This window comes from Macaca fascicularis, chromosome 1 (genome assembly GCF_037993035.2).
Source record: "Macaca fascicularis isolate 582-1 chromosome 1, T2T-MFA8v1.1".
In the NCBI taxonomy this organism is placed as follows: domain Eukaryota; kingdom Metazoa; phylum Chordata; class Mammalia; order Primates; family Cercopithecidae; genus Macaca; species Macaca fascicularis.
Window position 1 is genome coordinate 80,470,292 of NC_088375.1, and position 116,445 is coordinate 80,586,736.

At 41.3% G+C, this 116,445-nt stretch overlaps 2 protein-coding genes, 1 long non-coding RNA gene, 1 other non-coding gene and 1 pseudogene across 20 annotated transcripts; 3 read left to right on the forward strand and 2 right to left on the reverse strand.

Moving 5' to 3' along the window:
* Positions 1-37,830: 37,830 nt before the first annotated feature.
* Positions 37,831-37,903, forward strand: TRNAT-UGU (transfer RNA threonine (anticodon UGU)). The gene has a single exon. It is a non-coding gene; the product is annotated as a tRNA-Thr (tRNA).
* Positions 37,904-42,394: 4,491 nt separating this feature from the next.
* On the reverse strand, positions 42,395-77,377 carry HHIPL2 (HHIP like 2). 7 transcript variants are annotated; one of them, XR_012433353.1, is made up of 9 exons: positions 68,522-68,861; positions 64,337-64,989; positions 62,790-62,933; positions 60,794-61,125; positions 59,478-59,604; positions 52,093-52,219; positions 47,119-47,200; positions 43,763-43,845; positions 42,395-43,012 (listed from the first exon to the last, which is right to left on the reverse strand). XR_012433353.1 is itself a non-coding variant. In XM_045397512.3 (9 exons), the coding sequence occupies exons 2-9, from the start codon at positions 64,822-64,824 to the stop codon at positions 42,732-42,734; spliced, it is 1,683 nt and encodes a 560-aa protein (XP_045253447.2). In that variant the 5' UTR covers positions 64,825-64,989; positions 77,326-77,377; the 3' UTR covers positions 42,395-42,731. The 7 variants fall into 7 exon arrangements, 4 of the variants coding, with proteins under 4 accessions (XP_045253447.2, XP_005540965.3, XP_065398358.1 ...); XR_012433359.1 differs by having other exon boundaries at positions 52,093-52,238; positions 59,717-61,125; XM_045397512.3 differs by lacking the exon at positions 68,522-68,861 and adding an exon at positions 77,326-77,377 and having other exon boundaries at positions 52,093-52,238.
* On the forward strand, positions 54,875-55,554 carry LOC102116174 (SAP domain-containing ribonucleoprotein pseudogene; annotated as a pseudogene).
* A 1,933-nt stretch (positions 77,378-79,310) lies between the features above and the next one.
* TAF1A (TATA-box binding protein associated factor, RNA polymerase I subunit A) lies at positions 79,311-110,871 on the reverse strand. 11 transcript variants are annotated; one of them, XR_012433379.1, is made up of 12 exons: positions 110,810-110,871; positions 109,522-109,641; positions 105,192-105,361; positions 100,831-100,944; positions 98,494-98,692; positions 91,607-91,737; positions 90,708-90,746; positions 87,585-87,637; positions 85,168-85,234; positions 84,307-84,430; positions 82,500-82,654; positions 79,311-79,777 (listed from the first exon to the last, which is right to left on the reverse strand). XR_012433379.1 is itself a non-coding variant. In XM_074036915.1 (11 exons), exons 4-11 carry the CDS (start codon positions 100,861-100,863, stop codon positions 79,659-79,661), a joined length of 987 nt encoding a protein of 328 aa, XP_073893016.1. In that variant the 5' UTR covers positions 100,864-100,897; positions 105,192-105,361; positions 109,522-109,641; positions 110,810-110,871; the 3' UTR covers positions 79,311-79,658. The 11 variants fall into 11 exon arrangements, 8 of the variants coding, with proteins under 8 accessions (XP_073893016.1, XP_045253473.2, XP_045253465.2 ...); XR_012433375.1 differs by having other exon boundaries at positions 90,588-90,746; XR_012433378.1 differs by having other exon boundaries at positions 90,588-90,746; positions 109,522-109,651.
* Positions 110,872-111,013: 142 nt separating this feature from the next.
* On the forward strand, positions 111,014-115,383 carry LOC102144332 (uncharacterized). Its single transcript, XR_010585769.2, has 3 exons — positions 111,014-111,699; positions 112,518-113,415; positions 115,254-115,383. It is a non-coding gene; the product is annotated as an uncharacterized lncRNA (long non-coding RNA).
* The last annotated feature ends 1,062 nt before the right edge of the window (positions 115,384-116,445 follow it).

The following is a 116,445-nucleotide window of genomic DNA, read 5'->3' on the forward strand; positions in this document are numbered from 1 at the left end:
AAAAAAAAAAAAACTGGGTGCAGTGGCTCATTCCTGTAATCCCATCACTTTGGGAGGCCAATGTGGGTGGATCACCTGAGGTCAGGAGTTCAAGACCAGCCTGGTCAATGTAGTGAAACCTCATCTCTACTAAAAGGAAAAAATTAGCCGGCCATAGTGGCGCATACCTGTAATCTCAGCTACTTGGGAAGATGAAGCAGGAGAATCACTTGAACCCAGAAGGTAGAGATTGCAGTGAGCCAAGATTATGCCACTGCACTCCAGCCTGGGTGACAGAGCCAGACTCCATCTCAAAAAAAACCAACAAAACAAAAGATCAATGAAACAAAAAGTTGGTTTTTTGAAAAGATAAACAAAATTGATAGATCATTAGCTAAATGAACCAAGAGGAGACAAGTTTTAAATAAGTTCAATTAGAAGTGAAAATAGAGACATTACAACAAACACCACAGAAATACAAAAGATTGTTCAAAACTACTATGAACACCTCCATACTCACAAACTAGAAAATCTAGAGGAGGCCGGGCACAGTGGCTCACATATGTAATCCCAGCACTTTGAGAGGTTGAGACAGGCATATCAGTGAGACCAGGAGTTAAAAACGAGCCTGGCCAACATAACGAAACCCCGTGTCTACTAAAAATACAAAAAATCAGCTGGGTGTAGGGGCACATGCCTGTAATCCCAGCTACTCGGGAGGCTGAGGCATGAGAATCACTTGAACTAAGGGGGTGGAGGTTGCAATGAGCCAAGATCATGCCACCGCACTCCCACCTGGGTGACAGAGCAAGACTCTGTCTAAAAAAAAAATAAAAAAGAAAGGAAGAAAAGTAAAGAAAATCTAGAGGAAATGAATAAATTCCTAAAACATGCAACCCTCCAAGCTTGAGTTATGAAGAAATAGAAATATTGAACAGACCAATAACAAGTAGGTGAGAATGAATCAGTAATTTAAAAACTTGCCACAACTACAACAAAAAAAATCCCAGAGCCAGATGGATTCACAGCCAAATTCTATAAATCATAGATGACACAAACGCATGGAAATACATCCCATTCTCGTGGATTAAAAGAATCAACATTGTGAAAACCACCATACTGCCCAAAGCAATCCACAAATTCAATGCAATTTCTATCAATATACCAATATCATTTGTCTCATAATTAGAAAAAAAAATCCTAAAATTCATATGAAACCAAAAAGGAGCATAAATAGCTAAAATAATAGTAGGCAAAAAGAACAAATCTAGAGGCATCACATTATCTGACTTTAAACTACAAGGTTATAGTAACCAAACCAGCACGGTCCTGGTATAAAATTAGATACACAGACCAATGGAACAGAATAGAAAATGCAGAAATAAAGCTGAGTAATTACAACCAACCGATCTTCAACAAATCATAAAAAAACATCAATTGGGGAAAGGATTCCCTATTCAATTAATGGTGCTGGGGAAACTGGATAGCCACATGTAGAAGAATAAAACTGGCTCTCTATCTCTACCATATTTTAAAAATCACCTCGAGATGGATCAAAGTCTTAAATCTAAGACCTGAAACAGTAAAAATTTCTAGAAGAAAACCTAAGAAAAATTCTTCTGGACATTGGTCTAGGCAAAGAATTTATGACTAAGGCCCTAAAAGCAAATGCAACAAAAATAAATAAATAGGACCTAATTAAACTAAAAAATTCCTGCACAGCAAAAGAAACAATCAGAGTAAACGGACAACCCACAGAATGGGAGAAAATATTTGCAGGCTATTCATCTGACAAAGGACGAATATCCGTAATCTACAAGGAACTCAAACAAATCAGCAAGAAAACACAAATAATCCCATCCAAAAAAATGGACAAATGACATGAATAGACATTTCACAAAAAGAGATATACAAATGGCCAACAAACATATGAAAAACATTCTCAACATCACTAATAATCAGGGAAATGTAAAGTAAAACCACAATGAGATACCACCTTACCCCAGCCAGTATGGCCATTTTTAAACGTCAAAAATACAATAGATGTTGGCATAGATATGGTGAAAAGGGAACACTTAAACACTGCTGGTGGGAATGTGAATTAGTACATCCTCTATGGAAAACAGTATGGAGATTCCTTAAACATGTAAAAGTAGATCTACCATCCAATCCAGCAATCCCGCTACTGGGTATCTACCCAAAGGAAAGGAAACTTTATACAAAAAAGACACCTACATGCATATGTTTATCATAGCACAGTTCACAATTGCAAATATAGGGAACCAACCTAAGTGCCCCTCAACCAATGAGTGAATAAAGAAAATGTGGTATATATATATACCATGAAATACTACTCAATCATAAAAGAGAACAAAATAATGTCTTTTGCGGCAACGTGGAGGGAGCTGGAGACCATTATTCTAAGTGAAGTAACTCAGAAATGGAGAACCAAATACTATATATGCTATCACATATGGTATATGGTATCACTTGAGCTCAGGAGTTCAAGACCAGCCTGGGCAATATGGCAAGACTCCGTCTCCACAAAATATACAAAAATTAGCTGGGCATGGTGGCATACATCTGTAACCCCAGTTAGCTGGGAGGCTGAGGCGTGAGAATCGTTGAACCAGGGAGGCAGAGTGAATTAGTTCAATCTCATTACGAGACTGGGTAAGGTATAAAGGAAAGAGATTTAATTGACTCACAGTTCCACATTGCTGGGAAAGCCTCAGAAAACTTAACAGTCATGGCAGAAGGCAAAGGACAAGCAGGCACCTTCTTCACAGGGCGGCAGGACAGAGTGAGTGCAAGCAGGGGAAATGCCAGATGCTTATAAAACCATCAGTTTTCATGAGACTCACTCATTATCACTAGAACAGCTTGAGGGAAACCACCCCCATGATTCAATTACCTCCACCTGGTCCCACCCTTGACACATAGGGATTATGGAGATTACAATTCAAGGTGAGATTTGAGTGGGGACACAGAGCCAAACCATATCACAGAGATTACAGTGAGCCAAGATCACCACTGCACTCCATCCTGGGCAACAGAGCAAACCTGTCTTTAAAAAAAAAAAAAAAAAAATGCAATTAGGAATGTATCTTTTGCATTAGCTGTGACAGCTTTAGTGTGGTCTTCAAAAACAAATTACCACTTTTCTAGACCATGATACTCAGATAAAGAATTCTCCATGGAAAGAGGTTCAAACAAAATACTTTTGCTATAGAAATAAATCACCAACTTACTAATATTTACACGAAGTTATGAGGAGTATAATGCACCATTATAAAGAATGGGTTAGAGCAGTGTTGTCCAACACAAACATGAAACAAGTAACTTTAAATCTTCTAGTAGCCACATGTTTTAAAAATAAAAGGAAATAGGTAAAATCTAGTTTAACAATAATATTGCATTTAATTCAATATATTCAAAGTATTCTTTTAACCTATAATCAACATAAAAATTATAAGTGAGGTATTGTACATTCTTTTTTATTTTCACACTAAACCTAGAAATCAGGATTGGCTATATTTCAAATGCTCAGTAGCCATATGCAGCTAGTGGCTACCGCATTGGACACAACAGGGTTAGAGACATCTACTCATCCAGAGGGATGCCCATGGTACATTTTTAGGGGGGAAAATGGAAAGTGGAGGATATTATGTAGTAAGAGCTCATGTTTGAGGAGGAAATCTAGGCATGTTGTCATATATGCTTGTATGGGCCTATATGAGTATGAAGGACGAAGGCAAAGTATATACACATCAGGCTTTAACACTAGTTGTTCATGACAATAGGATTTGAGGGGACTGGGTACTAGACAGAATATTACTAGCTTTTTAAAATATACATCCTTGTATTGTTTCACATATTACAATGGCCTGTATTAGTTTTGTAATTTTCAGCTGGGTACAGTGGCTCTTGCCTATAATGCCAGCACTCTGGGAGGCTGAGATGAGAGGATCACCTGAGTCCAGGAGTTCGAGACCAGCCTGGGAACATAGCAAGACCCTATATCTAAAAATAATTTTTAAAAATTAGTAGGGCATGATGGCATGCACCTGTGGGACCAGCTACTCTGGAGACTGAGGTGAGAGGCTTGTCTGAGCCCAGGAGGTCAAGGCTGCAGTGATCCATGATCACATCGCCGCACTCCAGCCTGGGTGAAAGAGTGAGACCCCATCTCAAAAAACAAGATTGTAGCCGGGCGTGGTGGCTCACATCTGTAATCCCAGCACTTTGGGAGGCCAAGGCAGGCAGATCATGAGGTCAGGAGATCGAGACCATCCTGGCTAACAAGGTGAAACCCTGTCTCTACTAAAAATACAAAAAAAAAAAAAAAAAAAAAATTAGCTGGGCATGGTGGCAGGTGCCTATAGTCCCAGCTACTTGGGAGGCTGAGGCAGGAGAATGCTGTGAATCCGGGAGGCAGAGCTTGCAGCAAGCCAAGATCACACCACTGCACTCCAGCCTCGGTGAAAGAGCAAGACTTCATCTCAAAAAAAAAAAACAAACAAAAAACAAAAAACAAAACAAAAAAAAAAACAAGATTGTAATTTTCCTTTAACCTACTGAATAAGTTGCCAAAAGTTTCTAAAATTTATTAAAGAAGAGAGATTCAGTTGCTCTAACAGGCAGGTAAGCACAAGCTTTCTGGAAGAAGAGAAATTAAAGACATTTTATCTTTTACTCGATACACATAATGACAACAAATTTAGAAATTATGTAGAAAAATAATAAGTTGTCAATTGAATCTTAGAAAAAAATATTGAGGAATGAGAAGTCACCTCCCACCCTGCCCCATCTGAAGACTCCTACTTCACCTTGTCTGGTATCTCAGCTACATGCTTTCCATACTCAAGTTCTTCTCTCCATTTTAAATAAAAGCATCAGAATTTTAAAAGCCCATTAATAACAGGACAGAAGTAATAAGGCAGACTCCTAGGCAGACCAAGGCTACAAACTACTCTGAGGGATGGGTAGTAGACAGTAGGATTTGGATGCAGTTCTCCTGAAGGTAGATGAAGATGCTAGGCCAAACCCACCTAAGGCAGAGAGCAGCCAGGAGCAGGTGGGAGAAAAGAGTTCAAGCAGGTCTCAGGGGAGAGCCTCAAGATCATCTTCACCACCATTCCCTGGTGATTTTGCTGCCTGTTCCTGCAGTTCACCAAATTATGACATAATCTTTGCACAGGACAAAGGGACATAAAAAACTGTGCCAACAATCTTGAAACTTTTGACCAAAATATACCTTAAAACACACCAGTGATCACCCAGATGATTCAGGGAAACTAACTGGAAAGAAGAGTTGGCTGAATAACTGGTTCTCTAGTCCTTGTAGGTTAGGAAAGCAGTTCCCCAAAAAATGAGATGACATAACACGGTCATTTCACTACTCAGCCAGAGCCCTTTTCCATAGTTTTTTCCTGAAGAATTGTGTTCCGTGTCCTGACATAATCAACATACAAGACTTCCATGGACAGATAGATTCATCTAAAGGCCATATCAAATGGTGAGCTATTGTTTCACCGGCTGACTCCCATACTAACGTATGTGAAAGAAACTCCCATGATGATGAACTCAAGATTCGAGTTCAGAGCTCTGAAAGGAATAAACCAGCAGGCACTGATGATGTTTTTAAGGTAGTTGTATGAATCAAGGTCTAAAAAAAAGAAGAAAAGAAAAAAAGACAGAGAATGTATTGGTAAATATGGCAGGAGAAATGGGCAGTGAGACAGGTAACAAACCTGCTGTTTGCTGTGTGCAGTTACTCACAGCTCTCTGATGCTATACGCCTTTCTTCAGGAAGGTAAAAAGAAGAGTTCAAGAGAGTGTTTGTACAAATAAAAACACATGTCATTTAGGATACCCACTAAGGGAAAGGGCATCGTAATTTTGGGTCTCCTAATCCATCTCTGCCAGTGTCTCCCTCTGATAATTTCATTGAGGCATTTTAAACATTCGATGATGTCAAAACTTAATAATAATGTGATTTATTCTAAATTGCCCTAGATTTCCTTAATAGCCTATTACGAATCCATCAGACATTTATTTGTCCAAAGTCTTGAACTTTTCTATAATTTCAGTGTGTGATACATTTTAGAGAATAAAAGTTCCAAAAAATAAACTCTGTGAAGGCTTTCCTTGTGTTTTTTCTTAAAATGTCTCTCAGGTTTTAAGGATTGTCTCTAAATTCTGTTATTGTTTGGTTTGACCTCAGGTCAATGCTGGTGCCATTCAAGTCCTCCACAAGTTTTGCAACTTCTAATATACCACCCTTAACCTGTATGTACAGAATGGCTACAAAGCTAAATTTCTCTTACTGTTCCTACTTGGGATTTTGTCTTCATCCATGTGGGTGGCTATTTTAAAACAGCATAAATTAGGTGGCTTATAAACAACAGAAAATTATTTCTCACAGCTCTAGGGGCTGCGAAGTCCAAGATCAAGGTGCTAGCAAATGTGGTGTAGGTGGAGGGCCTCCTGCTTCCTGGTTCAAATACCTGTGTTCTTGCTGTGTCCTCAGATGGTGGTAGAGGCAAACCAGCTCCCTCAGCACTCTTAAAAGAGCACTAATCCTATTCATGAGGACTTTGCCCTCATGACATAATCACCTCCCAAAGGTCCCCCCTCCTAATATCATTCCTAATATCACTACCTTGGGGGTCAGGAATCAACATATTAATTACAGTGTGGGGTGCATAGCAAAGGTTTTCAGCGTGAATGATTTTTCCACTAGAAATGACATTAAAGGCCTTAGCCTCACATAAAGCCCCAACTTCATATCAACGTACAAGGTCCACATGAAACTTCCAACAAGAGAAATGTCTAAATAAAAGAGTGATAACAAGCCCCTAGGAACATAGCATCCATTCAATAAGTTGCTTGCTAGACTAAGGGCATTAACCACATATCTGTAGCTCATTAGCTTCTTACCCCCATACTCATCCTCTGGTTCAAAATAAATGTCAGTTTATCCAGAAATCTCCATGACCCTTCAGGTCCAGGTTATATGCTCTCATGGCCCCCATAGCTTCCTCTAACTGCCTTTTCATCACACCACATTGTATTATAATTTTCTGTTATTTATTTTTATCCTGTTTCCCAAGCCAAACCATAATTCTCATGGCAGTCTTATTTTCAGACACATACCCAGTAACTAGCACAGAGCCAAGGACAGTGCAATAAATATATGAGGAATCCATGAATGAGTTACTTTATCATAAATAAGCATTTTTAACTGATGTACCAAAACTATGTAATGTGCTTCCTCAATAGCTTTCTAGGCCATAGGTGACTGGGTCCCATAGGAAGCCTCTATCATACCATACACTCACCTTGCAGCAGGGCTCAACACTTTAATACACCCAGAAATTGATTAGACTTCACAATTTACTAACAAAAAATACTTTAGTGAAGATTATATAGGAAGATGGGAAAGAAGGTTTACATTCTCATACCATAGCAAAACTTTCTTTAAAATCCCTTGCATACTTTTCTATTCTTTCCCATGAAATTCTCCTTGCACAGCCACCCACTTTTCCCCCATGGGCTCCTTCTCCCCAGCCCTTCCTCTGCTTCTCTTCACCTCTATGTGTTAGAAAAGATTCACTCTAACTTGCATCTGCCCCCTCATCACCCAGCCCTATAAATACAGTAAATGCTTCAACCTGGGATCCACCCTCATTAGAAAGCAGAACCATGCATCCAAAATAAGTAAGTTGTCCCTGAAACATATTTTCAGATGGGAGTTTCCAGAAGATAGGGGTCCTGTCCACTTAACCAGCCAGACCAATTCCACATGCAGTCTACCTTCTGGGCCTCAAATCCTGAAAGACTGACTACAAGAGATTGCATTTTAGCCCTAGGGTCCTGTGACAATCATCTCTTTCCTCCAAGAGGGAGGGAACAGAGGTTTGAGCAGAAACTGTTTTTAAACATGTCTCAAGGACCTTGAAACACCTCCTACCAAGAAGACATAAAATACTATGGATTCTAATTATCTCAATTAAGATTCAACTAGAGAAGCAGAACCAGTAGGAGATACATATATTAGGAGATTTATTACAAGAAATTGCTTACATAGTTGTTGAGGCTGGCTAAGCAAGTCTGATATTCCTACGGCAGGTAGTCAGAAAGGAAGATCTCAGGCCAAGGTCACGGGCACAGGCCAAAGTTGTCCTCCATAAGCGGAATTCCTTCTTTTACCTGGGAAGACTCAGCCCTGTTTTTAAGACCTTCCCCTCAATTCAGTCAGGCCCGCCCAGCTTATCCTGGGTAATCTCCCCTACTTAAAAATCACCCAGTAAGAGCACTAGTTATATCTGCAAAATACCTTCAGAGTAAGACCTAGATTACCATTTGATTGAATAACCGAGAACTGTAGCCTAGCCAAATCGACACATCAAAGAAGCCATCACTTTAAATAAAGACAATAAAAACCAGCAGCACTTACGGAGGTCCCATTCTAAACACTTCACATATCTTATGTCCTTTACTTTGTACAATCACCCTATATGATGCTATTAGCTCTATTATACACAAACTCTTCAGGCTGATTCTTGGTTAAAATGCCATTGGAAGGCAGCAGCTTCTATCTCGATCCAGTTTATTTATTTTATTTTATTTTATTGAAACAGGGTATCACTTGGTTGCCCAAGCTGGAGTGCAGTGGTACAATCATGGCTCACTGAAGCCTCTATCTCCAAGGCTCAAGCGATCCTCCCACCTCAGCCTCCCAAGTGGCTGGGAATACAGCTGTGCAACACCACACATGGCAATTTTTTTTTTTTTTTTTTTTTTTTTTTTTAGTAAAACCAAAGTCTTCTTATGTTGCCCAGACTGATTTCACACTCCTGGCCTCAAGTGATCCTCCCGCCTCAGCCTCCCAAAGTGCTGGGATTACAGGTGTGAGCCACCCCACCCAGCCTCCATCCATTTTAATTGTCAACCAACGGCTCTGTATTAGCAATGAGAGGAACGTGAACTGAGGGGAGAAAATCCCTTCTTCAACACCCAGCAGAAGGACCTGAGAAAAGGCTCTTGATCCACCCACCATCCAGCTCAGGCTGTACAGCTCTTACTTCCTACTAAGAGTGCTCATCAAAGGATATGCAGGCCAAAATTAGTGTAGAGAGTGAGTGCACACCAGAGTTTCTTAGCAGCAATACTATTGACATTTCAGACTGAATAACTCCTTGTAGTCGGGCCGGGGGATGTGCGGCTGTCCCGTGCACTGTCAAGTTTAGCAGCAGCCCTGACCAATACCCACTAGACTCCAAGAGTCCCCCAACCCCTCCACTAGCAACAACCAAAAATGTCTCCAGATATTGCCCAATTTCTCCAGAAGGAAGGGGTGGGAAAGGGGGGAAAAGCAGCAAAATCTCCCCAGTGAGCGGGGTAGACAGAGTTCCTCTAAAGGAAAGGCTGGGGCTACAACAGGGCCATTTAGAAACAGAGGTCAGTGGTCTCTCTCTAGGGGAGCCACCACCCTTTTGGAATATAATACTCTCTCACCTTCAGGCAGATGACACTCCCTCAGTCACCCCTCCCATTTGCCTGGATGATACCTACTTATCCTTCAGACTCCCTGAGCCCCTCAAGTCCAGGAAAGGTGCTCCTCCTCTGTGGCCTCTACTGAGGCATCCGTTGCATAGTTTTCTTGCCTGTTGCTCACACTAGACCTAAGTTCTACCCCAGCAGTAGCTGAGTCCTACTCAGCACTCCTGCGCCTGTCATAGTGCCTAGACTCTTGCTCAATTCATGCTCTTGTTAAAACAATAAAATCTAGGCCCGGACCGGTGGTTCACACCTGTAATCTCAGCACTTTGGGAGGCTGAAGCGGGTGGATCACCTGAGGTCAGGGGTTCGAGACCAGCCTGGCCAACATAGTGAAACCCTGTCTCTACTAAAAATACAAAAAATCAGCCTGGTGTGGTGGCTCATGTCTGTAATCCCAGCTACTCGGTAGGCTGAGGCAGGAGAATCACTTGAGCCCATGAGGCAGAGGTTGCAGTGAGCCAAAATCCTGACACTGCACTCCAGCCTGGGCAATAGAGTGAGTGAGACTCCATCTCCAAACAAATAATAATAATAATAATAATAATAATAATAATAAAATCTAAATGTTATTGATTGTATACTATATGCCAGGCACTATGTAAAGAAAGAATGAGTTAACTATAAATAATAAATGAATTAATGTTGAAAGAATACATAAAATAAGCTATATATTATTCATTGTGGCCAAAATTGTACTAATTATCTCAACATTTAGAGTATTTCTAAATATACAACACAAAGAGTAACAATTTTCAAAGAACTGGTACCATATGAAATGCGTTTTACATTAAAACTTTAATGAACATAATTTGTCTCTCTGTGATGATACAGAGGCCCATTTAAGACATTTCTGTCTTGAGGAGTCATTATTAGAAATAGCAATTATCACATTTCTGCTGCGCATGGTGGCTCATGCCCATAATCTCAGCACTTTGGGAGGCCAAGGTGGGAGGATCGCTTGAGCCCAGAAGTTCAAGACCAGCCTTGAAACACAGCAAGAGACTATCTCTAATATATATATTTATATATATATATATATATACGTATACACATATAAAAATAAAACAGTCAGATTTTATAGATAGGGGAAAGTGTCACACAATATTCAGTTATCATTGATAGAATACCAGATACACAGCCTTTTCTATGGCACAGACATGAGTTTAACATAAACTTATTCACTTTTGAACCCCTGAACCATAGTGAAAGGGTCACCAGATTTTCCCTCCCTCAAGAGGCAACTACGATGGGTCCAATAAGAAATTTCTATTTGGTACCTAGCCTGAATTTTACACAAGAGACTAAAATGTTATATTATTTGAGCCAGATCCATCAAAGCTAATGAGCCCTCTGCACTTTATGGTTCTTTCTCTCCATCATGGACTATTATCAGTGACCCTATGAGCCCTTCCTTTCTGAGAGCTACCCAATGGCTCAGCTGCAAAACTCGGGCATCAGCGCCTCCTAGTCCTTCGGCAAGCAGCCCTGCATTTCTGTGCAGATGGCCACCTAGGAATCAATTCATCACATTGCTCCAAAGAGCTCAATACAACTAAAAATATGCAATCTGGAAAAGTCCCAAGCCCAGACCATTGGCCCAGCCCTCTCTCTTCATGCTCAGCCCTGATCCTCCAGTGGTCGAGGAGTGACCTAGAAGGAAAGAGACAAGCTTGCTCATGTTCAGTACTCATTGGCCATTTTGAAATTGCAGGAGAGCAGATGGAGAAGTAACCTCAAATGAATATTCATAAAAAAATCAATTATCCACCTTCTGTGCCACCTGCCCTCTCAACCCAACTTAGCCCGCAGCTGCGAGAGGCAGGGGGTCATATACCCAAATCACAGCCTCACCTCGAAGGCATCTGCAGAGGCCAAGAGTCCAATGCCAAGCCTGGAACTTTGGCACACCTGACCTGAAAAGATGAACTGTTTTGTGTTTGTGACCTTTAAAACAAGAACTAAAGCCATAGGAAGATGGCATGGGGTGGTGGAAAGAACAAAACCTTCCAAGTAAAGCTGGTCTGGGCTCAGATCCCAGCACTGAACCTTCTTAACTCCTGTCCCTTAACCCTGATTAAACTGGACAGGTCGTCCACATGCTGAGACTCATTTTCCACACCTGCACAGTACGGATAAAACCGACCTGAATGGGGGTAGGGCACAGATTGGGCAGACTAAGTAAGATAAGAAATATGAAGCTATGAAGCACCCAGCCATGGTAGGAATAAGCAAACATTAGTTCCTCCTGCCCCAACAATACCATGTCACAGGGGAGAGATCGGATTTACATGCATCAAAACCGTTTTAACAGACTGCTTAGGGATGGATGGAGATATGTGATTCCTGGAAGTTTTATAACTCTAACATAGGACTTTTCAGGGAGTTAAGATATATTTAAAGGATTTGCTATTAATATAAAATGTTTCTGAAATATTCTTCAGTTGTTATGTTAAATAATATAGCTCCCTTGCACAAATCCTGTATGCCTGCGTCCAAAGCTGTAACAAGAACAAGGTCACCAGGACTTGCCCAGCACTAAAAAATTTAGAACATCCCATTTATCAATTGCACTTTTAAAGGGCAGAATGGTAGAAATGAACGGAATGGAAAGGCCAAGGTCAAGGGCAGGGACGCCCATTTGCCCAAAGGCCTCATTTTGACTGAAGGACTGCAACCTCTCCTCTCTCCAGCCACACACTTGGTTATTAACTGTGTTTTCCTCCCCTCCCTCATCCCCCCATTCCCAGTGGGAAGCAAAGGAACCAATTCTATCTTTGCTGCCCCCAAGTTAACATTCCCCTAGCCTAGGCCAGATCACCTTTTCCCAACCTTCTCACAAAACCATCTCAAAAGTGGGACTCCAGCTTCCTACAGTGAAAATTCCAGCTCTCAACATAATTACCTTAATGTGGAAAGAGGATGGGGGTGGAGGGGCATTGGCAGTTAATATAGAAGGGTCCTGTGGAAGAAAACCATTTTATGTGCTTATGATTTGCATCCAGGCTGTCTCCTTTTTTGTCTTTTGTTGGTTTTCCAAGTTTGTTAATTTGAGTGTGTGTTTGAAAAAGCAGAAGGTGAAAGGAAGTGGAGAATTTGGGTGATCGATCACCCCTCTGGATAAACAACCTGGGCTCTTGATTTAATCATGCACAGAGAGCAGTGAATTATTCTAATCAGGGGCTGCAGAACAGCTTTCCTTGGCCAAACCATTATTGGAAGCAAGTTGCTGGAGGCACCTGGGCCCCTGCCTGCGTTTCAGACAGCCAGGTCGCCACCACCATGATGATCCCAAGCAAGGACAGATTACAGACAACCCAGAGCCCTGAGTAACCCAGGATTCTACTTTCCCATCACAATTTCTCACCCACCTCACAGGGAGTGGGAGAAAGTCTGACTCCATGTTGCATGTGACACACCTGCCCTCTCCCAACAGTCAATGACATTCACACCACCCCCTTCCAGCAATGGCTGTGGCTGCTCCTCAGCTCCTGGACTCCTCCAGCCCTTCAAAACTAGAGACTGACAGCTTGGAAGAGACAGGACAGAAAAGAGAGCTTCTAACCCGTTCTCACCACCTCTCCTACCCAGAGCAGAGAAGTACGCATTCACCAGCCCATCACCAGAAACCTTAAGTTGCTCACATCAGAAGCTCAGTTTTGAAATAACGAAACCTCATATTTAGGGGTGGGAACAAGTGCAGATTTTTCTCTCAAACCTGGAGTTATGCAGGAGTGCCAGAAAGAGTGCGGACAGAGTGGAAGAGGAGGGAGAGGGAAGGAGAAAAAGAAAAGCTTCGTTCATAGAACACTGCTGATTCGGGTCAAGCGGCCAGGCAGATCTTTCTAAAGGTTCATGGCCATCCTCCTACACCATAGCCTGACTTCTTCTAGAGGCTTGGAAAAGCAGCCCTAAAGGAAAACATACCTCCTTCCCTACACCTGCTCTCTGGAAGCACCTGGGGTGAGATGAAGAGCCTGGACCTCACCTGTAATGTATATTTCCCCCTTTTCCAGCCTCCTTTCTGCACGGCCATGTTGTACTCAGGACCCTTTCTCTCTCTCACCCTTTACTCACAGACCCATATACTCATTTGCCCTACTCACCTAGTCATTCTCAATCTATCTCAGCCCCAGTTCCACCCATCGGAAACACCTGCTCACCCCAACTGGTTGAAAAGTCCCTCCCTTCTCGGAGGACTTGATGAATGTCCTCTATTCAAAGCACGAGGAGGAATCCATTAGGCCACAGAGCTGATACTTGTCATCGCCATTCCCTGGTTCTCTTCTATTACATTTTTCTACTGTTATTATTCCACAGAAACCCTGATGGAAATCACTGGGAGTGATTAAGACAAATAGAGAAAAGCAAACAGGATTCTCATGCATTCTGCTCCGGAGATGCAGAGGCCTCGTACGGCAGGCAGAGCTTCTCATGTGACCCACGGGCTCAGGCACAGTATTTATCAGCAAAGCTTCACCCAGCTGGAATGTCAATGAGACACTGGAGGATTATATAACGGGAAGACGGATGTGCCCCTAGTGAGTAGTATGGAGGTCAGCAAGTCACTTTGTCCAGCTTTAAATCTATGAGGTGTGACATCTTGGCAGACCTGGAGATCTCCCTTGTTTTCTTTTTGATAGCAACTCGACATATTGCAGCGTGGGTCGCTGTATATATTCAGGCCCTGACAGCTCCACAGAATGCCTTTCCCGCACACAATGGGGACATTCTCCACCACAGTCTGCAACCTGAAGCTGGGATAGAGCTGGTATTCAGACCCAGCAGAAAGGCCACTCAACCACAGCTGAGAAAAGGGCTCACTTGTCTGCCCCAAAGGTTCAGGAAGAAGTAAAGATCCTGCCACCCCATCCAAGCTGCCTGGTTGGGATGGTGAGCAGTCAGGTTAATGTTCAGCTGCATGCACCAGTGCCTGGCTTTGTGAAAGGCTGAGCAGAGACCCCATCAACCCCTCCCAACTGTCATTCCAGGAAAAGAGATTGAGGATGAAATTTTAAATCTCCTACCCTATGCACAAAACCTAGCCCAGGATACTCTCCCGAAGATAACCTGGTTCTCTGTAGAGTGACCCTGGGTGACATCTCCTATAGTAAAGGTATTCGGATGTGCTGAGATACTCTCCCCTACCCCTTGGATCCATGGCCTGTGGTCTTCCTTTCTCCTTTCCAGTCCCCACTGCCAGCTTGCACCCAGTAGCTAGTGTTTTCCATCTAGGGAAGCTCCTCTCCAATTCTCACTAGCAATGGAAATCTCATAATTGCTTTTGCACGCAACATTACCTCTGCCTGGAATGCCCTTCTCTCCCTCCCCGCCCTTTTGTCCAACAAGAAGTTCCCACTTCCAAGATCTGCTGTGACACCATCTCAGACCCTCACCCTCTGGTCTCACTGACCACCCTCTGCCTCCCCACTTTGAAAGTCCCTTTCATAAAACATTTGCTACACTGTTTGGCAATTACATGCTCACATGTGTCCTCCCAGAAGGCTAATCTCCTTGAGAACAGGAGTATTTTATTTTGTTCATCTTCATTTTATTGGTCTCTGAGTCCCAGCCAGCACAACAAGCATCTTAGGTGAATTGCATGCATTGACCAAGGCCACGGTCTTGCTACTGAATTCTTCAAATCTCTCCCAAGACCAGCATCATTCAGCCAGACGTGTGTGGTCCGGCCCTCCTTTTCAGAGCACAGAGGGAAGCCGCAAAGGATGCTTATCACCTCCTGACTGTTCTCTGTGAAACCTCTCATTTAAGATAGGCTTCTATGGCAGGCCACATGAAGTAAACCTTTTAAACTGTGAAGTGAAGCCAGGTTTGGTGGCAAAGCCCCTTCATAACACCAGGAAGGTCAACAACAGTCTGGGAGAGAGTCAGAAGAATGGAGAGCTCCCTGCACTATAGCAGGGCCTCCTATCCTGACTTCTTGTGAGCGGCAGTGTCCTCATTCTCTCAGGCCACAAGCCTGAGGACCCCAGCCCTGTAGCCAGCTCCATGAGCCCTAGACCAGCCACCAACCCCTGAGGGCCTTTAGGCAGAGGCAGCTCTCATTTGGGGTGCCTGAGGGTGGGTGACCACAAACCAGGGGCAGCCACAGGGCATCAGATGCTTCACCAGACATTTTCATCCTGCTGGTTTCTGTGGCAAACTGTTCTTTCATATGGATGCCTCCAGCTTTGCTGTTTTGGCTCAGGGTTGCTTTATCTATTCAGGGTCTTCTGTGGGATACATTTCATAACCCACCAGAGCTTCAACAGATGAGAAGGGGTACAACTTGATGAAAGAATTACTCAAAGTGGAAGGATCACAATAAAGGCAATGGGCCTCTGTTATTCCATCCAAACATCACCGTGCTCCAGGCCCAAGGGCAGCTGGCTCTTCATCACAATCATTCTCAAATGTATGGGGCCTGGCTACCTTTCAAGCATGTCTCTTGGCAGAGAGATTCCTACAAGCTGGATGATCTTGATTGCATCCACAGGGAAGAAAAAAAAATGCGCACCTGACTGGTCCTCATATTAAGTCCCTTAGTGTGTTTCCCACCCACCCCTTCCTGCCTCCTTGGTTAAAAAATGGGAGAGGCATTATGAAGTCTGGCATGGTGAAAAGGGAATACGATTTGGAGTCACACCTTTACCAAGGTTCAAATCTCAGCTCCACCACTTGCTAGCTGGGTAACTTGAACAAGCTCCATGATCTTGCTAAACCTCAGTCTCTTTATCTTTAAAATGGGAATGAAAATACATAGCTCAGAAAGCTAATATAAGGAAGAAGATAATGTCTATGAGGCATCTGGCAGAGTTCCTGAAATGGAAGCAGCTCAGTCAATGCTACTCCTAACTTCACTTTAACTCAGGTTCTAAAGTGTAAGTGTAACAAGCGTTAAAAGAAGTTCATGTCAAATAAGTTTGGGAAGTACTTGGTTAAACAAACGTAAACCCATTTCTTCTCTGTAGGACTTCTCAGAGTCTTTAACCTGCTAACATGAGCTGTAAATCTCTAAATCCCAGGCCACTATGACCACAAAATTCTTATCATGGAACGTCACTCAGGAGTAATGTTCTGTGATTTGCCATTTAAAAAATGTGCTTTAAAATAAAGAGAAAATAGCAATTAGATGCCATGGCTACTCAAATGATCTCTTCTTCTGGAGTCTGTAAATGGCCATTATTTCCCATTAGGAAAACCATCACCAAAAAAGGAGAATACAAAATCAATTTTCTTTCCCAAAACTACTGTATAAAAGGACTGCTTATCCCAAGCCTCGCATTTTCCTAGACATGGACCCTCAGGTACTGCACACTGCTGGAGCCTTTGCCGTTCATATCCCTGCCCATATTCCTCGGCACTTGCTTCTCTGACAGGCATTGAAGCCAAAAATAAAAGTAAAAGGATAAATGGCCAAGAGCTTTTTAGGTTTCTGTCTGATTTTATGCTTCACATATGAATTTACACCAAATAGAGATGCCTGGACCAATTTGTAGCTGCAGAGAAATTTTCAGCCATCTTATTAACTTTGCGTGCCCTTGTTTAAAAAAAAAAAAAAAAAAAAAAGCAGGCTAAAGATTTCCATCACCAATTGGCAAAGAAAGGAACAAAGTACCAGAGCCCAGAGCAGTTAAGCCAGAGAGCAAACTACCATCAGAGGAGGGTACAGCCTCCCCAAGCATGTAGTTTAGCCCAAAATTGAATTCTACAACCATCACTTCTATTCATCAGTGTGGATTCTGGCCTGTTGTGAAACAAGCCAATACTGCTGGCAAGTAGATTTCATTTTGTAGAGGAAGGGAATTAATATGCACACTCAGTCTTTCCAAAACTATCTATCAGGTATGAATAGCCACTATAGACACTTTTGTCCAGTAAAATCCTGCCTCGAGGCCTGCCTAATAGCTTTACACGTTCGTTTGTGGATTAGATTCAAGCACAGTTTATCCCTGCGTGCAGATGAGAATGTCAGACGACTCACCTTCACCTCTGTGCCCTGAATCCAGGAGCACACTTAATCCTGCTGCTAAGTCAGATGCATGGCACACATGTGTCGACCTGGGGAGGTGAATGAGTGGGGAAAAAGGAGCTTTGAAAATAAGAGTTAATGTTACCAAGGCTCGGCATCAAAATCCCCCTCTGCACGTCTTTGTTTCCTCTTCCCAGCTCTCTCCAGCTGCATTCCTCTACTCTTAGCAATATCCCAGGGCCTAGAGCAGTGCCAGTCCTACTAGAGTTGAGAGACCAGGATGGAGGTAGCTAGGTAATCTGTAGGCGACCCCCTCACCAACTTCCTCATAGCCATTCCAGGGAGGTGGAAACCAAGCTCTAGACGAGACTCTGGAGACAAAGGCCTCGCCTTCCTTGGGTCACTCATGCCTGAGTCCAGCCCTCTGCACCACAGAAGTGGGAATCAAACCACTAGGATCACCTGCCTCTTGGTCCTCGGAGGTTGGGGTGGGGGAAAGTGGCAAGAGTTATGAGGAAACTGTGGCATTCAGACTACAAAAGTTGTGATAAATCTGTGTATGAATCTGTCTTTCACCCAATCACTTCATGTAGAACATCATACTATCCCAAGCAGACCCTTCAAACTAAATAGCAAATCCACTAACGCGAGATCAATCACATTTACCCATCTGTGTTAGCCCATTTTGCATTGCAAAGGAATATCTGAGGCTGAGCAATTTGTGAAGAAAAGATGTTTATTTGGACTCATGTTTCTGCAGACAGTACAAGAAGCACAGTGCCAACATTTGCTTCTGGTGAGGGCCTCAGGATGCTTACGGTCATGGCAAAGGTGAAGGGGAAGCACGTGTGTCACAAGGCAAGAGAAAGAATAAGACAGAGAGGAGGAGGTGCCAGACTCCTTTTAACAAACAGCTCTTGCATGAACTAATAGAGCAAAACCTCACTCATCACCATAGAGATGGCACTAAGCAATTCATGAGAGAACCACCTCCATGACCCAACACCTCCCACTATGCCCCACCTCCAACACTGGAGATCACATTTCAACATGAGATTTGGGGGGGACAAATATCCAAACTATATCACCATCCTTCAGTGGTCAGCTCCTCTCTGTAGCCATCTCAGCCTTCCTTCCCTCCTCATGCCCCATCATCTGTGTTCCTGGGCACCCTATACCCACCTCTGGGATAGTCCATGCACATGGCAGCATGAGTCATGCATTTATGTAACTATCTTTTCTGCGAAGCTGGATTCCCCCAAGGCAGGGTTCAAGCCTCAGGCATTGGTAGCTCTCCAATATCATGCCCTGTTCCTGGCGTATGGTGGATCCTCATGTTGGTGGTCACTGTTAAAGCCCAATCATAAAGCCAAATGGAGTGATGTTACCAGGTCTTAGATGTCAGAAGGTCCTTGTGCCTTGACATAGGTTCAGCATAAGCTGTTATAATATACAGCAAATACATGGGACCCTCTTAGGTTCCCTTTCCTTTTCCAGACACAAGTCCTTTGACACACGTCAGTGTTGTTCCTGTCGATTCAACACCCCATCCCCAAGTTCTGAGCTGCAGAGGCATGATGAAGCAATTTCATCGCTGTGGTAAATCTTACTAATACCGGCACACAGATTGGCCTATTCATCAGTGCATATAAAAAACTAGACACGGAGAAGGAAAAACTTGACCATAGGCCAAGGAGTTTGCGGGGCTTATATTTATCCAAATTATTTTGGCATTAATACCATGCTGCAAAATCTACAAAATCAAAAACGCAGAACTCTGCAAATGAGCAAGGTTAAACTAAGACCCGTTGCTGCAGTTATTTGTAATTACCACTCACCGCCTGAATCTGCAGTGAGCTGCCCAGAAATAGCCTGTGCTCCCCTGGGATTCTGCCCATGAGGTCCCTGGTGCCACCTGCAGCCTCCCAATGCCATCACCAGCCTCGGAAAGAGAGTGAGCATAGGCGTGGGAGGCATTAACCAGAGAGAGGATGCATACAATAATGAGATCAAAATGGAGGTGAGGGCTTGTGCATTCAGGTCTGTGGATCAGGCTGATGATAGCAGACAAAAGTACAAGAAGGATGCTTACTTTTTGGCCTCAGTCTTCCAGTAACATGGCCAAGAGTCGAATCTGCTCACCACTCACAAACTGTGAATGTTTGGGCAAGTTACTTATCCTCTCTGGGCCGGTTTCCTCATCCACAAACTTGGAAATCATGGACCCTGTGTCATAGGGCTGTTATGAGGATCAAGTTAACAATATATAAAAGTGTGTTTGAACAGTGTCTGGGGCATGATATGGGCTACAAGTTTGTTGTTATCTTTATTTGGACTTGGTCTTCCTTTCTGATCACCTTACTAGGTGACATCATATTCAGCTTTTATTCATTCATTCAAAAAACACCTACTGAGTGCAGCTGGACTACACTTTCCTCTGCATTGACCAAACCCAGACTCTTTCAAGGCCCACCTCTCCATGAAGCTCTTCCAGTTATCCCCCATGGACGTGACCATCCCCTTCTCCTCACTTCATTGTTTCCTGTCTTTTAGCACTTAATACTTTTAAGTACAAATCATAGTTTAAAGCTTCCTGAGGACAGAACCAATGTCTGATTCATTTTTATGTTTCACACAGCATCATCTCTCACATTAAGTGTGAAGTCATTAAATAGTGTGGAATGAATAAAGGAAAACTTAGGATGAAAAGCAGGAAAAAGCGGCTCTCTGGGCTTCTCATCACCAGAGCCTGCTTTTAAAAGTAGCTAGGAGACCATAAATTGAATCCCCTACAAAAAGTATTTTGTACTTAATTTATGCACTGCACAAACCAACACGTCATTTTTTTACATGGGAAAACCCAATGTCTTCACCATAGGATCTAATAATCAAGAAAAAGGGAAGAACCCAGTGCCCATTTGCAGTCCTGAATGCTGCTTCCCTATCCCTGCTCCAGGGTCACTGAGCTTCCGGGGAATCCAAACACCTAACTGTCACCAGACTCCCTGTGGTTCTGCTGAGGCCTTCCCACTGCCCACAGTGCTGGGGTCAAACCTGCCTTACCCTCCCTAAAACTCTCACTCTCTCACAAAGCCTACCATCTCATCTCACATTTCACCATGATTTGGGGACCACAGAATGAATGTCCCCATTTCCTCCACTTTACCCCCGTCCTTTTTCCTTCCACCACATCTGAGAAGACCAACCACTCTCCCTTCCAAAGGCCTTCTTTCCTGGGCTCAGGCTACCCTCCCCTTGTTCTGACTTCCCCAGTCTTGCTTTCTCCCTCAAGCCTTTTCCCCTCCTCCACTTATTAGGCCAATCTCTACTCCTGTACAAACTTAAGCAGTTTATTTAACCTCAGCTATAAAAGCTAAGATAATTTTTTTGTTTAGGTTTTTTCTTGATTTTTTGGAAAGACAGGCAGGGTCTTGCTCTGTTGCCCCAGCTGGAGTACAGTGGTGCAATCATGACTCACTGCAGCTTCGAACTCCTAGGCTCAAGCAATCCTTCCACCTCAACCTCCCAAAGCAATGGGATTACAGGCGTAAGCTGCTGTGCCCAGACAAAAACTAAGATAGTAATAAAACTCCTCTCTCAGATCTCATATGAGAAAGGATTTGCAAAGCATAGGGCTTACAAAAATGTTAGGCATTTTCATGTCTTCCTGTGGACAGAGATCACCATTTTTACTCCTCTTGGGATCATCCACAATGTCTTGCAATGGGTATGGCATATAGTGGGAATTCAATATATGAGGTACATATTAGCTTAATGAGTAAGGCCCAGTATGAATGAATCAAAACCCACACATCGATTTCACTAATCAATTTATCTCTAAGTGAGAGTGTTTGGCCTTAACACCTTACTCTCGATCAAGTGAGAAAATTCCTGCTGGGTGGACCCCATCTCTGAAAAGAGTCTTTTGGGTCAAATTGGTAATGAAGTTATAATCTGAAACAGCTTCATCCCTGAGCTCCTAACATCTCTAGGAGGAAACTCAGCTCTTGGGTATGGCTAAGATTCATATATGTCATCAATTTGTTAAGAACTTAGATTATGATCAATCATAGAGCTAATTTGTTAGTTGCAGAACACGGTTTTGGAGGGGTATTTTGGTTGGCTGTTTTGTTTCATTTTGTTTTGTTGAGACAGTATCTTGCTTTGTCACCCAGGCTGGAGTGCAGTGGCATGATCATGGTTCACTGCAGCCTTCCTGTGCTCAAGAGATCCTCCTGCCTCAGCCTCCTGAGTAGCTGGGACCACAGGCATGTGCCACCATGCCCAGCTAATTTTTTATTTTATTTTACTTTTTGTAGAGATGAAGGTCTCACTATGCTGCCCACACTGGTCTCAAACTCCTGAGCTCAAGTAATATTCCTTCCTCTCCTCCCAAAGGATTGCAACTACAGGTGTGACCCACTGCACCCAGCAGAACATTGTTTGAATGCTGTGGTATATAAATTTGTTGATTTCTTTAGGCCAGTGTATAAACATTATTTGTTGATGTAAATAATCTGTTATATGAACTTGTTGGTTTTGCTCATCTATATACCCTAGGTCTTCAGAAGCTCTGATGAGCAGGGTGTCACATGTACCCAGGCCTCCCCAACGTTAAGGGACAAAACACCTTTCCTATTGCACGCACTGCTGCCCCCTTAAACTGCCATCCTATACCTTACTCTCCTTCCCTTATCAAACCCCGGTCACAATGGCCTGCAATACTCCAATATTTGAAGCTCCTGAAATATCATCAGTTCTGCTCCACTCAGCTGCATTCTCCAATGACCTAATTACCAAATTCAGCACATTTTATTTGATTTTCTACAATGTTTCAAACTGCTAGCCAGCCCATCTTTTTTGAACCTCTTGCCTTCTTTCCCAGACAAAATAACATCTCTGTGCTCCCCATTGTTCCTCAGCCCCAACCTGCACCTCATTTCCCCAACTTTAGGCCCCCGTTGCTGATCTCCTGGGTCCTAGGGGCTCACCCACGCTTTGACTTCAGCAACAACTTTTCTTTTTTCTTTTTTCTTTTTTTTTTTTTTTTTTTTTTGAGATGGAGCTTCACTCTGTAGCCCAGGCTGGAGTGCCGTGGCACAATCTCAGCTCACTGCAACTTCCGCCTCCCAGGTTCAAGCGATTCTCCTGCCTCAGCCTCCCGAGTAGCTGGGATTACAGGCACGTGCCACTACACCCAGCTAATTTTTATATTTTCAGTAGAGATGGGGTTTCACGATGTTGGCCAGCCTGGTCTCCAACTCCTGACCTCAAGTGATCCACCCACCTTGGCCTCTCATGCCTGCTGGGATTACAGGCGTGAGCACCACGCCTGGCCCAGCAGCACCTTGATGAGAACACACATCTGCAACTCAGGCCTCCCCAAGGCTGCAGCCTGGAATGTCCAGCGGCATGTGGAACACCTCCACCTGGGTGGCCTGCAGCTTAGCAGGCCCAACACGGGATCAGTCCCCATTTTCCCAAACCAGCTTCTCCCTTGACTCATGTTCCTCATCAGGAGCCAGGCTCTGTCCTGTCACATATCCCACAAGAACAGACTGAGTGCCTACCCTGTGTGAGCATTGCCCAGGGGCGGGGGCTGCAGCAGTGAGCAGGACAGGGCCACTGTCCTCCTGGATGGGGGAACTCACAAAATAAGCCAAGAGTAAACATAAAATATCATGTCAGGTGGTGATGAGCACTGTGGACAAAAATACAGCAGGCTTAGGAGAGCATGGTGGGGAGGCCTCCATTTTCTTGTCTTTTTCTTACAGTTTTAGGAGTTTCTAATGTTTCACACGGGTATTGAACGCTCTGGGTCAAGATGAGCTCATTCAGTAAGGGAACCTGGAGAAAGAAAAGAAGCAGAGGACCTGTCCCGGGGTGTGTTGACATTTGGAGACTTGGAGAACGAAAAGGCAGCCTGGGCCGGGTGCAGTGGCTCACACCTCTAATCCCAACACTTTGAGAGGCTGAGGCAGGCGGATCACCTGAAGTCAGGAGTTCAAGACCACCCCGGCCAACATGGTGAAATCCCGTCTCTACTAAAAATACAAAAATTAGCCAGAATTAGTGGCACACACCTGTAATTCCAGCTACTTGGGAGGCTGAGACAGGGGAATCACTTGAACCCAGAGGCGGAGGTTGCATTGAGCCAAGATCACGCCATTGCACTCCAGCCTGGGCAACAGAGACAGACACCATCTTAAAAAAAAAAAAAAAAAAGAAAGAAAGAAAAAACAGAGAAAAACAAAAAGGCAGCCTGGAGACAGAAGGAGCTGTTGCTGCCTGAAAGTTAGAAGAAAATCAGGAGTGCACTTTCCCAGAAGCAAAGCAAAGAAACATCTCAAGAAGAGTTGGTCGAGCCCAGGGCCCCAGTAGGGTGAAGACTGAGCATCGGCCATTGGCTTTGGCAACCTGGAGCTCGAAAGAGAGGAGACAAGGGTAGTTTCGGTGGTGCATGGGAGGGAACCTGTGAGAGAATGGGACGTGAGGGACGAAGCAGAGACAGCAAGAGCACACAGCCCTTCCCAGGAGCTTTAAGAGAAACAGGAGCAGAGAGATGGAGCAGGAGTTAAAACTAAGTCTCGTACAAGGCGTTTTATGTTAGGAGATTCCAGCATATTTATATGCTGATAAGTGTGAGCCAGGGGAGAAGGAAAATGTGAAGATGTCAGGGGAAAAAAGTGATCACAGAAGCAAACCACTTGATTGGAGGGAGGGTTTAGGAACCAAAGCACACGTCGGGAGTTTGGCTTAAGACGGGCAGAGAGAGTTCTCGTGAACTCCTCCCTTAGATCCCTAATCACTTATCTCTAAGCTATATTTGTGATATCTTAAATCTTCAGTCAATCACCAAATGTGGTATTTATTCACCCCATAGTATTGATCTTTTGTCACTTGATTTTCATTCTCACTGCCATCATTTGGTAACTAAATTATCACATCTTGGAGAATCACTTGAACCTGGGAGGCAGAGGCTGCAGTGAGCCGAGATCCCGCCACTGCACTCCGGTCCAGGCGACAGAGTGAGATTTCATCTCAAAAAAAAAAAAAAGGATAAAACATGTTTGTTTTAATTTTCAAACCATAACCACACTTAGCCCCTATCTGTCCAGAGGAGCAGGATGGCCAGTTTCTTTCCACAATTCCCCTCTCCAAATACCCTGAGTACAGATAAGGTGGCACACGCAGTCCATGGATCAGCCCATGAGGGACTCCAATGCTCCCCTTGAAGCTACAGTCACTGATGTCCAGACGCTGGTCTCTGCTGCCTCCTGTCCCTTCCCTGCTAAGGCAGGGGTCTCTGTTGGAATCCAGAGAATGAAGCAGGGAAAGACAAGCCCCCAGTAGGTAGCCACAATGGTCACCTTGTTCATCAACATCTAGCAGACAGGACAAGAGGAGGAGAGATTGCCCAGTTAGATTGTGTAAGTCAGGCCTGGAAGGGATACCCATCACCACACCGAAAGAGCCTGGAATATTTGATCTAGCTGTATTCCCAGGAGGAAGAGAAAACAGGTTTGTTGGATGGTAATGACACATGAACATCTTATGAACCTGGGATAATAATAGATGTTGCATAGGGACTGACTGAGGATAAGAGATTATAGGTGACACAAAGTTTCTTAGCATATTACTTGGCACTTACATGATGGGTAAATGGTCAGCTTCCTAAGTCTTCTCCCTTCTTCCCTCCTCCCTAGTCTCTCTTTTCGCCAATCCTTTCCACCCTTTGTTTCCTCGTTAGTATTTCTAAAAGTTCTATTTTTCTCAAGTCATTCCTCCTTGCCACCCCATTCAGAAAATGCTGATAGCTCCCCCATTGCCTTCAGGACCAAGTCCAAATTCCAGAACCTGGCATTAAGGCTCCCACCCCAAATGGATTGCTCTTCCACCCCTATTCCCATCATGAAGCTGCTCTATTCTCAGAACACATCAGGTGGGTTCGCTGCAAGTGTAATGTGTCCCATCTCTGCCCCCACCCAAATCTTATTCATGTTTCAAATACGAATTCATTTCCTACCTTTTCCATGAGCCTCCTCTGACCACGCAGGCATCTCTTCCTCAGCTGAAGTCCTGTAGCACACATCATCTCTTCTCATTGGACATGTGTGACATTTCTTCCCATTATTCATTAATCTGTGTGAATCTTCCTCCCACAACTGTGCTGGAGTCCCCTCAGGCCAAGAACCATGCCTCACTCTAGATTGCCTAGCACAGTCCTTTTTGCAAAAAAAAGATGATTAAATAAATGTGTTAAGGCACACATTTCAAGAGTAAGATGTACTAGAAAGAGCTCAGATCTGAGCTTTAAATCCCAAGTGCAACATTTGCAAGTTGCATGGTTAGAAACAAGGTCTTCCTTGAAAACATCTCTAAGTCAGAGCTAATGACACCCACCTGACAGGGTGGTTTTGAGTATTAAGTGAGATAATGTAGATAAGGCACCTAATAAGTACCTGAAGCACGGTGGGCCCTCAACAAATTCCCTTCTCCTGCCCCCCTACCTGAAACTGACCTAGAATGACAAGGGACAAACCTGTTAGGAGACAGGCAAAGATGACAAAGGCACTTTCCATTCCACAGCTCAGAGATCCTGTTCCAGGAAGCATCCGTTTTGACAAGGTGTGAGGACTCTAAGGGAGACTGAAACTCTCAGGGAGACAATGAGATGCTAGCAAGCTAGAAATCAGAGGCATTTCAGGAACTATTTCCACCCCAACAGCCTGACCTCAGAAGGGCACTAGAGACTGCCCATGGCTTTATACTGCAGGAAGGTGAGTGTTCAACCCTAAAGAGGCGCTGGTCCAGAAAGCTCTGGTTCAGTATCCCAGTGGCTGTGGTCTGACCTCTAGCCTGTTCTCAACCAAATGGAGGAAGATGGGGGGTCACTCAGGCCCAGACCAGAAAGTAGGCTCACCTCCCCCTTACTTGTTAGCAAATTTCCTAACCGGTCATTAGAAGAATCACTCTGTGGGACACCCAGTAGAGTCCATGCTATTAATAACATGATAAATGTGTGCAACTCAGGATAAAAATAATGCTCTGTACCTACACAGATGGATGTGTGCATGGGCCTGTATGTCCTTTGAAGCATCATTAACGATTGCACCTTTTTTTTCCAGAGCAGCCTCTGACACTTTATAATCTGAGAAAAAAATGGCAGAACTTCTGCATCTCATGTGGAGCAGTTGAGTTTACTGCCCACCTGTTTTCTCAGATAAACCCGAGTCAGGCTCCCGACTCTCCGACCCACCCACCCAGGACTTTGCGCAGAGATTTGCCTTCATTTCCTCATCTGTACCCGGTGCGATAATACTTACCTTGCAGGTGGTCATGAGCGTTAAATAGAGGAAACTAATCTTCCTAAAGTGCTGGTATCGTGCTTGCTGTTCCAACCCTGATAGCCATCATTACATTATTACAAGTCAAGCTGAAGGGCAGCAGAATAAATTGTAAGAATATATTAAGCATGGGTAGGGACCAAGTCTGGGCAGCCACAAGCAAAAATGAGAAAGGGATTTGCATGGTGGGACTGGCATTTGCCCATCTCCATTTTCGAGGCCTCTGTCTGCGTTCAACAGTTCTTCTAAGATCACGTGTGGCTGTCTGGCCACTTTATTTGTAAGCTTTCTCCGCTTCCAAGAGTTGTGAACTCATTTCAAGCAGCTCATTGGCAACCCTCCTGCCCATTCTATGCATATTTTACAGAGGATAGCTTTGAGGCTTAAGCAAAATGGCATTTGCAAAGCCACAGAGCTCACTGGTGGCAGAGCTGGGATATAGGACTATTGAATTCAAAGCCCCCCACTCACTCTTTACCTCCCTCCCCTTTCTAAAGCATGACCCACTGGAGCTTTCACAGCGGGGGCTATAGATTGTGGAAAAAAGTGGCAACATGATGGTGAACTTGCATCTGATCCAGTGATTCCAAATCCCCTTAAAACTGAGGCAGAGACTCCCCCAAAGGGACTGGTGAGCCCTGTGACTGGCCCCCCACACCATGACAACACTCCTGTTCCAGCGCCTCAAGGGATCTCCACTCTCCTACCTTCTCACTTAGGTGGGAAAGGTGGTGTCCTCACCTACATGTACGGCCAAGTTTCCCGTAATTTAAGCAGATCTAGCTGGATCACTAAAAGGGTCTCTATGCTGCACGTTACAACTGCACATCTTAGCACCCAAAGCCTTCACTGGACAGAGAAAACCGTGCTTGGGTGACTCGTGACTCGACATTTGCTCTAAACGTGTCAGTACTGAGGAACATCGGTACCGGATCCCAGACATAGGGCTGAGCCCAGCTGGTTCTCATTCTTTCTTGGGGCCAGGCCTGCTGCGTGGTTTCATTTAATTGAATATTTTGATTGTTTGCTTTCTGTAGCCAGAAGCCTGCAGGCAGTAAATGCCCTTTTCCATCAGTTCAAGAAAGAAAATGTACCTGCCGAGGTAGTATTTGCTTCGCTGAGCTGCTGACTTATTTTAAGAACTAAATCTTTCCTGTTACTATATTTTTCACTCTGGGGTATGCGCGCTCCAACACTGACAGTAATTCAGGTCTAGGGCAGGAGCATCCTCTCAGCGATGACGTAGCGCCACCTACTGACCACTTGCTCAACAGCAGCCACGTTCAACAGCTACGGTGATCTCGACAGACACGAAAATGTTTTGAGCTCTCAACAAGAAGGTCTACATGCATTCTTCCCTTCTCACATAGCAGAGCTTGCCCAGCAGAATTGTGCTCCTTTTATTTTTTAACATAAATAAGTTAAGACACAAGGCTCCAGCAAGAAAGCTGAGCAAGTTCTCCACTTGACAACTGTGTCATACTTCCCGACTTTGGCGGCTGTCATTTACAAATGATGAGCTCATGAGAGAGGAGGCTAATGCAACCCCCAGGTGCCCAAAACACAAGCATGGAGAAAGACAGCACTCCTGTGGAATCTGATGCAATCCTCTTGTCTTTTTTAGCCCTTCATACCAGTGTTTCTAAACTTTAGGTGCAAGATTATCCTCACAGCACTTCTAAGGAGTATAAACCCCAGGGTAATTAACGGGTTACCACAGCAACTCATATGTAAAGAGTTGGAAAGTCCTTCCTCTGTGGTGATTGAGAGTAGAGATGGGGCTGTTTGCAGCCCCCTAAACACATTGCCTCCTTGCCACACGACAGCAAAAATTGAGAATTATCATCCTGTCACCACCCAATGGCTCTGGGCCCTCAAGCTCCCAGTTCCTCACGGATGTCTACAGCAGCAGAGTCTCTTGACCTTCGCACCATTGGGTTAGATAGGTCTTTGTTGTTGGGAGGCTGCCTGTGCATTCTGAGCATTTAGTGGCATCCCTGACCTCTACCCACTGGTGTCACTGGCACCCCACCACTGTCCCCAAACTTCCACCCCTGTTATAACAATCAAAATACCTATAGACATTGCCGAATGTTTCCTGGGGGTTCAAAATCACCTCTGCTTTAGAACCACCTATCTGGAAGGCAAATACATGGAATATAAGAAGAACAACAACAGTAATAATTACTAGTACTGCTATCATTTAAAACGTAAAATTGCACCAGCAGCTAATGGATAAGTCACTGGCTTCCTAAAAGGCACTAATTATGTGCTGAGACTTTATGGCCTTATCTTATTTAGTCTTCACAACCAAGAAACCAGTCTGTGTTGACAAAGCATTCACATTACAAAGAAACTGAAGTTCAGAGATGCCAAGTAACTTGGCCAAGGGTGCAGAGCTGTCAGTGGCTGAGCTACCATTTGAAACCAGACTTTCCTGACTCTAAAATCCGAGCCTGTCACCACCTCCGGATCCCAAGGCCACATAGCACAGATAGTTCTGGAACAGTCCTCATTCTCAAAAGGTCTGACAGAGTATGCTAGTACTACTCAAATAATATATCTAGATTTAGATTTAAAGACATAAAGACTGTAGCTATCCTCCATAAGAATTGACCCAAAGCGTGACTGCTGCAGAGGTTTTCCAATAGGGTAATAGAGCAGGTCAGAGCCTTGGCCTGTAATTGACTGTATGGCCTTTATTTGGGGTCAGTTACTTAAGCTCTTGAAGTCTCTTCTTGTTCATATATAAGATAAAAAATTTGTCAGAGCAATGGTACTCAACTCTGGCTGCACATTAAAATCACTTGGGTAGCTTTTTGATATGGTTTGGATCTGTGTCCCCACCCAAATCTCATGTAATCCCCAATGTTGGAGGTGGGGCCTGGTGTGAGGTGATTGGATCATGGGGGCAGATTTCCCCCTTGGTACTGTCCTCAAGATACTGAGTTCTCATGAGATCTGGTTGTTTAAAAGTATGTGGCACCTCCCTTCTCTTTCTCTCTTGCTCCTGCTCCTACCGTGAAAACATATCTGCTCCCCCTTTGCCTTCCACCATAATTTTAAGCTTCCTGAGGCCTTCCCAGAAGCCAAGCAGATGCCAGCATTGTGCTTCCTGTGCAGTCTATAGAACCATGAGCCAATTAAACCTCTTTTCCTTATAAATTACCCAATTTCATGTGTTTGTTTATGGCAATGTGAGAATAGCCTAATACAGAAAATTGGTACCAGGAGTAGAACATTGCTATAAAGATACCCAAAAATGTGAAAGCAGCTTTGAAACTGGGAAATGGGCAGAGGTTGTAAGAATGTGGAGGGCTAAAAGACAGGAAGTTGAGGGAAGGTTTGGAACATCCTTGAGAGTTGTTTAATGGTTGTGATTAAAATGCTGATAGTGATGTGGACAATGAAGTCCAGCCTGAAGATGTCTCAGATGGAAATGAAGAACTTATTGGGAATGAGTAAAGGTAACTTTTGAAATGCCTTATCAAACAGCTTAGCTGCATTATGCCCCTGCTCTAGAGATCTGTGGGACTTTGAACTTGAGAGTGGTAATTTAGGATATCTGGCAGAAGAAATTTCTAAGCAGCAAAGTGTTCAACATGTGACCTGGCTGTTTCTAACAGCCTATGCTCATATATGTGAGCAAAGAAATGACCTGAAGTTGGAACTGATATTTAAATGGGAAACAGAGCATACAAGTTTGGAAAATTTGCAGCTTGGCTGTGTAGTAGAAAAGAAAAGCCCATTTTCAGGGGAGGAATTTAAGCAGGCTGCAGAAATTTGCATACATATAAATGATCCAAGTGCTAATAGCCAAAACAATGGAGAAAAGGCCTCAAAGGCATTTCAGAGACCTTTGCAGCAGCCCCTCCCATCATAGGCCCAGAGACCTAGGAGGAAAGAATGCTTTTGTGGGCTAGGCCCAGGGACTCTGCTGCCCTATGCAGCCTTAGGACATTGCTCTCCACCTTCCAGCCACTCCAACTTCAGCCATAGCTCAAAGGCGTATAGCTCAGGCCACTACTTCAGAGGGTGCAAGTCATAAGCCTTGGCAATTTCCATGTGATATGAAGCCTGCAGGTGCATAGAGTACAAGGATTAAGGCCTGGGAGCCTCCACCTAGATTTCAGAGGATATATGAAAAAGCCTGGATATCCAGACAGAAGCCTGCTGCAGGGGCAGAAGCCTCATGGAGAACCTCTGCTAGGGCAGTATGAAGGAGAAATGTTGAGTTGGAGCCTCCACAAAGAGTCCCCACTGGGGTCCTGCTTAGTGGAGCTGCACAAAGAGAGTCACCGTCCTCCAGACCCCAGAACGTTAGAGCCACCAACAGCTTGCACCATGTACCTGGAAAAGCCACACTCAATGCCAGCCTGTGAGAGCAACCATGGGGGCTGAACCCTGCAAAGTCACAGTGGCAGAGCTGCCCAAGGCCTGGGGAGAGCACTTCTCACACCAATGTGACCTGCACGTGAGACATGGAGTCAAAAGAGATTATTTTGGAGCTTTAAGATTTAATGACTGCCCTGCTGGGTTTTGGACTTGCATGGGGCCTGTAGTTCCTTTCTTTTGGCAGATTTATCCCTTTTGAAATGGGAATGTTTACCCAATGCTAGTATTCTCATTGTATCTTAGAAGTTAGTAACTTCTTTTTTATTTTTCAGGCTCGTAGGTGGAAGGAACTTGCCTTGTCTCAGATGAGATTTTGAACTTTGGAATTTTGAGTGAATATTAGAATGAGTTAAGACTTTGGGAGACTGTTGGGGAGGCATGATTGTATTTTGAAGTGTGAGAAGGAAATAAGATTGGGAGGAGTGCCAGGGGTGGAATTATATGGTTTAGATCTGTGTCCCCACCCAAATCTCATGTCGAATTGTAATCTCCAATGTTGGAGGTGGGACCTGGTGGGAGGTGATTAGATCATGGGGTCAGATTTCCCCCTTGGTGCTGTCCTCAAGACAGAGAGTGAGATCTCATGCGATCTGGTTGTTTAAAAGTGTGTAGCACCTCCCCTTTCTCTGTTGCTCCTACTCCTGCCATGTAGGACATATCTGCACCCACTTTGCTTTCCACCATAATTATAAATTTCCTGAGGCCTCCCCAGAAGCTAAGCAGATGCCAGAATCATGTTTCCTGTACAGCCTGCAGATCTGTGAGCCAACAAAACCTCTTTTCTTTATAGATAAGCTAGTCTCAGGTGTTGTTTTATAGCAATGTGAGAACAGCGTGATAGTTTTCAAATGGAATGCTTAAGCCCAACCCCAAATCATTTAAACTAGAATCTCTGGGTCCCAGGCAATGATATTTTTAAAACCCTCAGTTGACTCTAATAGATAGCCAGAATGGATACCCATGAGGTTGATGAACAGTGAGACCCTTCAGTTCTGTTTTTCTAACTTAGGTCCCAACTCTCCTAGGATCAGAAGCCATTCTTTTCTCCTTTACTGGGATCCATTCTGGGGGGTGGCTAGTTTCTCTGTCTCATAAGGCTGTCCCAAAAGCCTTGATTAATTTCCTGGAACTTTCTGACTGTCTCAACTGTCCTGCAGTCCCTGAACTGATCATTCCCAGCATCTCATTCTACCACCAAGAAGTATTGAAACCCCATCCCACTCTCCTGTGGTACATTTGGGTTGGAAACTCCTACCAAAGGCTGCAAAGAGCAGGGAACATGACAGAAGACAGCTGTGTCCACTGAAAGACTATATTCTCCTTAGCCTCATTGAATGCTTGCCCTGTCTGACTTTAATAAGGTTAATTCTAATCTGTGGTTTTTCCGGAGGTGAGAGAATCTCCCCTTTATGAACATGACTCACTGGCTTCTATTTCAGCTCCCAAAGAAGAGTGATAATGTCTCACTTAGCAGGTGCCTGAGAGAAGCTTTGGCCTTATGAGCCCCATGTTCTTCACCCTTTTCTATGCCTCCTGTCACCCCTATTTCTACAACAGGAGAGCTTCATGCAGCACTCTAAGATACAACTAACAATAAAAGTAATTTACATCACTTACTATACTCCAGATGCCAAGCTCTGCATAAAGTGTTTACATGCTTCATTTCATTTATTCTTCACAAGTCCCCACATGAGATGGTATTATATTATCATCATCATTCCCATTTTATAAATGAGGAATCTGAGTTGACTGTACTGCCTGTTCCTCCTCCTTAGCACTGGTCCCCACAGTCCACCCATTATCTGAATAATGTCTGTTTTCCTACTAGTCTTTATGCTTGGCAAGAGCAGAGGCCACATCTGGATTGGCTGACCACTTAATCCCCAAACTGGCAGGAGCAGAGCCAGAACTGAGACACGAGCAGGCTGGCCCCCAGGGCCGTGTGTGCTCACCCTCTGCTGTCATAGAAAGTGAGTCTGCAAAGCTGAGATGTGGGTTCCTGGGAGGTAGGTAGGCCCTTGGGATATGTATGGGTCAGGAAAGCAGTGGAAGAGAGAGTTTTAGAAGGAAAAGCAGTCATCAGCACTACGTGCTGCCAAGACACCAAGGCTTCACCCACACAGAGCTTACCTAGTGCCAATGAGGGTCATTTTGGTGGAGCTGTAGGGCCAGAAGACAGAAGGGGCAAGTGGAATGTGTGAAAGGTAAGGGTCAGAGTAAATGTGTGGGGACAACTCACTGGAGTTGAAAGGTGGTTTTTATTTTATTTTATTTTCCACGAGAGAGACACAGAAGCAGATGGAAAGGATCCAGTTGAGCATTAGAGGTTGAATAAAGGGATAAAGGGCATAGTGGGTCCTGCTGGGGACCTTAGAGAGAAGAGAGGGCTGGGCCAGGCTCAGTGGCTCGTTCCTGTAATACCAGCACTTTGGAAGGCCGAGGCGAGCAGATCACCTGAGGTCAAAAGTTTGAGACCAGCCTGACCAACATGGCGAAACTTCGTCTTTACTAAAAGTACAAAAATTAGCCGGGCGTGGTGGCAGGCACCTGTAATCCCAACTACTCAGGAGGCTTAGGCAGGAGAATTGCTTGAACCCGGGAGGCAGAGGTTGCAGCGAGCTGAGATCACGCCACTGCGCTCAAGCCTGGGCGACAAGAGCGAGACTCTGTCCCATAAAAAAAAAATTTAAAAATTTTAAAAATAAAAATAAAAAAAAAAAGGAAGGCTGTCTTTGGGGACAGATAAAGCTCCTCTACCATAACCGAAGGGCAGGCAGGAAGGTGAACCCGGTCACACAGGTCCAGGTGGGCAGTCCGTGAATGGAGGTGAGGCCGGATCTGTGCTGAACTCTTTGCACCCAGCAGCACATTACACCCTGAAAGTGTGTACTCTCCTAGCCCCGCTTCTCAGGTGAACAGGAGCTTCAAAAGTTAGGTAATTTTCAGAGGGTGGGAAGGAGGGGGTGAAGAGAGGTTGGTGATACACTCTGATTCTCTGTCCCCACCCAAATCTCATCTTGAGTTGTAATCCAAATTGTAATCCCCGTGTGTTGGGGGAGGACCTCGTGGGAGGTCATTGAATCATGGAGGTGGTTATCCTCATGCTATTCTTGTGATAGTGAGTGAGTTCTCATGAGATCTGATAGTTTTATAAGGGGCTTTTCCCCCTTTTACTTGGCACTCCTCCTTCCTGCTGCCATGTGAAGAAGGACGTGTTTGCTTGCTTGCTTCCCCTTCCGCCATGATTGTAAATTCCTGAGGCCTTCCTAGCCCTGTGGAACTGTGAGTCAATTAAACCTCCTCTGTAAATTACCCAGTCTCGGGCAGTTCTTTATAGCAGCATGAGAACAGACTAATACAGTTGGTCAATGGGTACAAACATACAGTTAGATAGAAGGAAGAAGTTCTAGCATTTGATGGCACAGTAGGGTGACTATAATTATCAATAATGTATTGTGTATTTCAAAATAGCTAGTAGAAAAGATTAGAAATGTTCCCAGCACATCATTTCACGCATGATGGAGTGCAAGTTCCTTCTTCTCATGAAGTCGCAGCTTTTTTCTGGCACTAGATAAGCTCAAAGATTCCTTCTGGCTCTGACATCCTCATACCTTCTGACCTTGAGTCTGACTGTGGGCAGGACAGTAGAAGGTCTGCTCCCAGGAGGAGAGGATGCACGTGGGACAATGATTCAGAGGAGAGCCAGACAGTCTCTACACCAAGTGGGTGGGAGAGCTGTCCTGGGCTGTCTCCTGTTTCCCACCACCTCAGGGATACCAGGGATTCAATGGGGAAGGGGAGAGGATATAGGCAGCGGAGAAAGGAGAGAATAAGGGTGAAGGAGGTGAGAAAGCAAAGGAACTATCTTCTTAAAGCAAAAAGAAGTCCCTTTAACACAAAAAACAGCTGAGGGATATGGCTGGGACTTGCTAGTTTTCATCTCCTTTCTCTCCCAACAAAACTGGACCCTGGGATGTCTTCCCTCCTGGCAGTGCCAGAAGCTGGAATCTCTCTACATGGTTTTCTGCTCAGAGTCGACCATAAACCAGAAGTAAATGCTCAACCTTTGAAGAACATTCCCTTCTATGTTCGTTTCTGGCATTTCACAGTTTCCTAGCACTTTCAAGTTCACTATTGTGTTGAATCCCTCAAAATGCTCTGAAACAGACAGGCCAAAATTGTCACCTCCATTTTACAGTCTTTATAGGATGTCTACTTTCTTTATCTTTATTTCATCTTACCATTTAACTTTGCATCTTTTGTTCACAGTACAGAAATTGGAATTGAAAAGAGGAGAGGTTCCATTTGTCTATCACATGCTACCTCCTGCTGCTGGGAGATCACGTGCATCAGTACTGGGAGGAGGGGCCAGGGATGGTGCTGTACCAGGTCAAGGGAATGGAAGAAGGGAAATTCAAAATTCATTTGTTGGAATTCTAACCCCCAGTACCTAAGGATGTGACCTTATTTGGAAAGAGTCTTTTCATAGGTAATCAAGTTAAAGTGAGGTCAGTGGGGCAGGCCCTAACCCAATATGATTGATGTCCTTATAAAAAGGAGAAATTTGGATACAGAGCTATACATAGAGGGAAGATGATGTGAGGAGACACAAGGAGAAAACGGCCATCTACAAGCCAAGGAGATCCTTCCTTCACTGCCCTCAGAAAAAACCAACCTTATCAACACCTTGATTTCATACTTCTAGCCTCCAGAGCTAGAAGATAATACAGTTCTGTTGTTTAAGTCACCTAGTGTGAGGTATTTTGTTCCAGCAGCCCTAGCAAACTAATGCACTCCTCAAAATCGCCTCTGAGGTGGAAAATAAGCCAGCTCTCTAAGGCTTTTGCCAAGACAACATAAGACATTAAAATCAGGCTTACATGTTTCAGGTGGAAGGAATATGTGAAATTAGAGATAATGGTGCCTGCAGGTAGCTTGAGAGGGAGGGAAAGTTTGTATATGAAAGATGCAATTGACTGAGGAGTTTGACCTTTACCCAGAATACAGTGAGAAGGCACTGGAGGTTCCTGGAGCTGAGGAGGGCCAAGAGCCATGCATTAGGCAGTAAATCTCAGAGCAATGGACTGGGGAAGCAGGAGAAGGAGAAAACCAGATAAGCTACAGAATCTAAGGGTGGTGCAAAATTCCAACACAGATGGAGAGGCAGTGCAAGTGAAAATAAGGCAAAATGATGAGAAGACAGCTCCCAAAGCACTTCCCTGATTTCTCTTTTCTCTTAATTTACTAAATGAACATCATCAGAGATGTCATTCATCTCAACATTTGTTGAGCATCTACTATGAACCAGACACTATTCTAGGTGTTGAAAAGGCAACAGTGAATAAAACAGATCAAAGCCCCGGCCCTCAAAGAGCTGACATTCTATCAGGGAGAGATAGATGAAGAATAAAAAACAATAAGCACATTATCTACTACAAAAGAAGGTTAAGTAGTATGGAGTAAAAAGAGCAGAATAAGGAGGATGGTGAGCTATAAATAGGGGATCACGACAGCTCCCATTGAGAGAGTGGATGTAAGCAGACACTTGGAGATGAGGGAGAGATGCCTGCAGCCCACTTGGTGAACATGATCTTCATTCTCTTTTTCACGCACTAACGGATCATGTTGTGGCCATGACTTCATTCCTTTAGTAAATGGTTCACTAACCAAAAGGGAATGAAGCATAGTGATCCTGACCATTAGAAAAAAGAGCACGGCCCGGGTGCGGTGGCTCACGCCTGTAATCCCAGCACTTTGGGAGGCTGAGGTGGGCGGATCACGAGGTCAAGAGATCGAGACCATCCTAGCCAAAATGGTGAACCCCGTCTCTACTAAAACCACAAAAATTAGCTGGGCGTGGTGGTGCACACCTGTAGTCCCAGCTCCTTGGGAGGCTGAGGCAGGAGAATGGCTTGAACCCGGGAGACGGCGGTTGCAGTGAGCTAAGATCACACCATTGCACTCCAGCCCAGGCGACAGTGCGAGATTCTGTCTCAAAAAAAAGAAAAAAAATAGAAAAAGAAAAAAGAAAGAAAGAGAGAGAGAAAGAAAGAAAGAAGGAAAGAGCGAGCAAAGCAGAGGCAGAGCTTTGCTTGTTCACTCTGCCTCATCTAGCATTATTTGAGTACTCAGTAAATATGTGTTGAAGCAATTAATTCATCCCAAATCAGTAACTTAGTTTATGAGAACAAAGACACCCCCATAACTTCCCACTTCCCTGAAAGTACCAAACTTGATACAATTTATCAAGGAAGCAAGATTGAAAGATTTATTGAGAGTAAACATCCCACTGAAAATATGACCAGAACACCATTTCATTTTTGCACTTTCCCTCCCAGCCCTTGTCTGTATGCGTAAGTTAGGTATGATTTAGTGTATTGTAATCACAAACATATGATTTGAGGCTTCAGTGTTTTACATTTATCATCATGTTGTAAGCACTTTTCTCTGTCATTTCATAGCCTTTACAACTACCATTGATAATAGATGCATGGGGTCAAATTCTCACAGACCGCCAGGTAAACCAATGCTGTTGGTAAGATCTGTGATTTCCTGAAGAGACTGTTTCACGTGGGCTCCATAGCTCAGTGGTTAGAGCACTGGTCTTGTAAACCAGGGGTCGCGAGTTCGATCCTCGCTGGGGCCTCCTGTCGGCTTGCTTTTATTTTAATCCATAGTATTTAAATACGGAATAGAGTCCAAAATGGAAAACGTGATTTCCGAAAACGTTACTCCTAACAGAGTTAAACATTAGTTCCCCTGAAATGCAAATGAGGAGCATACTTAACGTGCTTTAGAAGTGACCCGGAAGAGAAAATCCTGGACCCCCAACAAGAAGCAGGCAAGGGCAGGAGGAGGGGGAAACTGGCTCGGCAGCCCCAGTACTACCGGACCTGCAGGCCGGAGTACCGGAAATGGAGGCTTGAGGCTAACGCCCTGCACACAGACACCATTCTCTCAATGAAAACCAAGTGGAGGCGGCGGCCTTGGCAGTGAACTCGGCTGCTGGCTAACAGGACGGGCCATGGCGGCGCCGCGGCTGCAGTTACGGCGCGTGGCCGGCGGGCGGCGCTGTGGCACCGCTCCCCATCGCCTCCTGGCAGGCCGGCGGCTGCGCTTCTCCACGCCCTGCCAGGGCGGAGAGCTCGGCCAGAGTGGCCCGGACGCTAGCCGGCTCTGTGGCTGACACGTGGCAGCCCAGGCCCGACAGCCCGGCCTGGCTCCAAGGTCCTGCCCCTTCCGAGGCGACTCCCAAAAATAGTCCCAGGTTGCTTGGGAAGCCAGTGTTTGCAGCCTTTCTGACTCTCTGTGTTTTCCCTAAATTCCTCAATGCCGCGTGACTACAGAGTCACCAGAGGAAAGTGCCAACAGCCTTTTTTCTGACCACATGAATTTTTCCAACCCAGGATTTCTTTTCCCAGATCTGAGGGCCAGAGCTTGATAAAGGACTGTGTGTAAAGACGCCACAAGCCGCGTGTGGCCGCTGGGTGCTTGAAATGTGGCTAGTCCAAATGGCGATGTCCTGAAAGAGTAAAATACACATGGAATTTAAAAGACTTGGAACCGAAACAGGATGTAAGCCATCTCACTAGTAATTTTTGAATTGATTCCATGTTGAAATATATTGGATTATATAAAATAGAGTGTAATTAAAATAATTATAAAAAATTGTATAATTACAATTAACTATTTTTTTTTAATGTATCTACTAGAAAATTTTAGGTTACATTTGTGGCTCCCATCTGCAGCTCTCATTTATCTTTCTGTTAGATAGTGCAGGTTAGGGACCCAGAGTCCTCTGACCTTGCGTCTAAGTTAATTCTTAATCTGGCTCCCACTAAGTAAACTGTAATAGCCAGAGAAAGTCTCTTTCATCTCTGGGTCTCCCCGGAGTCAGTACTGTGCCTGACAAGCAGTAAGCACAGCCTTCGTTGAGATGAAATTAAATATCTCCCCAACAAGCTCTTTAAAGCCAGGGAACTTATCTCTTTTTTTTTTCTTTTTCTTTGTTGGTGGTGGTGGTGGTGTTTTTGTTTTTGTTTTTTTTGAAAGGGAGTCTCCCTCTGTCGCCCAGGGTTGAGTGCAGTGACTTCATTTTGGCTCACTGCAACCTCCACCTCCCAGGTTCAAGCGATTCTCTTGCCTCAGCCTCCCAAATGGCTGGGATTACAGGTGCCCGCCACCACGCCCAGCTAATTTTTTTGCATTTTTAGTAGACATGGGATTTTGCCACATTGGCCAGGCTGGTCTCGAACACCTGGCTTCAAGTGATGCACCCGCCACGGCCTCCCACAGTGCAGAGATTACAGGTGTGTACCACTACAAGGAATGTGTTTCTTAAACTGAGTTCGCTTTGGGAGTGATGCAACTGTAAGACTTTCTGTTTTGGCTTGCAATATTTTAGATCTAGGAAAACACACTCAACACCCTCATACTTTGTTAATTATTTTGGCCCTCTGTGGTCAGGATATCTACTGCTAGCAATGCTGTGGAGGTGAAGTGTTCACAGTGCCTTGAGGACACAGGACCCACTGATGCAACAAAAATACCCATATTATCGCAAAAGCATTAGCCCTTTACTAACACACTGAATGCCTTTTGGCAAAGCCATTTGGGATCCTTGAATACCTTAGTTCCAGGACTACTTACTCTGAGTTACTTGGTCATCAAGTAACAAAGTAGTAAGAAAGAGAAGTTTTTGAAGCTCTCTAATCCCATCTCCCTCCAGTCATTGCCAGTCGTCATCATTCCTCTCCCTTCCCCTGACACAAACTGATCTCTAGAAAGAGCAAGTACCTGCACATGTGTATTTTTCAACCCTCCGAACTTTTCAACACCTTAGGCTGTAAGGAAGAGGAATACATTTTGGCTTTTCGATGCCCTAGAGATTGTTTTCTAACAGTCCTAGACCCTCCCAGGAAGGCTCACCGGCATCACCAGGCATCCTTCCAGAAAATAAAGCCACTTGCTAGAGAAAAACACTGTGCCTCTCCCCCAGCTTTCCAACATTTCAGAGGCCCCATTCAGTTTCCCGGTCTAGACCCATGCAATACCCTCTAGTGCGAAACCAGTGTTCCAAATGCTTTGAATTTGGTGTGTGCGATCCTTTCAGTTGATACATGAATTTTGAGGATTTTCCCCCAGCTCAAACACTTCCAGTCCAGACTGTATTTTTGCCCCATGTATTTGAAGAAAGACCATATGAGCAAAGAAAGCAGAGTGGGCTCAAACATTTAGTCCAGAGGTTAGATCCAATCTCCTTGAACTGGCCTGGGGTTTTCAGCTCTTCCAACAAAATAACCCTGGGTTAATCCCCTCCACCTTTAAGTTGCTGTCTTCATCTGAGAAGAAGCTAAAAGTGTGAAATATCAAGTTGGTTAGACTCTGAAGTTCATTTCGATCCTAGAGAGTATACATAAGCGCTACAAAGGTAGGCAAGGAAAACTAAAACTATGAAAAAGGCGAAGGAAGAAAACTTGAAGACGATCAAAAAAAATGATCTGCAGAAAACGATGACTGGTGTTTAGCAGCTTCCATAAAGACAGAACAAGAGAAAAAGAATCAGAGAGGTTTGATGGATTCCTGTTAGGTAAGGTTACCTAAAGCAAAAAGATGGAAACTGCTTCTATGGAAGTCTTTAAAAAAAAAATCTATCCAGAGTATGTCCAATCCTATCTAAAATAGTGATCATATGACCTTAAAAGTTAACAACCCTGGTATTTTATGCTTTTGTTCTCTTTAAACCAAATTGTCTACACTCTTCTGGATGTTTTGCATAATATGAAGAACTTGATGAATATAGGGACCATTTCCTCTGTTAGTTCTTCAATCCTCAGATACATAGTTCAAAAGTCACCATCCTTCATTGAGGGCCTCCATGAAGGCAGGTGCACAGCAGACTGCAAGGGGGAATTGGTTCTAGTCCAACTGAACTGTTCCCTGTTCCCTTACACCACTGTGATACAGTCACTTAACCTCACAAAGCTTCACTTTTCTCATCTTCAATGGAAGTTTTATGGCAACAGAGAAGAGCAAGGCTTTGAGGTTTCAAGATAAGGTATAAGCTTGGCACATAGTAGGTATTCGAATAAAATGTAGTTAAGTTTATTATGCTATGTGCACAATAAAGCCAAATAGTGAAACTTCCTTTGCAAAGATTATAACAGTGAGAGAAGCCTGGCATGGCTGACCCCCTCTTGCCTCTAGCCTCACGGGCTGGCTGTCCTCACTCATTCCTGACTGAGGCCAAGCTAACCATGGGAGGAATTTAGTTTATTGTTTAACTTTGAAGCAAGAATTATAATAGTCCCTCCCTCCCTAAAACTAACTCCCTCCTTGCTCAGGGACTGAAGCTGCCTTTGTAAAACTGATGGAAGGCCACTAGATTATGGGAAGGGCCTGAATTCTGCTAAAATGTAAGCATCGTTTCTATCATCCCTTACTGCTCAGGAGTCATGTGGTCAGAGGTCACAAGATTTATGACTTCTCCAGTTGCTCCTATAGATAACATCACTATTGTAGCACCTAAGATTGGTCTTTTGAGATGTTTTTCAGATGGTTGCACCCTGGAAACCAACTAACCTATCCAGATTTGTGATTCATCACTCAACATTTCATGTGGCCCCGATCCAGAGGCAGACTCAGTGCACAAGGACTGTTCCTCACACCCCTATGATTTCATTCTCAACCAATCAGCAGCACACATTCCCTAGCCCCTCCCCCAACCAAACTATCCATAAAAACTCCAGCCTCTGAGTTCTCTGTGAGACTGATTTGAGTAATAACTCCAGTCCTTCTAGTTGGCAGCCTCTGTGTTAAACTGTTTTTCTACTGCAATATTGTAGTCTCAGTGAATTGGTTTTGTCTGTGCACTACACAGGAAGAACCTGTCAGGCCATTACTGTAGTAAGTGCTGGAGGTACAGAACTGAACCTGCTCTTGTTCACTTCATGAGCTTTGGGCTGGGGAAAGGAGATACCACATTTAAAGGGTCTTTCCTTGTAAGCTTGTCACAGCCTTCCTCTTAGACCTGGGGTGAAGCAGGAGGGTGAAGTATGGTTCTTATGCAAGTGTGGTACAGCATGCTAGATTTCCTAATGTCAAACAAATATCCAGGATATCAAAGGATATGTGTCAGTTTGAACAAGTGTTGATTTATTACCTCAGAATGTAGGCATTTACAAAACAAAATGGAGACATCCAGTGTGATTCCAAGCAGGCTCATGGACTAGTGCTCACCATAACCCAGGTGCACCAGCAATCTGGGATATGGTCTCCTACAGAAGCACTGCATCCAGAGAAGGTGCATTTATTTATTCAGCAGATAGCAAGATTTCCCAGGGAGAGGAAAACCACCCTGCCCCACCTCTATCCTGGCTTCCCAGACTTCTAAGGTCTTTATTCAGCAGTGACTTTCATTTGATGAGGTGGCTCTCCTCTCTCACGTCACCCTGTCAGCCACCTTGACCAATGGCTCACGGGAGACTTCTGCCAGCTCGCCTCTGCTCTGCTGATGGCCTCATCCTGCCACTGTGGCTTTTCAGGCTCTTCCTCCTCTTGCCCTGGGGGACTTGGGGCCCCACTCTGGCTTTCTTCTTTGTACCAGGCCCTCGCAGGGTATTCTTGCTGCTTGTAGGAGAAGCCAGCTTCTTGGAGGAGCCTTTCTGAGACAAACCCTGGGCTGGGCCGGAAGCTAAGGTTGCAGATTTTCTAGCAGCTTTCTCTGATTGCTCCTTTAGCAAGTCCAAGACTGTCTCTGAGAAATCAGCATTTATTTAGTGAAAAATATAAGTCCCAGAAAGTAGCTATAAGAGAAACCTATAACTGCATTAGAGTTCTTTAATATAAATTCTTTTTATTAATACTTTTTAATTCTCTAACTGGCCTTGATCTAAATATATGAGCTTTTTAGAAGGGTCACTCCAGTGATACATGATTCTGTAATAGTTTCCTTAAGATAGTATCCTTCCTCTGTAAGTCTTTCCTGACTCCCCACCCTGCCCCAAGGAAACCCCACCCTGCCCCAAGGAAACATTCCTCATTCTAGGGGCCCTCTCAGTGCCCTGAACATCCTTCTATACCAGAACATTACTGCTACATTTATTTCTTTATTTGCCTGTACTTCCCATCCCCACTCCTATTTAACTCTGAATTCCTACACGTCATAGGCTTTAAGTGTTCATTGTTGTATCTCTAGGGATAAGCATAGTTCCTGCCACAAAGTATGAAATGAATGATGCCAAATGAATGAATATATGAACGATTAAATGAATGAATCAACAAATGAATGAATGAATGAGTGAATGAATGAATAGAGGAAACCAGTCACAGTAGAAGCGGGTATCCTCACACTCGTAACTCCTCTGTTATGCAGAGGAGATGTATAGACTGAATTTCCCTCAGGGGGTAACTAAGACTCCACCGTGGGAATTATGGCCTGCTTGCTGAGGGCACTGCCTTAGCCTCCACACCAGGGCCTGAGCCTAAGACTCAAAGATGGACTCACTGGCGAGTGGTTTGAACGGGATCCGCTTACTCTTGGTTCTCACCGGCACTGGCTTGTATTTGCACTTGCCTGGGGGTGCCCGCCTAAAAACACAAACAGAAAGCATGAGGACGCAAGACTCTGAAGACGCAACCAGAAAATCAAGGTCACCAGAGGGTGTATATTTGCAAGAATTGGGGTCAGCCTTTACTTATCCATGGGGATGGGGTAGATGTAATACGAAATATGCTATGAGCTCAGAAGGAGAGGTAAAAGGGCACAGACAGAACAGGGCACCTCAGGCCCTTGAGAGACAGTGCAGAAAGGGAATTAGGAGTATGGGCATGGTGGCAGTCAAAACGGGTTCACATCCTTGTAATCAGGGGCAAATAAACCTTGCTAAGTCTCAGTCTCCACATCCATAAAATGCAAAACCTAATATTCCCCATCTTCCTAGGAACAGTGCCCAGCACATAACAAGAGTTCACGGATGAGGCTGATGATGAGCATGATTCTGCTGCTGCTTCTGATGGTGGTGCTGGTGACTCCCTTTAAAGAAAATGTCTTCAAGAACTCAAGGCACAGCCCTTAGACAATGCCTGCTTCTCTGCCTAGTAACACACACATTCTTAAACTGCTTGTCCCCGGGTGCATCTTCTGAAATAAAAGGGACTTTGAGGACAGAGAGTACTTCCACTGTAGAGAGCAGAGCTGGAACTTCCCAGCCTGTCCCCATTGCCTTCTCTGCCTTGCTCCAACTCTATCTCTCACTGCCATCCTCCCAACTCCAGGTGGAGGGGAAAAATAAGGTAATTGTATTTATTTAACAAACACTTATGTAGTGCTTAGGCACTATTCTAAATACTTTGCAAATATTAACTCACTGAGTCTTCCTAACAATGCTGTGAAGTAAGTACTATTACTATACTCATTTTACATAGGGGAAACTGAGGCTCACACAGGCTAAGAAACAGGCCCAAGGCCACACAGTTAGTCAGTGGCAAAGCCAAGATTCCAAGCCCAGGCTCAAGTCCGTGTTCTCAACCACTGTATTTAGCTACCCCTAAAGGAATGGTAGGAGGAAAAAAATGGGAGGGAGAAATGGATACATAAATTAGTCAGGTGCCCTCAAAATGCTGGGAGTGATGCATTTAGTGCAAAGACAAGCTGAATAAGTAATCAGAGCAGAATCTGGTCCACTTATAGAAGTTTAAAAAGTCTATGTGATTCGATCTAGTTATAACTGAACGGAGGGAGTAGCACTGAAATGACCTGTCCACAAAGAGAACTGAGTTCCTATTCCAGGCTCGTCTTACTAGCTGCACCTGGGGCAAGTAATTTAACTTAACTAGCCTTCAGTTTCTTTATCCATAGAGTGAGATGTTAACCTGCCTGGTTGGAATTCTGTCAGCATTAAATGATAGCCCACATGCATGGCACTTAGCACAGTGCCTGGCACACAGGAATAACTCCATAAATGTCAATTTTTTTAAAAAAGGTGAATGAGTAAGGATGTCTTCAGTGTGAAAATGCTTTATGGGCGCTTTCCGTATGGCTTCTCACAGCTGCTCTTGTGAAAGTGGGGAGTTAAATTATCTGCCAGCTAAGTCAGAAAACTGCCAAAGGAAAGAAAAATGGATTCACATAGGAAGCCTATTAATGGAAAGAGAACTCCCCACCAAGGCATCATCAACCATCAGAAGCACTTAAAAGACCCTGAGTCTGCTCCAGCTCCTAAGCCCAGGATATGTGCACAGAAGCAGACCCAGCAGTGGAAACAGCCCAGTATTAAATTCACCCCTTGGCTATCCGCCCTCCACCATCCGCACATCACCCCGGGCACAGCCTCAGGGACGGAGCCTCTTCCAGGAACTTCCAAGAATACACAAGCTGAGAGCCCTGTGGCCAAACAGAAGCAGAGCTAGAGCTGGCCCCAAAGCCCTAACCAGTGGCTGGACCTATTTGCCTCATGTCTGCTATATGCCAATCCAGATGTGGGTAACATAAGCCTCAGGGGAAAATTTTCTTCTGTAGGTCTATCTGTAAGCTAATTCAGGGGGAGATTTTCTTGCTTTGGCAAGAATTTTCAGATAAATCTAGAGCACTGGGGCAGGGTGCGTGGTGGCACACACCTGTAAATCCAGCACTTCAGGAGGTCGAGGCAGGTGGATCACTTGAGTCCAGTAGTTTGAGATCAGGCTGGGCAACATGGCAAAACCCCATCTCTACTGAAAATACAAAAATTAGCCGGGTGTGGTGGTGCATGCCTGTAATCCCAGTGACCTTGGGAGGCTGAGGCACATGAATAGCTTGAACCCAGGAGGCAGAGGTTGCAGTGAGCCAAGATCGTGTCACTGCAGTCCAGCCTGGGAAACAGAGTGAGATTCTATTAAAAAAAAAAAAAAATTTCTAGTGCACCGCCCAGACTCCTCAGGATGGATACACTGCATCACCCTCCCCAGGGCAGATAACCTGACCCAGACCCAACAACCTCTCAAGCAGGAAGTGGTATTGTGCTTTTGCCTGTGCTGGTGGAGGTTGGTCAGCCTCTGAGAGAGATAAGCAAAGAAGCAGAAGGAAACAGCATAGAGCCCAGCAAGTGAATAAACACTAAACTCCAGAAAAGGTCAGCTGGAGCTACTAAGGAACTTGGCAGTTAAATGTATTTGCCAAAGACCTGGAGATCTGCACCAAGCCCAGGGGACAGGGGAGCAGTACTTACTCAGGTGCTTAGAGGTGTATGCCTGTTGTTAGATGACCTCAGACAGACACTTCCAGAAGCATATTTAAAAAAAAAAAAAAAATAGCCTGTCATGGTGGCTTACGCCTGATATCCCAGCACTTTGGAAGACCAAGGCAGGTGAATCACCTGAAGTTGGGAGTTCGAGACCAGCTTGACCAACATGGAGAAACCCCATCTCTACTAAAAATACAAAATTAGCTAGCTATGGTGGTGCATGCCTGTAATCTCAGCTACTTGGGAGGCTGAAGCAGGAAAATCGCTTGAACCTGAGAGGCGGAGGTTGCGGTGAGACAAGGTCGCACCATTACACTCCAACCTGGGCAACAAGAGTGAAACTCCATCTCAAAAAAAAAAAAAAAAAAGCCACAGACCTAGACTAGGTCAGAAAACCCTAGAAAGACTCAAGGTCTTCATGTCCAACTGCAAAGAGACCGTTTCCCAAGTATTTCATAATTTCTATAGACTCATTGTCCTATGCCATTATTTGTCCAAACTACTTTTCATCTAGAACATGAGTTTGCTTCATCAATAATTTTTGGTAATTTGAGGGACAGTGAAGATTGTTTTTATGGCCTGCCATGGAGATAAGAAATGAGAAAAATGCATTTGAGAAGAAAATGACATCAAATCTCACCTTGAGGGGTCAACAAACTTGTAAATAGATCCATGTGGTGCGTAGGCACTTGGGTAAGAGGTTGCCAGGAAATACAGCTCCCCTAAGGCAACAAAAATAGACAGGCAATAATGGGACATCAGGCAGCACTGAGACACAGAACTGGATGCACAGAAAACGGTCAAAAAGAAGTTATGGCCCTAAAATGCAGTGAGCCCCAAGAATGGAATCCCAGAAACCTAACTGACGTCTGCTTCGCTGGGCTGTGAGCTCCTTGAGGAGAAAGTCCATCTTCGAACCCCCAAAGACTAGCTGAGTGTATGGCCTAGCAGAGGTAATTTCATGTGTATGTTTGTTTATCAAACCAAACAGCTTTCTCCCTTATCACCTCCTTGCTCTCAGAAACTTCACCTCCGTGAATCTCCATTTCCTTCCTTTCCTCTTTCCTCTGTGAACACTTGGATACACACAGTCTGCAGGCTGAGGACCATCTGTCAATCGCTTTATTTTGTCCCTTCTTTAGTCGTTTTGTTTCCCTTCAGCCTTACTCCCATTTTCCTCTTTCATTCCGTCCTTGAGTTCCTTATTTCCTGGTGACCCTCCCCACTCTCCACCTCTTCTCTTGGTCTTTTCCATGTCCCACAAAAATCACCTCTACCCACTCTCTCCTGTATCTCTCTGATGTGGTTTGGCTGTGTCCCCACTCAATCTCAATCTCATCGTGACTTATAGCTCCCATAATTCCCACGTATTGTGGGAGGGACCCAATGGGAGATAATTGAATAATGGGGGCAGCTTCCCCTATACTGTTCTCCTGGTAGTGAATAAGCCTCATGAGCTCTGACGGTTTTATATGGTTTTATAAGAGGAAATCCCTTTCTCTTGGCTCTCATTTGCTCTCTTCTGCCACCATGTAAGATGTGCCTTTCACCTTCCACCATGATTGTGAAGCCTTCCCAGCCATGCGGAACTGTGAGTCCACTAAGCTTCTTTTCCTTTGTAAATTACCCAGTCTCAAGTATGTCTTTATCAGCAGTGTGAAAACGGACTAATACACTCTTAGAAAGAGCCCCACTCCTTCCCATTTCTGCCACTTGGAGCTCTGGGAAATGTTCTTTTCTCACAGTAACTACCTCATTCCACCTTGCTGTCTAGTTATTTGTGAGGGACATTATGCTGTGGGGTCATAAGCCCCAGTGGGGAGTCCCAGAAGTCTGGTTTGATTTCTGATAACACCAGTTCCTCTCCATGCTATTTTGGGAGACGTCTTCACCTGCACAGCCCTCAAGATATTTATTCATTTGTAAAATTGGGATCACAATGCCTCAAGTGATTGTTAGGTATTCAATTCGAAAGTGTTAGATAACCAGGCTGGCCCGGTAGCTCACGCCTGTAATCCCAGCACTTTGGGAGGCTGAGGCAGGTGGATCACCTGAGGTCAGGAGTTTGAGACAAGCCTGGCCAACATGCAAAACCCCCCTCTACTAAAAATACAAAAATTATCCGAGCGTGGTGGCGCACGTCTGTAATCCCAGCTATGCAGGAGGCTGAGACATGAGAATCACTTGAATCTGGGAGGCATAGGTTGCAGTGAACCAAGACTGCATCACTACACTCCCAGTGCAGTAGGCAACAGAGCGAGACTCTGTCTCAAAAAAAAAAAAAAAAAGTGTTCAATAATCGTAGTTATTATTACTTTCTCATCTCTCTGACCCAATGTTTGTGCCATTACACTGAATTAAATTCACTTGCTGTTATGTGCCTTACACAACTCTTTCTCAATTTTATGAAAGAAAATGTCTATTAAGTTGCAATTCTGAAAAACCTAAAGCTTTATACAGCTCTGGGTTATTTAAACAACTGATTTTTTTTTTTTTTAAGAAAAGGTCTTGCTCTGTTGCTGACTGGAGTGTAGTGGCACAATCACGGCTCACTGTAGCCTCCACCTCCTGGGCTCAAGCAAACCTTCTACCTCAGTCACTTGAGTAGCTGGGACTACAGGTGCATGCCACCACATCAGGCTCATTTTTTAAACTTTTTGTAGAGATGGGGTCTCCCTATGTTGCTCAGGCTGGTCTCAACCTCCTGCACTCAAGGAATCCTCCCAGCTCAGCCTCCCAAAGCAGTAGGATTACAGGCATGAGCCACCACACAACAGCTCTAAACAACTGCTTTTTGTGGAGAACAGAGACCAGTGTTTGTCTTGTGCTAAGTGTGAGCCTCTTAGTCTTTGCATAGCCACTACACAGGGTAGCAGCTGCCTAACAGACTATGCTTTGTGTACTGACAAACTAAATTTATAGTCTTCCCCATGTAAGAGATCTGATGAATTAGGGCACACCCTCCTTCAGAGTCAGTTTGCTCCGTCCGAATTGGAACCCCAGGCACCATCTGGAGTGATTCTACCATTCGATAAATGTGGTGTCTAAGAAAGGCCCACGAGTACATAGGCAGGGGCCCCTCGAGGCCATGCAAAGGCCTTCCTAGTCTAAAAAGAAAATTGAAAACCCTGCCTATGCAGGACTGCAGTTTGTGTAAATTATATGTCTTCCACATTCCATAGACTTCCCATTTTATTTTTAGGTTAAAACAATGCTAGAGGTGAATTTCATTTGTAGTTTCCAACTGATATTTTTAATATATGTCTTAGGGGAGAAAAACAAAAAAAAAAACTATAATATGCCATGTAAAACAAAAATGCATGCTATACAAATTTACTGCAAACATAATTCATTTGACCAGCCCTCTTGGGAATGTGCTTCAGTGACTGACTTTCAGAAATCCCATCAATGAATCCTCAGCAATGGGCAGCTCCGCACCAGCCATTCGCTCAGCAGTAATTCATACCAGCTATCAACTCTCAGGACATGACCCAGGACGTGAACTGTAGCCATAGGTGAGGCAGAGCTCGAGTTCCAAGTAAAAGGTGACTTACCTAAAGCCAGTGGACTGGTAATAAAATAATGAAATAATGCTCAGATCTAAAAATGCCTCTCAGAAGAAAAGAATATGCCAAGAGCAGAAAATATGAATCAGTTTATGCAAAAACACAAGAGCAAGCAACTCCGGGGAAAAAATAATAATAATAACCTGCCTCAGGAACAGCCTCATTAGCCTCAGGGCCGCCCTTGGGCAAAGGCTTGGGAACACTCTGGCAAGTCTACCCCATAAAATTCAGCCAAGGACTCTGTTTTGTTTGCCAGATGTACCATGACTGGTTTTTTTTGGCTTTTTTTTTTTTTTTTACTGTTTTCTACTGTGAGACATCTACAAGCACAACAAACCAAGTCACCAAAGCCAAGAACAGCCACAGAAGATGGCAGCCCAGGATCCCTGGGCAGACTCGGGGGGTCCAGCCTCTGGGGGGGTTTCACCCACGGCGGTGTCCGGCAGAGGAGAAGCCCCACCACCGCCTGTAGCTTTCACGTCACTCTCTTTCCACTGGCCATCATCCTGCCAGCTTGTGGTTTCTCTCCTTTTTCATATGTTTGGACTTCCAATTTGAAACTCACATAGACTTTTTTCTGTTAAAATACTTGAAGTTTCCAAAATTCTTGAAGTTTCCTCTGCTCCTATAAAACATTCATCTCAAACTATCCGTTCATCAGCTAACTGAGAGGAAAGGGTCCGGGAGATGACTGGGTCTCCTTATATCCTACTCAAGTGAAGGTCCCAGGCAGCCACCTCACAGCCCAGAGGGGAAAGAAACCAAATATTTCAGAATCCTTTGAGACTCTGGTTTATACCTACAGAGAATCTTTTTTTTTCTTTTTTTCTTTTTGATTGGTTTTGTTTTCTGTTGTTTAATTATTATTTTTTTCCACCTATACAGAATCTAGATGTGGAAGGGACCTTGAGAGATCACCTTATTATCTCTGCCTCTAAACATGATGATATCTAGTGCCAAATACTGGAAAGTTCACTGTCCTCAAATAAAACAAAACAAAAATATTTAAAATTTGAAAACTTTATCTTTCCGAGTGAAACATAACTTATGTAAAGCTGAAGTTAAAAATCGGTTTTCTGATGATAAAATGTTTGGAAACGTATTAGAACTGAGTCTCTCTGGGTCTCTCTCTCATGTACATGTGCACATCATGCTTCACTGAAGCCCTTAACACGTGCCTAGTCTGTCTATTGAGGGACCTCCTACCTAGATGTCTACCTTTTTCTCAGATTTCTAAATAAATAAATAAATAAAATCCTCCTTTGCTCACAAACTCTTGGCAAGGTCAGGAAAGAGCCTGGCCCAACCAGTGAGATGATCACTAGAGGCCCGTTTCCCAGACAGCACCGGCAGCATAAACACCCACTGCCCATTTAGTCTGGTCCACTGTTGGCCCTTTCCACATTCCTAGAACTGCGGTTCAGCATAGATCTCCCCCTCACAGTGAGTTGTGTGGTTCAGCCTGGAAGGAGTAGGCTGGCATATTCAGTCTGTTTCTTCATTGGTGAAATGAGCATTATAATTACATCATGGGGCCAGGCACCGTGGCTTACGCCTGTAATCTCAGCACTTTGGGAGGCTGAGCGGGCAGATCACCCAAGGTCAGGAATTTGAGACCAGCCTGGCCAACACAGCAAAACCCCATCTCTACTAAAAATACAAACATTAGCTGGGCGTGGTGGCAGATGCCTGTAGTCCCAGCTGCTTGGGAGGCTGAGGCAGGAGAATTGCTTGAACTCCGGAAGCGGAGGTTGCAGTAAGCAGAGATGGCACCACTGCTCTCCCTCCTGGGTGACAGAGCAAGACTCTGTCTCAAAAAAAAAAGGAGAAAAAATCAAAAGTAATTTTATCATGGGGGTGTTATGATTACGAAATAAGGTGAAAAACATGACGTGCTTAGAATAGTATCCAGTACATTATAAAAGATGACTAAGTGATAGTGATCATAGTAGAAGTGATAATTACTATTTAAAATAAACGTTTAGTTGATGCCTGTGATTATCCAAGTTCCAGGAAGTAGAAATCAAACAACTCTGTACATATGTTACCTGCTTCATCTTCAGCAAAGGAAATGATGAACTTGCTATGGGTGCTGATCAGCCCTGGGAAGGCACAGGACGTAGTGCTGCCCAGGCAAAGATCCCGCTTCTTCCATTTCTTGGTTTTTCTATCTTCCTGCAAAGCCATAAGTCGACTAGATGAAAAATAAAACCTTATGTTTTAGGAATCCATATATCCACTCTGCAGGATACTTTTTCTCCTAGAATCAGGGACCCTTGAGTACTAGGACTGAGTCTCCCATTGAGAGATCAATAACTAGCCTCCCTCCAAGCAACCAAAAAGCTTCTTCAGAGATATTTCAATCACCCACTTGCCCTAGATGTGGAAGTTCATGTTCTATTATAAAAGGAGTTTGGGCCAGGCCCAATGGCCCACACCTGTAATCCCAGCACTTTGGGAGGCCAAGGCAGGCAGACCACTTGAGGTCAGGAGTTCAAGACCAGCCTGGCCAACATGGTGAAACCCCCATCTCTACTAAAAATACAAAAATTAGCCAGACAGGGTGGTGCACGCCTATAGTCCCAGCTACTCGGGAGGTTGAGGCACAAGAATGGCTTGAACCCAGGACGTGGAGGTTGCAGTGAGCCAAGATCATGCCACTGCACACTCCAGCCTGGGTGACAGAGCGACATTTTGTCTCAAAAAAAAAAAAAAAAAGAGTTCGATGCACTGCACTGTGTAGGCTGCACCACTACAAAAGACTGATCTTATTTTTATTAGTTGTGTGACCTTTGGATAGTTGCCCAATATCTCTAAGCTTCAGATTCCTCATCTGTAAAATGGGGAGTGATAACGTAATTTACCATAGGGCAGAATTTTGAAGGTTAAATAAAATAATATACATAAAGATCTCACCAATGTGTGTGGCACATTGTAAGGGTTAAAAAAAAACTACTGTTATTATTATTGCTGTATGCTTATATAGTAGCAGAGAGATGCTTCTTATCCCTCTATCATCTATCTGAACTAAAAGCAGGTTTTTAGAAGAAAAGGGAAAGGAAGTTGGTTAAACCCAGGGTGCTTGTCAGAATCACCTGGAAAGTTTTATGGAAACAGAGATCCCAAACCCAAGGGATTTTTATAAGTACACCTCAATTAAGAATCACTGCCTATGACTGGGTGCAGTGGCTTATGCTTGTAATCCCAACACTTTGGGAGGCTGAGGCAGGCAGATCACCTGAGACCAGGAGTTCGAGACCAGCCTGACCAACATGGCAAAGCCCTGTCTCTACTGAAAATACAAAAATTGGCCAGGCATGGTGGCATGCACCTGTAGTCCCAGCTGCTTGGGAGGCTGAGGCATGAGAATCGCTTAAACCCAGGAGGCAGAGGTTGCAGTGAGCTGAGACTGCACCACTGCACTCCAACCTGACTCCGTCTCAAAAATAAATAAATAAATAAAGAATCACTGCATGTTAACCAAATGATTTGCGTATGGGGGCAGTAGTGAATGGAGGTTGTAGGGAGAAAAACATAAAGAACAATGAAATCCCAAAGATCTAGTAAGTGATGATAAAGGACCTGACCAATTATTCATTTTACCCCATCTCTGTAACTAAGAATTGCAGCATAAAAATAGAACACCTTTTCTAACAGGGACTAGATTTACTCTCCCATCTTAAACATTCCAAAACCTGCACAAGATAGAATAATAATGACTTCAAAGATACTGAAGATAGGCAATATAGGAGTATGTTCTCTGAGATACAGGAAACAAACAAGGTAAACCCTATGATTGTTCCAGCATACTACCTTGAGAGTGTCCAGCACAGAAAGGGAAAATACAGGCAAAGCCTAGCAGGCTCCTTGAGCTGAAAAGACATTGCTGAGAGTCCAGGAAGACCAATGCAGTAAGAGATTGCAGGATAGATACTGGAGAGAAGAAAATTGCACAGAGAACGAATGCCAGAGAGCTGCAAAAGGTTCCCCTGAAGTAATCGTCAGCATACTCAACAGCAGGTACATGTGAGAAAATATTTAAAAACAAAGGAAAGATTTAGAAGAAAAAGTACTTAGCATTTACTTGGGATCAGGAATAGCATAAGTAGTGAGGAATAGAACTCAGTAGTGAGGAACAGAAAGCTCTAGAAAAAGCACTACTTTGGTTCTGTTTAGTAAATAATTAGTAGCAAGACCTGAAAGAATCACACTATTTCCAAATAACTATGTCTCCAAGCAAAATTCAAAATCATTTATTGGAATACAAGAATATCCAGCACTACTAAGTTAAATTAATAATTTCTGGCATCCAATCAAAAATTACGAGGCAAGTAAAGAAGGAGGTGAATAGAATCCATAATAAAAAGTAAAATCTGTCCATCGAAACTGACACAGAACTGACGAAGATGTTAAAGTTAGCAGACAAGAACATTCAAACAATGATTCTTACTATATTCCATATGTTTAAAAAGTTATATAGAGATATGAGAGATACAAAGCAGACCCAAATCAAGTTTCTAGAGGTGAAAAATATGTTGAGATTACACACACACACACACACACACACACACACTCAATGGGATGAATGGCTGGCTAGACATCACAAAAGAAAAGATTCATGAACTAAAGACATAGCAATAGAAACTACCCTACATGAAACACAGAGAAAAATTTTTGACACAAATATATCATCGGTGAACTGTGGAACAACTTTAAGCAGCCCAATATACATGTAATTAGAGCCTCTGAATAAAAGGAGAGAAGGGAGGGGTAACAAGATAGCAACCAAGACGGTGGAGATCCATAAGCTGAAGCTTGCTGAACTAAGGTAAGAATATCTTGCTCATGGTTTGGAGACCAAGGGAACAAAGCAAGATCTTATCCACAGACTCCAGGCATATCTTGAAGAACACGCTGAAGAGGAGGCAAATGAAGATGTTCTGGGAGATGAAACAGAGGAATAAGAAACAAAGCCCATTGAGCTGCCTGTCAAAGAGGAAGAACCCCCTAAAAAAACTGTTGATGTGGCAGCAGAGAAGAAAGTGGTGAGGATTACATCTGAAATACCACAGACTGAGAGAATGCAGAAGAGAGCTGAATGATTCAATGTACCTGTGTGCCTGGAGAGTAAGAAAGCTGGTCGGGCAGCTAGGTTTGGGATTTCTTCAGTTCCAACAAAAGGTCTGTCATCTGATAACAAACCTATGGTTAACTTGGATAAGCCGAAGGAAAGTGCTCAAAGATTTGGTTTGAATGTCTCTTCAATCTCCAGAAAGTCTGAAGATGATGAGAAACTGAAAAAGAGGAAGGAGCGATTTGGGATTGTCACAAGTTCAGCTGGAACTGGAACCACAGAGGATACAGAGGCAAAGAACAGGAAGAGAGCAGAGCACTTTGGGATTGCCTGATGAAAAGTCCTTGATACTTTCTGTTCTCCAGTGTTTTCCATTTCTCTCATTCTTCTTGGTCACATATATGCCTGAATGTACAGTCATGTGCCTACATCCTGCCTCGCAATGAGGGAGCACGTACCCCAGGTTCATCCGTGAACTGCAGCAGCAGTTTGACTTAATGCTGTTTCAGCTTTAAGGTTGCTGTGTTTTTGTTCTTGGTTATGTAGCTTGTTAATAAAAAAAAAATTGAAAAGAGAAAAAAAAAGGAGAGAAGGAGTGGGAGACAGAGGGAAACATATTTGAAGATATAATGGCCAAAAATGTTCCACATTTCGTGAAAACTATAAATTCACAGATCCAATAACTGCTACAAACTCTAAGCACAAGAAATATGAAGAAAAGCAAACTAAGGCATATCTTAATGAAATTGCACAAAACTGATGATAAAGGGAAAATCTTAAAAAGCAGTCATAGGGAAAAAAATGAAATATTACATATGAAGGAACAAAGAGAAGTCTGGCAGCAGATTTCTCATTGGAAATGATGCAAGCCAGAAAATAGTGGGGCAACCTCTAAAGAATCAAAGAAAAAAACATGCTAACACAGACTTCTATACCCAGTGAAAACATCTTTCAAAAATGAAGGCAAAATAAAGACTCAAAAGTGAAAAGAATTCATCACTATAGACCCCATCAACAAGAAATGTTAAAGGAAGTTCTTCAGACAGAAGAAAAATGATATCAGATAGAAACATGCATCTACCCAAAGGAATTGAGAGCATTAGGAATGATAACATTCTTATTGCCACTGTAACAAATTACCACGACTACAAATTACCACAACTTTGTGACTTAAAACAACATACACTTATTCTTTTATAGAATTGGATGCCAGAACTCTGAAACGGTCTTCACTGAGCCAAGATCAAGGTGTTGGCAGGACTGTGCTCCCTCCAGACGCTCTGCAGGAGAATCGGTTTCCTCACTCTTTCCAGCTTTTGAAAGCTGTCCCTATGCCTTGACTCATGGCCCCACATCATGTCACCTTTTCTCCCTCTGCCTTCGTTGTCACATCACTTTCTATCTCTCACATCTTCAAATTTCCCCCTACCTTCCTCTTCTAAACACGCTTGTAATTTCATTTAGGACCCACCCAGAAAATCCAAGATAGTTCCCCAAGTCATATACAATATGTTCTGGGAGCACAGTAAATCTAAAATAGAAATCAATAGCAGAAAGACCTCTGGAAAATCTTCAGGTAGTTGAAAACTAAATATCTCACTTTGAAATAACTCATGGGACAAAGAAATCAAAAGGTAAATTAGAAAATATTTTTAGCTGAATAACAATGAAAACACAATATATCAACATTTACAGGATACTGCTAAAGTAGTACTTGGGGGAAAATTTATAGCACTAAACACATATATTAGTAAAGATGAAAGGTCTCAGATCAATAACCTCAGCTTCCATCTTGAGAAACTAGAAATAGAAGAGCAAATTAAACCCAAATCAAGCAGAAGGAAGAAAAAAGAGAAGAAATCAATGAAATAGAAAAAAACACAAAAGTAATAGGAAAAAAAATCAATGAACACAAAAGCTGGTTCTTATAGAAGATCAATAAAATGGATAAACCTCTAACCAGACTGATTTAAAAAAAAAAAAGAGAAGACACAACTACCAGCTGTATCTAGAACAAGACAAGTGACATCACCATAGTTTCTATAGATATTTAAAGAATAATAAAGAAATATTATGAACAACTGAATGCCAATACATTTGACAACATAGACAAACTGGACAAATTCCTTGAAAGGCACAGACTACCAAAGCTCACTCAGAAAGAAATAGATAAACTGAATAATTAAATCTAATAAAGAAATTAAATTTGTTATTAAAAGTCTTTTCACATAGAAAACTTCAGGCCCAGATAGTTTTTCTTGGAATGAAGCACACATAAGGAAAAATAATACCTATTTTACACAAACTCTTCCAGGTAATTGAACAGGAGTACTTATTCTATAAAGCCTGTTTACCCTGATTCCAAAGTCTGACAAATATATTACAAGAAAGAAAAACTACAGTTCACTATTCCTTCATGCACATAGATTTTAAAATTTCAAACAACATGCCAACAAATCAAATCTATATATATAAAAAGGATGGGGCCAGGGGCAGCAGGTCATGCCTGTAATCCTAGCACTTTGGGAGACCAAGTGGGAGAATAGCTTGAAGCCAGGAGTTCAAGACCAGCCTAGGCAACATAGTAAGACTCCATCTCTACAAAAAAAAAATTTTTTTAATTAGCTGGGTGCCACCAGCTACTTGGGAGGCTGAGGTGGGAGGATCACTTGAGCCCAGGAGTTCGAGGCTGTAGTGAGCTATGATCGTGCCATTGCAGTCCAGCCTACATAACAGAGCAAAACCTTGTTTCAAAAAAAAAAAAGATAATGCATTATGACCAAGTGGTATTTTTCTCAGAATGCAAGACTGCTCTAACAATTTTTAAATCAATTGACGAAATTCACCATATTAAGAAACTAAAAATTTTAAAAGCCCACATGATTCATCAAAAGATGAAAAGAAGCCTTTGACAAAACCCAACATCTATATCTAATACAAATTCTCAAAGGACTAGAAATAAAAGAAAATGTCCCCAGCTTGATAAAGGGTGTGTAGAAATCACCTACAGCTGACATCATATTGGTGTGATGTCACACAGTAACATCACACCAATATGATGGTGAAAATGAATGCTTTCCCCCACTTCTACTCAACACCGCACTGAGATTAAGCTAGAGCAGTAAGCCAGTTAAAAAATAAGAGCAGGCTTCCAATTCAAAAAAAAAAAAGTAAATACAAAAAATTCGCCAGGCGTGGTGGCGGGCGCCTGTAGTCCCAGCTACTCGGGAGGCTGAGGCAGGAGAATGGTGTGAACCCAGGAGATGGAACTTGCAGTGAGCTGAGATTGCACCACTGCACTCCAGTCTGGACTCCATCTCAAAAAACAAAAAAGAAAAGGAAAGAAAAGAAAGAAAGTAAAAGTGTCTATATTCACAGACCTTCTAATAAAATTACCTTCCACATAGAAAATCCAGTAGAATCTATAAAAAAGCAATCAGAATGAACAAGGAGTTCAGCAAGGTTGCCAGATGCAAGCTCAATATAAAAAAAATTCTACATACTAACAATTAACAATCAGAAACTGGAATTTAACAAAATAACATTTACTATAACATCAAACACTAAGAGATAAGTAAATATGCAAGATCTCTACACTGAAAACTATAAAATATAGTAGCCATGTTATTCACAATATTTCATAACTGGGAATAGCCAAAATGTCCATCAGCAACACAGAGAATAGATGAATAAATTGTGGTGTATTCATACAACTGAATTTTACAAAGCAATAAAAAAGACAAATTACTGATACATGGAAACAACATTGATGAATCCCACAGACATTGCCAAGTTAAAGAAGCCAAGCACAGAAAGAAGAGTCCATACTATCATGATTCCATTTATATACGAAGTTCCAGAAACTAAGCTGTGGTGGGAGTGCCTATCTCTGGCTGCGGGGTGTGTGTGTGTGTGTGTGTGTGTGTGTGTGTGTGTGTGTGTGTGTGACAGAGAGAGAGAGACAATTTATTTTAGGCCTGGATGGCTACATGTACATATTCACTGGGGACGGGGGACAGGCTGGAGATCCCTTTGGCATGTTTGGAAATGCTCAGAGCAAGTAAGCTGGATGGAAGCTGGGCCCCTGTCCCTTTAAAGTGAGCCCCTGGTATGAGAGAGAAACAGAGAGAGAGAGAGAGAGAGAGAGAGAGAGAGAGAGAGGCAATAGAAAAGAAGGAGCCTCCTAGGGTGATGGAAGTGTTCTGCCTCTTGATATGGTTGCTGGAAATATGAGTGCATACATTTGTAAAACATCATACCACTGTGCTCCTACATGATTATATTTCACCATATGTAAGTTATACCTCAGTAAAAGTGTTCAAATCAAAAGAGAGAGAAGGGACATCAGTCCTTCCTTACCCACTCATGAAGTCTCCAAAGATATACAGGCCATTGAGATTTGGGGATTCACAACCACGATAGACATAACCTCCCGTGACTGATTTCCCCACTGCGTGGCCATAAGCATAGATTGGCAGAACATCATCTGTCCAGGGGAGAGGAAAGAGAGTGAGAGTCGTGGCCTAAAATTGAAAGCTTCAAGGAGGAAGAAGGGGACTTTTTAATGCAGTTGCCTAATTCAGTGAAGAACACTTTACCTCTTGGTCTTCAGTAGGACAGGCAAGCAAGTAAATCATGTTTATTGTTCTCAATAGGCCATCCACAATATTTGCAAGCTTCCTACTTAACTGCTATCCTCAGGCAGAGAGGAAGCCAAAAATTCCCTCCATCTATGACGCAGTGACCTGGAAATCCACATGGCTAAGTTTTCCCTGTAGGTTGATATGGCAGATACCCTGGTTTAAGGATATGGAAAATATTGTCACAGTCTGTAAGACTGCTTTATAACTTAGAGGACAAGAAAAGACTAAGAAGTAGTAATAGAGTCAGAACACTAGAATTTTGAGCCAGGTGGAGTTTCTAAATCACACCTTGATTATTGGTGTTTAGAAAGTGTCCTGGGCTGGGCATGGTGGCTCACGCCTGTAATCCCAGCACTTTGGGAGGCTGAGGCAGGCGGATCACAAGGTCAGAAGATTGAGACCATCCTGGCCAACATGGTGAAACCCCATCTCTACTAAAAATACAAAAATTAGCTGGGATTGGTGGCACATGCCTGTAATCCCAGGAGATTGAGGCAGGAGAATTGCTTGAACCAGGGAGTCGGAGGTTGCAGTGAGCCGAGATCGTGCCACTGCACTCCAACCTGGTGACAGAGCAAGTCTCTGTCTAAAAAAAAGAAAAGAAAGTGTCCTCTTACTTGACTATATGCAGAATATCATTTCAGTGGCCTGTACCAGTTGGGAAATAAATAAAAACATACACCAATTTTGCTGTGCCAGTGGTTCTCAAAATAATATGCCTAAAATTAATGTGGGTAACTTACTAAAATACAGATTCTTACGTCAATCTCATGCCTCCAATCTACCCAAAATTCAAATTCATTAGGTCTGAGGCAGAGTCTAGGAATTCACTTTTTTAAAATAGCCACTGCCAAGATGTCACTGGTGCCAGTGAGTGGCTGGAGGACGGATTGGAGAAGCACTACGCCACAGGACACGAACAAGGCGTGATTTAAATGACCTGCAGGGCAGGACATTCAGGTTTTATTCCCCACCTCCACCTCCAGCCCACTCAACTCATCCAAGAAATCACCGAGAGAGCTTCTTACTTACCCAAAGAGGCATTGTGACAAAGTTTTTTGTCATAACATGCAAACCCTTCCTTGGCTCTCCAGCCGTAATTGCCGCCTTTCACAATGAGGTCAACCTCTTCAAACCTGTTCTGGCCCACGTCCCCACAGAATATCCGGCCTCGACCCTGGTGCGTGATGGGGTCCCCTCGGTCCACAGCACAGCGCCACATGTTCCTAATCCCATAGGCATAGATGGCGGGGTGGGCCCCTGGCTCAGAAACAAACGGATTGTCCGAGGGGACTCGGTACCGCTTGCCATCTGAGCCTGCCCTGTTCACATCGATCCTTAAAACTTTTCCCAGCAGGGAACTTCTGAAAGAAAGAAGGCCAGGAAACAGAATCAGGTAACCAAGGAAAGCACAGGACTGGAAGAGACAACCCACAAGGGCCGACTCATAGTTGATGCCAAGAGACTGCTAAGGATCACATGGGAAGATGTGACTTCTTATTTTCCTTATTTTTTTGTACCAGCAAGAATGAGCTTGAAGATTTTCTTTTAAATCTCTACAAGATATTTAAGACTGCCCCATGTTTGGCTCGAAAAGAACTACGAGGCAAAAGTTTGATGTGATCTTGGCCCATTTGACCCTGAGCAAGTTGCAGCTTCAATTCTTATTTTAATGATGAGGACAGCTTCTCTCTGATTTGGTCTAATATGACAAATTTTTAAAAGAAGCTAGTTACACTGTTTATTCTTTATTTAACAACGTGGTCAGTTAAAAGAACAGAACAGAAGTGTTTGGGAGGCTCTGCCAATGACTATGGTCTCTGGGACTGACTTTCCTCATTTGAAAGTCAGAGGAGAGTAACTGATGGCCTTGTGCCACTGCTTCCTATGATGATGAGAAATTTCACACTCAAGTAAAGGGTCTGGAATCTAATGGACACATGATAATCAGAGGCTGCTATTATTTTTAATATATTGGCCAGGTGCAGTGGCTCATGCCTGTAATCTCACATTTTAGGAGGCTGAGGTGGGCGGATAGCTTGAGGCCATGAGTTCAAGAACAGCCTAGGCAAAACAGTGAGACCCTATCTCTATTTAAAATATATTGCTAGATAAATATTATTTACCTTGCAGTATGGTTTTGATATAAGGGTTAAATGAGTTATTGTGTATATAGCGTTTAATGCAATTCTTGAATCACAGTAGGTATTTGACAAATGTTAGCTTTGTATTATTATTAACCTCAATATTTCTATTACTAGGAACAATAGAAGCCAAGTGCTTACTGGGTGCAAAGGGCAGAAGGACCACATGACCTTTGTCTAGGCAACACAGCATCACTGAGCTCTGGCGCCATATTGTGTGGGTTGGGATTCTGTTTTTTCCACTTACTCATTGTATTACCTCTGTGCCTCCATTTGCTTGTCTGTAAAATGGATACTATTATATGTATACTTCATATGATTCATTCATTCCATGTGTAATTATGGAAAGGCTCCCTTGTGCCAGGCACTGTCCTAAGTGTTGGTGATATATCAATTAACAAAATAGATATTAGATATAAATTCTTGCCCTTGAAGGTTGTTAAAACTACCTTCTCAAATGTACTTAGACCAGTGCCTGACAAGCTGCAAGCACCCAATACACATTGGCTCTCAGTAGTTAACTTCTCATGTGTCTCCAGGGCCTAGCACAGCACCTGGAACATGGTGTTCAATAATATTATTGAGTGGAATTGAATTAGATGATTAGTGTGGTGAATAATGACCTGGTGATATATATATTTTTAAAATCCCGAATTCTCCTTTACATAACACTCTGACAGTTATATTGAGCATTAATAATATTAACTACCAAAATATACTGTGTCTGAAATTTATGGAACTGAAAACCAAACATTCCTCCCATTGCCTCAATGGAGTGGACTACATCTTGCAGCATGTGATTTGAGTTTGATGCCATCCCTGCAAAAACACCGTACCAGGGGCTCACTCTGATGGGACAGGGTCCCAGCCTCCACCCAGCTTACTTGTTCTGAGCATTTCCAAACAGGCCAAAGGGATCTCCAGCCTGTCCCCCGTCCCCAGTGAATATGTACATATAGCCATCTAGGCCAAAAAGAAGTTGTCCGCCATTATGGTTTGAGGCTGGTTCTTCGATCTCCAAGATGACCCTGGAAGAGAAAAAGGAAACCATGCATTAGGATTTGACACAAGCTAAAGTTACATCCTCTTGAGATACCCAGAAATGACTGGTCCAAGCCACCAAGATTTGCCAAGTCAGCTAAGACCTGCTTCTGAGTTTTTGAAGATCACAAAGCAGGTAGCTTTGGGGCTCTGAGATGACCCTTTTTTCCTGGTATAACTCTTTCATGGCTCATTTTTCTTTTCTCTCTCCTTTTTTTTTTTTTTTTTTTTTTTTTTTTTTTTTTAGACAGAGTCTCACTCTGCATCCAAGCTGGAGTGCAATGGTGCAATCTTAGCTCACTGCAACCTCCACCTCCAGATTCAAGCAATTCTGCCTCAGCTGAGAGCCTCCCGCAGCTGGGATTACCACCGCATCTGGCTTTTTTTTTTTTTTTTTTTTTAGCTGGAGTCTTGCTCTGTCACCCAGGTTGGCATGCAATGGTGTGATCTTGGCTCACTGCAACCTCTGCCTCCCAGGTTCATGCAATTCTCCTGCCTCGGCCTCCTGAGTAGCTGGGACTACAGGCATGTGCCACCATGCCTGGCTGATTTTTGGTAGAGACAAGGTTTTTCCATGTTGGCCAGGCTGGTCTTGAACTCCTGACCTCAAATGATTCGCCTGCCTCAACTTCCCAAAGTGTTGGGATTACAGGCATGAGCCACCATGCCCAGCCTCATTTTTCTTTCATACCATGATTTAATGAGCTGTGGAACCAGCCAGGGTAACAACCGTCCTTTTCTAGGGCTTGCCCTTACTCTCTGCCCTACCAGAATGCTCCATCCCTTCTTTCGAGCAACTTAAGAGGGGTTAATCTACCAGTTCTTTATGCTCTTTGCAATCCTCCAACCTGTCTACCATGGGAAAAGAGGCAAGGGAGAAAGGAGAAGAAGGGGGAAAAAAAGGCAGAGTGGTAGGGTGGAAAGAGCATGAGCTTGGGGTCAGTTAAAACTGAGTCTTCACTTGGCCATGCAGCCATAGCTTGATGGCCTTGTGCCACAGCTTCCAGTTAGAATGAGAAATCCCACATTCAAAGTAAAGGGCCTGGGATGTAATGGCCACATAATAATCAGAGGCTACTATTATGTTTCACATGTTGATATTATCTATAATTCTTTCTCAGACCCTTATGACTGTTGGTCCTTGCTTACCCTTTGTAAAGACAGGCAAGTATGTCTTTATTCAGGGTAACTGTAAGGTGATGGCTACATCCCATTAAACAGCCTTAACTCAAGAGTCTAACTTGGGCCGTCCTCAGTCCACAGTGACTCCTTTCTCAACAGTTGGAGTAGTTCTGTAAAATCAGTAAAATTCCCCTCTATTATCCCACAGACTTGGTGGGCATTATTTTGGAATACAGTACAGCAGCAGGCTCTCATGAGTACCTCTCACCTCTCTGATTTCAGGTCAGCTTTGTTAGGATCAGCCCGAGAAACCTTCATCTGACTAATCCGGATCTTTTCTACCTTCTTCTTGTCCAGGCACGAATAATAAATATAGAACTTGCGATTGTGGCGGAATTTGGGGTGAAAAGCCAACCCCAAGAAGCCTCTCTCATCCCCGATCCATGGGGTGGTCAACACGATGTTCTTGAGGTCCAGGAAGGGTTGCTCCAGGCGACTCCCATCAGGGAGATAGACCCACACCACTCCTACCTGCTCGGCAACAAAGAAGCGATGGGTGCCGTCCCCGGCATGGACCATGGAGACGGGGTTCCTCAGCCCGTTGGCCACCTCGCTCAGGCAGAGCTGCAGGCAGCCCCGAGGATCCTGGGCCACCATGCCCAGGTTGCGGTTGAGATAGTTGTTCCTCAGGACGTTGGGGAAGCAATAGTCCTTGTCAGAAAGATCCAGGAGGTGGCAGAAGCGGACACCGTCCATTCCGTGAGACTCCTGGAGGCCTCGGTCATTGGTCAGCAGGGAGATGGCGGAGTGGCAGTTAGAATGGAAGACAGAGCAGTAATCAGAGCAGAGGCCGGGGAGATTCCGGAGGGGCGTCTGGGGGTTCTCGGCGTCGTAGAGGTGGGCTGCGTAGGGCGAGCACTCCTAGAAAAGAACGCGGAGCTCAGGCTCAGCATCAGACCTGCCATACCAGCGCTTTGAGCAAGCTCACGTTTTGAGCAAGCAGAAAAGAAAAAATGGTCCTCGGGGAAAAAAGTCAGGATTCTGGAGTTTTTGTTACCAACTGCTGCTAAAACTCTTCTCTGTGATTTTCTACCCAGTTAATGCTCCTGGAAGGCAGAAAGCAGGGAAAATCTCTCAGATTCACTATGCTATCTCTAACATTTCAGCCTAGTTTTTGACATTTAAAGTTTTATTAAATTATGCATGAATATTTTTTCAAAAAATTACTAAATTTCTAGATCTCTTTCTTTTTATTTTTTTAATTTTCATTTTATTTTATTTTTTGTAGAGACGGCTTCACCATGTTGCCTAGCTGATCTCAAACTCCTGGGCTCAAGTGATTCTCCTGCCTCCTCAATATCACAAAGTGCTGGCATTTACAGGCATGAGCCACCGTGTCTGCCCAGCCTCATTTTCTTATGGATGCTGTATCTACTAAGATTTTATTTCTTTATACAAATATGAAACAATTTGGCAAAAATTTCATATTTGTTCAAATATGGTTGTTGGAGATACAGTGTTAATTATTTAATTTTTCTGTGCTTTTCCATATTTTTGGAATATTTTACAATGAAAAATAAAATTATCAGAATGGACATTGGATGTATCACTCTCGGAGATTAGGTGTCTAGCAATTTCTTCAATTATTTACTTAAAATATTTCAGTGTTTAATATATGCAAAGTACCATGCTGGAACCTATACACATTTGAATTGTGGCTATAGGGCAATGTGCCTGCTCCTTACACAAACATATGAGGACTATTTGCCCAAAGGAGTAGCTGCTATTCAGACCTCCCTAGACTATAACACTTTTTAGAAGAAAAATAGAATATTGTGAGCAGATGAGCGACTGCCAGTAGTGATGAAAGGCAGAGGCAACTGAAATTAGAAAGGTAAGAAAGTCCAATTCAAAGGGTGTCGTTTGGAGCCGTGCGTTCCAGCAGAGTTCACCTATTGGCCCAGAAGCCCCCTTCTGATCACTAATGACTCTCCTGAGCCAGCCAGCCTGCGCAGAACCATCTCATTCACCTCTGTGCTCCCATCGCTTCACAAAAGGACCAGCAGCGTTTTTCATGTATATGTGAGTTCCCTGTTCTGTCTTATTTCCTCTAATTGTAGATTGCAGAGCCAGCTTTCGGTCATTGGGCGGAGGGGAAGAAGGAGCCCAGAGATTCACAGGCTCCCCTCGGGGTGTCTGTTTCCATTTAAGACACTTATTACAGCAGCTGTCAAGAAGCAACATGACCGACCCACTCTTAAGTGTCCCCTTGCTCATTCTGTCCACTCTCGGAGAGTGGGAAAAAGAGAGAGGGGAGACTGAATTAAGGATCCAATACTAGAGAATAGAAGGGGGCTGTGGAAAGAGAACCACTACTATGGCACACTCTCATGCAGCCATTTAGAGTTTGCAAAGTTGCTTCTACTCAATTAGCACAGTAACTAAGCAGATACTTCCCTACTTTAAAGGAAGACAATTAAAGGCCATAAGGTCTCTGGCCAGGCGCAGTGGCTCACGCTTGTAATCCCAGCACTTTGAGAGGATGAGGTGCGCAGATCACCTGAGGTCGGGAGTTCAAGACCAGCCTGGCCAACATGGTGAAACCCTGTCACTACTAAAAATACGAAAAAAAAAAAAAAAAAAAAAAAAGCCAGGCATGGTGTCACACACCAGTAGTCCCAGGTACTCAGGAGACTAAGGCAGAATTGCTTGGACCCGAGAGGCAGAGGTTGTAGTCAGCCAAGACCATGCCACTGCACTCCATCCTGGGTGACAGAGTAAGACTCTGTCTCAAAAAAAAAAAAAAAAAAAAAGAGTCCTATGTGATCCTCCTGTTGAGTCTCTCTTACGTGCCAGGCACTGTTCTCTACATTGACTGGGATGCAGCAGTGAGCGAAACGCACAAAGTCTCCTTCCAATGGAGCATATAGTTTGGGGACCTCAGAAAACCATTAAGTAAACAAGCCAGTGCTGCTGTTACTATACTTTAGCATGGTGTGACTGAAAGGGCACAAAACTTGGAGCCTGAGCATCTAGCTTTGTGCCCCAGGATTGTTTTGCCTTGCGTAAGTCATCTAAACTCTTGAGCCCTCATCAGTAAAATGAGGATCATAACAACTGCCTGCAGAATCATTGCTGGGTACACACTACATGTGTTGGGGAAGAAAGAGGACCTTATAAATGGGAACAAATAAACATGTGTAGGATTGTTTGGCTGAAATTGTTCTTATTCCTCAAATCCCTGAAACAACAGAACTGCTGACTTTGACTTTCTGAAACGTTATGCAAGAGGGAAGGGTCAGGGGTATACATTTTTATTAGGGGAGATCTCAGAAATAAACATTCTCAGTGCTGCTTGTAAAAGCTCAGCTTCCACCCTAATGGGTATCCTAGAGTTAATTCTCCAGGAAACAGCTGAGGAGTGGTGTCCAAGAGTGTAGCCCCAGGCGGTGCCACCCAGGTGGCTGACTTTCTGGGCCTGGCTCAGCTGTAATTCTCTCCTGGACTCTGGGAAGCTCACTTAACCACTCCACATCTTGTGTGGCAGTTACAGTGGTCAGCAAGTTCAGGAACAGTGGTCATGAAGAGACGCCTGTGGATAGCCAAGTCATTGTGCTGACAAGCCCAAGGGGTCTCAGTTCAAAAGGCTGCCTGGACTTCTTGTCTGTCCTCCCCAACATCATTAGAGGGGTCCTCCCCAGGCAACCTCTTTCATCAGCTTTCCAAATGCTGACCTCTCTCCATTAACCCCCAAACATCCTCTTCCTACAAAGTCTGTGTGTGCAGGCTACACCCGTCTTGTTTTCAGGCTGAGCTCAACCAAAACGATGCCTCCCAGGGATGTGGATTTTGGCTGTTGGGCAACCAGGAGAAGCAGAAACTGTGAGTCACTGTTACGCAGCAGCTTGCATCTCTCTCTTCCAGCTCTGGAGTGCTGGGCAGACAGAACTCTGGGGAGAGTCCCCAACCCCTGCTGCCACCATCGTGACACCAGAGATGCCCTGGCACAAATCAGCCAGGTGAGAAAGGACTGGACCCCAACAGATGCCACCACTCCCTCCCTTAACGCACTCGGTAAATGCCATGGGTATAAGTGCCTAACTCTCTGAGCACCACAGAGGATGCAAATAGTTATTTGCCATGCACTGCAGAGGGAGCGTGGCAAATAATGGCTGCTCTGAGAGCTCCAGGAAGAGTATTGCTCTCATTCTCCTGGAGCCTGGAGAAGAATCAGGGCCAGCAGAATCCCAGAGGGAGAGGTTTGGGGAACCCATGGAGACCAAATTCAGAACACGCTCATGTCAGTGTGCGCGTCCAAAGATGGCAGCTCAAAGATGAGGCACCCGGCACTTGAACTTCTAAAGGGCTGGGCTCCCAAAGCACCCTCCACTCAGGACCCACACCATGCAACCCAGCACCCAAACCCCTGGGGCTGGAAGGCACTTTTCACTACCTGGCAAAGGATGTCTTTAATGTAATCTCCACACAGCTCATGCCTCTTCAGATCAAAATATTCCATGATGTCCCAGTACCGGGCAGCGATGCGGCGGTCTTTGTGCTGGTCACAGCAGCCAAAGGACTCATAGTCAGAGCAAAACTCAAGGTGCAGAAGGGGCTGGAAAGGGGGCCCATAATCCAGGCACTGGGGGTGTCCCTGCAGCAAGCCCACCTGGCCCAATAAGAATATGAGGCAGAGGCAGAGAATGCCAGAAGAGAGCCAGGGGGCCCAGCAATGCAGACCACCACAGAGATTAGGAGTGGACATTCTCAGCATTGTGGCCTTGGGAACACTCGGGCTGCTGTGTTTGCTCAGGTTGGCTTCCCTGCCCTGCCCAAGGTCCTCCCTCTCTTCCTCTCCCCACTCCACCCCGTTTTCTCCTCCTTCCTCCTCTTCCCCGCCTCTCCCTGCTAAGGTGGTTTCTGAGCAGTGTCCCTCCTGCGGGCTCCCTTTGAAAGCAGTGGGAGGTGTCCCTTCCCCCTTCCCCCAACCCATCTAAACATGAAGCCCCACTCTAGTGCTGCTAGTGTTATGGGGGCACACCTTTGCTTAGCCAAAAGTGCAATGGTGTCAGTGGCAGAGGTGCTCGATTCCTTAAAACTGGGAAGAATTCCTGCTGTCTGTGGGGATGCCCAGAAATTCACACTTTTTTACTGTTTCTTCACAGGCTGAGTGGCCCAGAGTCAGCATGAGAACACCATATATTACATCATCCCAGACTTCACACTCTGTAGAAGGAAAGCTTCAATGGCTCCTACAGTGCTGAAGGGCCCCAAGGGGGTGGGGTATATGGAGGGGCCATGGCAGGAGGCGGGGTGTGCTGCATAACTCCTGGGATCTGGCAAGGTGTATATTTGGAATGGTAGGAAGAGAGGGCATTTCGTGAATCTTGCATCCACAGTAAGGACCAAGGAGAGGAAAGAGGACACAGTGACGGAAAAGAAGGGGAATCTTAGTCCATGTCGCTGTAACAAAACACCACAGACTGTAATTTATAAATAATAGAAATGTATTGTCACATTTCTGGAGGCAGGGATGTCCAAGATCAACAAGGCAGTAGGGACTGGCCACGGTGGTTCATGCCTATAATCCCAGCACTTTGGGAGCCTGAGGCAGGAGGATTACTCCAGCCCAGGAGGTTGAGTCCAGACTGGGCAACATTGTGAGACCCCATCTCTACAAATGCAAAAAGAAAATTAACCAGGCATGGTGGTGCACACCTGTAGTTCCAGCTACTTGGGAAGTTGAGTCAGGAGGATTGCTTGAGCCCAGGAGTTTGAGGCTGCAGTCAGCTATGATCATGCCACTGCACTCCAGCCTGGGCAACAGAGCAAGACCATCTCTAAAAATAAAAAAAATAAGACATTCCAACAGGTTCAGTGTCTGATGAGGGCCCTGTTCCTCATTGATGGTTACTTGTTGCTCCCACGGTGGAAGGGATAGAATGGTTCAAATCCACTCCTTCAAGGCCTTTTATAAGGACCCTAATCCTTTCCATGAGGCCTCTGCCCTCCTGACCTAATCACGGACCAAAGGCCCCACTTCTTAATACTATCACATTGGCAATTACATTCCAATATATGAATCTGAGGTAGGGAGGGACACATTCAGACCGTAAAAGAGGGAGGGTAGTACAGTGAAAACAAGGAGTCAACAAGGACTATTTGGGACAATTTCCTCAGGAAGCACAGGACAACTGGGTGCCTTCCTTTGCCAAATCTATACCTGCTGTAGGGACACTCCTCCTCACTTAGTATATGTTCCCACATTAGTATTTTAAAAATATGTTTCATGGCCGGGCACGGTGGCTCACACCTGAAATCCCAGCACTTCGGGAGGCGGAGGCAGGTGAATCACCTGAGGTCTGGAGTTGAAGACCAGTCTGGCCAACATAGTGAAATTCCATCTTTCCTAAAAGTACAAGAATTAGCGGCCGGGTGCGGTAGCTCACGTCTGTAATCCCAGCATTTTGGGAGGCCAAAGCAGGTGGATCACGAGGTCAGGAGTTCAAGACCAGCCTGGCCAGCATAGTGAAACCCCATTTCTACTAAAAATAGAAAAAATTAGTTGGGCATGGTGGCGTATGCCCGTAGTCCCAGCTACTCAGGAGGCTGAGGCAGGAGAATTGCTTGAACCCAGCAGGTGAAGGTTGCAGTGAGCCAAGATTGTGCCACTGCACTCCAGCCTGGGTGACAGAGCAAGACTCTGTCTCAAAAAAAAAAAAAAAAAGAAAAAGAAATTAGCCGGGGTGTGGTGGCGGGTGCCTGTAATCCCAGCGACTTGGGAGGCTGAGGCAGGAGAATCGCTTGAACCCAGAAGGTAGAGGTTGCAGTGAGCAGAGACCACGCTATTGCACTCTAGCCTGGGCAACAAGCGTGAAACTCCACTGCAAAAAATAATAATAAAATAAATATAAAATAAAATAAAAATGTGTTTTCCTTTGTTCACATCCCTTGCACATAACAGGTTTTGATAAATATTTGTTGAATGAATAAATGCAGAACATGAGTCCCAAACTCACACAGCCCCAAACCCAAACAGGCATGAACCAAAGCATAAGTCCGTGGGGACATTTGGCACTTAAGCTAACTCTCCTTTCAGCGTTTTCCATGGTTCTGGTCCACCTTGAATTTCCTTACTGGCAAAAGCTTCCATTTGAAATGCAGATGAAGTCCAAGTTTCTTCTTGTTCCAGATGTGCTGCTACAGAGGGCGCCCTACCTGGCTGCCCAACTGATCGCCAGAAACAGCATTGGCCAGGGTATCATCAAGAAGGGACAGTGAATCTTAGTCTAGCCAAGTCTATACTCACAGTGTTCTGTATTATGAAAGCCCCAAATTGCATTTAAAATACAAACAAAATTGGCCAGGTGTGGTTAATGCCTATAATCCCAGGACTTTGGGAGGCCTCCTGGGAGGCCAGGAGAATCACTTGAGCCCAAAAGTTTGAGACCAGATTGGGCAACATAGTGAGACCCTGTTGCTATAAAAAAAATTTTTTAATTAGCAGGGCGTGGTGGCATGTACCTGTAGTCCTAGTTACTTGGGAGGCTAAGGTGGGAGAATTGCTTGAGCACAGGAGTTCAAGGCTGTGGTGAGCTGTGATCACACCACTGTACTCCAGCCTGAGTGACAGAGGGAGATCCTGTAGATAGGTAGGTAGGCAGATAGATGGATGGATGGAAACAAAGATAGATAGATAGATAGATAGATAGATAGATAGATAGATAGATAGATAGATAGATAGATAGATTAGATAGATAGATAGATAGATAGATACATACATACATACATACATACATACATAGATACATACATAGATACATACATAGATAGATACATAGAGAGATATAGGAGGGAGTAGTCAGAATGATCATCAGCATAGTCCTGCTTTCCTATTTGTACTGTTCAATATTACACCTAGTTGGTCAGGTGCAGTGGCTCATACCTGTAATCCCAACAGTTTGGGAGGCTGAGGTGGGTGGATCACTTGAGGCCAGGAGTTCAAGACCAGCCTGGCCAACATAGCAAAACCCTGTCTCTACTAAAAATACAAAAAAAAAAATCAGTTGGGTATGGTGGCACACGCCTGTAATCCCAGCTACTCAGGAGGCCAAGGCAGGAGAATCACTTGAACTCGGGAGGCAGAGGCTGCAGTAAGCCGAGATCACACCACTGCACTCCAGCCTGAGTGACAGAGTGGAACTCTGCCTAAAACAAAACGAAAGTATACCTAGTTGAGTGGTGCTTTTTAAAACATAGATCACACCTATAATCCCAACACTTTGGGAAGCTGAGGTGGGTGGGTGGACGGCTTGAGCCCAGAAGTTTGAAACCAGCCTGGGCAACATAGTGAGACTCTGTCTCTACAAAAAAAAAAAAAAAAAAAAAAATTAAAAATTAGCCAGATGTGATGGTGCATGGCTGTGGTCCCAGCTACTCAGGAGGCTGAGGTAGGAGGACTGCTTGAACCCAGCAGTTCAAGGCTGCAATGAGACATGATTGCACCACTGCACTTCAGCCTGGGTGACAGACTGAGACCCTGTCTCAAAATAAATAAAAATTAAAATAAAATAAATGTCATCCATGATTCACTGTTGACTGTGCTATTTCTTCTGGGTTATTTGCTCAAATGTCACAGAATGTCATGGTTCTGGAGGCTTAAGCAGGAGGAGTAACACTGGACTAATTTCAGCCAGTGAATTAACCCCCATTACCTCTCAGAACCATCTAACCCTGGGATATGTAAGAATGAGTGTATTATCTCATTCATGTAGGACCTGAGAGTATTTTCTGATTTTCCCATGACATTTATGTCTCCGTTTTCCCTTTGCCGTGAAAAATATGGAGATCTTATTGTTTTGAGCAGAGTCATTGCAAGATTAGCAGAGAAAGATTGGTGGGCATAATCTGATCAGACAGTGACAGCATGAGTTTCTGATTATTAAAATACGTAACATTTCAGGTGATACTACGTTTTATATATAATCGTATATGTAATTATAGCCAGGCGTGGTGGCTCACGCCTGTAATCCCAGCACTTTGGGAGGCCAAAGTGGGCAGATCACAGGCTCAGGAGTTTGAGATCAGCCTGTCCAACATGGTGAAACCCCGTCCCTACTTAAAAAAAAAAAAAAAAAAAAAAAAAAATTAGCTGGGCATGGTGGCGTGCGCCTGTAATCCTAGACATTCAGGAGGCTGAGGCAGGAGAATCGCTTGAACCCAGGAGGCGGAGGTTGCAGTGAGCAGAGATTGCACCATTGCACTCCAGCCTGGGTGACAGAGAAGACTCCGTGTCTCTCTCTCTCTCTCTCTCTCTCTCTACATATATATATATATATATATGTATGTATGTAATTATATAATAATCACGCAATAATTTTACAAAGATGTCTTGGTGTCAATTCAGTAAATACATACTATTTTGTGCGAAATATTATGCTGGAAGAGAAATGTTTAACAGAAAACTGACATATAAAACAAACTTTTTCAAGGAGTTTATGCTCTGAGAAAAAGGGATTAAAGTATCCAAATAATACAGGCAGATATAAGATTAAGGTAATAAGGGAGGAACAAACTGCCATTAGGGATCCCAAGGATGGAGAGATGATATTTGGCTGCAGGGGATTAAGAATATCATAATGAAAGTTGAGTAGAGCTTTTAGATAAGTTACGGATGGAAAAGAACAGAAAACACATTTTCACTGAACGTTAGGTGAGCTTATGAAATAACTCTGAAACTATAAGCTAGGACCAGAGTATCTGAAATCACTTCAGTTTCCACTTTTGAAGCAAACATAATCCTTTAAAAAATTAGCTAGGGCTGCTGTAACACAGCCATAAACTTGGTGGCTTAAACAACAGAAATTTATTGTCTCACAGCTCTGGAGCCCAGAAGTCTGAGATTAAGATGTTGTCAGGGTTGGTTCCTTCTGAAGGCCGCAAGGGACACTGCTCCATGCCTGATCCCTAACTTGGTGGGGTCTGCCAGCGATCTTGCATTCCCGGATTGTGGACACATCACCCCAAGCTCTGTCTTCACATTCACATGGTGCTCCTTCTCCCTGTGCGCATTTATGTCCAAATTTCCCCTTTTGATAAGGACACCAGTCATATTGGATTAGTGCCCACCATAATGACTTCATTTTAACATGATTCTCTCTGTAAAAACTATCTCCAAATGAGGTCACATTCTGAGGTACTCGGGGGTAGGACTTCAACCATTCTTTTTTAGGGGACAAAATTCAGCCCATAGCAGTAATACACACATTCACGCACACACACACAGCTTCATATAGCATGTGCCTTTTAACTTTCCCACCCCCCCAAGACAGGGTCTCAGTGTCACCCAGGCTGGAGTGCAGTGGTGCCAGTAGCTGGAACTGTAGGTGTGTGCCACCACACTCAGCTAATTTTTACTTTTTTTTTTTTTTTTGTAGTGATGGTGGTTTCACCATGTTGCCCAGGCTGGTCTTGAATTCCTGGGCTCAAGAGATCCACTCCCCTCAGCCTCCCAAAGTGCTGGGATTACAGGCGTGAGCCACCACGCCCAATGCAAGTGTCTTTTAAAAAATGATGTTGAGAGTCAGGTGTTTATCCTAAATCAGGTCATGGAACATAACAGAAAAAAATATAAAAAGAAATGTTCTAGCTCAGTAGCTTCTCACATAGTTTACTGGTGTAACAATCTGCCTTCAGACTCCCTCTCTCACAGTCTAAAGATGAACAGGTTGTACCTGAGATTAGAGAAAGTATAACAACTCATTTGTACGAAGCATTACAGTTTAGAAAGTATTTTCTCACACTGCATTTCATTTGATCTTCAATTCTCTCAAGACAATTAAGTCAGCAAGGTAGATATCACATTACCAGCAAGCATATGAATGAATGAAGTCCAAGAGGGGTTCAGTGAAATATTTTAGGGCCCCACTTTAGATGAATACAGATGGCAACACAATTCAGGTGTTCTGAATTACAGCCCAGATATTTTTCATTCCATCATGATGTACCCAAAAAGAATGAAAGTACAGTTATCACTTTTATTTGTCCTTCATTTGGAAAAATTTGTCTCGGATGCAGCCTACTGAAGAGTGTATTGACTGATGATTCAGTTCCGTTGATAAGATTATCTGGGAGTTCTTGGTATAGGCATGAGGGGAGTTGTAATTAAATAACTGGCAGTGGTATCACTATGGGACTGATGGGCAGAAACAAAGAGCTGCCTCTACTCGCTGAGCTAAAGGCTACTTTCATAACTATGAAAACAACATAGAAGTCGGCTCCGCATTTTTTGTGGGACTGAGTCGACTCTAACTTGGTGGCAGATTGGTTTAGAAGCATGAATCTTGGATTGACTTATTCAGATGTTAGTCATATTATTTGTAGACCATCCATCAAAGGTCTTGCTTGTTTCCTTTTGGAATATTTAAAATACAAAGATTCTAATTCAATCCAGCAGAAAAAGCCCTTGTGCTGTAAATACAGGTAAATAACTGGGTCCAAAAGGCCACACCTCTCTGTTTTTTTCTTAATTTTTGTTGCTTTTCCTTTTTCAAAAATGTTAACATAAAACAATGTTTCTATTTATTGAGAAAAAACATTTGCCAAGAACCATGTTCAGCACTTTATATCAACCTTTCCAGACCATCCCATTTTACAGAATAACGGTAAGGCCCAGCTAGCTGGGGGGCTTCAGCCACGCTGGAATTTGAACCCAGACCTCTCTGACTCCATAGAACATTTTTATTTCTTTCTATGAGGGGAGGTAGGAAGGGAATGGGGTGTTGACAGCTTTATAGAGATGTAATTCACATTCCATATAATTAATCAGCTAGGGGCGAATAATCCAAAATACAGAAAGAACTCATATAACTCAATAACAAAAATATAATTCAATTTTAAAAATGGGCAAAGGACCTACATAGACACTTCTCAAAAGAAATTCGAATAGCTAACAGGTATATGAGTAAGTGCTCAACATCTCCAGTCACGACGGAAATGCTAATCAAACCAGGAGATACAGCCTCACATCTGGTAGAATGAATAGTATCAAACGTCAAAGATAAGCGCTAGTGAGGATGAAAAGAGGAAGCGCTTGTATGCTGCTGGCAGGGATGTAAATTATAGAAAACAATATGGAGCTTCCCCCAAAAAATTGAAAATAGAAAATTCTGGGTATATACCCAAAGGAATTGAAATCAAGATTGCAAAGAGATATCTGCACTCCTATGTTCATTGCAGCATTACTCAATGTCCTTTGGCAGATGAATAAAGATAGGGTTTATAAAAATACAATTAAATATTGCTCAGCCTTATCAAAGGAAGAAATCCTGCCATTCGGAACATGAAGGACATTATGCTGAGCAAAATTAAAATAGGCAAGACCACAGAAAGAGAAATACTGCATGATCATCTCACTTGCATGTGAAATCTGAGTCAAATCCATAGAAGCAGAGGGTAAGATGGTTGCCAGGGGCTGAGGGAAGGGGGAAATGGAGTGATATTGGTCAAATGGTACAAAGTTTCAGTGATACATGATTTCTGGAGATCCAATGTACAGCACGGTGATGACAGCTCAGTACTGTATTACATACTTGTAATTTGTTAAGATCTTAAATCTTCTCATCACACATACATACACAATACATACACAATGGTAATTATGTAGAGATAATGAAGATATTAATTAGCTTGACTGTAGTGATCATTTCAGAATGCATATCAAAACATCAGGTTGTACATCCTAAATCTATTTCAGAGGTTCAGAGGTTTCAAGGAGGAAACAAGACTTTAAATTATCTGTATTTAGTTACTGCTAAAGTGTCTTAAAGTAGTAGTGATGAATAGTTATAAGTAGCAACCATATAAGCAAGCAGTCCTGTCAGACTGTTCCAGCACAGTATTTCAGCTCACTGCTTATATACAGGTGGTAGGGTTCATGTAGATCAAAATCACATCAAACTTGCTCAAAAGTTACATTCAAGCAGAATCTCATCAAGGTTTAGGTGTAAGAGTACATCTGGTTATGGATTACAGAAGCATAATCACTAATCCTATCAGACTTTATCTCATGTGTAGGAAAAGGCAACGACTGGGGTCACTTAAGGAATATAGTGACTCAGGCAAGAGACGTAGGGGTGCCCTGTGCTTTATGCTATTTTGTCTTCAAGGCATCTTTCCAGAGAGTTGCATGTCGTCACAGGGTCAGGGGCTTTGTGAAATGACGCTGGCAGGCAGAAATGAGCAGACCTGGGTTCTTACCTTTGCTGCTTTGTCTCACTCCACCTGGCTCAGCGCTCGGCATGTAGTCAACACCGACTGCACTGGGAGGCCATACAGATACTATGTGAGAGTGTGATCTTTGGAACCACATTGATTGGGTTAGCATCCTGGTGCCAACACCTATGAGCTGTGACCTTGGCAAGTTACTTCATCTCCAATGACCTCATTTTCTTTATTGGTAAAATAGGGATAATTCACAGGACTGTGGTGGTTTTACAATGAAAGGTAAAGCCCAAAGTACTTGATGAATTTTAGCTATTACTGTTATTCATGGAAGCAGCTTAAACATCAGTGGACCTAAAAAAAGTTTCACAGGTGAATTGTACTAACAATTAGATAAGAACATTTGATGTAAAAATGTTGAGACAGCTTTGTATGGAAACCAAGAACATATCTACTCATTTCTTTATTCTCACCTCCATTTTCTTAGAGATCAAAAGAAATCATAATCCTATTTTATTGCTTTTGACGAAAAGTTTCAGGAAGCAGATCTTGGCCTATGCTTTCAGATGTTTTCCACATACTTTGGGAATTTCACTGCTAGAGTATTAGTCTTATACAGAACTCCTACACAACCGAATCATGGACTCGCAGCAGTAAAGCTACCCTATTTATGTTAAAAGTTAAACTTGGTTTATTTTGGCTCTGTGGAATGCCTACTCATTTTACATGTATTTTCTAAGTACTTCTTTATTGATAGACCTTTCTTACGAAGTAATATTGAAATATAAACTATTCACAAAGCACAATTTGTCCCCTAATCTTCTTGCAGATGGTTTAGAATTAGTAGGAATATAAGCCAATGGGAAACGTGTGTCTCACCATCTAACTATTAGACTTGCTCTGAAGTTAGTGAGTTTTCATGGAACTCAATTACTAGTTATCCCAGCAGTAAATGTAAAAGCTGACATTTCTGAAGAAGCACTTATTCTACCAATTATCCCAACATATTATAAAGCTCAGCCCATAAACCAGGAAACTTGCTGTTGGCTTCTGGCTAGGTTTTCCCAGTGGGTTTACTGTGTGACTCAGGGATACTATTCCACTGGCGAGTTTCCTCCACTGTCCAGCTACATACCGCTGCATCCTAGTTTCCAAGAGAAAAAGGAGAGGGGACGCATGAGTTCTTTTTCTCCGAGACGGAGTCTCGCTCTGTTGCCAGGCTGGAGTGCAGTGACACTATCTCAGCTCGCTGCAGCCTCCACCTCCCAGGTTCAAGCAATTCTCCTGCCTCAGCCTCCTGAATAGCTAGGACTACAGGTGCACACCACCAAGACTAATTTTTTTTTTTTTTTGGTATTTTTAGTAGAGAAAGGGTTTCACCATGTTGGCCAGGATGGTCTCAATCTCTTGACCTCGCGATCGTAGACTGCTGTGCCAGGCACCAAAAAGCCGAGAGCCTTTTGAAGTGAGGCCAATGCCAACTGAAAAGAGCGAGCCCTCCCTACTGCTACAACCCAAATTAGTCCTCTAGAGCAAAAGGTCTCTCTCTAGCAGGAGGTTATTTTGCCCCAAACTGTCATGTCTTTATACTGAAAAAGAAGAGTTTCTTTTTTTTTTTCTTTTTGAGACAGAGTTTAGTTCTGTGGCCCAGGCAGGAGTGCAGTGGCGCGATCTTAGCTCACTGCAACCTCCGCCCAATCGATTCTCCTGCCTCAGCCTCCTGAGTAGCTGGGATTACAAGTGCCTGCCACCACGCCCAGCTAATTTTTGTATTTTTAGTAGACACAGGGTTTCACTGTGTTAGCCAGGCTGTTCTCAAACTCCTGACCTCATGATCCACCCAACTAGGCCTCCCAAAGTGCTGGGATTATAGGCGTGAGCCACCGCACCTGGCCGAGAAAGAGTGTTTTCTAAATCCTTCTCTCTTTTCAAAATTCCTCAACAGAACTCATCACCACTATATTTCTTCATGGTAGTATACCTAAAATTGATTAATTAGCATATAAAAGAATATAAATTCATTTCACAGCACCACAAGTTATAGTTTATTACACAATAGCCAGAGGCAAAGTATTTGCAAACAATAACTGCTGTAGAACTATATTCTCTAATATTTTGTCATTTCAAGAATTATTCTTTAACAAATGTAACATTTAACATTACAAAAAAGAAAACAGACAAAGTTACAAAGAGCAAAGGCAGTAATACTGTTTCTCTAGCTATAAATAATACAAAAATATAAAAATATATAAAAATAAGTTTTTTGTAGTAATATAAGCTTAATACATAACACATAACTATATAAACACATTCAATAACTATCTACTGAGCTACTTACTGTGTAGCTACTACTGTGAAATAACTAAAATTCAGTATGAGAGTCTTGGATTTACAATACTGTATTTTTTCACAGATCTCTTCATCCGCTTAATTTTCTTCCCTAAGATTTGGTGATCTTGCTTTAAAATATACCGAAAATATCTACAACCTAAAAAGTAAAGCAAAATAAAAAGTTTTAATACTCATCACATTTTCACATTTTTCAAGTATATTTCTACATTTTTAAATTTTTGCTTTAAGTTTAGCACACTAATGACTATGAAAATAGATTTATTTGTATTATCAATATGTCCTAAGCATATTCTCAGCTGTGCCCAATGAAATATATTTCTTCCTATATACAAAATGTATTTGCATTACCAATATGGCGAAAGTATATTCTCAACTGTGCCCAATGAAATATATTTCTTCCCATACACAAAGATGTTTGTAATCCATCATAATTAAAGCATAGACTTTAGCTTGTTTTCTACCCTTCCTCCTACACCCTAGTGATGGTGATAGGTATATTATATACAGTCACATATTAAATGAGCCTTCTGCAAAAGCACATTTGTACAGCTTCCTTCTCAATGTTAGCTTGTAAATCAGTCAAAGTTACATTCATAACAGTAAGAAAGTTCTCTGTAGAAAATCTTGGTGTGAAGGATTAGAATAAACAAATCATAGGTTAGAAATGGTCAAACATTATCTATTCATTCTAGCCATGTAGCGAGCAGCAAGGTGGAGACCACGTAGCTCTGACGGAGGGGCCTCATGCTCATTAGAAGTTCCACCTGCTCTTCATAGTCTTACAACACACAGGACTGTCAAGCATTTGTCAAATATTTCAGACAAATGAATCATATTTCCGTAAGAAAAACGTAAACTGGATATTGAGGATTTTTAGAGTTGGTAAATGAATAAGACCATAAATCACATAAGAAAAATTAATTTCATTACAGTTTCAGCTTGTATGCATCCATCTTACCTGAGAAAATGCAAGGACATATACTGTATCTATAGTAACCATTTTTTATTATTCCTGAAACTAGTATGCCAGAATTGCTAACATTTTTGTTTTGTTGTTTTTCCTGAGATGGGGTCTCACTATGTGACACAAACTGGTCTCAAACTCCTGGGTTCAACCAATCCTCCCACCTCAGCCTCCCAAGTAGCCAGGATTACAGGCGCACTGCATGCCACCACACCCAGCTAGTAACATTTTACTAGCTGGGAAGCAGTGGTGTCTGTAGTATCACCAAAATAATTTGTGTTTCTAAACATATCATACTACCTTAGTAAAAAACAAAATATTCTGCACACAAATTTTTGCCTGTACCTATATAGAAAGCTGGAAAGAACTTCGTTCCCACCCTAACATAGAGAAAAAGCTTTAAAAACTACAAATATTAACTCTCAAGTCCATGAGAGCTGAAGTCACAGGGCAACCAAGTAGCTTCAATCCCAACAAAGAAAGGTCCCTCCAAGGAGAAATGGGCCTGGCTTGCTTTTAGCGAGACATGGAAAGAAAGAGAGCCATCATACCCCACTCTAAGCACAAAGCAAAGGCAGACCATGCCTAGAATTTGAATCCTATAAAGTAAGGTTGGTAACCAGAGCAAGAAGCAAGCCCAACTTAACTAATGAATAGACTCACTTAACCCCACACTAACAGCCTGAGAGGAGATGTGGCTCTTGCGGGAGTAACTGATGCCTCATATTTGTAGAGCACTTTAGAAATTACAAAGCACTTTGATGCGATGTTCACATGATACTTACAACAATAAGATGGGTGTTACAATGCCCACTTCACAGAAAAGGCTCCTAAAAGTTAATTGCTTGATCTAAGTTACATAGCAAGTGAGTGAGAGAATTGGAAAATTAACCCAGATCTTTCCTTTTTTTTTTTTTTTTTTTTTTGGAGTCTCGCTCTGTCACCCAGGCAGGAGTGCAGTGGCATGTTCTTGGCTCACTGCAACCTCCACCTCCCGTAACCCAGATCCTTCTACTCTGCTCAAAGAGACCTGTTGATAATTGTGCTAGATGCCTCTCTACTCATAAAGTAGTAGAAAAATGACAATCCAAATCACCTTTCTGTTCCTTGTCATGAGTGTATCAGAGAATTTTTATTTTCTTCTTAATCAACATTTTATTACATTCACTGAGACTACTAATTCCAAAATAACAGAAACTATATTCAAAAATGAATTGGAGAATCTCTTCAGGACACCTTAAGCTCCCTAGCAACGGACTGCTTACTAGTGGTCACTGTAAGATTTATTTTCTTCGTTTCTGGACATACTCTGTGATAGTTTCATTTCGGTACTGGCCACCTTTTCAATATTTCAGTGGTAGAAAGCAGGTAAGAGTTTTACCACCCAAAATATTTCTTTTCTTTGAAGAAAAAAATCAATATTCCTTTTCTTTGAAGATAATTTTTTTCATATGCTAGTAGAAGGTATTCTTTTTCTTAAGTGGAAGAAATGTTTCGTGCTTACAAAAATAGACAAGTAAATATTGGTATAATATGAAGCTATTAAAGAACAGTGAGGTCAATAAAGAATATTTTGATACTTGAAAATATCAGTAAACTTTCTATAAAACAAGGCTAAATGGTCAATTCTTGTGAAAAGTTTGTATCATGTATCTTAATGCCCCCTAACAACACTCAAGTCAGGAGACGAAAACCATTCATAATCAATGATATGAAATCACTGCTTCTAATCTAAGCATGTGACCTGGTCCCAACTCAGGATTCACTCTTCCATTAAGCAGTTACGTCTTAAGCACCTAGTATTTTTAGGTACCACATTAGGTAAGCTCTAAATGAATTATTCCAAAATCAGCCAAAAGCTATGTCTAGATAAAACGAAAACAAAAACATGTACCTTTTCCTAACAGTAATCCAGCCACAAAAGCTTTCTCACAGGCCAAAGCTGTATCTTCCTTCCAATCACTTTTTGCCCAAAAGTAGCTGAAATGAAAGTTTGGCCACCAGTTTTTCCTGGAGTTCCACTCGTCTTGAACCCACGCAAGGTGGTTTCTGGAAAAGAAAAATGTCAAAAGAGAGGGTCAATGATGTGAACAAATCTATATTACCAGAATTTAGACTTAGAGTCTACAGAAAGATGACAAGGAAGATGTTTCCAAGCTAAATTCTGAATATGGCCAAGGCATAACACATGATTGGCAACAACAGGAAAGCAAATCCTTTTTTGTTCTCTTCTATCTCCATATCCCATTTTCCATTTCACTAAACAGACAGTTTAGCACAGTGTCTTCGAGTCTGTGCTAAGACTCAAAGCCAGACTCCTGGATTCAAATATCAGCTCTTCCATTTACTGTGTATGTGATCCTGGGCAAGTTGCTGAACCTCTCTGAGCTTCAGTGCCGTTGAGGACATTAGCAGTACTGATCTCATAAGATGTTATTAAGATTAAACTATTCCAGTAGTAGGGTACAGCAGGTCTTATATAAAGCTCTTTGCATAGTGTCTGGTACATAGTAAATATTCAGTCAACATTATCTATTACTATTACTTAAGTAAAAGCTTACTTAAAATTATATGCTGCCATGAATGACTATCCAAATTAAGATACCCTTATTATACAAATACATGAACAAATAGGTTAAACTGTTAAGTGCAGGCAATTCTATGTGTCAGTGAATAATTTATTCATTGCATATATTTAAGATATACAACATGTTTTATATACATAAACTTTTTTGTGTGGTGGGAACACCTGAACTCTACTCATAGTAAATTTCCTATACGCAATACAATATTAACTACAGTCTGTGTTGCACATTAGATCTCTATAATTTAATTGAGCAAATGCTTATTGGCACCCATGTGCCCCCTATGGTAGAACAAACAGCAGTTCAAAAAAATGAGCCTCTTTGCTTTCAAGGACCTTATAATCTAGTAGTTTATTCAGTGCTTGAGATTTAGAAAATGGTTTACAGTGAGTGTGTCAACATATGACACCAAAACCATTTTATAAACAGCACTGTCCCATCAAGACAAGTCAGATCTGAAGCCTGAAACAAGTTACAACTGATACTGAATTGCCTAACAACTCAACTGGATATAATAAATATATGAAACAATTTTGTGATATCCCTTCTTCTCACACACTAAGTAAAAATAACAGGAAATTCATTTTCCTTTACTCAAAATATGACACTAATAATATTATAATCAAAGGTACACTTTTAGATACCCAGGTCACAATGGATTTAATGAGTACTTGTTGAATGAATAGTGTATGATGATCTTGTGAGGTCCTAAAAATACTCACTGAAAAAATGATCAAACACAGGTAGGAGGAAAGGTGCTTCCCATGTGATCTTACAAGTTAATGACGCACAAATCACGAGTCATTAGCAAAGAGTGATCCCTGCTAGTCTTTATTTCCAACTGGAAAACACATACATAGTCCTTAGCAAGCAGCAGTGCTAAGCACAGGATTTATTTTGATGGCATAAAAAAAATTGATAGAATTTTTGTATGTTCCCCTTATGACTCTGTATTTCTTTGCTTCAGAAGAAAATGTACTCAGAAAACAGCTAAAGACACAGTTCAAAAAAATCCAAAAACATAAGTAAAGATCTTTAAAAATTGACAGATATTAGCTAAAATATTGGGAAATATTATTTATGATGACCTAGTAATAAATACTGTATGTTTCTTACCCCATTAAGGTCTTTTTCAGATATTTTGCCAAGTATTTCCAAGCAGTTATATTCTTAGTGCATCCGGCAAAATCTAAGACTCCAAATAATACCTCCAACCCCAGTTTATGGTGTTCTTCTTTTTCTGCAATGGTTGTAACAATTCAAGTTTACATAAGGTATTGAAATGTACAAAGCTAAAAGATACATGTATATACTTTATCAACTGTATATATACTTTACATATATGTTGTTGATAAAATACTGAATCACAAGCCTTCTGGTTAACAGTTTTTAAAAATTCATTATGCTTTTACTCCTGCAATGAATCTGAAAAACTCAGTAAAAATTCCTGCTAATGAGGTAATGGTGGTGAGTCTGATCTCAATGTGGGTTACACTCCTCTACTGAGAACATTACTTAAAGTACCTGCCCTGTTTGGGAATTTTATACATGTTATTTTATACTCAGAGAGGAACCCAGGCAGTCCTAGGACAAGTTTGGGCTTAGCCAACTTATTTCCTTCTATGGTGTGCTGAAATCTAGTAGGGATTAAAATGGAGTGAATTATATAAAATTGAGCCATTTCTCTTTTGCAAACTACTGCCTTCACCTTGTATGACAGGAGTAGGCAAACTTTTTCTATAACGGCCCAGATAGTAAATATTTTAAGCTTTGCAAGGCATACAGTCTCTGTCACAACTACACAGTTCTGTCACTATAGTGCAAAAGTAGCCGCAGGCAATACATAAACAGATGGACATCAACAGAACTTGATTTATAAAATCAGGCAAGGGGTGGATTTAGCTGATGGGCCATAGTTTCCTGGTCCCTAGTCTATAGCTTGTCTACAAAAGGTAAAAAACAAAATTTATTTATTACCTGATTTTCTAAGTAATGTATGGAATTCCAACATCAATTTATGAGATGGTACAATCTGATACAAAATCTGAAAGAAAGAACAGTCTTGTAATTTTTACATACTTGTAAAAGCATTTCTCAGATTTCAGCTTACCTTCAAAATAAAGTTTTTACTATCTAATATGCTCTCCATAAATTTATTAAGTATTTTTAAACTACCTTGCTTTTTATCTAGTTTCAATCTAAGCATAGAAAAGTATTCTCTGTAAAGCTGGGTTTTTTTTTTTTTTTTTTTTTTTTAAAGTCCCTGCTAACAAGACAGTCAGGAGAATCGAGGGAAATAGGCAGGGACTTTTTATTTGCTCCTTATATACATCTATATTGTTTACCATGCTCAACAACTTAAAGCAATTTATTTCAGAAGCCAGGACTGAAGGAAAAAAAGAAAAAAATCAATTACCACAGAGAAAATATACTTATTTACTAAACAGAAGAGATCACAGAATATTTATATAAAGCAAAAAAACTAAAAAGGCTGGGAGTTAATTTCACAGATTGTGCTCAGGAACAGTTTACTAAGGGTATATGAGTAAATATTTTAACAAACTTTCACACAATGAAAAAATTTCTCTTTTAAAAAACAGGAAGAACTATTTTTATGAATATTCAAAAAATGGAATTTAAAATAATACTGTATTTTTCATTTTAATACATTTAATTCTAGAATGAATTCATTCTGCTTACTAAAGTACTTTGACCTTACATTGAAATAATTTCCAACAAAATTAAAAGTAAATTTTGTTAATTTCTGTTAATCATTTTCAAAAAGATCAATCAAGATCAATACACCAATATCAGAGAATATTATTGAAATTCGGTTCCTATGAAAGCCACATTTGTCTCATGATTTTATAGAATTCTGTTTATGGCTCAATTCACTTTTTTTTTTTAATTGAAATATAACATGTAGCAGAAGTGTATACAAATCATGGCATCCAGTCAGTTTTCACAAAGTTAAACACTCAGGTAAACAGCACCCAGATCAAATAATAGCACATCACCAGAACGCTAGAAATCCTCCATTAGTTTTGAAAATTTCTTAGTCATGAGCCCTTCAAATGTTAGGGTTTTTAAAAAATTAGTTTGCTTGCTTTTGCCCTGTTCTATTCAGAGGTACTCCACCTCGGACTCCAATGACAAATATGTCAGATCTTTTCACCAATTCACTTGTATGCTCGTTTCTGCACCTTTCATCCTTTTTGTTCTCCATGGTTTAGCCTGGTATTTTCTGTGCAGTTCATTAATCCTCAATTTTGCTATGTTCAATCTGCTATTAAACCCATGTATTGAGATCTTAATTCCAAATACTGTATTTTTCAAAAGGAAAAACAGAATTTCTCTAAATCTATCTTGTCTTGAATATAAATGAGATAAGTATTCAACAGTTATTTTCTGTAGCATTTTTTAAAATCTTTTCAAAAACACCATTAGTGATTGATAACCTGAATGAAAGCACAGTCTTGCTTTTGTTTTAAACACAATCCTTAATATTTTTTAATATAAATGAGCCAAAAGCTATCTTAACAGAGTAAAATAAAAATAGCAACTTCAAAGGTATTGTTTAGTCCAGCCTGGGCAACATAGCAAAAGCCCGTCTCTCCAAATATACAAAAAATTAGCCAGGCATGGTGGCATGTGCCTGTAGTCCCAGCTACTCGAGAGGCTGAGGTGGCAGAATCACCTGAGCCAGGGAGGTGGAGGCTACAGTGAGCCTCACGTGTTCATGCCACCGCACTCCAGCTTGGGCAACAGAGTGAGACCCTGTTTCAAACAACAACAACAGCAAAGGATTATTTAGTAAAACAAAGCCTGGTGAAAAATTTATAAAACATAGTTTTCACATCTGAAGGTTTGATAATGCCAATTTTGATCATGAAAAGTATAAAGATAATCGGCCTTTTAAAAGAAAACAGAGATAAGAACTTTTCTCTGTCATTTCTTTAGGTTGAAAAGGACCTTTGTCTTTCATCCCTAAAATGCCATTATTAAAAACTGAACACAAAATATACAAATAATTCCTATACTTTAACAACAAAAACCAAACAACCCAATTGATAAAAGGGCAGAGGACTTGAACAGACATTTGCCAAAGATGATAAACAAATGGCCAATAAGCACATGAAAAGATACACATCACTAGACATTAGGGAAATGCAAACCAAAACCACAATCAGACACAGAGACCACTTCACACCCACTAGGATAGCGGTCCCCAACCTTTTTGGCACCAGGTACTGGTTTCGTGGAAAACAATTTTCCCACGGACCAGGGTGAGGGTCGAGGATGGTTTCAGGATTGCATTATTTATGCACTTTACGTTTACTGTGCACTTTATGTTATTACATTATAATATATAATGAAATAATTATACAACTCACCATAATGTAGAATCAGTGGGAGCCCTCGCTTTCCTGCAACTGGATGATCCCATCTGGGGGTGATGGGAGACAGTGACAGATCATCAGGCATTAAATTCTCATAAGGAGCATACAACCTAGATCCCTCGCATGTGCAGTTCACAATACGGTTCGGGCTCCTATGAGAATCTAATGCCACCGCTGATCTGACAGGAGGCAGACCTCAGGTAATGCTCACTTGCCTGCCACTCACCTTCTACTGTGTGGCCTGGTTCCTAACAGGCCACAGATACTGGTCATAATGGTCCATGACCCAGGGGTTGGGGATCCCTGTCCTAGGATATCAATGATCAAAAAAGGGGATGGAGAATAGAAGCTGTTAGCCAGGATGTGGAATTGCTGGTGGGAATGTAAAATGTGTAGCTGCTGTGGAAAACAGTTTGACAATTCCTCAAAAAGTTAAAGAATTACCATATAATCCAGCAATTTCACTCCTAAGTACACACCCAAAAGAAGTGAAAGCAGGGACTCAAACAAATACCTGTACACTAATCTTTAGAGCAGTATTATTTATAATAGCCAAACAACAAACACAACCCAAATGTCTACCAAAAAATGAATAGATAAGCAAAATGTTGTGGGTATATAAAATGGAATATTATTCAACCTTAAATAAAAATGGCCATTCTGATATATGCTACAACATGAACCTTGAAAACATCATGCTAAGTGAAATTAGCAAGACACAAAAGAACAAATGTTATATGATTCCAGTTATATGAGGTACTAAAATAATCAAATTCACAAAGATGGAAATTAACATAGAGGTTTTCAGGGGCTGGGAAGAGTGGGCAATGAGTTACTGTTTAATGAATAGTTTCTACTTGGGATAATGAAAACATTCTGGAAATAGACAGTGATGGTGGTTGCACAAAACTGAATGAATGTACTTAATGCCACTAAATTATGTGCTTTAAAAATGATCAAAATGGTAACATTTATTTTTGTATATATTTTCCCACAATTTAAAATGTTAAGCAATATTATGTACAACCACCCCATGAAACACTTAGCGACAAATTTAACAAAAGACATACACTAAAAACTACAAAACAGTTCAGAGATATTAAAAACCTAAATAAATGGAGAGACATGCCATGTTTACACTTTGGAAACCTCAATACTGTTGAGATGTCAATTCTCTCAAACTGATCTATAGATTCAAAATCTCAGCAAGACCTTTTTGTAGCAACAGATAAATTGATTATACAATATACATGGAAAGTTAAAGAACCTAGAAAAGCCAAAAGCAATTTTGAAAAAGAACAAATTTGTATGACTTTCATGATATGATTCCAAGACTTGCTACAGAGCTACAGTAATCATGTTAAGGCCATATGAGATATTTCTACACACTCACTAGAATGGCAATAATTCAAATTTAAAAGACCTACAATACCAACTACTGGCAAGGATGTGAAGAAACTGAATTTTCATATATCGATGTGGAAATATACATCACTAGAACACAACAGACTTCATATACAGCCTACTGGTTTTCAACAAAGTTCCAAAGGTACTAAATGGAGAAAGGAGAGTCTTCAATATAATGCTGGAACAACCATATGGGAAAAAATAAACCTTGATCTTTGCCGCACACTATCCACAAAAAAATAGCTAAAAATCTACCATGACCTAAACATAAAACTATATAACACATCTAGAAAAAAAAAAAAAAAAGAAGAGAGTCTTCATTATCTTGAGATAGGCAAAGATTTCTTAGACAAAAAGCACTAACCATAAAAGAAAAAAAATGTATAAACTGAACATCAAAATTAGAAGTTTCTACTCTTTGAAAGATACTATTAAGGAAACCAAAAGGCAAGGCACAGAGAGAAAATATTCATAATTCATATTCTTCACAAAGAACTTATATCCAGATTATATAAAAATTTCCAAATCAGTAAGAAGACAATTGATCCCCCCAAAAATAGACTAAGTAGTTGAACACTTGACAAAAGAAGATATAGGAATGGCCAATAGACATATTAAAAGATGCTCGACATCATCAGTCATTAGGGAAATACAATTTAATGCCACGTGAGACACCACTATATACACCCACAAGAGGCTATTATTCAAAAGACCTCCAATACCAAGTGTTGGCACAGATGTGAAGAAACTGAATTTTCATATTGATGTGTGAATGTCAATGGTACAGTCACTTCAGAAAACAGTTGGGCAGTTTCTTAAGAAGTTAGGCACATACTTTCCTTACTACTCTTAGGCAGCAACTCCTCTCTCAGGTAGCTACCCAAGAAACATGAAAATATATGTGTATACACAATCTTGTACATGAATTTTCTCAGCAGTATCATTCACAATAGCCAAAAAGTAAAAAATTACTCAAACGTCCATCAAGTGAATGTATAAAAATGAAATACTATTCAGCAATAACAAATTACTAATATACACAATAACATGGATGCATCTCAAATATGTTATGCTGAGCAAGAGAAGCCATATTAAAATGACTACATAAGAGTCCATTTATATGAAATTCTAGAAGAGATAAAAATTAATCTATAGTGATAATAAGCATATGAGTGATTGTCTGGGGCCATGGGTATGGGGCAAAGGGAAATGAAAGGCATTCTGGAGTGACAGAAATGTTCTCTTATCTTGATTAGAATGGTGGTTCATGAATGTAATGCATCTAAGCATATACTTAAAATAAGTGTGTTTACTCTCTGAAAATTAAATTTCAATAAAGTTGATTTTCAAAAAATATCAGTGCGAACAAGACTTCTGATCCTCTCTCCTCAGTCTCACCCAGGCAGCAGGGGATAGTGTGAATGATACATACATGGAGATGGCAGCTGGAGCGAACTTTCTGTTTATCTCAGTGTACTGTACATTATTGTCATTTTCTGTGGATGCTATAAAAGTTAGAAAGCAATGGCCTAAGAATGTTTTAATGTAGATTCCCAACCCTGTTCAAACATTGAGATAAAAATTCTATACCTTAAGCACACTTATCATTTTTGATCTTGGTGCCTTCTGTCTCTTTAGAAAGTTGTATAAGTAGATATGGGCATTTGGATTTGATGGAAACTTTTCATCATATGCATAATTAGTGAGTACCTCTTGGGCTCCATCTCGATCCCCATAGAATTCCAGCATCTATATAAAATAAATCATAATACCTTAGCTGAATTCTGTAAGACAGCTGTACGAAAGATAATACACAGCATAAGTTTACTGATGGGTATTTTTTAAAAATCACAAAACTGACAGGGTTCCCATTTTTTCCCTATATTTTGTTACCACTAATAAAAAATGCAGCCACCTCAACATAAATTCTCTTCCTATAAAAAATAAGAGTCCTCAAAGCAGGGAACACTAATGCTTGAAAATGTGATGCAACTAACCTCAGTGCCCTACATCACTGCAGCCACAAAAGGAGTGCACAAGAATTGTAGTTGCTTTCATTCTGTTCCCATCCTTACACAGGAATTTCCAGGTTATGATTTTGGAGATTATCTTCTGACAACACAATTATCAATTCGCCACTCAATAACTTTCACAAAGCAAATTATTTATTATTCCTAGTGCCTAGCACCAAGGCCCTCAGTCCTTTTACGACGACTCTGGGATGACAGGACATTCTTACGAACTTCCAAAAAGTCATCATTCTTTATCTCATATATTATGACCCACTTTTTCAGATTTTTGTCCTGTTTCCTTCTATATCCCACCAAATCATAAAATATCTTACTGTGTTTCTTTTAAACTCAACAAGAATAAGATTGAATTAACATTTACAACTATACTGCTATTTATTTTATAGATACTTGGCCATGATGGGTTATACAGTGGTGAAAATAAACAAATTCAGACCAAAAACGAGACATAATATTTTTGTTTCCTTTTAAATAATTTTTTCCATTAGTTTCTTTCTGATCAATAAAGATTAGGCATGGAGTCTTTGTAAAGGCTTTTGACAAAATAAAACCAATACATTTTATGAAAATTCTACTTACTTCTACATAACTCTTCACAAAAGGGTCCCAAACTCCAGGAATTTTAATCAATGCAGAAATATTTGCAGATGTCTTCCAGCTGTGGTTGAACACATCCTGGGCTACTGCGTTGTAAGCATAATCATCCTTATCTGCCCAAAGATAAAAGGTTTTTTAACATTCATTAAATATTGAGGACTTCTATTAAAGTAGTAATTTAAAAAGCTACCCGCGAGAAAAACTCAGCTCCTGATAGCTACAACGGTAAATTTCAACAAATATTTAAAGGAAAATACTAATTCTTCACAAATTCTCCCAAAAAAGGACAGAAGAGAATACTTCCTAACTTATTCTAAGCCAGTATTACCATGATACCAAAACCAAACAAAGACAACACAATAAAACTACAGATCAGTGTCTCTTATGAATATAGCTGCAAAAATATTTAACAAAATATTAGCAAACTGAGTCCAGCAACATATAAAAAGCATTATACATCATGTCCAAGTGGGATCTATACTAGGAATGCAAGGTTGGCTTAACATCTGAAAATCAATTAATGCAAATAATAAAATAGAGATCTATTGATCTAAACCAAATCAAAAGAATACAGGACCAAAACCACAAGATAATCACAATAGATGCAGACAAAGCATCTGAAAAAACACAATAACCCTTCATGACAAAAACACTCAACAATGTAGGAATAGAAGGAACTTCCTCAATCTGATAAAGGGCATCTATGAAAAACTCATAGCTAACACTGAACTGAATGATAAAAGATTGCATGCTTTCCCCCTAAAATCAGGAATAAGACAATAAGTCTTTTCTCACTACTTTTGTTCATTATATTGGTGGTTCTAGCCAGGACAATTAAGTAAGAACATAACAAAAAGATATCCAAGATTGGAAAGGAAGAAGTAAAACTATCTCTATTTGTAGATGACATGATCTTGTACATAGAAAAATCCTAAGAATCCACTAAAAATTTACTGAACTAATAAATGAGTTCACAAAGGTTGCAGAGTACAAGATCGATACACAATAATCAACTGTGTCTATACACTTCCAATGAACAATCAGAAGATAAAATTAGGAAAACAATGCCATTTGCAAAAGCATCAAAAGTAACAAAATGGGTATAAATTTTACAAAAGAGATGCAAAATTTTACTCTGAAAAGTGATACTGTTGAAAAAAATTTTTAAAGACCTAAATGAATGAAACGACACTCTATGTTCAGTTGAAAGACTTACTATTGTCAAATTGATCTACAGATACATGTAATTCTTACCAAAAACTCAGTTGGCCTTTTTGCATAAGTTGAGAGGCTGATTCTATAATTCATATGAAAATGCAAGGAACCAAAGAAGAACAAAAAAGACAGAGTTGGGGAATGTACTCTATGATTACGGCCAGACATGGTGGCTCATGGCTATAATCCCAGCACTTTGGGAGGCCGATGTGGGTGGATCACCTGAGGTCAGGAGTTCGAGACCAGCCTGACCAACATGGTGAAACCCTGTCTCTACTAAAAATACAAAAAAATTAGCTGGGCATGGTGGCGCACGCCTGTAGTCCCATCTACTTGGGAGGCTGAGGCACAAGAATCGCTTGAACCTGGAAGACACAGATTGCAGTGAGCTGAGATCATGCCACTGCACTCCAGCGTGGGCGACATAATAAGACTTGGTCTCAGAAAAAAAAAAAAAAATTTACTAAGAAGCTGTAGTAATCACGACTGTATGATATGGGTACAAGGAGAGACATATGTAGATGAATGGAAGATTCAGAGTCCAGAAATAAACCTCCACATTTATAGGTAACTAATTTTCTTTTGTGTATGTTTAAGACAGGGCCTCACTGTCTCCCAGGCTGGACTGCAGTGGCATGATTTCAGCTCACTGCAGTCTCACGCTACCTCCTGGGCTCAAGTAAACCTCTCACCTCAGTCACCCAAGTAGCCAGGACTACAGGCACATGCCACCACACTCAGCTATTTTTGTATTTTTTGTAGAAATGCAGTTTCACCATGTTGCCCAGGCTGGTTTCAAACTCCTGAGGGCTCATGCAATCTACCTGTCTTGGCCTCCCAAAGTGCTAGGATTACAGGCATGGCCACTACTCCCAGCTGCTAACTAATTTTCAATAAGGGTGCCAAGACAATTCAGTGGGAAAATAATAGACTTTTCAATAAATGCTACAACAACTGGATATCCACATACAAAATAATGAAGTTGGGCCCCTACCCACTTCATAAAAATTAACTCAAAATAAATCAAAGGCCAAAATATAAGAACTAAAACTTTAAAACTCTCAGAAGAAGTAAAAATCTTTGTGACCTTAGAGTAGGCAATAGCTTCTTAGATGTGATACCAAAACTACAAGCAACAAAAGAAAAAACAGTTAAATTAAACCTCATCAAATGAAATACTTTTATGCTTCAAAGGACACCATCAAGATAGTGAAAAGAAGGCCAGGCACAGTGGCTCAAGCCTGTAATTCCAACACTTTGGGAGGCCGAGGTAGGCAGATCACTTGAGGTTAGAGGTTCGAAACCAGCCTGGCCAACATGGTGAAACCCCATCTCTACTAAAAATACAAAAATTAGCCAGGCGTGGTGGCAGGCACCTGTAATCCCACCTACTCAGGAAGCTTGAGGCAGGAGAATCACTTGAACCTGGGAGCCAGAGGTTGCAGTGAGCTGAGATTGCACCACTGCACTCCAGCCTGGGTGACAGAGTGAGACTCTGTCTCAAAAAATAATAATAGTAAAATAAAATAAAAAGATAGTGAAAACCCACAGAAAAGGTGAAAATATTTCCAAGTCATGAATCTGATATATCTGAGAAGAGAATTCTGTCTAGAACAACTAAAGAACTCTTACAACAACTCAATAATCTAAAAGCAGGTAACTCAATTAAAATATGAGCAAAAGATCTGAAAAAAATTTCTCCAAAAATGACATACAAATGGCCCATAAGCACATGAAAAGATGCTCAACATCATTAATCCCCAGGAAAATGCAAATAAAAACTACAAGATGCCACTTCACACCCACCAGGATGACTATAACGGAAAAGACAGATAATGGCAAGTGTTGGTGAGGATGTGGAGAAATTTGCACCCTCATACACTGCTATTGGGGATGTAAAACAGTGCAGTTGCTTTGGAAAACAGTCCAGTGGTTCTTAAAAAGGATAAACTTAAGAGTTACATGACCCAGCAATTTCCCTCTTAGGTATATACCCAAAAGAAATAAAAACACATGTCCATACAAAAACTTGTACATAAATGTTCACAGCAATGTTATTCGAAATAGCCAAAAGTAGAAACAATCTAATTGCTCATCAACTGATGAATGAACCTAAGATGTGGTATCCACAATGGAATTCTATTCAATAATAGAAATGAAGTACCATTACATGCTATAACATTAAAAACATGCTTTCTTTGTCAAAATTTTCTGTTAGGGAAAAAAAACCAAAAACATATTATGCTAAGTAAAAGACCACATACTGTATGATTCCATTTGTATGAAATGTCCAGAATAGGCAAATCTCTAGAGGCAGAAAGCAGATTAGTGGTTGCCTAGGACTGGAGGGGTGGGGAGAAATGGAGAGTACAGGGTTTCTTTTTAGGGTCATGAAAATATTCTAAAATTGTAGTGATGGTTACAACTCTATGAATATACTAAAAACCACTGAGTTGTATATTTTAAGTGGGTGAATCTGTGTAGTATGTGAATTATATCTTAATTCTCAATAAAGCTATAGAGAAAAAAAACCATGGGAGATCACTATACTCAACAAACTGGCTGATATGAAAACTCTGACAATAGCAAATGCTGAGGAGAATACAAACAAAAGAAAACTCTAACCAGATTGTCAGTAAAGTACAAATTGGTAACCTCTTTGGAAAGAGTTTAGTATATTATGTACTAAAGTTAAAGATGCACAAAACATATTCTATGACAATTCTACTCCTAGAAATGCATACTTATGTGCACCGGTATACAGAAATTAATAGGGGTTAATTTCAAAGCAGAATTGTAATAGCCCAAAATAATAACCTAAATGGCCATCAGTAATAGAAGGAATAGTGTGACTATCATAAAATAAAATATTTTATAACCATAAAAATGAAAAAATTAGAGCTATATCCAATAATATGTATTACCTTAAAACTGATTTTGAACAAAATATGCAAGGCCTAAAAGAACATATACAGTATGACTCCAAATACGGCATTCAGATATAGGCAAAGCTAAACCACATTGTTTACAAATGTATACATGAGTGGAAAGAGTATAAAAAAAACAAGGGAGTGACTACCGTAAGTCAGGACAGGGATTTTCTTGAGAGAGAATGGGAGGAAATGTGGTCAGGAAGGCACACAGGGAGAACTTCCAGGTTAGGGTGACAGTATTTTGTGTTCCTTAATCTGGGGGGTGGTTATGTGAATGTTCATTTTAAATTTATTCATTATATCTCACATTTGTTTTATATGCTTTTTCTGTATCTATTTCTCAATCTTAAAGATTTACAAGGAAAGTTACTCAAGTCTTTCAAAAATAGCTATTAGAAGCACAAGATACTGCAAACCAGAGGCACTGGTATCTTTTTCCCAGTAGATCGATTAAATACATAGCAATATGAACTTAGAAATGAGGTGACAGGAAAGTAGGTAAGACATGATATGGAAAAAATTTTTTTTAAAAAAGGGCTGGGCATGGTGGTTCACGCCTGTAATCCCAGCAGTTTGGAAGGCCGAGGTAGGAGGATGCTTGAGCCCAGGGGCTCAAGATCAGCCTGGCCAACACAGTAAGACCCCATCTTTAAAAAAAAAAATTAGTCAGGCATGATGGTGCACACCTGTAGTTCCAGGTCCTTGGGAGGCTGAAGTGGGAGGATCACTTGAGCCCAGGAGGTCGAGGCTGCAATGAGCTGTGATCACACCACTGCACTCCAGCCTGGGTGACAGAAAGACTCTGTCTCAAAGAGAAAGGGGCAGATCCCTGTGTATAAATCGTGTTTGAATTTATTATAGAAGGAGGTTCCTAGTCACTAAGTGCATCAACCCCAACCAAGACAGAGCCACACATATCAGCAAGAAAGTCCCAAGCTGACTCCAAATACAAGCTCACATGGTAAGTGCCTATGAGTTTCGTTATGAAGAACTAGTCCTAACTTTTTTTCTCGTTAAATAGACATTTGAGGTGAATGATCATCTAAGACCTCTAGGTATTATCCCATCATCATCTATTGTTGCTACATAACTGTCAGCTATGGAAAGGTACTGAATCATCTATCCACAGAAGTAACATTACAAATGGGATGTTCCAACAGCTTTAATCATCAAATATTTGCTTGGGTTTTACCTAACCATGTGTAAGAAGAAAAGTAAATATTGACTTTAAAACTAACCTAATCAATGAGTAAGCTCTTTTGAAAAAGAAGTATTACACCAGAAAATATGACAAGACTAACAAAAGAAATAGAGGAATATGACATCAAAGACTGACTAGTCTAAATGGGAAGACATCTACACTAATAAAATACACCTGAAAAACCTTAGCACAATTAGAAAGCAAGAGATGAATAGCCAAATGATTCAGGCTGAACATGCAGCTGATATATTAAGTTTAAGGTGTAAGAATGAGGGGTTGAGACAGCAATCCAATGAGTCTTGAAGAGTAGAGAGCATTCTAGATGAGGAGACTCTACAAAGACCTCACAAGATTATTGTGATGAAGACAGCATTTCAGAGTATCTTGAAAGAAGAGGAAAGGGAGTCGAAGTTAGTGAAACTACCTGCCCAGAGACCAAGGAGATACCACTTATCACATAAGGAAATACTGCTTACTTAGTCCTAGTATTTAGGACTAAGCAGTCTTACTTACTTAGGACTAAGATATGGAGGAGAATGAAAACAGAAGGGGTTAATCCTAGAGAGACTATGGAGAAACTATACAAGGAAGCAATTTGCAAAGAATCACACAGCTCCAATGAATGCAAATCTGGGCATAAATGAAGATGATAACAGCACTGAAGGTTAAGAGAAGGGAAATCAGTTTGAGAACTGAATGGTCAACTTCTGGTATAGTCAATAAATCAAGAAATTGTCCATTATAACCTTTATACAAAACTGAAATGACCATTTTGACGTATTCTTTAAACATATTATTCTGAGAAATAACATAATAATATTACAAAATAAATTAAACTCCATTCTAGGCACACAGGAAGAAATGTTTATTATATGTAATAATGACTGCTAAAGAAAACCTATAGCCTTTCTTAGAAATTGGCAAAGACTTTCTTCTTGACCAAACTCCAGCCAGGCTCCTCTAAGCTCTCTTCTGAACTAGGCCTCAAACTTGGCCAATAAAAACTTGAACAGACAGTAACATAGTTTCTAACAGCTCAAGGCCATATCCCCAGGATTACCCCAGCCAGCCCCTCTTGAAATGCATGCCTGGGAAAACTCCAGAAAAATTTACTGGTGGTTCTGCCTTCTGCTTTTTAGCCTCCCCACCCCCACCCCTTACAACCCCAAGTCACCTCCACAGAAACTGGAATGGAGCTTAGCTCTTCCTCCTGTCAGTAGTTACTGAATCAAACCTGTCTTCACTGCTCTAATGTCTGGCTGTGTTTATCCTTGTCTAAACCACATTCAAAACAGCAACGAACCTAAAATAATCATGAACTTAATTATGAACCATCTAATTTGTGACTGAAGCCTTTTATATATCAGAAGTATTATAAAGGATCAAGAATTTTAAATCCATAAAAAGTCTGTTCACCGTAATATCTGGATGAAGTCAATAGGGAAATTACTAGATTACTCCTTAAGATCCCTCTGCCCCTCAGTCTCATCACAAGAAAAAGTTTACCTGTATTTACTTACCAAGCTTTGACAATTCCATCTTCTTTTTAGACCAGGTGTAATACTGTAAAAGCCCTTTATAGGCCTGAATAAGGTTGATTAATATTCCCCGGGAAGATGTGTTTTCACCATGTCTCCATGTCTCTGCCTCACTCAGATTTCTCTTAGCATCTTTAAGCATTCCATGATGCAGAAGGTATAATGCATGTTGTAAGGAGATCTGCAAAAATAATAAGGGCACACTGCCATTTAAGCCATTTGATAACCATTAGTCAAAAAGCTCAGTAAATATATAATACATGCTGGGCTAAGACCTTGGTAGAATACAAATAACCTGACATTGAAAATTTTGATGTTGGGGACAATCTGGCAAAGAAGTAAGACATAGGAAACAATTAACACTATGCAAATATGAGCTAAATTATGTAAACTTACAAACAAAAGACAGTGTGATATACTGAGGAAAAAAGAGGCTTTGAAGATGGAGTGTCTTGGTTAATACACCACTTAAAAACTAAATAAACCTGGGTAAATTATTCACCCTTCGTGAGTCTCATTTGTTTTACGGGAACATTATTGCCCCTTCAGAAGGGTGTTTTCAAGATTAAATGAGATAATACTTGCAAACCACCTAATAGTTTGGCTCATAGCAGACATTCAATAAATATTACTATTTTATACATGCTATATAAGCTTAGAGAAAATATGTTAATAAGGAATGTTGAAGAATGACTTCAGCTCAGATGGGAAGGAAAGTGTATCCCTGATACAGGAGAAGCAGGAAGAATAATTATACAAAGAATGAGTATTACAAGAAGGGAAGACATTAAAGAGGAGAATAATTAGAACTACAATTAATCATATGGGTAGAGCCAAAGTACTGCAATAATTTGTCAACTGGCCTCTCCATTCCTGCCTCCCTACAATTCATCTTTCAAGTGGCTACCAAAGAAATCTCATCTTGTTAGTTATTTGCATAAACTCCTTCAATGGCTCCCACTGACTACAGAATTAAAATCCAAGTTCCTAGGGTGCAGCACACAGCGCCCAGCCTACTTCCTCCGACTTCTACCCAAATGATTTTTAGAGTAACTAAACTATTGGATGTAGGGCTTCTGAACTCTTTATAACCCCTGCCACACAGGGCTGCTTTCCCCTAATCTGCCTAGTGAACAACCAACAGCTTTTTCAAACTTATCTCAAGTATCACTTTCATTCTTTTCCTGATTCCCCTACCCATTAAATCCTAACCCTCTCTAGTTCCAGAGAACTGGCCATTTTCTCCTTTATCTTCTCACTATATGTTACATTTCTACTATGGTAGCCATAACACTTAATGCCATTTACATGATCTTCCTCTACTATTGAGAACCATGTCTAGAACAATACCTGGTAAGCGGCAATAAGTGTTTTTAAAATTATTAACAACAAAAAAAGTTTTCTTATCTATCCTAATTATCACTCTCAGACTCTTATTGAGAAATGAGGTTCCCTTTCAGTTTCTTTACTTCAACTGAGGAGATTCTAGGAGCCAAAAGGGACCTAACCAACAGTTTAAACTTCACACTCTCCCCACAATCAAATGGCTATCCAGTTTAGACCTGAAAAAACAGATGCACAGCACACATCAGGGTAGGCCATTCCCATTTCCAATTGTTTAGTTAGAAAGCTTTTCTTAAGTAGAACTGTAAACTGCCTCCATTTAATTTCCACTCACAGTATATCTGGTCTACCAGAGAACAAAACCATAAGAGCACCTGGCACATAAAGTAGACACTCAAAACATTTTTTTAAAGCAAAGCATTTACAAACTTGTATTGAAAAAGTGCCCTTTGAGACAAAAACAGAGAGAGGGAGATACAGTATTTTGAAAATATCTCAATCTTTTTCAGTAAGACTTTTACAAAAGAATATATGAATTTGGAGGTCAAGATTCCACCTAAACATTAGGAGTACTAAAATATTTTCACGTATTTAAATTCCCAACTTGTTTAGCTCTTTCCTTTTTCTAAACACCAACTCTAAGCTCAAATGACTTCAGCAAACATTTCAGAATTTGACCCATCATCATACCACTGCAATCTCTGAATAACTGATTTTGGCAGCCAGAAGAAATACACAAAAAAAGGAATTTTCAGTCAGAGAACACGGGAGGTGACTGAAAATCAAGAAGTAAATGGTTCTCATAATACTCTTTTCTTTCAGTTTCTCTTATTTATCCAGATGCCTTATCCTTGTCCCACATTTTTTAGGTTAACTACCTTATCACTGACACAAGCAATTAAAAAAAAAAAAAAAGAAAGAAAGAAAGAAAAAAAGAATACCGCAAGGGTAAATTCACAAAGCCCATATTCTCACCTTTAAATAATTCATGACGCCAATATTTTTCATCCGGTCAGCAAAAGTACTGAAAGTCTCCACGTTGCTTTTGGGATGATAAAATAGAATTTCACTTCCAAGCTTCCAAATAATCTGTCAAAGCAGAAATTACTGCCAAAATGTAAAACTTTTGCCTTATTCAGTTTCTGTCTAAGATATTGTTTTCCTGATTACAACATTAATAACCTGTGATTCCTTTTCCTAGAGACCACTACCGTCAACATTTTACTCCACTTTGCCATGTAAAATTAATACTACTTCCTTATGTGATAGTTTCAACCTTCTAGATTTCTATTAAAATACCAGATGGTATAATAGTATCATTACTAATTTTAGTAGTTTAAAGAAAGGCAGTTAAGGTACATATTTCATATAAAATGTTTAATTGGCATGGAAGGACGAATATAAAGTCAGAAAATTTGGGTTCTAATAATATCGGCTTCTTCGTTGTTCTCAGCCTCATCTTCATCATCTGCAAAATGAGGGCAACAAACTACCTATTTCCTGAGAGCCCATCAAATTCTACAACTATGGACTACATTTCTTCTCTATTTAGAAGGCCAATTTAAGAATTTTCATTAGCTATGGACAAATCTTAATAAAAAAAATTTTATCCTCAGATCACCAAAACTTTGGGGGCAGAACTTGGAGCTCTTTTTTCATGAGAGCAAATCTCTATTTCTCTAACCTCAATTTAAAGTACAACAATAATACCAACTTCAAAGTAAATTAAACTGAACCATAAATCAATTATTTCTATGAACATACACATTGGTTATATGTGGATACACATACTATCACTGGTATAATTATATATGACACACATATTATCATTTGGTATAATGATCCTCATCTTCCCAACTCAGAGATATCAAGATTTCATTTGTAGAATATCACACTGTAGTATCTGGGAACTTAACGAAAACCTGGGTCTTGGATCACCTACCACCAGGGATGGGTAAATGCAGGGGGGAAAAAAAAGCAGGAAACAAAAACAAAAAAAGAAAACTTCGAGATTATTATAGCTATTCTTACACCCAGTGTACACAAAATTACATGGGACACCTGTTAAAAAGAGATATTCTATTACAGGCTCACACCTGTAATCCCAGCATTTTGGGAGGCTAAGGCAGGTGGATCACGAGGTCAGGAGATGGAGACCATCCTGGCTAACACGGTGAAACCCCATCTCTACTAAAAATACAAAAAATTAGCCAGGCGTGGTGGCAGGCGCCTGTAGTCCCGGCTACTCAGGAGGCTGAGGCAGGAGAATGGCGTGAACCCAGGAGGTGGAGCTTGCAGTGAGCCAAGATTGTGCCACTGCACTCCAGCCTGGGTGACAGAGTGAGTGAGACTCCATCTAAAAAAAAAAAGATATTCTGACTCAGTAAGACAGGGGTGTGGAGTAGAGGAATTTATACTTTCAATGAAAGCCTTCGGTGATCCAAATAGAGCCAAAGAAGTGCTCAAAAACCACTCATCCAATTCCTTCATTTTACAAAACAAAATCTGGACAAGAAGAGGCTGTAACATGTCCAATGTTTCACAGGTATATGTAACTTAAGTCCATAAATTAAATTTTCAATGAATGGTTAAACTTTTTCTTCAGCTTTCTTTTTTTTGCTTTAGAAGATAACTAATTGATGCAATGGTGACTATGTCAGTAAGACCTATGAGACACTCATGTCAAGTTATTTGTGGGTAAACTGTCTTTTACTGAAGAAATTTAGTAGTACATGCCAGGCACTGTTTTAATCCTGCCCTGTGAAATTTACATTCTATGCGGAGAGACAAACAATAACCAAGAAATATAATTAAATTGTCAAGTGTTAGGGGAAAAGAATGGAGCAGGATAAGGAGATCAGGAGTGCCATTCAGAAAGTGCAGGTTGCAGATGGAGTAAGGCAATTGCAATTTTAAATAGTCAAGGTAGGCCTCATTGAAAAGGGGCCTTGAAGGAAGGTACCTATAGTGATAGCTGAAGAAAGAGCTTTCCAAGAACTGGTTAAGGCAAAGGCAATCAGTCAGGAATATGCCTGGCCCATTCAAGTAAGAACAAGGAGACCAATGAGGATGGAAAAGAAAAAACAAGCAAGAGAATACAGGTTGAGTATCCCTTATCTGAAATCGTTGGGACCAGAAATGTTTCAGATTTGAAATTTTTTCAGCTTTTTAAATATTTGTATATACATAATGAGACTGGGGATAGGACCAAAGGCTAAACATGAAATTCACTTATGTTTCATATACACCTATACATACAGCCTGAAGGTAATTTTATACAATATTCTTGAAATTTTGCGCGCAAAACAAAATTTGTATACATGGAACCATCAGAAAGCAACGGTGTCACTATCTCATGTCAGTACTCAAAAAGCTTTGAATTTTGCAGCATTCTGGTTTTCACATTTTTGAATTCGGAATGCTCCACCTGTTTCAGGAGATGAAGTCAGAGAGGTCAAACAAGGAAAGGGAGTAAGCACATCATATAGGAATTTACAGGCAATTATGACTTTGGCTTCTACTGAATGAAATGGAAAGCCATTACAGTGTTTTCAGCAGAGGAGTGACATGATATGACATGTTTTAAAAAGCTCACTCTGAATCATTAGTCATTAGAGAAATGCAAATCATAGTCAGGATGATGCCACTTCAAAACCACAAGGACGACTATTATCAGTAAGACAGGACAATAACAAAATATTGGCAAGGACTGGAAAAATTAGAAGCCTCAGATATTACTGGTGAGAATATAAATGGTATGGCCACTTTGGAAAACAGTCTGGCAGCTCCTCAAGAGGCTAAACATAGTGTTACCATATGACCAGCAATTCCACTCCCAGGTGTAGACCCAGGAGAAATTAAAACAAATGTCCACACAAAAACCTGCACACAAATGTTCGCAGAAGCATTATTTCCAATAATCAAAAAGCAAAAACAACCTAAGTGTCTAACAGCTGATAAATGGACAAATAAAACATGGTATTTGCATATGACAAATTATTTGGCAATAAAAGTAATGAAGTACTTATACATGCTACAACATGGATAAACCATGAAAACATTATGCCAAGTCAAAGAAACCATTTACAAAAGGCCACATATTGTACGGAACCACTTATATGAAATATCCAGAATAGAAAATAGATTAGGCTGGGCACAGTGGCTCACGCTTGTAATACCAGCACCTTAGGGACGCCGAGGCGGACAGATCACTTGAGGCCAGGAGTTGAAACCGTGTCTTCACTAAAAATACAAAAAATTAGCTAGGTGTGGTGGTGCATGCCTGTAATCCCAGCCAACCAAGAGGCTGAGGTACAAGAATCACTTGAACCCAGGAGCTGGAGCAAAGATCATGCCACTGTACTCCAGCCTGGGCAACAGAGCAAGAATCTGTCTCAAAAGAAAACAAAAAAAGAAAAAGAAAGTAAAGATTAGTGGCTGCCAGTGTCTGGCAGCTGTGAGGAGGGATGGGGAAAGACTGCAAGTGGGTACAGGGTTTTGGTTTCATGGGAGAAAAAAAGGTTCTAAATTTAGAGTGTGGTAATGGTTGGCTGCACAACTCTGTAAACATATGAAAATACATTGAACCGTACAATTTAAATGGATGGTGGTGTATTAACAACGTCTTGGTAAAACTAAAAAAAAAAAAAATCACTCTGGTTGGAAAAAGAGAACAACTCTTTCAAGAAGTTTTGCTGAAAGAGAGTAAAACTAGGAAGCATAGTCAATGGGGGAAGTTTGGGCCAAGAGACGATTTTAAGACAGAATAGGCTGGGCATGGTGGCTCACACCTGTAATCCCAGCACTTTGGGAGGCCAAGGTGGGCAGATCATGAGGTCAAGAGATTGAGACCATCCTGGCCAACATGGTGAAACCCCATCTCTACTAAAATACAAAAAATTAGCCGGGCGTGGTGGTGCACGCCTGTAGTCCCAGCTACCCAGGAGGCTGAGGCAGAGGAATCACTTGAACCCAGGAGGTGGAGACTGCAGTGAGCCGAGATTGTGCTACTTCACTCCTGCCTGGCGACAGAGCAAGACCCTGTCTCAAAAAAAAAAAAAGAGTAACAAAATTTTTACATGATGATGGGAAACATCCATAAAGAGGGGGGAAAAGGAAGAATTATTGGAATGAATATTTTATTCTCCTTTAAAATAACAGGTAAAAAGAAGTGTGTAAATAAGGTCCCAATACAAACTCTCCACCCAAAAGTAGTTTTAGTAGCTTTTAGCAAAATCACTGAGATTCTGTAAAAGGTACTATAGGTGAAGGTGAAGCTGGAGGCAGAAACTCCTGGGAATCTATCATTTCTTCCAGCAAACTCAAACTTTGTTTACCTCAGGTGCAGCCTGCCTTTTGTAGCTATCTGAATCTTCCAAGGTCTGAAAATAACTGTACATGTATTCTGCAGCTTGCTGCCATTGGTGCTTCAGCAGAGCTTCTTGGACAAAACTTAAACAAGCACTTGTTGTCTGAGCAAAATCCTTCTTCCTTTTCCCTCCAATGGCTATAAAAATGAAAAAGAAAAGAGTTTTTATCCACAATGGCTCCAGTTCAACTATTCAAAAAACTTACTTCTGATGAGAAGTTTTAACAAGTAAACAGTAGGCATTACTTGACCCAGCCCATTTCCAGTATCAAAGCCAGCTTCACTTGAAACCAACCCTTCTACATTATATTAATTATTTTTAGCAGATAAAAAAATATCTATTTTGATGTTTTGGGGCTACTAGAGTCATCAGAGCCTTTAAATCTGATTCAATCATCCTTTAATCCTTGTGCTAAATAATTTGGGGAGAATCTCTCAAACAGGCCCCCAAAAGCACAGTCCCAGGTATTTAGAATGGGTAAAATGCCAGGTCATTCTAGGCAAACATGGTCTTTATTACCTACCCATGTTCTGCAAACTCCAAGTGGGCTTTCATTTTTTAAGGACCAAATTCCTAGTAACTCAATGATATTAAATACAAATGAGATTAAAACAGTTGCAAAAATAAACATTTATATCTCTAAAGTATTGGCAATCCCAATGTTAAGAACATTTGGGCTTAGATACAGGGCTATTATATAAATGACTAGTTACATTGCTACCTCTTCTTCTCTTCCCACAGAACTACGAGACCCCTCTAGTCCAGCTGGGTAATTGTACCCCAGTAAGTACACAAAGACCAACAGGTACTTTGCAAAGATACTTTTAAAACAATTAACTTGCAGATCTTTGATTTCCTTACATACCCTTTCCACAAGTTAATCTCGTAGACAGCTGTGCCTACATAGTCAAAGCTTCACAATCAAAATCATTACATTTTATCTGAAGGTGAAAACACAGGTGTTGAAAAAGTAAATAACTCTAACATCTCCTTTGGAAAGTCAGCCAATTCCCAATTCTTTGCTTATCAAAACTGCAGAATAACATAATTTTTTACAATAAATCATGTAATTTTTCATGAATAATTTAGAAGAAATTCAAGGACCTGATGCATGGCTATAATTAAACTCCATTCACTGCCATCTTCTTACTTATGTGACTAAGGTTTCTCAGAATTTATGTCAGCTAAAAAAAAATAGCATAATCAATGCTAAATCTTTTCTCATCCTAGAAATACATAAAAGTCACTCACAAATATATAAAAAAAAAATTGGGAAAAAGTTTTAGATAACTTTATTTAAAAAAAAAAAAAAAAGAAAGAAAGAAAGAAAAAGAGAGAGTCTTGCTCTGTCACCCAGGCTGGACCGCACTAACACAATCATAGCTCACCGTAGCCTTGACCTCCTGGGTTCAAGTGATCCTTCCTTTTGGCCTCTCAAAGTGCTGGGATTATGAGCATGAGCCACCACACCTGGCCAGCAACACTTTTAATACATGTAATATTGATCAGCTATGTACAACTATTAATGATAGCAACGTCTCAACCTAGAAAAGTTTTAATTCTTAAAACTTATAGGATATAAACACAAAAAAGTATAAATGTTGATACATAACTTTTATTGCAAGAAGTACAACAAAAAGGAACATAAAATTCCATCTATTAAAAACTTTTTCTTAATTTTTAAATGGATAATGCAAGGTATTAAAACTGTATGTCACTCCTATGCTATCTGGACTCCATCACATATAAAGTAATATATATTCATTTAAAAATACCAACGTGCTGGAAATTACAACTCTTGAAAATATTAAACATACAATAAAATATTTTCAGATGATTCCTTAAAACTGTGCAAGGTAGTACTCAATTTTTCAGAAAAAAGTAGGGGATACAAAAGTGAAAAGTTTGAAGACTACTGCGCTAGTGTTCTCAGACTTTTGAATGTACATACAAATCACCTGGGGACCTGCCCGTGCTACTCAATGTGGTCCTGGAACATGCAGCAGAAGTATCACCTGGAATCTCATTACAACTACAGAGTACTATGCCCAGCTCTCTGAATCAGCAGCTGCATTTTATAAGATCCCCACACCAAAGCTGCTCAGCGTCGGTGGCAATACCAGCCAGCCAGCCTAGGAAACTGACAAAACACCTCATCCTTACAACATCTTTTATTTACCTAAAGGAGAGAACTGTTCTCAGGCTAAGCTCCCTTCTATCGCTCAAGCTTTCACAACTGAGACTACAAATCGACTTTAGATAACTATACCTAAATGCTTGGAAAATACTTTTGTCTTCCAACCTAGCCTAGTTACCTCAGGAAAAGTTCTCTTCTCATTTCATTCTTTAATGAGCAAAAGATAGTCTTACTTGATCCTGATAACTTTAAGAAAAAAAAAATGGTCAAGGAAAACACATTTTTACATGGAATAGAGATGTACAATAAAGAACTAGTGTCATCAACCTAACTTCTAATATGCTACTCAAAGAATCTGGAAACTTATCAGTCTGTCAACAAATATTTTTTGGGCACCACTGTGTGCCAAGCACTACTGCAGGTACTCATCATACAGCTTCAATCCAGACTGGCCCTGTCTTCAAAGTTTTTGTTCTAAGGGGCTTGCTGGGCATGCCCTTCAAAGTGCCAAAAGATATCTACCAGCATAAAAAAGAAATACAGCAACTGTTAGGCAATTTTGTTTTCCTATTATGGTTAATTACCAGCACAATGTCAATATTACTTCCAAGTATTTTCTCATTGCAGACCAAAAGTATTTTGGGTTTAACAGGCTATCCACGACATATAAAATATTTCTAAGCATGTAAATTTTGGTCTTAAACCTATCTGCTTGCAGACTGACTCAGACTTTCTATAGAACACTGGTAACAGAAATATACCCAAGTATGATATAACTATAGGAAATTTAAATTATTAGTTCCCTACCAGGGATGAAGTAGCACTATCTCTGAAGTATCATTCATTCAAATCTGCCTTAAGCCATGTGCATTAATCTAGCAAAACTAAAATGAGGAAAGGCACTATTATTTTTCAACACTCACTATGCATGAGATACTATGCTAGGTACTTTACATATATTGTCTCATTTTAAAAAATATATCTCAGTGGTTAAAAGTGTAGGCTTTGAGATCAGACAAACCTGGATTTGACTTCTGATACCACCACTTACAAATTTAATGTCTTTGAGGTTCAGTTTCCTCCTACCTAAACTGCCTAGCACAAAAATTTATTGAGAATTTACTGAGATCATTAAATGAGATGATACTTAGATCGAAAGAAAAAATGGAAGCGAAATTTTAGGAGCCAAGGAATCTCTATCAAGGGGAGAAAAGTCTGGGCAAAAAAATACATATTTAAGGGCAGTAAGTAAAATGCTGGTTCAAATGTAATCCCAAATGTAAACCACTCAATACGCCAGCATACAAATAATAGCTTCTTTTATTTATACTTATATTAAATAAATTCTTATAGGGAATTTATCCCATAAAAAAACATACTTGCATTTATATTAGATAAAAATGGGGGAAATTTTATCCCATAGAAAAACATGCTTGCATTTACATTAGATAAAAATGAGGGAAAATGCTCTTTTATCTAGGCTGGGTGCAGTGACTCACACCTGTAATCCCACCACTTTGGGAGGCTGAGGAGGGCAGGTCACTTGAGGTCAAGAGTTCAAGACCAGCCTGGCCAACATGGTGAAATCCTGTCTCTACTAAAAATACAAAAACTAGCCAGGCGTGGTGGCGGGTACCTGTAATCTCAGCTACTTGGGAGGTTGAGTAGAATCACTTGAACCCGGGAGGCAGAGGTTGCAGTGAGCCGAGATCTAGCCACTGCACTCCAGTGTGGGCAACAGAGCAAGACTCTGTCTCCAAAAAAAAAAAAAAATCTATTACATGATCAATTCTATTTGAAATAATTTCAATGCAATTCAACAGCAACTTCTTGAACACTTCCTGGAAATGTTTTCCTCAATGGCAGAGACCATATCTTCTTCATCTATGACTCCCCAATATTTAATCAATGCCAGAAATAAAAGTGCTCAGTAAGTATTACTGGAAAAAATGTGTATCTAGCATAATACAGACTACTGTTAATCCAAAGTCAAAGAGTTCTAAAAGAAAAAACACTTTTTTTTGGCTTACAGCCTAAAAACACTCCACATATTCCTCTTGAAAATTAAACCAGCCTGGTTATTGATTTTGTATCCATATTGAATCTTACCATCTCCTTACATTTTAAGTTAAAATGGCTCAATGTTACTGTTTTACTTACCCACAGTTTCTACGTATGTTTGAAGCCAAGGAAAATGCATTCCTGCCCCAGTGAGCACAGATGTTTCCACTTCATCATCTGTCACAGGCCCTTTTAATTCTTCACTGAAATCACTCATACCTATTACAAACTGAGATATCAGTTACTTTCTGTACATCTTAATCCACAGTCTTCTGAGTTGTACAGAAAAACAGCTATCTTTTTATCTAATAAATACAATTTGATCAGCAAAATGCATGATACCTGTCAGCTCTTTTAAAGTAAAAAATGAATTTAACTATGTCAGCAACAGCCAAAATGAATGAGACATTAAAAAGACCGAACTACTAATGTTTCAAGTCCATATAAAGATAAGTAAGATACTGCCCCTCTAATTTAAAAAAATCTCAGGTCTAGACGAAGAAACAGCAAAACGTATAATAACAAAACAATATGAGAAGTATAATAAGAATAGTACTAGCAGCTAATATTTATTAGGCCCTTACTACGCACCAGAAGTATAAATTATCTAATTTAATCCCCACAGCAATCCTGAGGTGGGTACTATTACTTTCTTCCATGTTAAGACTGAAAAAACTGAGGGGCTTAGTGAAATGATAGAACCTGCCTAACATCACAATAAAGGTGAGGACGTTATTCTAGGAAATAGAACACTAAACTACTTAGCATGACTAGAAGTCGGGGTGTGTGTGGAGGGGGGTGCGGAAGGTGAGAAACGAACCTAAAAAAATAATCATAAGCCAAGCTGAGTTTGGACTTACTCCTAAAGATGCTCAGGGCCCCTTCCTCATTCCCCATATGAAATCGAGTATTAGTGCCCCTGATACTGCCTCCCAAATTTCCCCAATTTCCCCTCTTCTCTGCAATCCTACAGCACTACCCTAGTTCAAGACCCCTTCAAACAGTGCCTAGATTACTGCATTAGCTTTCTAAATAATTACCCTGGCTCAGATTTTGCTTCTCTGCATTACACCCAGAGAAAACCTTCTAAAATCAAATTTTGTGGCTACGAGTATGAATTATAAGTAACAAATGAATTTGAATCTGACTCATCATGTATTTTGAGGCGTAGTTACACAAATCTTCCCTTTCCAAATCCTCAAAAATCCAAATTGGTGTCCTGCAGTTGCCACGGCAACCAAAGCTTCTCTAGCCCCTTCTCTCGTTCTCAGACTCCAAGGGTTTCAGGTATTAGGAGGAAATATCAGGAGAACATGGATGAATCCTGACACACCCCTTCCCGTCCCATTTAAACGCAGGAACCACGGACGATATCTGCGGCACTTACCCGCTTAAAATTAGAGCTCCTCAGTAAAGCTAAACTCAGTCTCCGACTCCGGACCACGTGAAGAAATTCCCACCGGAAGACGGGTTAGGAGAGCTTTATATGAGCATGCGCAAAAGCTGGTTTAGGCATTCAGGCTGCGCGCGGCCCAGCTCGTAACTCCTGCGGTAGCAGGCGTATTGTTGGCCTCGCCTCGACCCCGGAAGTGACTTCTGGAAGTGACCCAGGAAGTGACAGTGAACTGCCTCTCTCCGATTAGTTTTGCCCGAGCTTTATTTCAGCTAGAAAGTGGGAGACTTTCATTTAAAATGGAAATTGGGGTGAGGGGTCGGCGGCTGGGCGAAGGGAGCATTCTAAAGCGCAGAATTTCACTACGAGAAATTCACTACGATGGGCCATTGGTTTCTGCTCGGCTCGCAGGCGCACTGCACGAGTGGAGGCGTGGCTAGTGGCTGTGACGAGACAAATCCATGCATATCCTGTTCATTGCGAGCTTGAAAGTTCTTTTCTATTACAGTTTTAGCTTTGGGTTTAATTGGTTCGACTCCCTTCTCCACAATTTGGGCGAGAATTTCTTTTGCCTTCTCAGCAAAAATTGTTCTGCGGACCCCGTCTGGTTCAACTTGCATGAGGGACGTTGAGACAAACAAATGAAATATGGGTCAAAAGTAAGACGGTTAAGGAAACGCAGTGTGCGTCTCCAACATTTGGAGGGCTGATCCGTGAAAGAAGAATCAGACCTTTTTTCTTAGCAGCAGAGAACAGAACTAGGACTAATAAGTGAAAGCTAAAGGGAGGCTGCTTTCAAGTCACAGCAAGAAAGAATTTTGTCCACAAATGAGGATGCACAAATAATAAGCTCCCCCACGAATCACTGAGTTTCCTCTGTGAAGGTGAACAATTTGGGTAGAATCAGAGTATCAGAGGGGAAATTAAAGGGTCTAGTAAGAGTTTGAGGCTGGGCACGGTGGTTCATGCCTGTAATCCCAGCACTTTGGGAGGGCAAGGCAGGCGGATCGTTTGAGTTCAGGAGTTCGAAACCAGCCTAGGCAACATGATGAAACCCCGTCCCTACAAAAAAAATTTAAAAAAATAAGCTGGGGTGGTGGTGCATGCCTCTAGTCCCAGCTACTCGAGAGGATGAGGTGGGAGGATCACCTGAGCCCGGGGAGGAGGAGGCTGCAGTGAACTGTGATCACACTACAGCACTCCAGCCTGGGCGACAGAATGAGACCCTGTCTTTAAAAAAAAAAAAAAAAAAAATTGTACATGGATTCCTTAAAATGCTACAAATAGTTGATTCTATGTTGTCTTCATAAACAATATGCAGTAGTTAAGGACTTGCAAGAAAAGTTCTTTCTGCTGCTCTTTCTGTCATTAGTTCTTGAGTCCTCACTCAAGCTTGTGCTCTAACTCTACAGGCAGGGCTAACATAAATTATGCATAGTTCAGGAGAGCACACACAAAATAACATACATAATCATTACTTTCTTGACTAGAGGCTTAGTCTGGCTACTTTTCTCCCATTGGCTTGAGGTATAAATTCACCAAAACCAGCCCAGAAATTATTTTACATGGCTGAAAGTTTATGTTCTCCCGAAAGTGAGGAAGAACTTTCTGATTTTCCTTGAAGTTCTCAAACACCTCTAAGGAGCAGTAGGAAACAATGGGAATAACTTAATGTGCCCTACCTACCTTTTTTCTTTCCCAGGCGACAATTCTGACGGAAAATGTGTTGGAGAGAAGAGATTTTAAAAAATCAACTAGATCACATCCAATAGCATAAACAAGAAGGAAGGAGGGAAGTTGCGGTGGCAAGCACCTGTAGTCCTAGCTACTCCGGAGGCTGAGGCAGGAAGCTCGCTGAGCTCAAAAGTTCAAAAGCTCGATGCCATCCTGGACAACATAGCAAGACCACGTCTAAAAAAAAAAAAAAAAAAGACGTGACAAATATGAAAACATAAAGCATGCAAAAGACTTTTCTAGATTTCAATCTATAAGAAAGCATGTCCTAAGAAAAAGATGTTCTTAACAATTGCTTTGTACTAAACAGCAACTTAATATGGTGATGAATTATGTTGTTTTTAAAGTTGCAAACTGTCATTTCAGGAATATTATTTCCATGAACGCTTCCTGTACAATCTGTTAAAGGATAAACTTCACACAGCCAAACAGTTGAAGAGACTTCATCATAAATAGACTATCCTATATCACAGCTAACAAGAACAAAAAAGGAATGTGGTATGAAAGCATAAAAACAAAAATATCTCAGAAAATCATATAGAGAAAACTAAAATACATGGGCTAGAATTCCACCCCAGGGACTGTATCCTCAAAGACACAGTTTTTTCTTCTTTTTTTTTCATGTTTCAGTGCTCTGAGTAGCTACAAAAAGAAGACCAGCCTATCCTGCTGGAGAGAGTGGCCAGGTGAAGAAAGAGCCCTTGGAGTGTGAAAGACCACAGGGAAAGAGAGGCCACATGGAACAAACAGTCAGCACCTTGGTTTTGGACATGTGAAGAAATTCATCTCAGACTGTGTATCCTAAATCAGGCACTTGCCAAATGCAACTACATGAGCAAGACCAGTTGACAACACACGGAACAGAGGTGAGCTGTTCTCAGCCCTATACTCACAAAATTATGAGCAATAAAACGGTTGTTATTTTAAGTCACTGATGTTTGCACTGATTTCTTACATAGGAATAGATAAATGAAACACAGATATTGATCATTTGCATCTTCTCTCTTTTTTATGACTACTCTTGTTGGAGATTACCAGTTTATTTCTGCCATGGTTAGAAAACAAACTCTGAAATTTTGATACTTTAAAGTTTTTTGAGACTTACTGTGCCCATAATATAGTCTATCTTGGTAAATGTTCTATGAGCAGTAGACAAGAATAAGTATTCTGTAGTTACTGAGCATTGTGTCCATCAACGTCAATGTGATTAAGGTGGTTAATAGTTTTCTTCGGATCTTCTATATTGTATTGATTGTTTTGTGTGTAGTGTTACTATTAATTATTGAGATAGGAGTGTAAAACTCAAACTGTGGTTGTGAATTTGCCACTTTCTTTAGTTTTGTCAGCTTTTCTTTTGCATTTTTGTATCTCTGTTATTGGGCATATAAACATTTGTGGTTCTTGTGTCTTCTTGATGAATTGACCATTTTATCATTATGAAATGTCTTCATCGCTGATAATACTCCTTATCTTGAAGTCTAATTCATTCGATATTAGTATAGCCACTATAGCCTTCCTGGCTTACTGTTTACTGTTAGATCTTTATCCATCCTTTTACTTTCAACCTGTGTTTTTTAATTTAATGTGCTTCTGTTACAGACAACAGATAGTTGAGTTTAAGTCTATCATTTTGCTATTTGTTTTTGATTTGTCCCATTAGTTTTGTATTCCTTTGTTCTCCACTTTCTGCTTTCTTTTGGGTTAATTAATGTTTTTGTATTTCATCTTAATCCCTCTGTTGGCTTTAATTATATCTTTTTGCATTATTGCTTTACAGTGTTTCTGAGAATTATCATATACATTCTTATCACAGCCTTAGAGTTAAAATTATGATACTTCATGTAAAATAAAACAGCCTTGCAGTAGTAAAGTTCTACTTACCACCTCCCTAAGTCCTTTGTGCTTTGTTGTCATATATATAACATCTATGCACATTGTTATTTTTGCCTTAGTCATATGTATTTCAAAGAAATTAAGAGAAGAAAAATATATATTACCTTTTATGTATTTACCTACATTTTACTATTTCCAGTTCTTTTCATTTCTTCCTGTTTGTGGTGAATTATCTTTAAAAATAGCTGTCAAAAAGTATTCACATTCTTGTATGTGCATGTTGCTTCTACCTTTAAGAAATAGAATCAGCCGGGCATGGTGGTTCATGTCTGTAATCCCAGCACTTTGGGAGGTCAAGGCAGGTGGATCACAAGGTCAGGAATTCGAGATCAGCTTGGACAACATGGTAAAACCCTGTCTCTACTAAAAATACACACACACACACACACACACACACACACACACACACACAAATTAGCTGGACGTGGTGGCACATACCTGTAATCCCAGCTTCTTGGGAGACTGAGGCAGGAGAATCGCTTGAACTTAAGAAGCAGAGGTTGCAGTGAGCCGAGATCACACCATTACACTCCAGCGTGGGTGACAGAGTGAGACTCTGTCTCAAAAAAGAAAGAAAAGAAAAAAAGAAACAGAATCTATGTTCCCACCCCTTGAATCTGGGCTGGTTTTTTAACTTGCTTTGATGAACAAAACATCGTGAAAGTGATGTCATACCAATTCTAGGCCTAGCCCCTAAGAAGCCATACACCTTTACTTTTATCCTCTAGAAATCTGGCCAACAAATAAATAAGTTTAGAGTAGATTACTAAAGAATGAAAAACATTTCAGCCAACCATCCCAACCATTTCAGCCACACAGCTGAACTACCGGACATGTGAATGAAGCTAGTTTGGAAGTTCCAGCCCTGGCTAAACACCCAGCTGAGTGCAGCCACCTGAGTGACCCCAGCCAATAATATCCAGAGCAGGAGAATCATCCAGGTAAGCAAAGCTATAGAATAGGGAGAAATAATAAATGATTATTATTTTAAATTACTAAATCTATTATATCAAAAGGATAACTAAAACATTACAGATTTCAGTTTCCATCTGGTATGTCATCTTTCATCCTAAAGAATTTTTTTTAGCATTGCTTACAGTGGAGGTCTATTGGTGTTGAATTTTCTGTTTTTATTTATCTGAAAATATCGATTCTGTCTTCAGTTTTGAAGGATTTTCTTCTAGATATAGGATTCTGGATTAGCAGTTTTTATACATCATCAGCACTTTAAGCCCTCTGATAATTTTAACCTCTTGTTTTTGATGAGAAGTCAGCTATCACTTTATTATTTTTGTCCATGCATAATGTATTATGTTTCTCAGACTGCCTGTAAAACTTTTCTTTCCCAATACTTGGTTATTTGCAGTTTGACCATAATGTGTCTAGGTGTGATTTTCTCTGTAATTAGCCTATTTGGTATTCACTGAGTTTCCTAGATTTGTCCATTTGCTTTACGATAACTTGGGATATTTTCAGCCATTATTGTCTTAAATATTTTTTCTGTGCAATTATGCTTCTGCTCCCTTTCTGGGACTCCAATTATATGTATGTAAGACCACTCCATATTGATATGTACCAAGACTCAGTTCATTTTTTTCCTGAGCTTTAGACTGAATACTTTTATTGATCTATCATCAAGTTAAATTTTGTTGTTTTTGCAGTGTCCAGTCTACTGATAAGCCCATATTGTGAATTTTAAAATTCAAATTCTGTACTTCTTAGTTCTTGAAATATGTCTTTTTTAAAAAAAGTTTTCATTTATATGCTGATATCCCATTTATTATGACTCTATTCCTTTAAGTCCTTGAAAGTACAAAAGCTAGGTTAAATTTTTTTTCTGCTAATCCCAACATCTGGATCATCTCACAGACATTTTTTTTAATAGACTGCCTTTTCTCTTATGGTACACATCTTTCTACCTCTGTGGATATCTGATAAAACTTAATTGTATACTGGACATTTGTAGTGATATTTATAGGGAATCTGGATTGTGTTGGCTTATT

Excerpts from the sequence above, each read along its gene's own strand:
- HHIPL2 (XM_005540908.5), bottom strand. The coding sequence starts at position 68,842 with ATGCTGAGAATGTCCACTCCTAATCTCTGTGGTGGTCTGCATTGCTGG. Across the intron at positions 64,990-68,521 it reads TTAAAGACATCCTTTGCCAG|GAGTGCTCGCCCTACGCAGC; the intron begins GTAGTGAAAAGT and ends GTTCTTTTCTAG. Across the intron at positions 43,013-43,762 it reads CCCGTTCAAACCACTCGCCA|AGACAGTCTTGGACTTGCTA; the intron begins GTGAGTCCATCT and ends CTGATTTCTCAG.
- TAF1A (XM_045397530.2), bottom strand. The coding sequence starts at position 109,639 with ATGAGTGATTTCAGTGAAGAATTAAAAGGGCCTGTGACAGATGATGAA. Across the intron at positions 100,945-105,191 it reads AAAGGCAGGCTGCACCTGAG|ATTATTTGGAAGCTTGGAAG; the intron begins GTAAACAAAGTT and ends CTGCTTTGACAG. Across the intron at positions 98,693-100,830 it reads GCGTCATGAATTATTTAAAG|ATCTCCTTACAACATGCATT; the intron begins GTGAGAATATGG and ends TTATTTTTGCAG.